Here is a 134,118-nt window from a genome sequence, read left to right as displayed (position 1 = left end):
CGACGACGTATTTCATATTCACGCTTTCTCGTGTGACCGCGACACGGACGTGATTGTTCTCACACGATTATGAGTGGGCTAACTCCTGATCAGGATAAAGATCAGAAGATGACAAAACTAGCTTTTTTTATCTCCCTGTTCTCGTTGATAATACCCGGAAACCTATTGCAGGCGATTCACTTATGACGAAATTCTATCGCTTACTATACTCTGCAGCTTTGTTCGATACCAACTCTTTAATTCATCAATTATTGAAATCCTTTTTCGTGTTGTCGCGTAGCAGACGTGCACGCGAGTAGGTATTCAACTCACGTTTTTCCGTATCTACGGAGGCAGCAGAGGCGTCCTATTAAAACCTTCTAATCCACTGACTACGGCTACGGGAAAATATGCAAAGAAGATTGCGGTTATCCGCTTCGATAATACTTCCGCATTAGGTATAGTTGGAGAAATGATTGAGGTAAGCAGATGAGCTGGATTAAAATGAAATAAAGGTCTGGATCTCGTTTTACCCCTTTTCTTGATCATCGCAAACTTCCAGCTTGCAGAACCTACTCATTCATCTGTCACAAGCGTAGTGGTCCAGGAGAGATACGTTGGATCGTTCGACCATGAGATTAGTCCTGCGGCATCAGTTTCAAAGCTCGGTCGCTGTGAACCAAAGTTACTTGGCTACCATCCTGGCGCGATGCATAGTGTCCATGCATACCTATAGTATAACTACTAAAAATGAATATCCACCTATGTGGTTAGAAATTCATGCAATGTGTGCAAGGTGTACATTGACCTGCGGGTTCAGTCGTTGACGTAGAGTGTGCACTTCGTGTACAGCGGGGGTAGTGAGTGGGTGCCATGGGTGCGACATTTTGTTATAATTGTTTTTGGTCCTCCGCAGAAAACCTTTAATTTTCAGAGAAACGCCTCGAGCCTCCCATCAGCTTGTGAACAGTGATCTCCAGATATTATGAGATGTTTACCGTAATCTTGGAAAGCATATTGTTATGCTTGTCCTACGTAAGCAAACAATTTCCTTATACTTTACAACCAATTTGATAGCGGACGTGAAATGTCAGTGAGAAAAATTGTAATAATACTTCCGTCATTTTTTTCTTGAAAATGCCGCAGTATCGACTTTTATTCACAATCAGTCTCGAACATATCAATTTACCAAATCACAATTTTTCAAAGATTAGATATATATTATGCCAATGAATTTGTCAAAACGATACCCGCCATAGAGCACAGCGAACCTGTTCCACAAAAATATCTGCCATACATTTTTTTATTTTTATTCCCCTTTATGATACTTTTTTCTCTGTTTCTCTTCGCTCTCTTTCATAATTGATGAAACATTTATGGTGAAACAAAAGATACAAAACGACACGTGGCACGATCGAGCGGGACCGCAGTGTTTCCCCCGTCCATCGAGGAGGATTCTTCCGAAGACGCGGGTTGGTCAATCTATCTGGACGTGTCGGCGTTTTATCTCTGGTACTTTATGTGGAATTGCCATAGGACTTGGGCTTGGCGAGTATCTTCGTGCGAGCTGAACACTTGGCCTTGAGTGCCCTTGGAACAACGCTGAAAGCGTCTTCCTTGAGGTCAGTCTCACGCCCCGGTGGTCTGTTGGCCGGTTTAGCCAGGATTAAAGTTCTCGCGGTCGCTGAAAAATGTAAAGTTTTATAGAAGAGAGAGAGAAAACTTGATTGGATTTTATTCACAAGTCCATAGCGGAGTTCAACTAGTGTTCGTGAGGCGAAATTTATTTCCGGAATAACGTTGTATCGTGAAGCGAAAACGTTTTCGATGTGCAGACGTACGGACTGCCTTGATAGCAGCTGGAGAAACTGCTGTCGGATCTCTGGGAGGATACGCCTCTTCGGTTATCTTTCGAACCGCTATTACTTTGATGCGCTCGCTGGCCTGGTACTTCAGTGCACTGGGTTTAACCGCAAACGGATCTTGCTTTTCGCCCGATTCCTTCGGTACCGGAAGCGCCAAGACATCCAACCTCTCCTTCATCTCTTCAATGCTTTTCTTCTCCCCTCGATCCTTGATACGCCACCGATCGGTTTAGAAACAACACCAAAACCTTCATCAATGTCGCAAAGTCTAGACTATGTTTCACGCGTCGATGTGCCCAGATGGTCTAATGGATGAAGCGCGATCGCCATATTCATCTTACTTACACGAGTTGATGATAATATACCGGAGCCGAGCTATACCTCGTCACTCAAAACTTACAAGGGAAAATGCACGATGCGTGATCGAAAGAAATAAGAATTGGATCAAATTGGATGTTATTGAGAAACAAGACAATGTTCCCTTGACAGGATGGGAATAGATCAGGAGGTATATCGAGGCGTCGCATGTTCGATCGATGTGAATATAACGTACAACAGACGGTTGGGTCAGAGTTTATACCGGTGAATCGGAGTGAATCGATTAATGGCCAATCAACCATTGCAGTGAGAGAAAAAAGAAAACTGCAAATAAGACCGTATTCCGATATGTGCTGGAGGCGCTGCGAGTAATATTGTGCCTCTGTCGCGCTACTGGAATTTTTGGAAGCTCCCTCCTTTCACCTCTAGATTTTCAGCGCTTGCAGCTAATATCGGAATACGGCCTTAAAATAGAGAGGAGCTTGAAAGGGTGAGAAAAAACGTAACCTTCAATAGAACTTACGGGACGCCAGGGTTCCGGAAACACTTTTGGTACTGCGATTCTCTCCAATGTCTGCCTGTGCTTCGCCCAATCCTCAGGTTTCGAAAGAGCCTTGTGGAGCTTCTTATTGAGCTTGGCCCTTAAAGAAAATTTTAACAATTTCATCACTCTCCCGCATACTTGAGATTCCATTCTTACATCCTGGCAAGAGTTCGTTGTTCCTGCGTGATACAAAGAAGTCGATACTTGTGATATCGTGTTTTTTTAATTGCTTGTAATGCGGAGTCAATATTCCGTAGAACTCTCTTGTTCGTGAAGAATTGTTTCCTCGTTATCAGCAAAATTCTGTACGATGAAAAATGATCGAAATTTACTCTCGAATTCACGATTATTTTCAGATACATAGCCGCCTTGGAGTTCAACGATACCTCCTCTTCGGCAGAGATAACTCGACGATTCGTTTACTCGATTTCGCATTCAGAGTCTTCGGATGAATTCGTGGGTATCCGGAAGCTTGTTTTCTGAAATAATATCACTAGCGTATAATCTAATATAACAGTTCAATTCATAGTTCAGCGTTGCTAAAATTTTACGTGGCGTCGTATTTCTTATTCACAACCCGTGGCTGGGCCATAATTTTCAGACGCTTCGAGGGGTGGCATCTCAGAGCTGCCCGATGCACGGCGAAAGGATCTGCCTGATACAAGATCGTAAACAAAGCAGATGATTTGACGCGGTTATTTCACGACGATCGATCTCATATGATTACCGATACTTCAAAGTTGAGAACATTACGAAAATAAGAACTTGAATCGACTCACTGTACAGTGAATATTAGTTTTATCGATACGTCTCCAATTCGGTCTTGCTAGGAGAGCGATGTGTTTTCTTCTAGAAAGGTGAGCCAATGCATATTTCACTCTTTTAGATACCATCCTGACGTTCGAATAAAAAATTTTAAATCCGCCACTGATAATTTAACGCTACCGATGCCCTCCCAAATTCACTTATTCAACATCGCACGAAGTGCTTCGGAGTTAACGTTCGACCACGGTAATTAATTTGACGAAACCAACATAATTTTACATGACAAGATCGACCTGTCACAATTCGGCAACTTTTCCATGTCACGTCAGACTGCGGTATAGAAACTCGAAAAATGTGTCATCTTTTGTTTTGATACTCACTCATAAACTCGGCAAACGGTCCTTGATGACATACTTACACACGAGAGTATTTTTGAGAGTATTCTCGTTCAAGATTCGATTTTATCCAATCGAATTTTACCAATAAGGAATATGCAGGTTGCACAAAGTAACTGATTACAGTGCAGGATCCAAGATGAATTTTGAAGAGAAATAACCAGAAGCGTTAATTAAGAGCAAAGTATTTGGAGAGTAGATTGAAACCTCTCGGTATAATAATGACAATAATAACGATGATAATGAAAGGCAAGAACTGGGACAAAAGAGACAAGAGAAAAAAAAAAAGGAAAAAATGTCGGTGGCCACATTTGTATCGAAATGACAACCCTGTAGCGTCTGTAACGGTTCTCGTTACATGTGTAGAAGGGAACCTTTGAAACATTACTCGTTTCTTGCCAGAAGTAATTTAGCCCCGTAATACGAGTGTCTATTGCGGCGAGGTCGTCAGTGGTTTGTCGACGGATGGTTCATCAAGGGATACTTACACTTTTATGTTCTGCCTTTCCCACTTTTGGGTTAGCTGTGAGCTCCATTCCGTTGCGTAGTGAAACCCATTTTTGGGGATCACCGACGAAACGATTCGCCTTCCCTTTCGATCCCCATTCGCTGCTAATCTAGCTACTCGCAATCGAGGCGGTAGGGTTTTATAGCTTCCGAATAAAGAACCATCGAACTCGACGGATGTCAACATTACATACAAAGTGTGGGCAGTCGTATTGTCAACTGTGCCGAAAGTGGACCCTCGCTTTGACGCGATAAATCTCCGTTTTATACACTACAAACGGATATTATTGTAAATTTAGCGATTATGCAATAAAGTCGGATAACGTTCGGAAGGTTTTAATGAATAAGAATAACTTTCGTCCACCTTGTTAAATGGACCACCGTATATAAAACCACCTGGCTATATACACACCGAGTAGAAGAAGGTCGTGAAACAATTTAAGGTAGAGAGAGAGAAACGGGATGCGGAAAGTGGCCAGTGGGAAGTGGAAACGCGCCAATAACAGTTAAGGCTCTACGTGAATCCTTGGCGCAAAACCCCGTCCACTGGACTGGAATTATGGCACCCAGAAGCACCTATCCACCTGCGGGAATCTCTGTAGTTTTCCATATGTGAGAGCCAGCAGGGCAAGTATAGTTCGAGGTAAAAATGGGGTTGCTGAATTTTTGCACGATATTTGTTTTCAGGCCATCATTACATCCGAAGGGATACGATGAAAACTCTGTCGTCTAACCAATGCTGATCAATATCATTTAAATAGACAATTACGGCGAATGCCGTGACAGGTGGAGGACAATATTTTCTCATAACGTGATCAACGTTTTATCTACGTATATACTGTAGCAATATAGTATCACAATATCGTTTTTCATTTTCGCCTCGCAGGTTCTGATGAAATAGAAACCTCTGTGTACCGAAAGTACGTGACCGTTGAAAATACGCTACCAGGTAGCTGCAGGTAAAAAAGAAAAAAAAAATATAATCCAAACAATAAAAAAAAATACATTTATACAGTTCAGGGGGTTCGTAAGTCATTTATTTGCTTACCCTTGATTGTAGAAATTATTTTTTTTCGTATGCAGTACCGAAAATACACGTGAAATTTACTCGTTGCGGGAATAGTACTTTCAAATGATTGGATAGCCGACTATCGATCAATGGGGATCAAATAGCGCGAGAGAATCTGTACTTATTGTTAGTGAGTTTTCATCGATTGTGTTGGTGAAAAGAGTTCGCCGAGATACAATATGTTTTCTACAGGCATCCAGTGCTGATAATTTTAAATTATACCGGTATGTAGCAGCTAACTACTCTCAGGAGAGAGAAAAAAAAGCTACACGCATTAGTACGTTACGTTATTATGGAAGTTTCGTTACTCGTAATGGTACGGCAATTTGCATTCTTTTCTATACACCCAAGCGAACGTTTGGGAATTAAAAGTTTTCGTGTATGGAGGGCTGAAAACTTGACGCTCGCCATAATCGATGCTAATACCATTCGAACGATGGGCGAATTATTTCTCCACTCGACACTCCGTCGTTCGCGAGGAAAAATAAAAAACGGAAAACGAAAAATATCGTTCCGATCCCGAAAATTTTCCGCTCAAAGATAGGACAGAGTAGATAGCCGCGTCGTTCGATCATTGTTCCAAGTGAGACGACTCGTTTCAGTTAGCCGATTCAAGCTGGTTCCCTATCCCGGAGACAAGGACATCACCTAATGGCCGGCTTAAAGTGACCATGCACACCACAGCCTTTCCGAAGATTCATTTTAATTCTCATCCGGCCAACCACAGCCGAGTAGTATTCCAGGTCCGTCCATTGGTCCCGTGTCTCTCTTTTCCGGACTCTCGGTATACGCTCGCGTTACACTTTCACAATGGTGGAAAATCGTGCATTAACTCTATTTGCCGGTGGACCTACGGGGCGAACAGTCGGTGAATCCCTGGTCTAGATCCTCGGGCAAATCTATGACCAGGATTACACGCTCGGACCCGGTGATTCCGGAACCGGGACTGGGTCGCGGTTTTGCAAACACCCTCGACTAGACTTCTGTGCAAAAATATCCCGCCGTCGAAGGGGAATCAACCCTACGGAACCCAAGGAATTTCCACGCTGAAGTTAGCTCTGAACGACACGGCTCGGTCTACTTTTCCATATAGGTAGTTGATGGCGTTGCGCGATGCAAACGCCGCAGCTGAAAAATGACCGTTCGCTTTTTGAGAAAAATAAGAGAAGCTGAGAAGAGAAACGAGAAGAGAGAGGAAAAAAAAAAAAGAATACTTGTGAAAAACTGGGGCGTACAAGCGTAAAATATTAGACAAAATATGCGGAAGCCCGCGGTTGTCGAAAGTCTGCGGGTCCCATGAGCTGTAATAAATTTGCAGCCACTTCACGAATCACGGTGAAAATTTAGGTATACTAAACCATACCTCGGGGGTTGGAGGTGGCGAAGAGGCGAGTAAGATAAATAAAAATGAGGAAAATGGAAAAATAAAAGAATAAAGAATAAAACAAGTCGAAGAGAATAAGAGACCGCATCTGACAAAGAAAAAGAAAGTAACCGACGGTAAAGTGGCACGACGATTGTCTAGGAACCCGTCATCATTTATCAAACGCGATTCCACCACGAAGAAGCACGTGTCAAGGTAACATTTGAGAACGCCGGTGCTGGTGCTGGCGCTGGTGCTGGTGCTACCGGTGCCACTGGTGCTCCGGAAACGACTACGTGCGTCGAACAACTGACGCGCAGGGGTGGTTTTGGTATAAGGGGGGTAGTAAGTCAAGGGGTTTGGAGCGCGGTGAAAAATGAAGAAACAAGCACGCGGGAAAGAAGAACGACGCGGTACGGTCTGCGGTGGGTGGGGAATGAAGAATGCCTATAGAGGATACGAAATTGAATGCGGAATTTAATGGAATTACGCGAGACGCTGGGCGAAAGAACGTTGGAAATTAGCTTTGCTCTCGGATTTCTTTCTTTCTTCGTCATTTCGCTTTGTCTTTACTTTTTTTTCCCCTCGGAATCTGGCATGTAGATGATTGGAGTGAATTCGCACAAAGAAAAAAAAAAAAAAAAAAAACGGACGAATAATATCCGAAAAAATAATTATCCCATTCAAGCCCAGCGAAATTCTATATACGCGTGAGGATAAGTTTTAGCGAAAAGTAGCTGAATTCTCACAACACCTGTACGACACTTACAATTAGTTGGATATTGTGAGCGTACGTCGGAAAATGAACAGTCGAAGCCAAACTCATTCGGTACTCACCGCTCGCGGGCCTTTTGCAAAATTATGACGAGTCCAGAGTTACGTGTGTGCGTATAATACCTATATTTTAAATACTTCTACATACATATATGCAAACGTAGATGGGGCTTCTTCAAACAGCTCACCTTTACACCACGGTTGACTTTGGTTCAACTTTCAACCGGGGTGAAAACAAACCCTGGGTTGGAAATAATGCCGTCTGGGTATTACTCGAGGGTTTTACGGGTATTTCTGGTTCGCGTCTTGCGACTGCAAGAAAATCCTGACGTTTTTGACGACGTATGTCGTGAATAGAGTATAAGTTACAAATAGCGCGATATAAAGTAGCTTGTGCGCAATAGTAGCTCTCCCAGTCAAAGGGGAAAAAAAAAAGAAAAAAAAAAAAATTTCCACGGGCCCCTTATCTTTCAAAATCTCTCGAGTGCTGTGAAAATCACATCGTTCGAAAATTTCCAACAAAAAATCTCGATAACTCCGATTCGTCCGGTTTCAATCATATTGAAATAAGAATCGTGTCGGCAGATTATTTTTCTCTCAAATATCGTGTGCTTCGAGTGCTTGTGCGATCGCACCACCATTCTTTTACCTATCAACGGAATTATAAGGAAATCGAGTAACACGGGGGTGGGTAGATTCTTGTTGGATTGACCTGACGGAAGGCGAACACAATGCTCGAGATATAATCTGAAATTTGAGAAATCACAATTATCGCTCATGTTCCCGATACGCGGCAGAACATAGCCGGGAGAAACGTGTCCGATCGTATGTATCCCTATGAAATCCGGCGGTCCGGATTAATGGTAAGTTTCATCAATCGAGGATTAATTGACCATATCACGAAGCTCGCGTGCGTATGTAGTGATAAATTCATGTTTATACCTATATTGCTGTACACGTATAGAGTTGTGTTCGATGCATACACACGCGAATAATGATATCGGTGGGAAGGGAGGTCGTACCCGAATTGACGTACATTCCAGACTAATTGCAGGGTCGAATCTGAATATCCTGCGTACGGTACTAATCTGCACTAATAGATACCAGTATCCTATAGAATAGCGAAATGTGTACGGGTGTGTACACGTAGGTAAGTCGGTGGGTGTACGAAAATGTATTTCCACGCTTCGCACAATAGAACAACCTTGAGCTACTCGAATGTTCTAATTTAATCGTGATTCGAATCAGAGTTTCGATCGCGCACCCGATATCTTTCGTGAGGTATCGATAGGTACGTACATGTGTGCGTACGTATCATGGCCAAGCGTGATTCCGGTTATGATCTTGGCACGGGAGATAAGCGAGGAAACCGATTGCGTACACAGAAACTAGATTTATGTACGAGGGGGACAGCCGGTGGAGGTATAAAAGCATCGTAGAAATAATGGGAATATAAAAGTAAAATGACCAGTTTTGTAGCAGAAGCTTACATCGGTGAGGTTGTATTCTAATGTCGCATGTCGCCTCCGCGCTAGAGGATATAAAATCCTCGTTATTCAATTTCATCGCGTAATCTTCTTCCCGGTGTCCCGATCAATCCCTTTCTCATATCATATTTAGTTGTCCCTTAATATTGTACGTGCGGACCATACCACGCCGTACGGGCTATTGTACCGGTGTATTACTAATAAATAAATCAAAAAAAATACATTAAGTGATATGGATTGTTATATTAACTATGAGAACATATGTCGCGGCGAATCATTCGGTCGTGAAATATTGTACTCGGAAATTTTCAAGCCACGACGGATTGTTTCACTTGGAAATTTTTCCGCAGTAGTCAGGCGTCGTGCGATACAAATTTTCAAGGATCCCCGGAGATGTCGCAACAGCGATAATGATAAAGCGAAAAATAACTTAACAGCGTGATAAAAATGTAAAGTGCAAGTGTGAATACGTACGAAATTACGTAGGCATACGTACGTACCTACCGCACTTATACATATGTGTTTGCTTGAGGCGGGTAAAGAGGAAGAGGAGAAAAAGGGTGGCGACTGAAATCAATAGTAACTTAGCCTCCGTTCGATTACGAATGCAGTCGCAGTAGCACCCCCAGAAGACGTTAAGATAATGCCTTTATATCTCCTGTTCGCCGGTCGTCCACGAGAAATACGATAATGTCCTCCCTTACGAGGCGCTTCACGTAGAACTCTCCGAATCTATGTGTTCCACTCGTACTATATAAGAGGTTCCAGTGTTTCTTTTTTTTTTTTTTCCTTCCACTCGTTCCCTTTGTTTTTTCTCTCTTTTTTTTCCTCCATCATTCCCGTTTCATTATCGGGGCTAGTCTTCCCAAATGAGTTTATTACCCGATCGTTTTCCTTTTTTCTTTCTCATTCATTTCTCACTTCGATTTCTTCCGCTCGATGGGTATAAGCCGTACGTACCTGCTACGGCGTACGTGTTCGATGTATTCGCCCACGCAGGGCGGTTATTGAGAGAGCTTGCGTATTATATATATATATATATAAAGGATAAAGGAGGACAAAAGTTTTCGCCATAATGTGACTCGATACAAGCTCCCCCGCAGAATAGTATGATCGTGTTAACCGGGTAAAATTTAAAGTGGCTGGATCAAAGATACTTATGATATTACGCCGGGTGAATTTTCGCGGAACTTTATAATAATACATATATACCTTAGTCAGCATAGGGAATCGGCGTTCGCGCTTCTTTGTCGTAACGTTCGCTCGCCCGCACCTCTTTCAACGAAAGCGTTATACCTGTCGACTTGCCGCGCCGCGAGCCGGGACTGACTGCGCGGTTGAGAGCTTCCGTACGCGTCGCATTACACATACAATGAGAGAATCAAGGGAACTGTGTACCTACCTGCCGATGCAGATTTCGTAGAATAAGCAGGATTCGCAGAACTCGATTGAAATTGATATTTGTTCCGTGAGACAATTGGCGAAATCCTATACGGAAACGGGGAGATCGACATTGTCCGGGGATGAAACGATGCACAGGGGATAAATGAAGAGATAAAAATTTCGAGGACGTTCGAAATACTTCGAACCGCCACAGGGTCCGGAAATTCTTTCGAGCGACAAACGGTTGACGGCTGCAGGTGTCACCGTGCTTCACAGGACAAGAAATCCCGTGGAGAGCGGCGGCCTTAACCGTGTTAGCATATCTTCGGTTCGCTCTTGTGTACTTGAACGTTCCTCTATTTATGAGGCTTGCACCTGACGTTTACCGACGTAGAGACAGCGAAGACGTTGCGACGTAAGTCAAGACCAAACGGTACCACGGCACCTATAACAGCTCTACTTCTGTGCACGGCACCGATTTGCTTCGTAGTTGTCGAGCCATATTTTAACGATAAAATGTCAACTGGCCCACGACTTTCATTCTCACTTATATACGTCGTGTATAACGCGTGTATCGAATTGTTCACTATTATCTTCACGTAACGGTCGAAAACGATCGCTTCCCTGTTCTCTCTGTAAATTTTCCGTCGATCGAATCGAATCGAAACGACGCACGGGAGGATACCGCGAACTTAGCCGACTAATCCTAGCCGATTGCCTCGTATTCGAATCTCCTTGGAATTTGATTTTCGCCATTGAATTTTGGCGAGTAGACCGAAACGCGAGATAGGGAGGAATGAAGCCCTGTTATTATTTTATAGCACCGAGCGAGGCGTATCTGGTGAGGAAACAGTTACCGGTGGATATAAATCGTTCGATGGGAACTCGCTCGTACCCCCCACGCTTGCGAAGCTACTTCTGCTGCCTGCAGGAAGGAAAGGATCAACCTATACCTGGACCAACCTCCCGAGTATCGTAGAGAGGAAATCAAGAATCGAGGGGGTTTATTGGGAGAGAAAGGTAGGAGAATAGCAACTAAATCCAGATGGAAGAAAAATATTATTCGTTCGAATCCTCTCGTCAGAGGATCTATTTTTCAGTGATAATATCCGGCAGTGGCTCCGGACCGGCCGTTGAATCTTTGAAAAATTGCGCGATTGGTGTACTTATGGATATACGGTTATTGTATATTGTATGGACGCGGATTACCGGAGTTAAAAATGAGGCGCTTTTCACGAAACGAACCAGCCACAGGGTGAAAGACGTGCGAAGCTATCCGCGGCGCGAGAATATAATATGTGCGGGTAATTACGGAGTAAAACGAATCGGGGCATAAAAGGATCAACCGCCATTATTAGTACAGTGGCCGCTCGTTATCCTGTTCCAAGAACCACCTTAAACCCCGATTCGAATAAGCGCGAGCGATTAACTTGTCATCAAAAAATACTTGACTCCGCCTGGAGTAAAAGAGATAAAATTGAATCAAGTGTATCTTCACATTGCGGATGTCGAAATCAACGTATTTTTTTTCGCCACCTCGATTCGCAGCAGTTTGAAACTACTTTGCCGCCGCCGAATAATAGTGGTTGTTTCAAACGCTGTCATGTCCACGGTATCCTAGTCCATCCGTTCCGATCTCTTCATTGACGAGAGGGCGACCTTGAACGAACGATCCCAATCGCGTTTGAAGTCTTTCAACGAAATGTGGGGCGTAACTCAATTTCTAACGATATAACGCAGTTTGGCATGGTTTGTAGCGTATAATACGAGACGCTTTACACGTTATACCTTTGTACGCGTATACCTATGTGAGCCGAACTTTTGTTCATAGGGCACCCGGAGATACCTATATTTTCGCCGATTAAATACCACCGCTATTAATCGAAGGCAATATTCCAACGACAAGAACACAGGCGCGAGGTAGACAGAGGGGATGACGCGGGAGTGGCATAGTTCATCCGCGCTTAACCCCAATTCAAAACTTTCCCTATATCACCGCGAACGAAATTGTACACTATATATAATACGCTGCGGCGTCGAAATTTCAATGGAAGATTAGCGACTTAACCGAGGTTCGGGGGTAAAAAGCTCAACAATAATCAAATTACGGAAAATTGATCGGAGCCTAACGTCTTCGCGGATAATTGTCTCACGAAATATAACATCCCCACCTTGAAAAGGGCGAGTTTCACGAAGCGCGGGAAAACTCGTACAACTTGTTCATTGCCGTGTAATCCCGCGTGCGCGAACCACGTCCGCGTAAACTTGGTGATCCGGTTAAGACTCGCGATTACGATTTAGAATTCGCAGTACTCGTAATTCCTTCCGCACACAGTCCGCACGTCTCTCGAACTTAATTCGAACTCATTCAAATTTCCGTTATTCGCAACATGAACATGACCCATTTCAGCCCTTCCACCGTCTTCGTACGCGTTGATAATTCCCTTAACTAAAATGCGCGAGCGATCGATTGTTCAAACTTTACGATCGTGAAGTAACACTTGCCCTTCTGAATATGTTGAAGAGAGTGAATGAATGATCTTTCGTAAAATGGTTCGATGTACGCAGGGTGTCCTGGGTTAATTACACCGGAATAATCCTCACAACGACAATTATTCAAAGACATCTTCTCGGTCGTTTCGAAACTAGTTTCTTCGCTTTTCGCATTTGCTCAGCTCGTCTGTTTTTATACATCCGTACGGTGCGCGTATCAGCGGTAATGTGTTTTGCCTTTGAAAACATACGTGCGTACACACGTACGTGAAAAGTCGGTAAAAAGCAACTCCGACGTTCGTCTGTTGCTGCCACTGCAGGCTCGAGTTCAGGAATGTAAACCAACGCCTCGCATCAAAGAGGAAATATGGAGGGAAAAAAAAATTATATTTTCCGTCTAAAAATTAAATTAACTGCTACAAAAGGCTCCCTTTATACCGAAAGGAGAACTTTCTGAAATATCAAATTCGCCAGAGTGATATTCAAATTACGTGTTTTTGCTCGGGGCTCAACCATGATGGTTTCGCCTGGAGTGCGTCAAGAAGACGCGTGGTCGTGGGTTACGCTCCGCTAAGTTGAGGTTCTGGGATATAAGTCTGGTTGGTTGGGTTCAGCCAATATCACTATATCAAGTGGAAATCCAAGAGTTGCCAGCTCGAACCGCTTAAATCACTTTGTAGGCTGCGTGTTTTTATTTTATTTTCATTTTCATTTTTCCTTCCATTTTTTTTTCTTCCGAACCCCCATCGTTCCACAAGCGTATACATGTTGTATACCCGCTACATCGGTGTATATTAATCCTGGGGTAAGGCAAACACAGACCGTACCCCAAACCACCCATATGCCTGCATAGCTGCGGGGCATGAAATGTTGAACCGGTATGAATGCCGACACAGGTAGGTTGACCTTTTTCGCATCCTCTTCCATTTTTTGCACTATTTTCTTCTTCTCTATTTGACCTGGCCTGGTACGCGAGCCGCGAGCTTCTGTCGATACCAATATAGTTGAAACGCTCGAGTTTTTCAGGATTTAAATAAATTGGCCCCGTAATGCAATTGGTACGGAATTTAATCTGGACAACGACGTGCTGTTTCTAGTCAAGCTGCAATTTGGCAGGCATTTTCGTTAGGATTTTTAGTCACCATCAGGGGCACACGCGAAGGCCGGTGTATGCGTTATATCGCGTATACCGACCGGTACACGTGCGACATCGTTCGAATATTATTGATTGCTAATCGCCAAACGAAACGTTGTTGTCGAACACATACCAGTTAAATTTGAAGAAGTCATCGAGTCACCGTGCTGGATGTGCGGGTACTATTTTGATGCAGTATCCGGATCACTTCGACTTTTATTGCTCGCGTCGTAAGGTAGATTCGAATCGACTATTTTCCATCGACGTTGCGTCACTCGTAGAACAGAGCCTCTCGGCTGCCGTTCGATCATATTCTATTGACGATATAAATTTAACGACGAACCCTGCCTGAGAATTGTATTTTTTTTTTTTTCGTTGGTGTCTTTGATTCGTTTCGTTTTGTTTTTTTTTTGGTTTTTTTCCTCCGCCTACCATCTTGGCTTGTAAAACTTATTGCCAACGACTGCATCCAGATACGTAAGATAAGAGTATAAATATTTGATACCTTCGAACATTATTCGGAGCGAGTGTTTTTTTCATTGTCTTGACCGAACAATCTCTGGACGTTGTGGCTACACGTATCAATAAATTTTCACGAGGAAGAAATTTTCTTTGACGCAATAGCTTTTTATTCTATAAGGTTCTCTTAATTTCTTCCGGCTGTCAGGAGCCTTTCGTTAAGAGGTACGGAAAATAACCTCATCCAAAGATAAAGTGGAATTTGGCGATCGTCTCCCTACAAAATGTAAGCGACTACCCTGTGCTGAAATCTTGTCACCGTGCCAATTCTCGACCGACTCCATTCTCCGTTCGAGCGTTAACTCTTCAGCCTCTTTTGCTCGCACACCAACGTCCGAAAATGTCCAGGGTATAGCGACACTCTTGATTCTATGGAACGTCGCGAAACCCTCCGATTCCCACTACCTAAATCTGAAGCTCCGAGGGAAGATTTTATCAGTTCGGATAAACTTGATTCGCGAAATTCCGCGCTTCCTCTATCGTTTCCGGTCGCCCTCATCTTCGCTTATGTCTTTCGATAATTACGCGATTCGCGAATACCTCGGATAAAAATGTCACGATAACACAACCGGAGAGAATTTCAGTTCCCACCCTACGAAGCGTCGGTATCGGTCGGTCGCGTTTTGCGAAAAGTATTTCTCCAAATCTCGTACAGGTATGTTCGTAGCGAACGGTATATGGCAAATGTTTCATTTTAGAGACACACTGCAGGCAGGTAGAACGAGGGGGAACGACCAACCCATTAACGAATAAAGACATCCCCTAGGGGTAAACACCGGCTAGGTGTCAGGGGGGACGCTATGGCCGATTGCGTGTTGTCGCTCAAACATTCGGTGGGAAGCACTCGGGCATACATTTGTTTGACAGGGGATTGATTTCGTTGATTAAAAAGGATCGCAGAGACACACACGTCTCGGTTATGGATAAAACGACCGCTTCGCGCGCGGTAGCGTGCCGATCGAGTGAACATTGTCGATAGAAACGCATTTTCTTGCGGGCTAACAACGAAAAATACGAAGGAACTTTTTTCGCGTGCAAACGGAATTTTACGCGCGAGGGTCGAGCCTTTTTTTCACAATTGAACAAAAAATTTATTCAACGGAAATCGTACGCGCGTGAACGATGTGATCTCTGTAAAGATTCGTCAATTATTGATTTCCGCAAAACGGAATGTTGATCACAAGCAAATACCGAAATTTTTGCGGGACTCGATGAACAAAGAGAATTTATTCAACACACCCAGTTTTCGGTTCATCTAAAAATGAAATTTTCTTATCAGCCGTACCTATGGAATTTTACCTTCGTAATTTTCGAACGTACCGCTGCATCGGAAGGCCGTGTGCGCGGCGTCTGTATCGCGTATTACCGAGGTTGCTACTGGCATCCAACGGGTAACTTGTTGAAAAATCAAACATACCCACTCGGTGCGAGTAATTTGCATCGCCCGCCGTCAGTCGGGGAACAAGTTGGAGTAGAGAATTTTACTGGGAACAACGTCGCATTGTTTTACGTTCACCCCACGTCGCAGATGAAAGTGGCCTCGCACACGCACGCCCACACGCTCGTTCGGGTCGCGATGATTGTTATGCTAATCTTCGTATGCAATATTTCCATGCCCTCATCCTCCCGAGCGCACCAACCCTGCTGCACTGTGTTGGGTTTGTTCGCTAGTTCGTTCGGTTTAGTAGCCATGCAACAATGGCGATGTAGCGGGTGGGCTACCCATAGAATATACCATCCTTTCCTACATGGCATATTTCCCTCGGGTAGTGGAAAACAATCGGCTAATCAGGGTAATCGAATTAGGGGCGGCCGTTTGATAGCACGCGATATCATAACCTGTGATATTGCACGCGTCGAATTTATCGTTTCCTTGTTGCACGAGGTGGCCGCGCACCACCGCTGCACGGAATTCAAAAGAGAGAGAAAAGTTTCCAACGTTTTTGGCTCATCGAGAATCACCGCAATAACTCTCAAAAGCTGTAAAAACAATCGCGGTGATAAATATCTTTCAGCCTACCGTAAACCAAAATGAAAGCAACAAAAAAAGAAAAAAAGAAAAAAAAAAAAAAACATTAAAAAAGATGTTTCGTTTTTCTTCTTTTCCGTTTCACCCCCATTTATTTCGCCCGAACGTACGATTTTTATTATTCGCCAATTTTTTGTATTGTGAGATGTGAAGAGGAAAAAAAATTTGTGCTTCTTTTGAATTATTTTTACCACAGCGCGACCTTATACGCTGTAATCTACCCCTTGTACGGGCGAATGATGGCCGTGCGACAATGCGAGGGTGTTCAATGCTTTCAAATGAAACAATTTTTCACGCGAGATACATATTTTAAGCCAGAAATTAACACCGGAGTTCGGCGAGAGGCGAGCGTACGTCGAATAACGGATTCGCGAAGAAAATTGTCAAATAAACGAAATAATTTTTACACCGCAACTTACAGACCGAATACAGGTGCGGGCAGATAGCTAGGTATACGGCGAACACGTTTGTTGGCGTATAATTCAACGATCTGTAAATCAATGTCGTACGCCGCTCGCGTGCTGCCGGTGATGTTGATTTATACCGGCCACCCCGTACAAATTACTTCGATTGTTGTTTGTTCCGCGGTGAGTAAATAGGTATCGGTATCGACGGAACCAACTGTATCGAAACCGAGTTGCTTGCAGCGTTTCGGCGTACCCGTTCGACTCTCCTGGATGATCGGTAATTCGAGAGAAACCGGTTGGTAGAGTAGCTACGAACATCCCAAAACATCCTCGAGACAAGGGTATAATAATAACAATAACAATGAAGGATTTCGAAAACGATACAAACGGTTATAGCCGATCAACGCGAGGCGCCTCGCCCCGTAGATTTGATCGCGAAAAAATTCTGATCCCGCATCGGAATCCCGTTCATATTTTTGGCTCGTCCGTTGGCCCATAGAAGTTACTTTTAGCGACTTTAGACGTCCGAAATTTTGATGACTTCCCGTCCGTAAACGAAGCTTGCACGCTTCTCGACTGAAAACAACACGATCGGTCGTCATTCTCATGAGAATAACCACCGCCTCGGTCATTTCTATCTCTCACGTAAGGCGATTCGGAGTCCCTAGGGAACGTCGTCACTTCGGTACGTCGATTTCTCGGGAGTTTCCATTCGTGTAGAAAAATTTCATCCTCGATTTTGTTTGTAGGTAATACACCGAAACTGCGACAATTTGCGATTCCGTCTCAGATATTGTTTATCGAAGATTCGTTAGTGCATATAATATATCCATGTCCCTTCACAACGCGTGCATAGACTTTGCGTAATTATTATAAGGGTACACGATTTCAGCCTAGGTAGAAATATTTGGAGATACTCTCTCAATTAGAGCGTTTTGACTGAGAATTTCATCGAGTCAAGGAGTGCCGACTCTGCAGTATAATTGCAAGTGCAGTTCAAATGTCTTTGATTCTGAGGGAATGTTGATCTGAGGTAATTGCGAGTCTCGCCGATCAGAAACGTAAGATACGTTCGCGGGGTGAGGTACATATGATATACGTGAAAGGTTACGTCAAGTTAGCAACATTTGCTAACCTCATACGAGCTCGAAACCATACAGTTGAGAATATAGGTACCGAGGAATGAACGAACTGCGAGGAGTTCGCTCGGAGTCCCGAGGGAAAAACTACGGTCAAAGAAAAAAAGAGAGGGACTCAAGAGCAGAAAACGACTCGAAGCTAGAGCTCTTAAGATAGGGAAGGTCAACAGACGGGGGAAAAAGTCGAGAAGAAAAAGAAACGAATAAAAAGAAAACAAAGCAACGAAATCCGGAAACTAGAATCTCTGGCCCCTTTAACAGGGCTTCTCGCCAATTCGAATTTTCCTTTGCATAAAATTGGCATCCTCGAACTTTCGGCGACTCGAAACCGTTACATCTTTCTACATATAGGTATACGTATACACGGTAGACGGCAGGGCAAGGAATGGCCAGAGATTCTCAAATTACGCTCTTTTTCCCGAAGGCCTATTAGGACTCTCTTCCGGATCCACTTTTGCCTCAGGTCTCTCTTGCCCATTCTCGATCCCTCTGATTGTAAGTACAATCGGACACCACAATGCCTAACCACTTCTCCCCCCGATTCGCCTCCAATTCCGTTTCGGCGATCGGCGAGCTCCTTTCATCGGAGCATAAAGTAACTGCCGATACGGAGTTTTGGAAAATCCCTTTGCCCCCGCTGATATCATGCGAATAGTTACTCTCAAAATGTTCGTTCACCTCACACGGATGAAATATTTATAAATAATTGGCTCGAATTCAGCTCACCCGTTATCGGAGCAACGCGTAGACAACGCTCCAAACCATCGTCATACCGACGAGCACACCTGCAGAACAAGCGAATCAATCATCGCGACTTCGCGGGTCGTGTTGATAAAATTTTCGCTAACAAACTTCTACCCACGTCTGACTGTGCCCGCCACGTAATCCGAGGGGGTGTAAGTATTTCGCGTTTTTCTTTCGCAGCGGAGGCGTTATTTATACCGCGTTGATTTTTAGGCTGTTAGAAGTAGAAAGCCAGAATTGATAGCTCCATCGTGAGACATTCACAGTTCCGAGTTGAAGGGAAGTTTTTGCGTCGTTACGCGTGCCTCGATCGATCACCACTTTTATCTCGTTACGACACAATGAGACCGAGAAAACGGTAATAACTATAATAGCATCGATGGCGCTAATGCTGGAAATAATAACAATGACCATCGTTGTATGATAATCACAATAATAATCGGAGCGATAATTCTTCTGGGCCATTCGTCGGTACGTCGCTACGGGTTGATCACCACCGAGATCTCGCTCACTAATTGCACAATTATATCGTTACATTCTGCGAATTGAAAATTGTGTTCCTCCGAAAAATGATTTCAATTTTTATCTACGTTCACTCAGAGCTTTGATAAAAATGTAATTTTTCGCGCCAAAAGAACCGAAGAGTATTCATAATACATCCTTTTCAAACAGCGTTTCAGCGAGCTACTTGACTCGTAATCGTGGCGCAATTAGAGTAGGTATACAATTTATTATTCAGGATCTTACACGGTAAATATCTCAAGTGACTGGTAATTAGCGTTCCACGGCTCTTTAGCTCCGAGAAATTTATCAGGTGGCTTCAGAAAGACAAGCGAACAGTAATTTCCCATAGCTCGGTATATGAAAACTTTCATCATTACGTGTGCATTACGGTTCCCTGGCCATCTTTCTTTGAAGAGTATCGCGGTACCGACGTTGTTACGGTGTGTGTCGAAATTTTTTTTTTCATCACGCACATCTCGTCTTATTAGTCGAAGTCTCACTCTGTGGCAGCTTATGCCGCGTCAGCGAAATCCGTTCCAAGAACAGCGAACGTTTTCTTGTTCAGACGCTCGCTATTTGAGCTAATAAAATCGTTTGGGAGATAATTTCAAACCGCGCGTAATTGGTGATTCCGAAAATCAAAGACGAAAGACACGTGCGTGTATCCCTTCGTTCGATTTTCGCCACTTTCGTTATTGAGTTTGATTCCGATTTCGAGACTCACGTCGATTGCCCGTTAGCGGGCGAAACGTTGTCGTTCCACGTTTCATATCACCCGTGAAGGAGCTTCATTCTAACGCTCGGTTCGATGATCGAATTACATTAATCGAGCCGCGTACCGAATGAAAAGCGATCGCCATACGTAACTCTGGAAAGACTAGTCAGTCGTGTGCGTAGCTATAATATACCATCCGTAGGTGTATTATACGGCTAATATAATATGAACTACTAGAGTGAATATATTCATTGGTATGAAATGATAACCAAACATATGACCGCGACCGCCGGATGTTCAAAGCTGTGCGCTCAGCAGTCAGCTTACGTTACAAGCGTACGACTACAACGTACGTACGTACGTACATAATTCTGTTTATCTGCCGTTGTGCGATTTTACCGTATCCCCGTAGCCACCACCATAGAGACACAACGTATACATATGTGTGTATGCGATATAACGGCGACGTGTGGGTTTAGATGTAACGAAGGGACGCGACGTTACAACTGCGGGCAGAAGTCTAGAGGTTCTGCTCGTCAACCACCTCACATGGGAAATCTGTTGAGATCCGAGTGTATTTGCAGCTGCGAGTTCGAATCTTCCGAGTCTCTCGCGTTAAGATTTCTCCAGCGATTTATGACACGCGTCGCGGTGCGTTGACAGAAAAGAGGTAAAACAAAATGTAATACGATAATATGAAATGAAATAAGGTGAAAAGAAGGATAATGCCGCTAAGAAAAATGTGAAGGATATATGATGGAAAAATAAAGTTCACTCTATCGGACTTGCCAATCGTTTATATTGCACCGTAGATTCTTTCGACCCCGGTCCCCATAACGTCCGACTTGGATCGTTGAGTGGTAATATTCTCATGTAGAATATGATACCGGTGAGGAAGAAATTTTTCAGTAAAAGAGAGCGTGACTGCGAAATCGTTCAAACGGAATACAGATATAGAGCGGGCAGGGCTTCGGGATCGAATACTTTATAAATGCCGTTTTATCATCGGGAGGAGATGAAATAAACCAGAGAATGCTGAAAGGATCTCGGAACATATCCGATTCCTTTCGTAGACTTTACGGTATTTTTATATAAATATGCGATCCGAATTTGAACGTGTACGCGAACACAATAGAGAGGACAGATTCGACGAAAATTTTCAGTCCAACTATACCGTTCATTTTTCCGGTGATACTAATTGTAAAACAGGTTTCCAATAATTTCGAAATTCCATGCCGATTAACCCGTTTATCTTTGATTATTTACCTACAACATTCGTATCACGTTTTTATTTTTTGAAACTCCATTTCCGCGATTGGCTGATGTATTTTGGAATGCTGATGAAACTGCGTACGTATACTACGTACATGTATAGCACAACGGTTATTAACTTCGTCTGTTTCTTTTCACGTATGAACAGACTAGAAACTTGGTACAGGTCTTTTCGCACTTATTTATTCACGTGGCGGTCTCAAAAAATTATATAAACGTCACTTTCCTCCTTCCACGTCACGCTATGCGAGATACGCTTCAGAGATTTTTTATTTTTCACAGCCCTAGCCAGCCAAAGCGGCCGCAGCAGCAACGAGAAGCACTTCAACGGTGAACTACAATTTCACCTAATTCCTGACGCTCGTTAGCTTGCGTAATTCAGATAAAATTTTTCACCCGGACTTGAATTAGTATTTAACGTGCCATTAGCAAAGTTAGCACTTGAAAATTGCACGGAAAGTAGTAGCGTATCAACGTCTATTCGAAGTCGTGGTAGATGAATGAAGGCAGAAAAAGTGAACGAATAAATAGCCGTGCAATGTATGAAAACACAGGAAATACGAAGGATCTGTACAGGTGTGCAAAGCGTAGGAGAAATTTTGTAAAATAAAATAAGAACTTGGGGATTTGATGAGCGACGCAAACGGCGTTTACCAAACGCGACAGAAAGTCGCCCCGACCCGTTGACCCCATAATCGTGCTCGACTCCTTTCTCGTGCGTTAACTCGGATGAAATGAAACCAAACGACAGAAGAACGTCCATAAACCTCGTATATAAAGGCTGAAGCAAAGATAAAAGTCACATACGCCGTAGTCGATGAGGCGAAGAAGGGAGAAGAGAAAAGGAAAGAGGAAAGGCAACCAGAAGGTCGTCGAAAGCGGATGGAGGTGGTTCTTTCCGTATGCGCGTGTACGAGTCTACCTCTCCTGGGTAACCTGAACGCAGAGAAGTAGGCAAATAGCCGAAGAAGAAAGTAAAGTAGGCAAGAGTAAGGGAAGAGAAGAAAGGAAGGAAGGAAGGAAGGAAGGAAGGAAAAGAGAACATTTTATTGGTGCCCCAGAGTCGGGCTGTTAGCAACACGTGTGCCGGGTGCTACCGGGTGAAACCGGGTGAAACCTACGTGGTGTGGCATAAAGCAAATGATACGTGTTCCCGAATATTTCGAAAAGGTGGTAAACTTCGATGCAGTTGAAATATAAGTTCACAAATACAAGAAGGGGGTTGTCAGCCGTGTGGATAAAGTAACATCTGGTTTACCATAAAATATTTACTTTCGCAGTGATTTTCTTCGGTCAAAATCGAACTTGCACATGTTAAACGAATGCCGCGCATGATTAGTACGCCAGTTTTATTGAGATTAAATACTCACCCGTGCAGTTTGTATGCGTTGGAACCAGGGTACGATTGGACTTCGTTGGTTATTTACCCGCGTGGCTCTTAGCAACTTTGCATCCAGCCATTAGAGGGGATTTAGAGTTGCCTGGCGTACCAGAGGCCGTAGCTACTGTCCCGCCTCGCGGGGTTTAACAATTTACCGGTCAGATTACGGCTTATTGGACGGCGCGAGAGTTCCATGGCAACAGCAGTGGTGTTCTTAGCTTTGAATTTTTTTTCTTATTTTCACCAATTAGACGGAAAAACGTACAGTGGAAATCTGAGGCACCGCCGTCGTTTCCGTTACTCCGTACATGTACGTACGTACGTACGTACGTATACAACCGTACTCCCGAAAGGCCATCGGGGTAAAATAAAAGTACGAAAGCCACGATCGCGGGGGATGTGTGGGGCGTCGGCTGCCGTGCGCCAACTCTTCGCTCGCAATATCAGCGGAGGGAAAAAACACCATCAGCGGCAAAGCATAGGACTTTCAGCGGAGAAATATTGAGGGATTCTCCCTCTCTCTCTCTCTCTGATAACAAACAATTCCGGAGACATTGGAAAGTATTCGTAGCGCATCAAATTGACTGTCGCAGCTATACACACCGTACTCGGTATAGGTATACATCATACGCATATACTCTGTACGTAGGAAGGGTTCCGAAGCGAGCTGTCACTTTACCCAGTCAAGAAACAAACGTCAATATCAATGCCCCAGGGCGTCAAGCGTTGTCACACGGGGCTGGAAGAATCTCGCACGCGTAATGAGATCGGCTTTGTTGTGCCTGCGTCAGTCACATTCTACCTTGTCGGACAGCCTGTGTATGTACGTACGTAGTCGCATACGTACTGCTACGTGGACTACGTTCCGCAACGTACTCCAGACTCCAGTCTTTACAGCAAGATTTGTTGCCTTGCGGCTGAATGATACAGATGAACGAAGCTTAATTGCATTTCTGGCGCAGCTGTACGATATACCGATTTCAACTTGGAACTTAGTTTTTGTTCCGTATTCATTTCTTTTCAAATTCAATTCGTATCTCAAAGTTCCAAGACGGACCAACCCCCCCCCCCCCCCCCCCCCCCTCCCCTTAGTTTCCCTTCAGTTTTACGTACAAAAATTTCGCACCAAGAATAGCGAGCACAAGTTATTTGACAAAATTGTAGGATATCGTAACCTCGGCGGGGTTTTCCCCGCAGCACTGCGCCCGCAACGACTTTTGAATCAACTATGAATTATTGGGCCACGGCGAGAACCTCCCACGATTCTCATTACTTGGAATACCAAATTTATGTATGAATTTTTTTTTCTTCGCCCCAATGAAAATACACCGTCCCGCTGTAATTACTTTTATTTTTTTCCCCGACTTCGTCGAGCTTTGTATTATTTTTCAACCCGTATGCGGAATAATTCGGAACATTGCCGCGACACGAAGGCGAAGCGAAAAATTGGAAGACTTCCTTCGACCTGAACCAAATAAAAATTACGATCGCTTACCGCGGCGCAGCGGTAAGAGGCCTCGGCGTCCGACCGAACTGTGTCCGTACTACTGCAGGCAATATGCACATATTTACTCGGTGTTATGCAGCGGAGTCAAATTAAATGCTTCGGGTCCGTTTGCGTATCCTCGTGCACTCGAGTACGCCCACGTAAGTAACAAGCGAACGGGAAGGACTTCCGACGTGTTTCCGTACACATCTGAATTCACAAACATTATAGTTACAGTAGTGCAAACGGAGTTTAGTCAGCCGGACGCGTTGATCAAACGATGGGCGAGGAAAGGACGTTACGATATTGCATCGAGCCATCGAAAACACTTTGCTGTAGTGCGAAATTTTAGTGATAAAATAGTAAGCCTCAGGTGTTTTGATATGAATGAGGATGTGTGGTACAAAAATTGTACGTGAAGTTGAAACACAGAGACCAGCGTTACCTGCAAATCACCTGACCATTTAGTTTCCTATTTTTGAATTTCCTTTTTTCTCTAACTTTAATTTCTTCAAACCGAATTCCGTCCTTCCTGCAACAGCTATGTTCAAGGGTAATCGAGAAAGTGTATTAGAATTTTCAATTTTTCCCAGTAAGTCAGCCGTACGAGTGAGCCGAATAACGAATGATCGCAACGTGGTTGTATTTGTGTGAATAAATTTGTCGCTTATGGGATTGCGGTTCGCTCGACGGGGTGAAGAATTTTCCGTAGTGAAGGGAAATGAAAACTCTATGGGAGTAGAACAATTAATATAACTCTCTTAAATTAGGCGTAGGGTTATCATCTGGCCACGTGCAGCAACTACAGGTCGGTTTAATTGCCTTCGGGAACAAACAATAAACCGGACCCCCTGGTGCCGAATTGAAATTGATTGATATATATCGAGAGCACTTCAATCACAGTCGTGCGTTGGCGGTAATCGATATACGTCGTCCGAAAAAAACTTCAGGGTACGCAGCTCGATCGTACGAGCATTCCGCATAGGTATACGGCTGACGATGAGTTTCCAGAGTGAGAATTTTTTTCTTCGCGATTGAGATTCATCGAAGATAAAGAAAACTCGCGAATTACCCGGCATCATCTCCGGCTCAAGTGTAAGAGTGGGAGATGGTGATAGAGGTCGTAATTAAAATTTAATCGCCTGGTTCAAACTCGCTCCACTAACTGCGCCCCACGGGAGGTTCCTGCACCGTTCCACTCGACTGTTGACGTAAACCTGGCCAACGGAATTTCCGCGCGGGTTCCCGAATCGTTTGTACACCTTCTATTTACGTATACATATGCGGGTTCAATTTTTTCCGGGCATTCGTTTGTTACGCATACGTCTCCGTTTGCATTTATTATATGTACGTATACGTCACGTCACGTCGCTGGGCATATCCGATACGCGCGGGGGTAAATTTAGCTCAATCCTTTCGAGGGTTGATATCGATGCGTGGGATACTACCGGCTATTTGTTCGCCCATCCCTCAACGGTGGACGAAACGAAGCCCGTCATTCTCAAAAATCGTTAAAACTAACGAGCTGTTCGGCGCGAACCTTGAACTTCAACTCGAGATCGGCACAATACGTATCCGCGAACATTGATACGACCCACCGAAATTTTCCACCGAATGATATTTTCCAACTGTCGAAGTTCATTACCCATTAGTAACGACAATTTTCAATGGGAATTTTGTACCACAGGTGCGGTCGCTGGTGGTTCGCTGTAAAAAACGTATTGGAACCGGACGGAAAACGAAATCCCGAAACTTACCGTTCGCTCTGGACCTCGGTGACGAGGGTCACAACGGATACGCTCTTCGGAAAGTGTCGAAACCAATCGAATCAACAAAGACCACCCCACGTGGCGTAACGTTGGCATACCGAACACCCTCCGCAACAAATGAGTCTTGTTTGATTCTTGGTATTTCGTGTGACGTCGGGCAGCGACCGTCTGACAAAATCATCGCCAAGAGGTCACGCGTAATCGTAACGTGAAATCGTAGAAGAGCGATTCGGCTACCGTGCGATCGTAGATGTTCTTCCGAAGTAAAAAAATGTTAACGTAGTTTTCAGCTAAGGACGACCTCTCGCACTCTTATGAATGCGTTGAAATTTTCATCTATGTGTCACCGAAAAACACATGGTGCACGGGTGGTGAAGCAGGTATGCGTGCTCGGATTGGCGAGGAAGGTGTTGTAATGCTGCTTGCTTGTATAACCGCACAGCTGTGGCCTTAACGATGTATCTGATAAACTTGGAAATTGTTTCGCTAGTGACTGGGGGGGGGGGGGGGGGTTTCCCCGTATTCGTGTAAGTAGGGATTACGGGTTGGCGAGGCGACTTAGGTACAGGGTTGCTAACTATACATACGCGGATACGCTATAGCGGAGCAGAAAGCAAGCACGGTTCGCATATTTTCTGATTGTCATAACGACCGCAAGTTTGCCGCAGCCGGAGGCTAAGATTTTCTCACCTCCATCCCGTGAGGTAGTAGCGTGAGAATTCGCGCCGCTCGCCAAGGTAATTGGAATGTATACGGAATTCCGAAATAATAAAGCTGGGACCTTGAGAGCGCACGGGGGTGAGGAGTTACTTTATCCGTATTAGGTTCTCCCGATTTTGCGAGGCGTGAGAAATAATCTAGAATTGTACAAACCACCTGCACGACCGGACGGCGGGACTATTATCATCGTTAATATCCGGAGTATTTAGCTCTCTCATATAGTTTCCACGAGTTTTCGATAATAATCATCACGAAAATTATGTGGAGCGAGTGTGTATTTGCACTCGTATGAGTATAACCGGCAGCTACAATAGCTGTACGGATGTGTATATACGTTTGCAGTTCCGATGCAACGGCGGACGAGTCGACAAATCGAATCAAGCTTTAATATTTGTACCAACAGTGTGCTCACCGTAGAAACTATCGGACCGAGCCGGAAGGTGCAATTTCGCCGAACAGGATTTTCTACGTGCGGAATTTTGGTTCCAACTGCTTCTTCCTATAATTAGGAAACCCGCCCGTAAAAGGTCGCTGCGAATTACTACTCGGTTAGAACGTCGAAATGAAAAGCCTCCCCGCTGCCTCAGGAAGCTTCAATTTCGAACTGAAATTTTTTAACGATACATAAGTCCACTGCAGGGATGAGAGAAAAAAAGAATCCTTCGAATGATCATCCGAAAGTTTCAACCTGATCCCCAAATATATACGACATGAATTGCCGTAATCCTTTGGATTTTGAAACCCAGATCGAGGGGTGCAATATAATTTATTTTAACGGCAAATATATACGATATCGCCAAACAAACCCGACCCAACCAAATCCAAGTTGCCTGTAACGCTGCGTTGCACTCGAATCGGCGTAATTATTTTGGCATTCGAAACACGTGCGGACTCATGAAAATTCGGAAGTTTTCCCCTGTACGCCGTGTAGGCGTACGTAAAAACGTAGTAAAAGTCGTCGTCGTGGTCATCCGTTTGTCCGTAAGATCGAGCTTCGCCGTTCCGGTACAGTGAGAACCTCCATGAAAGTCAATCGCTTAACGGCCGAGGAATCGAAGAAGGCTACCCTCGGTTACGGTCACCTATGGCAAGCTGTACGGTCAGTCGTTCTTGGAAACTAGATGCGAGTTAATGTGGAATACAGGTAGGACACCTTCCGTCCCTTTCGTACGTGTTATACGGAACAACTTCTTGGAATTCTCGGAATTCGGCGACGCCTGCAAATAATATACTTTGCTTGGGAATGGTCCGATCCGTTGTAACCAGGTCGCTGGACCCTAAGTCCCGGTAGACGATACTGACAACGGGATGACCTTGACGGACCTTCGAAACGTGCGCTACCCGATCCAAGTGCCACGGCTGTCGAACGCTCGATCAATCGATACCGTGACCCGCGATTCCCCCCCCCGGGTTATGATGGATATAATTTATGGTCCATCGCCGACGAAATATTTTCTATGAACTCTGCGCGTACTCTCCCTTTGACATACGCCACGTCTGCGGGCAGCCCTATCGAGTCTTCCGCGAATTTTCGCGCGTACAGTACGTTACGTACGTGCAGACGTACGAAACAAGATTCTCGTCTGACCGGCGACCAAAGAATAAAACCGAGGGAGAGCGGAAGAAAAAAGGGTCGGGAGACGTCCTCTAGAAATGAAGGCGTCCAAAGTTATTTGCCGGCTTAATTACAACGTCACCGAGGCAAAGGACATTAAAGCCAAACACGTAGACCCACTATTTTTGACCCGAACGATCTCTCGTCAGGAGTGACTCTGTGATTAAAGTCCTCCACGTGACGAGGCGTACCCACTATAAAAAGAGATGACATTCGCATTCTGATGCCGCCTCAAAACTCGGCTGGTCGAGTACGCCATCACTTATAAGGGGTAATGGCATCGCGGAAAATCTGCACTCGATCTATACTCGATTTTTCACAATATTACCACCCAGGCCTGGTGCACTGTTCGGGATACTCGCAATTCCGACTCTAAAAAATAAAGATGGTTCGTCTGTTATTGTTACGAGCCATCTCTAGTCATATCATATATCGATCGGAGGCGTGAACATAAATCTATTATCTACCGAAGAGCTTTCGAGTTTTGAGCAGAGCTTACTATCCACCGGTCCTTTCAGACATTTTCTTAACGTGATAAAATCTGCCCTGCATTACCAACGGAGACTCCTTATCGAGGGGTTGAAAAGCTCACCCCTAGGGCTTGCCTTCATCCGATGATGTTAGTTTCGTCACGTCATTTACCATCGCATGACATAGTTTGGTAATTAATGGTAAGGTACGAACAGGTGATATGGTTACTACCCTTTATGCCTGTTGTCACTACGTTTGTGGATCATTCGACGGGGCATCTCGCGGTCTTCGCGAGTTACCGTTCGTAGAAATTTTGTGGAAATGGGGAGATATGTACGCGTACCGTGAAACGGGGTTATCGTTAAAAACGGTTTTTTCTCATTTTCAGGGAGTGGAAGTACGTAACTATGGTCTTTTTTCATGGTTCCATAATAAATCGATCACGATTACCCTCACTGCAACTCCGGACCCTTTGAATTGACGCGTAATTGCAACTCGCGTTGATTAGTGTCATTATTCACGGTGGGTAAAATATGATGATAACTAGACAGGGGTGTAAGACATTAATTAATAATTGGTACTGTTAAATTTCAGATAATTACTGTTGAGAATACGGCCACGTAGCGCGATAGTAGCCAACCGATCTAATCTTCTATGACCTATTTTATTTACAGCGGGAATCGGTCAAATTTGAGGGCTGGAGAATGCGATACTGCTAATCACACTGTATGTACGTTTCTGAAACTACCAATTTACCACACAGAGAAGGACCTTGAGACAACCTTGAGTACTGTGAATAGGGTTACTCGTGTTTATAGAACCCGTGCGGTCGAATCATCGTCCGTCCTCACATCCGTTGAAACCTGTAAAGCGTTAATACCGGTATTACGCAAATGACATCGGTTCTTTATGGCTGGTATCAATGATTTACCCTATTCACCGGTACAGATCGCGAGAATTAATCGTGAATCGTCCAATCCTTATCTTCGATAGGACATGTCGCGTCATAATAATATGTATCTGATTTAGATCGCGAGATAGGACGTGCGCCGCTCTTGGACTTGGAAAAGTAGTCGAGAGCGCTGATTTCCCAATTTATAAAGAAAGTCAGAATATCGTTATACGAGGGAAGAGCTAAAGATAAGAATTTGAGCTCTGGTTTTTTTTATTATTATTATTTCTTTTTTTTCCAATGGAATTGGAGATTACGTACCCCGCAGCGGTTGAGTTCTTGGCGTATACCGCTAGATAGGGAAAAAATTCACCTGAAAAGAGATGTGATCACCTGCCTAGCTGTAGAAGATCCGAGCAGCGCTGTGGCAATGCCGCAGCTTTACCAAATTGCGGTAACGACTTCTACACACATGTACAGACCTACATATATACATGTATACGTGTATACATACGTATATATATACAAGTACGCCAATGTGGAGGAATTTTACTGTAATATTGTCGCATTTTCGTGCCACCGTGTTATCGTTGCCAGAAACTCCTTACCAGACATCTGGGTCCCGGCAACAGCTGTACCAGGTTAACGGAGACACAACGGTTTTCCCCTATTTTGAAACAATTCACGACGAACGTAAATCCGTGCGATTATCACCGTAAACCGTTAACGACGTTACGTTCCATTTGTTAAAAACTACTTACGGTTTGTTATGCCGTGATTACGCGGTGGCCCGCGCCACACGTGTCAGCGTGAACGCGTTCGCACGAGGTCGGGGATCCGGAGGGACGATGACCGGGCGTCATTATCTGAAATTCTCATACAACCGCGATACTTGCAAAGGTTTTCTTCCGAGGTAAATCCAGCTCACGGTTCTTTGGCTTTGCCATGTAACGTAGGAGCGTGATACAGGCGCAAGGACGGGGCCTACCGAGAGAATCCCCGGGGTTTTCTGATCCACGGGAGTTTCAACGATAAGCCGAACATGCATCCTCGCGCCACGAATCTTCCGGGACGTACAGCTGTGTGTATATGTATACGGACAAACGAATGGACACGGAGGATGGGAGGGGAGAAGGGGGGGGGGGGGCATTCTCTCGCCCGGAAAGACGATAAAATATTGCTCGCTTTGCCATTCCTCTTGACTTTTTGCCATACGAAAGGTCTGACGTGATTAGAAACCATTCCTCAAGTGTAACTGTCTCTCGCTGCTGCTGTCGAGCTCTCGCTCCCCGAGTCTGACAAAAATGAATACTAGCGCGGACACGAAAGAGAGGTAAGGGAATAGAATTCAGCGGCGCGTCTGTCAACGAGCAAACGGCATCGCGGATTCCCTCCTCGGTAAATTCAATCTCTCGCGCGTCCCGTTTGCGAGAAAACCGAGTTTCGTCGGGTTCGAAGAAGACGGAGGATGATCCGTTTATTCTTGCCCTGCTTTTGAAACTCGAAGAGAATTTGCTTCCGGCCACTGTATAACTCCCCGCTATATTCGGGAGGTGGACTCGATGATCTTCGTTCGGGTTTCGGTAACTCTGTTCGGTAAGCTTGTTCGACCATACTCCGGTATGGACACCGTATGCATGGCTTCTCAACGGAAAATCGGCGTATCGTTTTAACCGAATTCGGTATAAATCGATTTCACTCGTGACCAGATCCACCCGCCATGATATTCGTGATGAAACCTTTTTTCGCACGGATATTCCGCAGACTTCGTGGTCAACTTAATTTATGCATTACACAAACCGAATGATAAGTAGCCCGATATCTTTGGTTGTCTTTCTCGCTACCCAAGCGGAAAATATTTGCTCGATCAGCTTCCGTGACGGAACTCTTAACGGTCAGTCCCATGTAATCTGAGGGCCTGCTCGAATGCGACAAAATGCCCGTAATTTCAATCTGATTTTTGGCTCTTCGGTAACGTATCCCATGAATCGCCCGAGGATCTGGCCGAATGATGGACGATGTTACTCTTAGAAATATCGAGCGATGTGAACAGCTGCCTTTTATTAGATTTGCTCGAGGAATTCCGGATATTTTGGCAATATCTTGTCCCGGATAGTGCAATTTCAACACCGTGTCGTTCACCTCCGGAAAGTCCGAAGCGACATTTTCTTTTTCCGCAGTTGTTACTACGTTTTCTCCGGTTATCGTCGAGTTACAGCACTCAACGTCCGACATTCAACTGGACCGGTTCAAGTAAAACCCAAAAAGTGTCGGTTCATACGTTTGCACAGCGTTGCGGAATTCGCACAAGATATTTACACGGATTTGAGTGCACCGGAATACGAGGTGCGTGGATGTGATAGGGATACTCATTGTCAGCTATTTATCATTCTCTTTGGAACCAGGTGACTTGGTCAGAAACGAGAGAAGCGCGTTAGCTTGCGGCTTTCTAGGTACGTACATACAAACCGTCGTAACATACGTCTGGTAACAAACGTGTCAAGAGCACATACCGATAGAGTAGAGTCAATTACGTTAAGATCGGAAATTTTCCCCCAGGTTAGTACAACAAAGAAGTTGGATCGACGTAGGAGAGTTACTCGGAGCGAAGGTGAGCCTGTGATCGATTGCTCGGAGCATAAGTACTACTCCTGAAATGAGGAAAACTTTCGTCGTTTATGCTTCGATCGACGTCCCGGTGACACGTCGACTCATCCGAAAATAATCAACGTAATCTTCTCCAATTAACGTTGGTCTCCTACTTACAACCTACACTACATCTAATCGTTCACGTAATAAACTCGACGAAAGATCTGGACTCGCGAATAACTTTCCGCGATGCTATCCGTTCCTTTCGTACAAAAAAGTTTTCTTCACTCGCCTCCAACTTCCGCTTCATTAAACTCTGATTCTTCCCTGATTTCACCGACTCCGTTATACCAGTCGAGGATGCGGGAATCGACCGAAAACCAAACTGGTCGAAAACCTATCGGTATAGCTATAGGTATAGACACGTACCGGTGTACCGACCCTGGATAGAACCTAGAGTGCGGCGAAGCACACGGCAGCCCGTTGCAATTGCTCGTTTGATTCATGGGTGGTCGGGGAAAGCGCACGTTCACGGTTTATTGGATGGTGGGTGGTGTCATGGAGTCGGAGTGTATCAGCGATCTTCCGAAGTAACCGAAGGCTACCTCCACTTCCAATAACAAAACTTCCGGTCCCCGTAGACCCCGGGTGGAGAATCTATGTGCCGCCTTCCGTAATGTATTCGCGACCATTGCATACGACACTCGTTGTATGACGACGCGATGCACACGAGTTCACGTTACTCTTCCCGCCAGCCATTCAACGGCATTCAATTACACGTACACCTTTTTCGCATACATAGCGCTCGATCGAATCGCCGTTGTTTTCCGTTCGCCATACTCTCTGGGTCATTCGTAGCCCTGAGGTGGTCATTAGTAAATTCTCATTACGGTCGAACCGTCGATTCCGACCTTCAAGGGACGCCCATAGGGTTTCTAACGCTAATAGCGGTTGCTCACCGACTGTGCTTAGGCCTAAGATGTTTATCCTCTATAATCGGGTGAGATTTAATATTTATTATACCATATGGTCAGCAATAACGGAGCTCTGCGTGTTCACCGTCGAGGCGTACCGGTAAGCAGTGTAAATACCCGGCAACGGAAGGTGGACGATATCGTATAACGATACCCGTGTAACGAACGATCGAACGTAACGACCTGTAGCACCTTCTTTTTTCGCGCTGAATGAATTTTTGTCTTCCGAACCGACAGTACATTTCCGTTTTAAAAAATCTTCTCCATTCGTACGGATAGCGACGATTCTTGTTAGTTCGAACCAATGACGCTCTCGAGAACGGGAAAATCTCGGAACTGTATTACGGAATACCGTTCCTTCTAGCTGCGAGGGAATTAGTTTTCAGTTCAACTAGTACTCTATTTAAAAGCCCTATGCACCACTCTATTAAAGCCCAAACACAGATTGCTGAGAAGCGTCGGATGTGGCGCGCACGTTCATAAGATATACCCTTGCCAGAAGTAGCTTACTCATTATGAATTATTGGTATCATTATAAATATTATTACGATTGTTGAACGAGTAGTTACCTATGCTGAGGTATACTCGTGCCTGATATGTATCTACTGTAGATCTGTTCGACGGTGAAATCCCTCATGTATATCACCGTCAGATTCGTATAATACAATCACTGCGAAGTTTCTTTCGACTGGTGGCACTCGCAAGCACTGACAATCGAGATTTCTCAATTTTTCCCCTCCAAGAAGCGAACGAATGGCGATAACTCGATGAGATGGATCGATTTGATTATCAGATCAGAATAACTGAGCTCAGAATTCAAAAAAATATCCCGAAAAACCTAGCTTCACTTTTCCTACGATCAAAGATCACGGTCCTACCATTCCGACGTTTTTTTAAGACAAAAGTTCGAAGAAATTTTCAATTCGTTTGATAGAATTCTGACCCGAACAGTGCAATGCGAAATGAAATGAAGTCACAATCAACGATACTTGAAGAATACTGACAAAAGTTTACTCGTACACATCCAGATCGTTATTAACATGGAGTGCTTGCGTATATATGTATATATCCGTGTCAGTTGTTGACCTCACACCTACATCGGTTTCCCTTTCAGCGTCCTCCTCGCATCGCTCACTTTTTTCATTCCCTAGACTCGCTTGCGTCCCGGGGCTATATTTGTCTCGCCATAAGGTCGGTGTATATCCTACCTATTTTCTGTCACGTGTGCAGCGGCTCGTTTAGACTCCACTGTATCACCCTCGGGCTTTTACGCGACTTCCCAGCCAACCTTGTTGCATATATTCAAGATAATAAAGGCGTAGGTCGAACCTAGACGCTGCCGCGCTGCCCTGTTCCGGTGGCTGCACCTGTTGGCACTAATTATAACGCATGATTCTCGGCTGAAAGTTGTGATTCTCCAGAATTGATGAAAGGAATACTTTGACAAATTCAGCTGCCAAACAACCGGATTCCGTCAGATTTGAATCTCGACCACAAATTTTAGAATCAAGTAATTCGGTAGTTTGAGGGTGAAAGGAGAAAAAATAATCAGGACGAATCCATATTTTCCTCGACTAGGGAGTTGAAAGAGTTTCGTTGCACAGCCGGTTGCGGGAACGTAGTAACATCGTTTTTATTTATGACTTTCTGAACGGTGAATTTAACTCGGCGATTGAAAACAACCCCATCGTTCAAGAGAGAAATGTTGTCGGTGGACCGGGAGTCCATTAAACAGCGTTACAATTAAAGTACCCGTTTAGGGTTTGCGAACTTGTTCGGCCCGAGTGAGGGTTTATTTTATACATCAAGTGGCTTCTACGAAATATAACTACGGGTATGCGTGGCGTACGTTTCGTTTTGACGACTTATGGGACGAGCGTTGGAAAGGTCCTTGAATATCCCACCGCTACTATTCCTTGCAGTGAATATTCGCGATGATATCCCCGAGGAATTATCAACTCCGTGTAATAACCTACGTAGAGTCTCTGAGCCGCGTAGCTACTGTGAGCCGGAAAGCTTCTTGTTAAGGTTTAACGATGTGACGACCGTTAAACGTACCCTTGGAATCATTTTGGTCGGAAATTTTCAGACGTAAAATAGACTTCGCTGGGTATATCTCCTCGTTCCGCGTCACTCGCGAGGATCGAGAGCGTTATTGTCAATCTGCCGCGAGTTTGAACGCACGCGTATAATCGCCTTCGGGTTATAAATGTCATGTAGAAAAGTAGGAACGATAAATAACGAGGAATGATATTCGCCCCTCGTTCTCCCCTCTTGTCGGTAAATGAAATTGGAATCTCGTTGGAGTATTCGAATTCTAGACGCCGAACGTTTCGAACTAATTACATGACGTGTAAATTATTTGATCGTGACGATTCAATCTCTCGGTGAACTATACACAGTTTCTGCAACTGTGCAGGAATTAACGTTCACTCGGAGATTCATCGACAAAGCATCGGTCGTTTATACCTGTCGTATTGTAATTAGAAGCTCGAACGCCCGACCTACGCGACGAGTGTACGCATGTATCTGAATTTTTCGCGATTATGAACTGGAACTTGTACTTGTTAAATGCACGATGTTTTCAACTTTTTTCGTGCAATATTTCATGCAAAGGGAGAAAAGAAAGAAAAATGTGTACAAATGTAGTCCAATGCAGACTGGGCAGCAGCAAATTGTTCAAACGCTTAATCAATTCACGAAAAATGAGATGAAGAGAAATAAATAAAACGTTCGCTATTCCACCATGCGGATAATATTTGTTGGATAAAAAAGCAATTAAAATCATTTCGAAGAAATTGAATGGATGAACAAATGAATACGGAAATTGGAACGGTGTACGGGGTACTTGAGCATCGATTCTGACGGGTTGATCGACCGATAAACCCGTGCCCACAGAATCGAATGTGAATCGAGAATTCAGTCAGTTGATTTCGTCGGCGCGTCGTACCCGACGTTCGCAGATAATATTCCACTCATTTTCGAAGTACACGCGCGTATCTACGCACGTGTCCGTAGTATATGTATGTATACCGACAACGACGTTGACGACGACGACGATAATAATAAAATGTTATTCGAGGCAGCGATTATCACGGCCCGGTGCCCCGCACACCCTTGAGAAATCAAAAACCCCTCGACTCTTCAAAGAGATTGGGATGAAATAGTCTACCCTTATTATTCATCGGTTATTATCTTCTTATGAATTATTACTCCATAGCTCGGACACGGCGGGAGTTTCCCCGCTCGGAGATATTCGCTACTGAACACAAGCGAGCATACGTACACGTATGTATCACGTGTGTAATATCCACCGCATATGTATTAGTATATAGGTGTGCACATAGCAATGCCTGATATAGGTAGGAGTGTAGAGAACGTGTAGAAGTACGCCGCCGACCTATTTCGACCAGTCGTAACTCATATTTACGAGCCGTGGGAGTTACGCCAACTTTAAGAGGCTGCATAATGAAACGCCGCGCCCTCCACCCTCTCTCCTTTTCACCCCCAAAGCCTATCCTTTTGCGTGCAGGCATTCCGAATCCGGAATCCACCTAACATCGTACTAATATCAACCTTATATGCATTACCTTTAACCAGCTCATATTTATAACAGAGTGGCAATTCGTCGTCGACGACGACGACTATAAGTTTCCGTGGAGTCCCGGAGCGAACATTAAGAGTATCATAATATAATAGTTGTATACTTATATACTTTGCCCACGTACTCGTTTAGCTGACAAAAAAACAGAAGTATAGCGAGTAGAGTTGCTTCTTGAGAATTTCTTCCTTTTTTTCGTTCTTATTTTACAATCAGTCCTTCTTTTCTAGCTCGGGTGGTTTACTTGTCCGGCAAAGGACTTGGATTTGCCGTACCCACTTGCACCTACTCGTATTATAGTGTGAGAAAAGAAATTTGTGTGTACGTGGGTACATATGCATCTACGTGTGGCCGAGGCATGTACTTTTCTCGAGCATTGAATTCCTCCAGTTCTATAGATGGCATATCGAAAATCACTTTACCGTGGAAGAAATATTCCTCTTTTTGTATGTAAGGTACCAATCACTATAGGTCACCGGACGTCAATGGAGCATCGCGTATTGTGCTTCGCATTCACTTGTTAGCGCATAAAAATGGTATATACTGCATGAAAACGGGATAAGAACATGATTTATCGTATATACATGCACCGTATGACTTCATTCGATCCTCGCGAAAATTACGAGTGTAAAATTTTTCAACGATAATTGAGAGGAGCAATCTAATGAGACGCGCGAAAATTCCATCATTTCTTGTGAATCCAGAAGTGATATAACAATCACGTCATCCCAAAGTTTTTCACATTATTTCATTACATCCTCGATGTAAAAAGAAAAATATTTTTTTTTCGAAAACAAAATAGCCGCGTTATATGTACAGTGCGTTTTGATGTACGTTGTTTGGGTGTCATGGAAAACTGCTGCAGTTGTGTCATGTTTCCCGTAGATCTCAATATTAAAAACAACAGCCTCCCTAAATTTCAGCCAATTCGATCATTAACTTTTTGTGTTACAGCTGCAGCAGTTTTTGAAAATAAATTTTCGGGATAATCGCGCTGATATTATTCGGAAAAACGGGATACGATAACTCCGAAAATATTTGATATTTCGATTCGTCCTTTTTGCAGGACACTTTCAAGATATTGTACTTTCAAAATATGTATGTGAAAAAAAAATCGATTCTCTCAAAATTATAAACGAATTGCTTCCTTTAACAAATTTTCGGTACTACAATTTATCCGATAGAATGGAACTAAAAAAATCAAGCCAGGAGGGTGTCTCGAAATGATTCGGAAACATTGAAATTCGGATGAAATTTTCATACTTCCTACTGACTTCGAAGTTTGGACGCATTATAACTGCGGCTGCGTTTCGGCGGGAATAATATCCGCAATATAATACGTAGCCTCCATAAAAATAGTGACCTATATGGTAAAATTGGTTTCGTGGATAACGAGGTGGAATAAATATTCGCGAGAGTTTATACAGATACTGCAGGGATGAAGTGGGTTGAAAAATAATGGAACGAAATAACAAAAAATTATGTTATAAATTCACCATCCATTTCTGGCTGATGGTGTACCTACGAGCAGACCTGCTATTGTACCAGACTTTCATTTGGGGCATGGAATAACATTTTATTTTACCAAACAGATGTGAGTAAGTCTGTGGGTTAGGTTAGTTAGATATGCCGTGCTATATATTATATACCTCTTTCCTAGTTTGAATACGGGCGTGAATTCCGTCGTTCCGAGTAAGCGGTTGTTGGACGACATAAATTTTTCTATTTATTTATTTATTTATTTACTTTTCTATTTAAGTTTCATTATTTCATTTTGCCGTCGGAGAAACTCTCGTTGGTTTCGCACACGTTTTCGAATACTTATTCCTTCGAGATATTTTTATACCGGGAGGGCGTGAAACTTTGCTAAACGTACATACGTCCCCCATGCACGTCTGCGTATCTCCGCACTGATACTTGTCGCACGCGTATTCTCGATCTCTGCACATATACATAATCGCTGCTTTTCTCTCTTCAGTTTCGCTTTTGCCTCACTATACGTTTCGGACCGTTATATTCTCTACATGTGCAGCAGTTGACTGGCCAACGCGCAGATGTTACCCCAGCAGTTGTGCAGGCTATGGAATTCGAAACAATGAACACTTCGTGTGCATGTTCAGTCGATTCCATGAATTTAAATAACGTCTGGGTATAAGTTGAACTTACACGTGTGTATACGTAAGCAGGTGTGTGCGTATGCAGCGGGCTCCGCGAGTTGGATTTTCCGGTGAACGTCGTCGCCGGTAAAACTAGCTGGAAAACTGTCGAGCAAATAGTCGAGAGAACCCTTGACCTTGGAATGCATAAATTTATGCCCGCAAATCTGAATTCCGGATGGAAGCGCACTGCCTTCCACAGCTGCGGTAGTCAGCTCTAATTGTTTTTACTAAAAATGCGGTGTTCGCCGTTAATTAACCCGTTGAAAATATAGTACAAGATATACAAAATGCAGTGGAACCGAGGCGCCGCGTCGGAAAAGCTTTGTTCGGTAAATAAACAATGGCTGCCATTTCGACGATTCTGAATACCTACTTGTGGCCTTAGAAGGGGAGAAAATGAGAGCAACTGTGCACCGTATTCATTGCTTGACCCGTTTGTTCGGCAATGAATATCCACCCTCCTCCTCGCACTGTGGCCGCCGGAGGAGCAGCGTCAAGGAGGAGGAGGAGTGCTCTTTAATATATGATAATGTCGGCTTTTTACATAACGCGACCGTTAATTCTCCCGAATAATATCAGAATTATACCTCCTGCGCTACTTTTCCCTAAATTCTTTGCTCTCCCAGCCGTAGGCGCGTGCAGAACGTCGTTGAAACTGTTCAAGAAGACTCCCTCTGGCTCTCCGACCCTCCGACCCTCCGACCCTCCAACGCCCTGCGACCCGCCGACCCGCCGACCCTCCGGCTTCTCCTCTCGGCTCCGCGATACCGACTTCTATTTGCGCTGCCGTTAGTCGTTAAAGCATGTTTTTATTTGCAAAATAAAAATTGCTCTCATTAAATTTACGACTCGGATATTGTACGAATAATACCCTGACGTTGAAAATTAATGATAAAATCGAATTAGGAGTCATTGTTTTAGTCGCGGGTATGCAGACGAGTTTACCAGCGCTCTTTGCGTCGAAACAGGATACGATCGAATACAGGTATCGAAAGATCTCAAGTTCACGTTTAGCGACGGGCGTATGATACGATATAAATAAACGAAATCTGGATGAAAATCATGTTGAAGATAACGCGATTCACCCGTACGTGAAATCTAAAGGGTTCCCCGTCAGTTACGTGTGGATAAAAATTTATTTCAACTCAAAACAGTCACGAGTGCACGACGCAACACGAAATTTCACTGCACGGTGGAGGACCACTCTGCTTTCTCTGCTTCGTTTAACGGTTTCAAAGTTGTAGTGACATATCCGTCAAGAAAGCTCACTGAATCTTCTTTCCACGTACAGGTCATATAAATATACATATAGTTGCGAGTGAATTGCAAAAATTTTCCTACGCTCCGTTGGGATTTCGCTATTTTATTGTCCAACGTAATAATTTCAAGTGCCGCATGTTTTTCCAAGAATATACGATATCGTGTACCTACAATTTTCACTGTCGCTGCAGCTACTGCTACACGCGCTGAAAAAATAAATAAATAAATAAATACTGAGGTGAAAGTGTACCAGTCTGGAACAAGGTGTGGAGTCCAGTCTAGCATTAGCCATCAAAACATTTGAATCGTGAAAAACCTTGAATTCTTACAATTCCTGCATTCGTTATACTCCCATCGCCCATAGCCATTGTCTGCATGCTTAATTAACCGGGCATGAAACACATGCAATCACTGAGCATTGGTATTCAATCGATCTTCCGAATTGATGACAGAAGTACACTGTGTTCAGGAATTTCACCTGCGAATACTGGGTTCGATCCAAAAAAAAAAAAAAAAAAAAACAAACAAAAAAAAATTGAAAAAACCAGGTAAAAAGAATAAAATACAATCTAATAAAAGCACATAATGATCAAATGGATAGAACAATAATAAAGTAACAACTACCCCGGTCCCGATATCCGTACTCCCACGACTGTGGTATGTGTACCTCACACTAACAATATATAGAAATTAATGCAGTTCACCGTAAAAGCGTATTCACAATTATACGAGTTTTTACAATGTAGTAGGATGGCTCGAAGGGGTGGGCGATATCAGGCTCAGATGGAACAATTAGTGCAAATTAAAGTAGGACTTCTTTCGTTTTTTTTTTTTTTTTATATTCGCCTAAATCGGCGTGATCTCGATACATAATTGTCTCCGGTCAAAAGGTAACTAACTATCGCCGTTCAGGCACTATACGATTCCTCTCAGGCGGTGTCTAATCCTCATTCGCTAATTACATAGGGGAGGCCGGGGCAAGTTGGAGACGTTAAGCTTCAAGTGCGGTTTTTTAATCGATTGTAAGCGAATTTCAAAATCTTTTGGTATTTTTCAAAAGTATGAGATGTTAGCTATTAAAAAAAAAATTGACATTGAATTCGGTCATTCACAAACTACGTAATTTCCATTTTTCCGAAATTCTGCAAATTCGTCAACTTGCCCCGACCACGGGGCAAGATGGCGAACCTATCGGGGCAAGTTGACGAATATTAGATTTTGGTTTAATGGGCCTAAAAAAATACTTTTTTCGTCAAAATATACTTCAGTTTATTCAAATCCATAAAAGATATGAAAATACAAATACGCATAGTTTATGTAGTTTAGCTTAGATATACATATACTGTAACGTGGCGTACAATAGTCCCTACCTAGCTCATAAGAAATAGAATTAATTAATATAAAATTAATAAAATTAACTTTATAAAGTAGTAAGGGTGATCATCCGTGAGGGAACATTCACTTGTTTTGCGAAAAGGATGCCCCGAATAAACCATGATGGCTATGGAAAATCAGATATTAAATACATCGGTTCGATTCACAACCGATAGAGGGCCAAAACAAAGTAGGTCGCTCGTTAGGGAAGACCTCCCAAGATAAATTAATAACCTGCCCAAATTCTCCATGTCAATTGTGCTCTACCCCACCAAGAGTGGTCAGTCTCTGACTTTCCACTCGATAGTTTTTGATCTACAAGTTGGTTGACCAGCATCGCGGATCGTACCTCGGTCTTTCTGCCTGTCTCGGCTTCCTAACTTGTCTGTAGGGTCGGGTTGACCAGCATCGCGGATTGTACCTCGGTCCTTCTGCCTGTCTCGGCTTCCCATTTGCTTGCTTACATTTTCTGGATTTTGTCTGTTCCGGCATCGCGGATCGTACCTCGGTCTTTCTGCCTGTCCGGCTTACAACATCCATATTCTTGAATAGAGTCACATAAATAGAGTCTTTAACTTCCAGTTTACAATCGCGATTAAGAGGTTTGATATAAATCCCTCAATTTTATAAAGAGGTATAGTCACAAGCCAGGGTGATTAACAGCATCGCGGACCGAGCTTCGGCCTCTCTGCCTGTCTAGTTTTTCCCCCGCACCTAGATTATTAAATCCTAGGAAATTAATCTAAATATTGTTCAAAGTATTCCCATTCCTGTAAAGAATATTCCTGTTATACTGTTCAAGTTAAATATCGTTCCTTGATAAAATAAATATCCTTGTTCAATCCTTTCTTCCTACGTGTCCTTGGTTCATAATTTATTCGGTCCACCCGGGAAGTATTTCCAAACGCCCTGAGATACAGAGTGTCCATTTCTATAAATTTTATTAATCGTTGAAAACGATTTGGCGCCCAACAAATATAAGGTAGAAAAGTCAGTGCTCTAAACGGCGGAGCGTAGCAATACTGATGATTAACACTGGTCGCAAACGAACTGAGCTGCTCCTTCGACATTAGAACATGCCAACATTGAATCGTGAATAAATTTATTCATTTATTCATTTATCGAATTATTCAATGAGCTGCACAATCGTATGTAGCCTAAATATCAATTAACTAAACAACATGCAAAGATCTCGATAAGGACGATCCGTCAACTTGCCCCCACCATCTTGCCCCATTTGCTACTATTTGCAAAAAAAGAACCCCACAAAAAGTACATTGGTGAAAATTCGGAGGTTCTATGATCTCTAGGATCTATATGCGTATAGAAATAAAGTATTAATTCACAAGTCCGATCTTGCTTATCTGTAGTTGTATACAACTATTTTCTTGAGCTCCAAATGTTACTTCGCACACGTCTGAAACCACAATGCCTCCGTAAAAAAGCCGGATGACCTTGCCACGCTAGCTACATCGCAAATATTATTGCGTAGAAGAGTGTTTAACACTTTTTGATAACTTACCCGGCGCTATCTGTCAAAATATTCTAAAAACAATCAATTCGTCATCTTGCCCCAGCCTCCAACTTGCCCCGGTCTCCCCTATGTATATGACTGGAATGAGTTGGCGAATACACGCCGCCTACAACAAATAATATACGGCAATTATCTTCAGAAGTAAAACGCCCCGCTGTCGCTGAAATTTCAACAGGGTTGGTATCCATTGCACATCCCGTAAAAAAAATTGTTTCAACGTGAACACAATAGAATATTTCAAAACCTATTCCGTTCACGATTTTGATTGAGCAAATAGTCGCAACGATATTCTCTTTCAGAGAGATTTGCGGCAAAAATTTAGTTCGAGGGTATGAGAGATGATCCGCGTTGGATTTTTCGGTAGCCAGTGGTTTATATCGACTATTTGAAGCCGGTCCAATTCTAGCTTGAATTGAGTAGAAAGAGGTCGAAAGGCATCATATCCAGCGGGGGGCATTAAGGCAATTCCCTTAAAAGTGGTCCCGGTACAACGACTCAGAATTTTAAGCGATGGAAATCCGGTTCGAAATATGAGACGCGACGGTGTTGACGTAGGATAAAAAAAAAAAAAAAAACGAAAAAAAATACTAAAACAAAATGAAAATATGTATGGATGAAAATTCAGTCGTTCGGCACCAGGATGAAAATTGGTCGAAAAAATATATACATGTATACATATTGATATTTAAGGATCCACCGCGACGAAGGAACGTTGAAGTAGGAGGTATTTTCTCTTTTTGTTCGCTCCATCCGAATAAGAACCAAATCGACCGAGTTTCCACGGACCGATGCTTTTTGCGAAGCAGACGTCTATTATCGTCATTTTATTCACAGTTCTCCGTATACATTCATTCCGTATAAATTTATACGGACAACACACGGATCAAACTGGTGAAGACGCGCGCGTTTCGATTCACTTGAGAAGATATAAATCAAATCGATTCGCGTCTGAATCAGGATGTTTATGGCGTATGGTACAGGTATAACGGGAGGATCAATGCTCACAAGTGATGCGATGGTACCGAGCACCGAGCAAATTTGAATACCGCGCTGATAATTCGAAGGTGAATTTCAAACAACTATTACATCACGCTTTGTCGGTATCCACTGATCCGCACTTGTTTGCAGGACGACAATGTGTACCATAATACAATCGTACCGTTGATGTGAACTCATATTAGGGGCGCCTAATCAAACCAATAAGTACAAAACCCTTTGAAGCTGATTGTGAGACTACAACGTCGGTTATTCATCGAGGAAGGCAAGGAGAGTGTAGCGTAACCCCCATTGACATCTTTGACGCGCCAGTTTTGATTGAATTTTCTGTTTGTGTCTCCATTTCATGGAATTCAATAGAATCGAATTCGTGAAAACGCTGTCGAATGATATTTCAAAAGAGTGAATCGAAAGTCCGTGATTCGAAATATTTTTGAATGACAGACTAGAAATTTATAAAGCAACTGAAAACTCGGACACTGTAAACAAAATAACTGTATGCAAAAAAATGACTATAACAATTCTAATATCGGGATGTTTTCAACCGTTTCCTGTTTCACTGAAACAAATATAAAATCTGTCCTCGTTGAAGGCAGAATAAAACCTGGGATGCAATTCGTTGAACAAAGGTTATATTTCGATTCGAGCTGTACGCGGTTGGATCCGCACTTTTCGCTTTTAAGAGAACAAAACAACTCGTCTTGCCAAACCCGATAGATTTTACACCGCGATTGATCGAAAGTTGTACGGTCTGTTTCTGCCGGTGCTGCATTCGTCGGGTTAGCAAGAATTGGTTCGGTATGTCCTCCAGGTTCGCAGGGCAACACGATGAGGTTTAGCCGAATCCGAAACTATTTTGACACCGGAAGTTAGAGGACCAAAACCTCCGGGGATGCGCGAGCCTTAATTAATAACTGGGTAATAGAGTTGGCGCCGTTAATCTCATTTTCGCTAGCTGCAGTGACACACTTAAGGGAAAACGCATCGAGCCGAATGTGCATCTGCGGTTGGGTAGCCGCACTGTTGCGGTACATCACGCGAAGCTTATGCATACATATATGTGAATCGAGTACGGAATCACTCCATCTGGATAATCACCGGCGTATACATTATTCCTCAAGAAAGCTTTAGATATCGCTCCGGCCGCTACTCAGTGGTCGGTAGATTCGATAGATGCGTCGAATGTCCCTTCGACCGGACACGCGGTTTGAAAAAACAAAATTCTGAGGAAGTGAGATACCGGTAAATAAAAATGAGAACACTCGTTTTCCTGATTATTATTGCGTAGCTACAATGTAGGTATAGGTACGACGATATATCTTACGTGTATACAGGTGTCACGTTCAAACCGATTGTAATTGATCGTCCCGACGACCTGGCGATGTCCATTATCCGCTTGCGTTATCCTGGAAACAATCTAACCAACCAGAAATCTGTTAATTGACGTTCAGTGATATATGATTCAGATACCGCAGCTTAAGTTTTCTGCTTATATGGTACGAAACGAACACCGGATTCAATACCAACTCAATCCCAATCCATAGTATACAGGCAATCACTGGTCCATTATTTTATCCAACCCCTTCGTCTCACCATTATATATATATAATATATATATATATATATATATGTATATCTAACGGGTGACCGATCCGACAGAGACACGACCCTCAAATAATAATTATCATTTGCGGTTCGCTGTTATTATGCCGAGCTTGCAAAAGCTTTTACATTTCGTTGCAGACGTCTCCGCGGCACATTATAATAGAATTCTAATTACGAGAATTAAGTTCTGGCACGACTACAAATTGCAAGCAAGAATTATTGGTTATTATTCTTGCGAAGATACCTACATGAACTTCATTATATGCCATCTGAGTAACGCAATCCAAACTTTCATACAATTAAATTAGCATCTCGCGCAAAATAAAAACGGAATTTTCCCGTGCACATACCTGCCCAATTTGAACTTACTGCCAATTAACTTACCTGCATATCCGGTTAGATGTTTCGAAACAGAAACATTAAATTCTATTCGTAACTATGGCGACGGTTACGGCTGACGTTGAAAAACTTCCTGACGTTGGTGTTGCTGACCAAATGAGAGGAAAGGCGCCAGCAGGTCAACGGGTAGTGGGAATATAATGGTCGAATTCTTCTCCGCCGAGATGTTGTTCAGGGTTTGCAGGTAGCGAAGCTAAATCCGAACAGAATAACAGAATATGTTTATTCGCCGATGAACGCGAACGGCACATTAACCGCGATATATTGGGCGATACAGAACAACCAGGTTCTTCTCGTAACGCTTGTAATAGGATATTAAATGTGAGTAACGTTAGAAATACCGGGGATAACCTGCAACAATGGGGTCGGCGATGCATCAAAGCTTGTACGTTGTAGATTGTTTTATCCGGACAGAGGTTGTAGAATTATTACCGGTTCTATCCCCTAGCACACATTGCGTAACCCTGGGTACCTGTACTAGTTGAAAATCCATGCGCGGTTACCTCGTAGCGCGGGGTATAATGAGGGTGAATGCGAAGGTGTAAGATGTAATAGTTCCGAGGGTGACGATACTGCGAGGCAAAGTGGTGCTCGGTATCTTCGCGAGCGTGCCTCAATTCGCAAAATGCTTGAGGGATTAATAGTTGAAGCGGGAGCGGCGGCGTTTTAACATTTCATCGCGATAATTACACGGATCGCATTAGAGCACCCCGAGATCGCTAGCTGTTGCCGTAAGTTGAACACGGAAGCTTATACGTGGTCCACTTGAATTGAAATTAATATTCCGCTATTTAACGAAGCCCGCAATAGTAAAATCTACACCCCTGACGGTGCATTACTCTTATACTCGTACTTTCCGAACCCGCGCGTCCATCCCCATTGAGTCAGCCTTTATTCACGTAAGGAGTTCTAGCAGCTGCTGCGTGATAAGTTGTTCTCCAGAGGGCAATAAACCGACTTTACCGAGGCAGTTATTAAATGCAAGTCGCTGACACTTGAGCGGTGCTGTGCAACGTTGGAACATCGCGGCGCACTTTATACCCGGAGATGTTTCAACGAAGAGTTGACTTGTTGTACCAAGCCCAGAGAGCGTGATCGAACTACATCGTTACAAAGTGCGCCAGTCACACGGCGAACAAAAATACTCGCATTATCGATCGACGGCCGTATTACGAACGCGTCATTCTCTCGCATCCCGTAGAAAGACAATTTCCTATTTCCAATATCACATATACTTATACATAGCGTAACCGAATGGTACCAAGAAGTGTCAAGGGACGAATGGTTTAATATTCCATTCTTCGCTGCTACCGTGAGATCATCAAAGAGAGGCAGCAGATGCCATTCGTTTCAGTGTGTAAATGTCGCGTCATTCATTCGTCCTTTCATTCGAAGTGAGATGATATTTTTGACAAGGAGAGTTTTAGCGTTAATAATTATTTATACTCCTTGTATACCACGTCGTGAAAATAATCCATGGATCGTTCCATGAATCTTGGGGATTCTCATGTCACCGGTTGTCATCGACATGCTTGGATACGCGAGACTCGAAGTAAAATGTAGGGGTACAAAGTGATGTAAGTGATGCGGGTGTGAGTAACAGTACACCGTTAGGACCGACCGACAGTTTACCACAGTAAAGTTGCGAGCAAAATAGCCCATCGATAAGCGTAACTGGAAGTAGGAACTTTGATTCTGCTGGAAGATCGCAAGACTCGAGGGAGTACTGGAATTGTGAAAGGATAACTCATGCCTGATTACGTATGTCTACGTAGGAGAAACGGCACGGCACGGCATTCGCGGGCGAACCTCGAGTGAACTCGAATTGTAGCTAATGAATCTTAACTGACCTGAAGAGCTGCTGGGCTTTCGGATATGACGTCACTGGCTTCTTTGAGAGCACGAGACGCGCGCATCTCACCCTCTGCCGCGATTACTTTGGCCCGGGCTTCTCTCGCTGCTTCGGCTTCGGCTGCCATCGCCCGTTGGAGCTGGACGGGTAAGCGAACGTCCTTTCTGGAGCATGACGGATATCGTGGGATTTGAAAAAACACGTGCGTTTAGGAGCGACCGAATTCAGGGTAAGGGGAGAAAATGAAAAAGCAAAAGGGACGTTGGGGCGGCGGGGGGAAAGAGCGGGGATAGTTGGTCGTTTCGCGGGTTCGGTTAATTGATAAATATTACAGAGAAGCCGTGAAAGATTAAACAAGCGCGATTCGGATGTCTGACGTACGGTGTAATTAAAAGTAAGGGGGTTTTTGTACGTATTCGTAGTTGCAGTACGCGGGAAACTGTGTGAGGAGGTGTGTATAATATAATCACATCTCGACGCGTTCCACCTTGACGCCCCAGGGGTCGGTTGCTTCGTCGAGCGAGCTCTGCATCGTGTGCGATATGGTTTCCCGCTCGGCTAGTATTTCAGCGAGACTTCGTGTGCCGAGAACCGTGCGCAGGGTGCTGGAGGCTAAAAGGCGCGTTGAATGGCTATAAGAGAACCGTAATTAGTGTGAACTCTACTGCGATGAAATTAGTAAAACCTCCAGATTTAATTCAGGGTTTATATTCGTGCAATGAAAATCCTCTTTGATCTCGTCTACCTGTAGTTGGCTATTTTGACGACGGCGTTCAGAGGTTCCTTTATCCGGTAATAAACAACCGCGTCAACGCTCACAGTCACGGAATCCTTGGTCAGAATTTCCTGAGGAGGTACGTCGAAGGACACCGTCCTCATATCGACCAGCACGCAGTTGTCCACGCAAGGCATCAGGAAAAAAGTTCCTGCAGTAGAACCAATAAAGTAGATGTTTACCGAACTTTGGCGTGCAGATATTCACTCGAGTTTACTATCTGCTTTGAGGTGCAGATCCGTCGCATATTTATAGGAAGACCCAGCCGAGCTATCGGCAATAGAAGCAACGTCTATCCATCTACTCCGTCAGAAGTTATCCTGCGGGAGTCTCTTCGTTTACTCCAAGTGTTCTACGTCGCTTTGCACCAAAGCCAGAGCTCCGACAACTCTCAAGTTTACGTTACCCCCGACGAACCTACGGGTCTTCCCAAAGTGTTAGTTACCGCGACTGTATAGATATATCTCCCATTCTCCAAATTCCGAATCCGCAATGGCTGCTAGCAATATTACGCGACCACTGGTACCCACCGCAACGCTACACCACATGGTCTGACCACTGACCGAACCAGAAACCGTTGCTACTGATCGTCGCCAGACCACTAAAGTCCCATGCCATGCTAGCAGAATCTCGCGGAACATGACCATCGGCACTGCAAATATCTACGATATGCTTCGCATTTATATTGACTTTGGCAAAATGGCGAGTTATCCCGTCCGAGCTCTCTCTTTCGACCCGCCCGAAACGAAAAAATCAAATGACCACCCGAGAAAATAGTAGTTCCGGAGTTGGCGAAATGCGGGTCGTAGATACATACCTGGCCCGTAAGCTCCACCCTTGAGGCGACCCATTCTGAAGACTACCGCTCGCTCGTACTCCTGAACAACTTTGAACGTGAAGCAAAGAGAAAAGGGAAGGGTGACGAGCATGAGAACGAATGATCCGATAGTTGCCAGCACTTCTATGAACCTGGCCATAGCGCTGATTTTATATCCGTTAGCCGACAGACGTGAGTTCGTTGACTCCTCTCGAGGTATAACATGAAACAAAGACGATATTGCAGTCAAAATTTTCCACGCTTATAATTCGTAATCGAAAGATACCAACGTATCCTTTGTAATGTTCAACTTTTCTTTCCTAAATAAACCGAGTAAAAGAGCGCCGACGAGTTCCGCGCGAAGAGTGAAAGATTATTTATTGAATACATTCTCCTTCTCGTTCAACGCCACTTCTTCACTCTATCTATACATTTATCTACACATACATCAAACTGAGCTACATGTACAGTTCTTACGATTACGTTTGCAGCGTTTGCTCAGAAGTTGAAAATTTTTCTGTTCCGCGATTAACTTTCTGTTTTCCCCGGAGGCTAACGATACTCTGCCGGGTATTAATGTAACCCAAAGTTGAACTTTAAACAAAGTAAACACGCGATGTTTCGGTACGCGATCCTTCTGAAGGTGTATCATCCATCAATAAATTTTGGGACTAGGTGTTTGCCATCTCGAAGATTCAAGGTCTCCTTCATTTCCGAAAGATAAGCTTCCGAAATTCAAAGACTCGCGGGTATCCCGTCGGCGTGTATACTGCGATCTTCCGCAGTACCCACCGAAGCCAACGCCAAGGAAATCTCTTCGCGCTTTCCAATTTATCGTTATCTAATGGTCCCGCACCGCCGACTATACATGTACAAAGCCGAGCTGCCGGGGCGACTCGAACCCTCGTTCGGTTCACACGTAAGATCCGAATCCTGATTTCTATTTCGGTAATTTATTCGTTCGTTAGGGTCACTCTTGTAATTACTTTATATTATCAAAGTGCCGCACAGCGTTTAATTACGTACACGCGGTATTTCTTGACAATCCGAATTTTCCTCCGCACGACGTTACGTACAAGATCTCTTTTCTCACGCGACTGGCGTTCCAAAATGAACCAACCATCCCCGCGAAAGAGGAAATATCGTAAAATTGCGATCCGCGGCGGTCCGTTGTCTAATTAACGTGAAACACCGTCGCGCGAGCAACCCCTTCGGATGACGTGATTCGTTCATTTGTGTAGCCTACTTTGGCGTGTCGATGACGGAAAATTATTTTACATTTCATTTGGTATATGACATCATCGGAAAAATTCCACGATCTACGTTGAATTATTCAAACTCACTGAACTCAACGAAACATTCTACTCCGCCGCTGTCAGTTTTGGTGCACCCAAAGTTTACCATAACCCGAGTTGTTCGATTGATTGGGCCTTTCGAGTTTTCGGCAAGTTAAATGGGATTCCATCAAATCAGTGAAAGGGCATCGAAACGTTGTAACCGAGTAAGCAGGCCTTAACGTAACACCGAACGGAAATACCCGAGATAACTGGGGCTACAGTCGATTTCCGTCTATAAGTCGGCCCCGCCGACGCCGATGGTTCGACCGTTCTGTTCCGACGCGTTGCCTTGGTCGGGCTCGCCTTCCACCGTTAACTGGTAGCAAAACACTGTGCGCCAAAGTTAACCGTGGGTCATCTCGGCGGTTGGACTTCTCCGGTTGATCCACATCCCCCTCACATCTCGTCCGATAGCCGTGGAGCGAGCGTCTTTCGGTGGTTTACTTACAAAGTGAATAATTGCCGTGCCAACCCACGAGAAACAGACGCGTCGATCGGAATGTCCGGTATACATTTCTACGGATTGTGTAAGCGCGGTGTTACGCGCCAGATGGACGGTTATGAAATACATCTACGTATAGGTGATACGATAAACGGTTCGTGATTCACCCGTGTACACATGGTTGATATATTATAAATGGATTATCACCTATCGTCGGACGGCGAGGATAGGAGAGAGGGTGGTTACGTGTCCACCGGCAAACGAGCCGTGATCGGATTGCGGGAATTATACAAAACTGAAGGATCAAAGGTTAACGACTCTTCGCCGCTGAGAAGAAATAAAATGGGGAAAAGCGGCGGTGCCGATAATTCAATTCGGAGGGAAAATGGAACCTGGGGATCGTGGAGAGGTTCAGGGTCGCGGTTCTATATTTTAAAGAGAAATCTTTGGTCGGACGCTAAATACCTTGGAGATGAGGGTAGATGAAGGACGGATTAACCTTCACGATCGAGGAAAGGAGGGATGGGGCAGACGTGTGCGCGTGACACACGCGTATATCCGTGAAGCGAGGAAGAATCGCGACGCGAAGACGTGGGTGGTGCGCGGAGGTTGAGATATAGAGAAACATACACCTTTAAAACTAAACCCTTGCCGGTATCCGGCGTTGAGATGAAGGCGGGGAAAGGGTAGCTGCCGTTGGTGATCCTCAGGGAGTGCTTGAACCGCGATCACGTTGTTAGCTCTATCCCACTTCTCCCCTCACCTCTATTTCCCCTCCCTTTCTCTTTCTCCTTCTCTTTCTCCTACACCTTCACTCTCCGCAGTCCGCACCCCGACTTCTATTCCTCTCCCCGTACCGCTCTATAATTCTATCATGGCTTGGATACGTGTCCCGCGGCGCCAAGCGAGGGATGTTATCCGATCGAAATATAGTAGACGTGTAGGCCCTCCGTCTCTCTCTACCTTCCGTGGCCGTCATCCACCTTCAGCTTCAACGCAACGATATATAATGTACCCGCAATATCATTATCTGGTATATGTATACAGGGTGCCCCGGTGTACCGACGAAAAAAGCTCGAACCCCGTAATTTTTTGTTCGATTCTTCGACTGAAATAGCTCTTAACGAAATTGCGAGGGTCGGACCGTTTTCAAATCGCAGCTGTTTTCAGTTTCGATTCGGAAACCGACGATCACCCTCGACAGAACCACTCTGTCGATTCGGTAACGCTCGGAATACGAGATAATAGTATCAATTTTTGGTGGACTTTTTTTTTTTTTCATTTTCAGAATTGTCAAAAGTGCCGATAACGACACCGTGCATAAGACCGTTTGCCACCGAATCCAAATCCCTTTACACGTTTCTCTATGCCTTTGGAAAATAAAACTCACGTATATAAGTACGTACTTCTCATGTGTTTAAGAACCGTAAAATATTTAGAAATATTTTTCCTTCAATTATGATGCGGTGAAAAAAAAACCAAAAATCCAAACAAAAGTGGAAAAATTCAACGTTGTGCAGATGGAAATGATCACAATAAAATAACACTCGTGCGCTCGATCGTACCTCGGCAATTATTACCCAGATCGTACCATGCTTATGAACTACTCGAATCGGTGCTCCGACAGGCGCTTTTCTGCCGTGGTGCATTTTCCTCAGTGGTATATTAATCCCTCGTGCTACAGAATACGACCCCGACTAACGATGAATCAGCTGCATCCCATATAGTCAATGAGTGAAAATTATCCCTAGGGTCGAAGGAACTTTCTAGGTCTCTCGACTGACTGCACCCTGCGATCGGCTTTCTCGATTACAATCAGCCCGATTCATTTTCTACGTACACACGAAGATCATTGCTCGACGGCGCGTAACGCCGCCCATCATGCATGAACCATACATTGTACATCGATAATAAGGAGTATCAATACTTTCGAATAGGAATTTTCAAAAAACTTATTACACCCGTTTACGAAGAATGTGTCTCTCGGAAGAATTCTCTCGGAACGATGGATCGCCGTGGAATTCTAAGTTCCTGTTAAACTTACCCGCAACGTCTACGGTATATCCTGAGGGTAGCTGCTGCCGGGAAAATATAGGTACAACAAAAGTGTTATTCACGTATAACGAGTATTATGTTCACGGTCTGAAGAAATGTGCGAGTTTCCAAATTACATCTTGAGAACAGGGTGACCTAACGGTAATAACGTGTGCGGAGTGTCCCGTAATGACGGACCATCTGACCACCTACTCGACATACTCGACGGATCTCTGGTGCGTATCGAGTATCGTTGGTTGGTGGTGGTACGAAGCATATCGAGGAAGTGTAAAGTTTTACAATCAGTTTGAAATATACATTGATTCCTGTTGCGTATGTATACTCGTGAAAGCCAAGCGCTATCTATTTGTAGTAGCAAGATTAAAAAATTTAGTGAATGCGTTATTATATGAGATTACACTTTATAAGTGGAATCCACAGGGGGGGCACTCGACGTGCAGAGCAATCTTTTTTCAATCATTCGCAGCGGTGTCACCGCTCGAAATGCTCCGGTGTTCCACCAACGGCCGCTCGATTTTCTCGAGATATCCTACGATATTCGTGGCTCTTGAAAATTCTGGACTGATTGCTCGGTCGTGTTGTTTCTCACTCGCGTAGCGAAGACGTCGTTCATTTTTTTACCCGGGTCGATGACCCCGCAGCCGAATGGATTACGAAAGTATAAAACGGAAGAGGATCGATCTGGCAGACGCTGCTGAGCGGATCAGCCGATTCGTCGTTAGGATTACGGATTGAAAACTCGCTTGTAGCGGTCCAAAAATCGAGAAAAAACAAAAAAAAAAAAAAGAGTGTAAGAAAAACGAATCAACCGAAAGAGCGCCGGAACAATAGTTAAAACAGATGTCAACGAAAAGTGCGATATCGCGGCTATTGCACGGTATCGTTCATCCCATGAACTCTTTCACGAATCTAAATCGATTTTAGCCAACACAGTTTCGCCCTAGTGCATGTATTCATCGAGAATGAACCTGGAGAACAGTGGCTAGCAATCCTGATAAGTGTTATGTCGATCGTTCGAGCGAGGAAGCCTCTGTAATAGGTTGTACGTGCTGCAATATCTATTGACGAAGGTCGACGGTGACCGAATATCTAATAAAGAAACAAGAAAGATGAGAAAGAAAAAGGAAAAGTGGTAACTCGAAGACAGTGGAAAAGTGTGGTTCACTGGAGTGCCCTGCGTTTCCGAAAATGAAGTTCCGGAACGATTTCTGTCGCCCGGTAGCATCGTATGTAATTCTTCCGCGAATTGGATGTGCCGATTGAGAATCGAGAAAGAAAATGGCCGACCTGCTTCCTGAGACGATAAAAGTATCCGAGCTTTGCAGCGATGCTTCGACAAATTGAAACTACCTTCAAATTTATCGCTACTATAGGTAAAAATTAATAACCCCGAAGAACGATATTGGGATATAATTTATATAGATATACACATGATCTATCGAAAGTAAACCATCGTTATTATTATTATTCCAGCTATTTTCCCAACCGCGATAGTATATAGCTATTGCGGATTGAGAAATCTTCGACTCCATTATAGCTTCCCATTCGGATGAACAAGTAAGGGGAAACCTAGATTGTGAAGAAAAAGTCGAATTTGATCACTCTGAGGAGTAGACTGAACGAGAGAGGAACCGAGAGCGAATAAAGTACGTCATCGGCTCTCACTCGATACCCGATGTTGGCTCGCCCTGGAGGAAAGCTTCTTCGACTGGTCGGGGAAAAGCGGAAGTGGAGGAAAGGAGAGAGGCGAGAGGCGAGAGGCGAGAGGCGAAGAGACGAAGAGGACAAAGGGGATGAGAGGAACGACGGTAGCGGTGGTGGCGATGGTTGTGCTCTACCGCTTTACCGTTTGCAAAGAGCTGGGGCAGGCCAAGTTTAGTCCGGTTTTCGCATCCTCCTCCTCCTCTTTCTTCTCCGGCTCCTCTTTCCGGTCTTTTCCCTGGTTGTTCGAGGCATTCAGCGTCGGCGTGGGCGGGTGTAAGTACACACTGTTTCTACTTAGAGATGACTTGCCGCCGCGACGGTATATCAAAGTTAAGTCGACGCGCTCCAGCGACGAGTGACAATGACGCCGAGGGTCACCTCACCAATTTCGGCCCCTGGGACTTTGCGATCTCGGCATATCCCCTTCCCGATGGTAGGACTGCTCCGCAGCTCGATCATGATAATCGAACAGGGCTTATTCTCTCCCCAACCCCAACCCCAACCAAAACCGTAACCCTCCCTCTCCTCTTTGGCTCTTGTCGTATCACCGGTGAAACTGAACAGCATTTGAGAGGCTCTTTCGTTTTGTTGGAGGGAGACGGCCGAAGAGAGGCGGACTGCCAGGGGCGAAATAGGGCATGGGAAGGGAAAGGGAAAGGGGAAGGGGAAGGAAAAGGAAGAGGTAGCTTAGAGACCGTCAGCGTTGAATTCAGGAGAAAAGTCTCGGTAATGCACGCAGAATCTTGGCAGCTCTACTTTAACTCTTTCGTTCCACCCCCAACCCGGACTATATCCTGATACGCTGGTCGCTTTTTTCCCGCCCTTCGCTCGGGTTCCTCTATTAAGCCCAGGAATTAAATTACTGAAATTACACCCCAGGGCTGCGAGTGCCAGGTGGAAAATCTGCGAGGCGGCCGCTGCCGCTCCAACGAGATTAAGATTCCCTTACCTTACATTACCCTACCTAACCTACCCTCACTCGACTCGGAACCTCCCAACCCAGTCTTGGTTTGCCCCACCGTAGCGCCGAAATATTAGCCAACGAAATTCATACTTCGAAATTATGATTAAATTCCACACTCCATATATATAGTAGTTTGTATCTATGTACAACTGAATATCCACCAACACAGCATTAACGATGAAACCGAGAGTAAAACCGTTCTCTTGGCCAACTATCTTTCGCAGTCTATTTGCCGCTTCACGATCGATCGAGTGGCCAACGATGGAGTTGCGAGAGAATGGAGCTCAAAACATACGAAGGGACCTGTTCGCACGTTCTTGGCGAGTGTCGTCAAACATCGAGTGTTGTTCTACGTGCTTCTTATAACGATCTGTCACGTTAAGGAGCAATCGTTCGAAACTACAAGACAGCTGCGTATGCGTCTATGTTCGATGCACCCGACACGAGATGATTTGTCTCGAGAATAGCGCAGATACGAAACTAGTCCCGCAACACGAAAAAGGAATAACGAGATCGACCCGAACTCGCTGTGGATTTCAACGATAGTTTAAGTCGCCGAAAAATCGTTTAACATTGTGTAACGCAACGGCGGTTGTCGCGCGCAGTCGAATTCCCGACGACTCAACTCCTTGAATTCAACTTTGTTTCAACTGACTCAGTTTCGCGATTCCATACCCAAAACTCATTGCTGGAATGTCATGATAATCGTTAGCATATGGCGATGAGGAAAGCCCGAAGCCGTCTCGTATATTCGATGCCTGCGGATGATTTAATAATTGGAGCCCCCGAGCACCCTTGAACACGAGGTGAAGGCACGGCAGTTAACCTGCAGTAATTACACCTAAAATCAGAGATCCGAGTTGGCGGTTAATCGCGCCACGGGCGCTCCGAATACCATCGTTCATTTGCAAGAGACACGCGTTTGTCAACGGGACCGACTATCTCGTTCTTCGTCAACGTCAGCAGCTGTTCCCCTCTACGCGTAAAAGCTGTATACATTTATAGGAGGACTTGTCCCCGATGGGGATTCCCGCAACTGTAGGGAAAATCAAAACCAATGGCAGGGAGTTTAGTGCCTCCCATAAATAAAGTTAAAGAAGCCAAGAAGCGAGCGGTGAAACGAGCGAAAACCCTAAGAATCGGTGTGTAATGATAAGGAGAAAGATAAAGTGGGATAAAAAGAGTAACAAAGTGCGAGTGCGAGACAGAGAGAGAGAGAAGTGCAGCGGAGAGACGACGGGTAGCGAACCAAACTAATAGCAGTCAAACGATTAAGACTAACGACCACGTCGTGTCCAAAGGTTGGATGTACTTGCAGCCCTCAACCAGGATTAACTGCAAGATATAACGACTGATCTCGCGAAAATGAAAATATACCGATGAAAACTTTTCATCGTTCGTGAATCCGTATAGTATAGTACACGTATACCGTGTTTGTTAAGCGAGACTATGGGTAGAATAATTTTTTGATGTAAAGGCAACGTACACCGGTTAGCACGAGTTGAGCCCTCCCTTTCCGTTCTCCCCCACCCGTCGCATCGTTCCGGACATGAAAATCAATTATTCCCGACGTTATTCACCGCTGAATTTCCAAACCGTCGGGCGTGCAATCAACGGTACAGGGACTTATGGTTTACAATTTTTATCCCTTAACCCCTTTAATCGAAATATTTCATCAAGATCCTGGAACTGCAGAGCGCTTGAATCGAGAATCAACCGATGAAAAAACAGAGAAGAAAAAAGACAAACAAATGTGGCACAACGTACAGGATTAACTCAGCTATTCTGTACCCCATTAGTTCGTTGTCTTCGCATTTTTTATTCAATTTTTCCAAGATGTGCGCGGCCGTCCGGTGGCTCGTTAAGAGACCTTTCGACTGGACACGGAGCGACCGGATTATTTAACGGGGAAAAGTAATCGACTCGAGTCCTCGGTGGAGCTACTTCCTGCTTTCCAACCCCGCTAAACGCGACCTTACCCAACACCGTTTGTTCTGTACCATGGTTGACTTCGTAGGCTGGAATAACGCTTCTGTCTTTCAGCCCTCTACATACGACGCCGTCATCCGCCTTAATCTTCTGCAATACCCATTTCCTAATTTCTCTTTAATACGGCGTTAGGGAGTTGAAAGTATCGACGTAGTCTGAGCCCGCCCTGTTGTTGGATGATTTTCAAAGGGAATAAGCTCTCTCGGTGTTAACTCCAAGTTTGTCTGATGCCACCTGCACGCTCCTGCCTCTGATCTTTTGATCACAGCTACATCGGACGGTCGATTGTCGACATTGTGTCCCAAAGCTCGTCAACTTTCAAGTGGGTGTAGTTCGCTGATTTCCCGAGTCCTTTGCGATGTGTTGTGATCCAAATTATGAAATTCGTTATTATGATTGGTTGTGAAATTTTGAACAGATAGTTGTTTTTCACATGTTTCAATAACCAATTGCGTGATGTATACGATCGATTCCTGCGAATAAATTTATTTGAAGCGTTGTTATTTTTTGGAAACAACACTTTTTTTTCCTAGCTGAATAATAATCCGTATACCGATAATAAAAAAGTTCCGAATAATTGATAATTCGCTTCGAAACAGTCGAACGCCATCGGCCGATTGTCAGAAAGTTCAAGCAATCACACTTTTCACTTAATCCGAACGGACAATAGTAGATCGAGTCGGAGGCTTGTATTATGCAGTACATCCGGAGCAATATCGCCAAGACGTACGATACATAATACAGGCTTCTCCGGGGAGATTAACGGGACTTGGTAGAATCGTCGTACGTTTCTGAAGGAAACTTTCTACGAGGAACTCGCCACTCTTGGGGGTGATAAAAATAGGAAGACTACCGAAAACTCTTGGCATATGTACGGCACCCAGGTGTATAAGTATAGGAGTACGTAGTTCGGTTCCGGGGAGTACGACACCGAGGGTACCCGGTGCGGAGGAACGTAGTAAGAAATCGGCTCGGACGTCGAGAAATTGCGAGATCTCGTCGTGATTCAAGGCCCAGGTCATGGCGGACGCCCTCCAGGCCTTCTCGGCATCGCGGACGCCCTCGAGGGCGAAAGAGTAAGCGCGGCCATCTATCAAGCGGAGACACCGTAATACCTCGTCCCTCAGCTACAAATCATAAGCTCTCGTTCGCTCTTCGCGTTGGCCGCTGCCCCCGGCCCTAGAACGACCCTCCGCAACGCGCTGAAAGGCAAAGAGCCTTCAGCCGGGGGATGCGACAGGACAATACCTCCGAGCTCCCGTCGTGACCAGCATTTTAGATTTTGCGTATAATTCATTTTTTGTCCCATTTTTATTTTTATTCTCATTTGTTTTTTCCTCTACCATCGTTTCGTCGCTATTTTGCCGAAACAAAGTGTGCTCGGTCATGATAATCGGAACAGCCTGCTGCCGAAAGGGTGTACTCCTTAAAATTTCATCGATCGAAAAATTCAATCATCGAGGCGTGTTCTATTCGAATCTCCCGTCTTTTCATTTTAGTTAGTTCGTTAACTTCGTACGTCACACTTATGATGCGAGTTATCGTCAGAATGAAGGAGAAAACCAACTGATATAGTTCGAAGTTCAGTTTGTTGTAATCGTCGCGACGTGTCTACAGCATTCCTGAACGCGAATGAGCGTGGATTATTTTTCTCAAATCTTGGAGTTGCGTGGCTTCTGTAATTACATTTTTTCGCTTTAAAATTGCTTCTTTTTTTTTCTTTTTTTTCTTTTATAATCCTTTTACTCGACGAATTCTTCGTTCCATTTCCAAAGGGTAAAGCAAGACGTGAAAGATTTGTGGTATTCGATCATGCGGTTAGCGAGTAAAAACTTCTTTTGGCTTTCTGGAGCGTGATCATTTCGGGCGCCCGGATTCCATGGGTCGCGCATCGCGTTCCTACTACGGGGTATACGTCTGCGTATACGAGCGAAAGATTTGTAAGATATTTTTTTCTCCAACTCTCTACTACTACCCTCTTTCTCGCTCTCTCCCTCTTTGAACTTTTTCATACTTTGTTACGCTGATACAAAGCAAAAAGAACAAAAGAACGCATACCTATCGGGCGCAAGAATTTCTTTCGCGGAATAATCGTAGTGCTCGGTTCTCCTGAGTTATAATGCATATTCGTTTTTTTACCTACTCGAGAATAACCAACGACCGGTTATTCCTCGAATCGAAAGTTCTACAAGATAAGTTTGCAAAGAGATAAGATGAGATACTCCGATAATTTGAGGTATCCGTGTAAGATCTACGGTGTAACGAAGAAAAATCCGGCTGCCTTTTTTTTTTTCTTCTTCTTTACTTTTACACTAAATTGTTACGATCGATTATCCCACGGTCCCACGGTCGTCGCAGCTTGAGTTTTTCTCTCGAAATGCCGTCATAAAAAATAAGTGGGGTACGGCGACGGTCAGAGCTGAATTTAAAGTTCATAGGGGTACCCCGAAAATCTGAAATGACAAGTACAAAGTCTCATTGAGATTCTATGGGGTCACAGGGGTGTGTATAGTGGGTCACGAACACCCCGATTCTCGGCGGCGAGAGAACGAGAGGGTGGACCGAAGATTGCAGAGCTAAGAGTGCCGTTGTGTATGCGACCGCACGCCACCCAAAGGATTTTTGTGATTTTACCGGGAAAATAAGCCACGGCTCGAGAGGCGTGCTCGGAATCTCATCCGCGCAGACAGTTATCCACCGGTGTCGCGTATAAGCCCGAGTTCTAAGCGTACGTGTGTAAATAATATTCATATTATACATGCATAGATTATATCGTATATGTACCTATACGTACGTACGTGAAACACCCATGTACCACACCTCAGCCGATACGAGTACGTGAAGTATATGATACGCGTATTTATCCATATCGTGTCCGTTGGCGGTGTAATGCAAGCTCAAAACGCTCGCGTGATCGACGTGTAGACATATCGCGTAATCATATCACGGAGACTTATCGATGCGCGAGAGTGATAATTCTCTGCCGAGATACCGAGTTTTAAGCGTCGTCGTTGAAGCGGTTATGCGACGGGCAAAGGCATACCTGACTCCGGTCGTTCGGTTTATTGTGACGGGTACGGTTAAACGAAGGGTGAGAACGTCGCACGTCGCGCGTCGGACCAACGAACGACGCGCAAAATATTACTATGTATATATACTGATGTATGTAGATACTCGAGGTATACCTATACGATATACGTACACAGTAAGGAGTATGGAGGCGCAATGTCGAGATGTAATTGCAAATTGGAATTCCTCGGAGTGGCGCATCACGTCTCCGCATACCCGCGTACCTTTATATATCGGTAGTTTATAGACTGAAAAAGAATGCGCCCTGCTTTCGGTAGTAAAACGAATATGAGGCTACGACTAGTTTGGCGAACAAGAAGAGTACCAACCAACCAACCAACCGAACAACCAACCGACCAACCATTCAAGAGAGCAACGTTTTCCCGTGAACTTTCGTTCAAGCTTTAATTCAGCGGGTATCGAATTCGTTGAGGGGGATGAGACGATGCGAAATCCAAGATGGACGGGGTTAATGTCTCGGAAAGAGCGGTTCGTCCGACAAATAGGATTATAAAAAGAGGCTTAAAAAATTTAACAATTTTTTCGACGCGCAAAAACGCTCTTCCTGCGAAAGACTGACGCTCGCGCACGGTACACGAACGAGCGGGTAGGCAAATTTTTAGAGGTTTTTTTGACCCATCCGCGCGGATGCCTCCGGGCATACTTTATATACACCCATCCACCATGTTTTGACCCTCGGATAAAAGCCAAACCATTACCGTAGAAAAAAATCTACCCTTATTTGCTTATGCGACATATAATCGTAAATCTATTGACTTTTATATACGGTAAACGAATTTTTTATAAGGAGCTTCCCGCATTGATCCCATAGAAATGCTTTCAGTGTCAAATCAAAGCTTCGCTCGGTTATTTCGGTCGTGAAAAGTGTTTACACTCGGAGTATCGGCACGATTTTACAAACCCAATAATCATATTTTTCTAGGGGAATAAATCGAACCGCAAACGCTCATATTTGTTCGAGAAATTCCACCCGACACTAAAAATAACGTTATGCAGCGAGCCGCCATGTTTGAACTAACGTTAACTATCTTTCCTAGAGAAGATAAGGACGACACTCACATCGGCCATAAGTCTCACACTTCAAACTCGACGACGCGAGTTCTTCTCCCTCAACAGCTACCGTATAGGTATACCTATGTCTACGACCTACCGCGGGATGAAACTCGGAGGAATTGTTCTTAAATGGCGAAAGCAGAAACTCAGGGTCCGCCTCACTCGTGTTTTATATGCGGCTGCATTCAAGGCGGCGTAATTAGTTGAGGAGTAGGTAAATGGGCGAGGTAAGGTAAACGGAGTATGTCAACGTACTGCAGCTGGGGCAAGAGATAGGGGGTAGGAGTATACCGAACCGGGTTCATTTCCGCTTAAAGTAACGGGCTCTATTTTTATTTCCGTCCTTTTTTTTTTTCCTCTGGTTTTTTTTTTCCCCCTCTATGCGCCGATGTGTAGATAGGCGAATGGAGGTGGTGGGCGGTGGAATGGGGGGGTTTGGGGGGGGGGGGGGAGGGGGATGATTAACTCTAGGACAGCTGGGAATTTGGAAGAAATTGAATCCTGGAATCGTCTTTTTTTCCATCTACATCCATTTTCAATTACTTCAGCAGTTTTCATTAAAGCACACATTCATACGAACTGCGTGCAGACGTGAACGAAATGCTAACGAACTCAGTCCCTGCTGGAGCAATACGGTAAATGAAAAATCTAAACCAATCATATATACGTATCCGTCGAGAATATATATTTCACGTTCGGCGAAAAGAAAATGTCTGTCAATAAAGCTGCGTACGGAATCGTTATTCCGGAAAACTGGTCTGATAAAAAGTTTGACATTCTTTACATGAGTCCGTCGCGCTCGATTTCCGTTAGCTTTCAATCTCCCAGAAGGAGAGCAAAAGTATAATTTCCGAGTATAATTGTCACCGGGTGTTGATACTGTTGCACCAAGTACAGAAATTCTACTACCAGAAGTGAATGATGAATTTCATTATCCATAAGAATTAATTACAGACAATAACATACGTGGTTTGAATCTATAACCAAAGTGCGAGAATCGAGATACATTGAATGAACACGAATTAAGATATGCATGAGTGAGCTTTCAGCTTGGAATACGTTCCGAGCTTGTGAAAACATATGGAGGTGGTAAATTTGCAATCGAATATAAATATGTACCAAGCTGGAGCTGCGAACGGATGGGTCCCTCATGGTTGAAACGAGAACATTAATGAAGCTTCTAGACCCCCCCCCCCCCCCCCCGCCCCGCTCCCTCTCTTACTCACCGGCCTTACACTACAATCGTTGGGCTCACCACGATCCGTTTGCCGAGGATATCAACGGTGTATTTGCAACACCATCAGCGGCTACCAGGTTTGAGGCAAGGAAAAATAAGGGAATTACTATTGTTTTTGGAACTCATCGCACAGAATTGCGAATCAATGACGGCTCGAAGCTGCATATTTTCCATCCACCCGCAGTGCGTTGGATCAGACAACTATATTCTGGTTTTTTTTTTTTTTTTTTCTTCACCGAAGAAGAGAAAATTTCAATTTATAAGATCATCAACGAGCGGCACAGCTCTGATCACCGACGCTAATCGATGTCCAGCTCGGACGTGACGAGGAGAGAAGCTTGAGTGTCAATGATTCGATTCAGCGGATAATGACGTTGTGATAATTCGACATGGGAATATGGTATTGTGTTATACTTCGGTATCGATCTATGAAAGAAAAGGTGGTTCTTCAGGAAAGACTTGAATCAACTTCCACGAGACGGTGTTACCGGGGCTGTAACCTTATACAGGCCATCAAAACATCGCGAGTATCAAAAAATAATATCCGGAGATGGATCAGACCGGATTACGTGGATACGCGGTGTGGTAATTGAGCGCGTATGGGAACGTAACTGATACACCGTATAAATTTCAATGTACGTGCACACGTGTGCCAATAAATGTGGTTGAATGCGATTACGTCATTACGGATACATTTCGAGTGAGCGATCGTACCGAAATCTTCGCAAGCTGATACACCGTGTGGTATGTGTTACGTACACATTTTCGCGTACCTACCTTGTGTACGACCATTTAAAGCAAATTACGTACATAAGCGCGGCCTGCTGGCCACAGCGTGGGCGGGTTCGGCGGTTCTTTCAAGAATTTTTACTTCCAAGAAACAAGGCGAAGACTTTATCCAGCTCGAACCGGCTCCGGCTTTTTTTCTAATTTGCTGAATTTAAAGACGAAGTCAATGTGCAGAATAACAGTGTACAACAGATTTAACGGGGAGCGGTACACACATACCTAGGGGTTGAGGGTATAGGTGGGTAGATATAATGTACAAGTGTAGCGATATGCCGCCATGGCAACGAAGTTGAGCGCGTGACTTGATTCAATCTCCTTATTGTTCTCAATTTCCTCGCGGCGGCGGCGGCGGCGGCGGCGGCGGTGAGATGAATTCGGTAATGAAACAACGAGAGGTCTAACCCTCGTTGGCGAATAAGCGGTGCTTTGCGCCGGCCAGTTGTATATCTTCGTTATGCGGGGTAATGCGGGGTAGAATCGGGTACCCCGAAAAATTTATTTATAGTGATCGAGAAGGACCTCGAACATAATTTTGAATCGAGAATTTTTCTTATTTTCCTTCACATAGATTCCTTGAGTACCCCGTATTGCCCTGCGTTCTCCTGCAGTCCAGTCGAATTAGGAATTAGGATGAAATTACGGAATACTTCAAAGTTACCGCTCATACCATAGATATAGCTCATACGAAACTGAAGACCTGATGAAGCTCAAACTGTGCCGAGTTACACTCTTTTCCGTTTGTTTTCGTAACGGACGCAGTTTTGCTTGTAATATACCTTGTTTTTTTTTTTTTTCTTTCCACTTCTTTTACCGTACGACAAAGGTATACTTGCAGCAAAATAAAGAAAAAAAAAAAAAAAAGAAATATAAAAAATTACTTCGAGCAGGAATAGTGTAGTTATTACAGAGCCGTGCAGTATTTCAGTTGGCTCGGGTTTTTTTCACCACCCTAGCGCAGGGTGGATAAAAATCATAAAGATATTGTTTACGACAGAATGAAATCTAGGCTTTCATGTAATAAAGTAAAAAGGATTCAGCTCTCCTGTCTGTACAGTTCGCGCAGGTAACAGAAAAGCAGAAACGTACGAGTCTCCATGGACGTTGATTCGTTGCGTACTCACCTGGGCGAGTAGCGAGTTCGTGGGAATCTCGTGCAAGTGACATTCCGCAGATGACAATATTTTGCGGTGGGATGAAATGAAACTGCGTACAGAAAGATGATGGTGAAAAACTCGAATTCGACCCGCCCACCGGTACCTGCAGTATACCGATATAAATCTGAAAAATTTCCACAAATATTCAATGAAATCCCATTTCACTTCGGTTACCAACTATTTTCCAAATGCTCCGTAGTCATTTGCTCTCCGCCTTCAGCACTCGCTCCGGAGTCACTGACTTATTCCTCGCAAGTTAATCTTTTTTCCCTCATTCTATATCTCGCTACTTTTAATTTGGGTACACAAGTTAATCTCGCGCAAACCTACAAACTTGGTTGCAGGTAGCTAAGACGACTCTTTGCACAGTTACCGTACGTGCATCGTAACGCGGCTGTACACGAAGCGGTGAGAATTGTTTCCGTAACTGCGGATTAACATCCGAACCTCCGTCTGTCCTTTTGGCCATCTCAGCGTGTAATTACTGCGGCTTTCGAATCTCCGTATGTATCACGGTCGTGTTGGGTCTTCCGTTGATCCGAGATGGGTGCAGGCGATGTTCAACGATTGAGTTTGTCGTTCGCCATCCGACGTATGCGTCGTTGTGCGTCGTCAAATCTCGTAGTGATTCAATAAACCAACGAGCGCTATTGCCGCATCTCATCGTGTACGAGCAGCCGGAAATTCCAACTTGGAAAATCGTCAAACGTTATACAAAAATTTCTCTCTCCACAAAACAATCTCCGACGTAACATCGAAAAAATTCCGTTGATCCGTACTACATGATTCCCGATAAAACAGTGTTGTCGGATAATCGTCGAACATCGAGTGACGGAAATTCGTCTGGAGTGGAAAAACCAGAAATCAGTGAAACCTGTCGAGTACGTTGCAACAAAATATTGAAATGTTGTCACGTGTGTTACGATATTTACGAGCGATAATTGCCAGGGGGACGATTTTCTCGGTGATTTTAACAGGAAAATATCGGTGCGTGGGGCGGCAGGGTAGATGTGCAGTAGAAGCGTTGCATGTAGGTACGTACGTATTCGTCGATTGTGGCCAGCGACGATAATGCTGCGGGCTGTTGGCCACGATAATACAGAATTTGGTGGCTTCAATTGATCGGCAAGTTCGAAGACATTAGGACTGGATGGAAGGCGGTTTGCGGGAATACCTACCGAACATGTTCATTGCTGATGCAAGTTTTGCCACAAGCGTCCGTAGCTATATGTACGTAGCTACAGTACGTATACACGTAACCGCAGGCGCACCGAACGTGTTCTTGAACGATTAGAGAACGTTGCCGCGAGATGAGAGAATCGTGATGTGCCCTATATACAAATAGAGTTGGAAATTTTTCTCGTCGATCGTATACGGGATACTGTGGTATAAACCGATCTTGTACGCTGCAGGGGACAACAGAGTCTCGTTTCATTTCAAATTCCGTAAAATTTGTATCGCTGAAAATACCGAACCCTCGTTTGGCTTGAGCATACCTTTTATGCCACAACGAGAGTCGGAATAGATGTCTTCGTACGTCGTGTACGGAACCCCGAGCAGTTGCGTTTCTCCGACCCATAATCGCATGATGTACACTTACGTATAGATCTGCATGTACGGAAATACCGGCGCAGTCGATTTCAATTCTTACAATAATAACAATAACAGTGATAATAATAATCGGCATCCAGGCTCTTCCATAATCGTAAAACTGATCTAACCGACCCCTCCGTCGGCCGTACCCCTCCTTCGGCGGCCCTTTTTGTTGCTACTGTCGCTGCTGCCGCCGCAACCCTAAATCGATTACGTACTCGATTTATTTTTATGGTGTCGGGTCTTTGGCGTAAAACGGGAGACTAGAGACGCGATGCAGACGACGCGTGATAAATATGTAGGCGGAATTTTCCCTCGGTCATTTTGAAATTTCCAGTCACGGTTCGACGCCGGATATAGAGCTGTATGAGCTGGGGCGCCGGTTACACGGTGAGTGCCAAGTAAAGAGAGCCGTCGTCCACCACGGCCGAAACTCTGCCCAAGGATTCGCGGACTTTCCGCAATTTATACGACGTATATAATACGACGACGTATATACGATTGCGTTTCAACGGAGGGGTGACGACGCGACGGTCAACTAATCGATTCCGATATAGACCGTGTACACACATAGACGGTCGGTTTTCGTGAATTGTAGCAAGGAACGGTTTGACCGTTTCACCAGATTCATTTCGCCGTCGCCGCGTCGCTCGGTCCCTCGGAGAAGGACACAGAGTCCCGTAAACGACAAAAGGGGTGGGGGCGGGGGGGGGGGGGGAAAATACAGGGCGAAGAGAAAGGAAGGAAAATGAGAAGAGAAATGAAAATGAGAATGAGGAGAAAAGTGGAAGGGGGAGAAGAAAACGGGGATGCGGGGACGGTGAATCGGTGAAGCGAGGATAAGTGAAATTGAACAGAAAACCCGGCAATTTTTATCGCCACCCGGCAAAGTTGCGAGGCGTGTTCAGTTACGGTTCGAACTTCGGTTTATCAGGGTGGCACGATATAAGTGCGTACTGCTGCTTGAAAATTCAGCCGGGACACAAGAATCCTTGAGCGGTTCAAAGCTCCTGGCGTACAAAAGCGGAAGTAGAGGCGTAAATAAGGGTTGAAACTTCTGAAAGCAGAAACCCCCAACGTGCATAGGTAGTGCCGAAGGCACATAGTTTTTTGCGTGAGGTTTCGCCATCCTTCATGGAAGATCGGCGTTAAATAATCCCTGAATACCTCCCAATAGTTTGGAATTTTTCGGGCTTGGTTTGAAGTTTAACTTCAAACTTGTGACTTTTTTTTTTTCGAAAAGCCGTAAAAACATACAGTTACACACGCGGGTGTATTGAATATCCGTAGAAATTATGCTGTTTCGCGTGATGTAATTAAATATAAAAGCACTTTTAGAATTACCATTCTCATCGACAGCGACTTGTCGTCGAGAGGCATTTGTCTTCCATTTGGAAGTGTCCCCGGGGAAGCCCCCTCGCCGCATTTCCCAGCTCGCCGGAAGGTCTAATTTGCAATTTCTTATGCCGGATAGGATCAGCGAGTTCTCTTTTTTTCCTTTTTTTCTTTTTTTTTTTTTTAGAATTTCATCAAAACCTGATTTCGCTCTGTATGTATTATGCGAATGTTGAATAACCCGTTTATCGGATTTTCGAATCCCTCCCACAACCGGTATTTAATTTTTAGCGACAAATTTTACCGCCCGTATATTTTATCACTCTTGGGAAAACGAATGAAAGCTGTGAATACAGACTCCTCTGTATGCGTACGTTCTCTCGCTACAGCGTGTTACACGCGGAGGGTAGGTAACGCGGTGGTGGAATTTGAAAAAAAAAAATTGATCACACAAAAGGTATGACACCAATTCGTTGAAACAACGCGCATGAACGAGAAACACAATTCAAGCTAACAAAACAAACCGGATCGTAAACGCATATAAATGTAATAATTTCACACGATAATGTACAAATTTTATAACGCTTTTTCCCATCGCGGGAGTGTTATGTACAACTTATTCAATGCGGATATCGTTGATCGAATGATTCACCGTTATGACTTTGGAATTTGTCTTCTGACTTTCCCGTTCGTTGCTTTTACCCCCACTTTCTCTAATCTTCCATGATCAGCATCGCGCGATAAAAAAAAAAACCCCCGTATCAAGTACACACCTCAGGCAAACTCATCCGGCAAAACGCATCGCGCACTCCTTGACGCCTTTTAGACGCACGTGCCGGAGGGAGGGTTGCTATTTCGCGAGACGCCACTCATCATCCCTTCCTCTCGTCACATTCATCAAAAAAAAATAAATAAATAAATCAATTCAAGTAACAAATGATAGAACTGGGATGTGAAGGAGGAGGCTGTTACGCCCACTGAAGAGTTTAAAAGCGATATCTTGGACAGTCGTTAGGAGGGTGAAAAGCGAAGGAAGTATACGTATATTTTATATACATATACACGGACTTACATATCGCAAAAAAGAGTGCGCAAGATTAACCGGAAAGCGATGAGACGATATCACATAAGTAGAAAGAACGCTTCCCACCGTTTCGTCAGATAGAACGTGGGCCGAATTCTGAAGAGATCATTGCAGAACATAGAATTCTGCCGTAAGCTCGCTCTGATCAACTTGCTACCGATGTGGATACCATACTACCGTCGATTTAATCAAAGACTAACGACCAATTACAGTTGAACCTATTTACTGCGAGTGCAGCCATCGTAATCATCGGTGTCTGTGACCGTTTGTTACAAATATGTGCGTCGTCACTACCTAGGTATTTGCCACAATCGACCGTCCACTATCTATCATCCTGTGTCCATGCTTGCGTACACTACCGTGATTCCCAATCGATCGCACGGACTTATCGATCATGCTAATTAGAGCAGCCTGCGGATCCGAGCGATTGGTACGTGAAGTGCGGAGTGAAAAATTCAACCAATGAAAACAGATCAATTAGAGTTTCCAATTTGGAGATGTTACCCGTGACGCAGCACGGTAACGGTGAGATCAACTGTACGTGTGCATTTTTAAAACCGTCGAATAGTTTGAAACCCCGACTTTGAGCCGGACACCGATCGGGTGTTTTCAAAAAGTTCGCAAATATTTTTGCGATTTCAACTATAAATTTTTGAAACTCGATCGTTGCCGGTGTTCGGGAGAATAAAGTTTTTTGGAAAACTGTACAATTTTTCCCCGGCGGCGGACCGATCGAAACGCCCATGATTTCGATATTTTCACCATCACATAACGGCGATCGCGTACGCTGCAGAGACGTGGCGAAGTGATGTTATCACTTTCAATAACCCGATGAAACTTTTCCATCGTATATTGTTTGCGCAAAGATAAGACTCCCATTTCTCGCAAGAACTTGGCGGCGCAATGAATATTATGTTCGAGCCAAGGTGGGGAATCGTACGTACGATATATCTTACACCGTTGCGAGAATTGACGTGGGTCACGACAGGGATGACTCTCTCCAGTTTTACGCCCCGCGAACGCCGAACGCTTCTTGACGTGGCAACCTTTTCCCCGTGAAAATTCCGAACCTCTCAGGCGAATCCGATCCGAGGATGTCGGAGGAAATTCCGATTGATCCTTCCCCGAAATCGGCGAGTACCGCATAACTTTCACCTATACATATTCGCCTGATCTCGGTGACGCTCGTGGTATGAAACAGGGCGGAATCAAAACCTGTCCTCGGCTGGATCGGCGGGTGTCGAAACCCGAACCATATTCTTTTTCGAAAACGTGTTCCGATCTATCGGACAACCCACTGCGCTGGACTACCCACGGTGACACTTGAGGCCGAGGGGGTTCGCACCTCCTTCCAAGATAAAAAAAAAAAAAAAAACAAAAAAAAAAATAAAATAAAATAAAAGACAGCAAACGCGAGGCCATCCGCGTCAAGAGTTCCAAGGACGCCGCCTTGCGTGGGGTAGGTCACACGCGGCGCCGACCGGATCTCCAGCATGGCGATAGGCAGGGAGACTGCAAGTAAGCCGGCAGGCAGGCAGGCAGGCAGGGGGTTAAAACGACGGCGCAAGCCCCGCGATCACACCCGGTATAGATATATCAATGTACATATATACGTATGTTTGCCAGATGGGTCGTCGGGTGGGATGCTGCGAGCCGAACAGAATCAGTCAGTGGAGTTTGGTCGCCGCTTCGGGCGCCGCGACGCTCCTTCCAGGCGGGAGTCTAAATTTACCGTCGTCAGTCCGTAGCCTGTGCCCTCGTTGTCGTTCTCGTTTGTTAGTCGATGAGTTCTAACGTACACGAAAATTGTTGATCCGCAACAGCAGCAGCAGCAGCAGCAGCCCGGTTTATCGTCGACGGTGGTGAACGAAGCGGTTTCGACGTCCCGGAACCACAGAGCGTCAGTGATACGGGAAACTTTTCAAAGTTTCATAAATATTATTAACGTTGTATCAACACGCGATATACGTACCAATTCGTACGAAAGTGGAAGACCCGCCAACGATTGACGTTGACGTCTACGTTTTATTTAACTTGGCGGTACCCGCCGAGCGGATGAAACTCTGCGGATAAATATAGACTTGAGAAAAAGACATAGGAATACCGATGTACCGAATCGGCGCCTGTGACGTCGAAGATTGTCTGGAAGAAAACCTCGGCGATTCAGGAAGTTTACGTTCCCAGAACACCAGACAAATCCAAGATCTCACGGTTTACAACTACTGCGGTCATACCGGGAAAAAGCATTATCGCCGAAGAATGTTACGAGCAAGCGCGAGGGTTGTTTGTATTTTTTGAATACGTGTCTCTACGTATAGTTGTGGACGTTTAATCCGTAGAGTGACGGCCGGGGGTGGAAAGCTGCAGGATAGATAGAAAGCGGCGTAGCGAGAGAGATTACGTGAGACGACAGACGATCGTGTTAACCACTTCGTAAAGTGTAGTTTTATCGTAAAAGTTGACGGTAATTAACGCCAAGGGAATATATCTAGATCTGTTAATCGTCTAACCATCGTAAGACCTGTACTTGGGCGTTAGTTCGCAACCCTAATTAGTAACAGCTGCTCGGTCTTTGTTTTGTATAATTGTACTGCCCAATTATAATTTATCGGGGCAAAGTTTACCGCGGTTATTACCTCAATTTGTGCTTCTGGTTTTATCACTCACAATCAGCAAAATACAAGAGCTACCTCAGGTAACGCGACACTCCGCATAGAAAAGAAGTTGAGTGTTGGCCACCCGATACACCGGTGATTCAACGGCGAATGAGAAGAATCCAGTGTTTCTTCGTAAAAATAAAAACACAAAAATCGAGAATAGCGACCATGTCCTCGCGGTGTTTTTAGTTCGAGGGTGCTGCTGATTCCAGGTGTGGATCTCGCGAATGAGATGTCAGTGTTGTGCGTGCTTTGGGCAACGCTGTCCATCATCGCTTCGGTACTCGCCTGCTCAGGATTTTATCTTCCATATTGGATTCAGGTAAGGGAAATATAAGTCGAACGAACGTACGCTATATATATATACATGCGAAATCCGAACAGAGAACAGCATCATTTTCGGGGGACGTATGTTCGCGAACGTTTAATTGCCGTTGTAATATCCGTGCATGTATGCTTCGGCAAATCAAATCATCCGGTGCAACGAGTTCAAAGTATTTGTATTAAGCCGCTTGTTGAACTTCCGCGGTTAAAATAACAGCTGCTAATCAACGCTAGATGGTTCGGGGAAGCTGATTAGCGGAAGAAGGGTTCGCATCACGTAGATGTCCACCAAAGCTCGCACGCGTTTCAACAACGGTTCACCCCGCAGCGTGACCTAACGCGTCGATGGCGCAGATATATTGTTAACACTATGACGTCCGGTGGCTCCACGTTGGTGCCATGCAAAAACTATCGGGTAAGTGTCGGTGGTGCCACGTTGGTGCCAACGCCGGCGATAAGCGAAATGATGTAAGTCAGTTCCACCGGCACGACACGAAAAAATCTAGATTAGACGTGCGGACGTCATAGTGTTAACAGAGTTACGCTCGCGGTGGATCGTCGTGATTCCGAAATTGTTCTAATTGTGGAAAAAATTGTGAAAACCATAGAGATCGCTGTTCCGGTAGTACTCATTGAAAGCTCTCAATAATTGGCATGTCGGTAACTCCATATGCGGCAGAAACAAAATTTTTCACGACAAATTTTTTTCGATTTTATTGTTAGTGGTTTTTTTTTTTTTTTTTTACCCGGAAGAACGCCAGACATTCAACTAGTCTAGTTATTGGTACACGAAACAATAAATTCCAATATCGCTAAAGTCCTACGTGACAAAAGTCGGGAGAATACGCGAGCGTAACTTTGAATTGGTGAGACATTTTTGATAACGTTGTAGGATATTGGATTACAACTACGTTCGAATTGAAAAAGGGCTTTTTTCAACACGGTGAATACCAAAATATCCGAACAGACAAATTTTTAACCACCAACCCGTGTGTAGCCCGCACGACCGCACCCCCATATTTTTTCTATCGGGTTTTTACGCATTTTCAATAACTTTTGAAGTACCCACTGAGGGTTTTCATGAGCGACAGCGGTGCGGCATACACACCCGGCCGACAAATCAATTTCGATCCTGCAGGTATTTATCTGGCGTTGAATATCTCTCCCGTTATATCGGATGACATGTAATTATTTCTTGCTACTAATTAGGGATCGATACAATCCGATGCTAAAACATTACAGAGGCGGATACGCTGCAGCCAGGGCGTAGCGTTAATTGATATTGGGTCGGGAATTAGCATTCAGATTCAAGAGATCGAGCGTACGCACGAGGTTTTAAAGTACGAAACCGTACCGGGTAGTAACGTGGAGTACTCATGGGGGATATCGATGATATTTCATTTAGAGCCTGCGAACAATAGAGCGCGCACGTACACCATCGTTGTTACTACCGTTACATCGCTCGTCGGTTATCAATTCGACCCTAATACAGCCATCAATGTCTGAAGTTTTGAATCGTTGACGCGCGAGCGCGATACACGTGTACCGTAGGTAGCGTTAAAAGACACGGAGTGAAATATTTATCGTCGAATTAACAATTCCATTTGCCAGAGCAATCATAGTTGAGACCGTACATAACTCGTGCGATTGCATCCGTGAATGTGACACAGGGATACGTGTGTTTAACTCGTCTCGTGTATTATAGCGATGATTTTATGGAGATGTATCCGCTGTACCGCGGGTTATTGTCAAGTAATTGTCACTGTGCGCAATGTGCAGTTTATTCATAAATTTATACAGTATTGTTGGTGCAATTACCCCGCTTGTTGTACAACGGTCGACTACATTCACCCGACGCGTGTCTGACGTCAAAGTCCACTTTTACCCATTCTCGTTGTGGTTCAACGGAATAGCCATTACCCGCTACTCGAATACGCGGAGTGTTTTTCACATCAACCGTAATCGGAATACAGATGGATAATCACGTGTGTTCACGGTGTATACGATCTATGTTCTCACAGCGTTCACAGTGTTGATATATTGGAGGAGAAATTCCGTCCCCCGTCCTTCAGTTTTCGAATTTAGTCACCCTTAAAATTCTCGGCTTTTCGAATTAGTCGCCATTGGCCCGACACGTCGAGAGTATTATTGGCTACCGGCGGTACCGGGTCGGTACAGTTTTTCTCAGATGTGATATACGTAAATTGCATTGGACCGAAACGGGTATCTCGAGTCTGAGAGGAAAAAAAAATAACGTAACGCCATACAACCTGACGTGAACAAGATCTGTCGCATCGAATCAGCATTGCTTGCCTCACCCTACGCGTATCCTTCGTCGAATCCCCGAGGGAGAAAATGTTTTGCTTCCATCCACCGGAAAAGGAGGTGGCAGTACGACAGCGGTAGTGCTTGACTGACTAAATTTAGTTTCCTCGCGCCGCCTTTCTGCCGGGCGCGGGGCGCGGGGCGCGGGGCGTACAAGGGATGGGGGCTGCTGGAACAAGGTAATTATTTTTCGACCTCGTCGTGTGTTTCAGGGAAGGCTTTTGGGAAAGGCTGACGCATATTTCAGCTCCTTCCGACGCTGTAATTATCCCCGTCTCCGAGCACCAAACGCCGCACCGGAGATAGTCTACGAGTGTGCACGATACTCCAGGTATTTCCACGCTATGTTCTACAACACGCGCACACATTTGTATGTTGTATGTAACGTTTTCTTCATCACGTCTGAAATCTGTGCTTTATATACGGTATCCTACGTAGGGACAACCAATCCCCCCTCCGTACCGTACGGCACAGGCCGCGGACTCCTCTTATTGTTAGCCGTAAGCCTCTTTCGAGTGTGTGGTTCGGATTCCCGCGTGTTTCGCGATCCAGAACAGTATAATAGATAAAGTATGCAGACGTATACGTATTGCAGGTATACCGTACGTCCGCCGACACCGCGTAGTCATTTTACCCGGCCAACCGAAAACGCGATAAATCGTTGAAGGTGATCTAAGAGATAAATCGCTTCTACTCGGGTCCGCTCGATCATTGTATTTTTTCGACGTCATTTTACGACCTGTTACCCGAACGACGAATAGTTTTCGCATCGGAGAATTTTTCAAAATTTTCCAAAACTAGACGTCAAAGCCGTCAGATGAAAGAAGCTTACCGTGACAGACATCGTATTCGAATTAGTTTCACACGATTCTCGTTTACCCACATACATATGGACTTTGGAGTCTCGTTGCGAAACTCCGCTCACAATGTGGGGATAGCGTAATACGAATGGGTTGAATCGATCGTTTAGCACACCCACTGTGCAGTAAAATCTGGTGAAATATCATTCCAAAGTCGATTAATCCCCCACTCTCGGTCTTCCAATGTATGTACAACAAACCGTTGTTGGCATTACGTGTGTTCTTCCGAATAGCTATTTACCACCCTCGAACGATACGCGTACGTCTTCCACCTACTCGATGGAGTATGAAAAAAAATTGAAAAAAAAAAAAAAAAACATCACCACAAAAATAGAATGAAACAAAGGTAAAGAGAAACATACTCCCATTGTTGTGATAATGTTTTTCATTCGGAACGAAACGATCGTTGATCGTGTGAGATGGTGTTGCCCCGTCGGGTTACCTTCCGTTATCCGAGCAAGTTTTGTTCCCGACAATTTCGAACACCCCCGATTACCGTTAATTACGGCCATTATTCGATTATTATATATATAATGCATGAACATTGACGCACGCTATAACATCCACCTGGCTTGATTGCGATGGTCGTACAGCTTCTGGGACATACCGAGCGCGTGGTGGCAGGCCAGCACAGTTACAATGGGGGTTGGGGTCGCCTTGGCGGTCATCGCGGCGCTCACTCTCCTCGCTGCGGCGTCTTCTTTCCTACCCCACATTCTGAGGATGACGAAGCCAACTCGTGCTTTGGGATCGTTGCAGCTGATCGCCGGTGAGTGAAATATCCGTACGACGTTACTTTTCGGTTGTATGTATACGACGATGCGTTCGAAATCCGCGACGCGGCGTACGCGAATGGAGGGTTGAACAGTTGTTCCTTGTTCTTCGCGTGTTGTAAAGTTAACCAGACGTAGACTTAACCCCGTACTCTGTATTATCTAATTTCCATATAAGCGGATCAGAAAGGTGTCGTCGTATATCGGTGCAAACAAGTCAACTCGGTGGGCGAGAGGTGCGAGTCGACGATAAGCGGTTTCCACATTCAAGTAGTCTTTGGAGTATTAACTCGACGGGGAGTTTCCAAGTGATTTGCATCGCGAAAATATTCCCGAAATACGACCCGTACCACCGAAGCGGTACGGGACGGCCTGCTCCCCGCTACCGTTACGAAAACGAGAACCAGCGTTGCGTAAATGTATACATATAATGATTACCGTGTTACAGCGGTGATGATGTGCGGGGGCATAGTGATGTACCCCGTGGGTTGGGACAACCGGGAGGTCAGGGAATCCTGCGGCAACGGAGCCAACGTCTATAACTTGGGTGAGTACACGCCGGCGTATCGAGTTCACCACGATATTACCCTAAGTAAGATCACATCTGTGCGTAAGGCGAACCGGAGCCAAAATATAGCATCGTCCGATGGGTGCGGTGTACCCTCCGTGCCACACAACCCGAGTGAATTTCTCTCGATCGATCGATTGATATCGAATCTGTTTCAAATTGGGGAATCCCGGGAATCGGGTTTATTAACGGGCTTCCCGAATCCCGATTCTTCGTATTATCGAGTTGATTGAATCGTCAATTTTTCATTCGCTCTATTCGCGAGATACTCGTATCCTCTGCACGTATATCGCGCTATGTCGCATCGATGCGCGTCGCGTCAGACGCGTGTAACAGATCGATTCCACCGTTGAAAGATTTCAATGTATTCTGCGTACACGTTTGTTTCTAATGTGCATTTAATGCAGTAGTGAGAGATTGCTCTCGTCGTCGAGAGAACGAGAACACGGCGACTGTTCGCGTACACGAATAAATGGGTATAAGCTCGATATTATGCCGCTGCCACGGTACCGCACCCGCATATGGTATTTAAATGGAACGAGCTGGCAGAATTCCACCGTGACGGTTCGGCGATTGCCCGGAGGATATAAACCTTTGCTCTCCTTCGTGGATTATCGGAGAGGCGGGAGCCCCACCCTCGTTGTGCACCCCGTCACCCCAGCTTACCGGCGATCCTCTGTTTCAGGAAAATGCTCGGTGTCGTGGTCCGTGCACTTGCTTCTCGGATCAGTGGCTCTGCTACTGCTCTGTTTTGGGCTGAGCTTTTGCGCTGCGAGGCACAAGCCTTCGCAACCTCATCCCCTACGAATTTGACAATCAAGATACTCCCAGTCGATCCAAGCGTACGCCCAACCGGAGACCGAAATCAAGGACACCGATCTCTCGTTCGTTACGATTTGTTGAACGCCACGCGTCACCTCGCGTTCCACGAACTACGTCGGATATTCGCGGAGAGTCGAAAGGAAAAGGAACAGGTATGCCTGATAGCTTGGTTTCGCGTCAGCCGGGGATCACCGGAGGGAGGGTTACAGCGAATCATTGAACCATCCGTCAAACGAAGAAGGACGACGGGCTGTCCGGTTTTAAGCCGAATATCCGATAGCCCTTGTATTTCACGGTACGGCGGCGATACCGTAGATACTAGAACTGCGATCGGTGAAAATCTGCTCACTTTTCATAGTTCGTAGATCTTTTTTTTGGCTCGGTGTATTCTCGAAGGGTTCAACGAGCGTTACATACGTGAACACTCTTTAGCATGGACGTTAAGGTACGATCATAACTCACCGATTCCCCAGGAGTTTGCAACTCTGCATGCCCATAATACGTGCGCTGTTTACATTACGCGTTACGAGGTCACGTACATATATCGCAGCCTCGCAAACTATCGGTGCAGCGGACCGCCCGAGCAGCCCTTCGGCGAGGTACGGGGGATCAGTTTTATCGTCTAACTTATGGTAAGATTAGCGTTCCTTAGCGCGATACCGCACACGGCGTTTACCGAAAAATATGGCCATACCTTTGATAAGGATCGGTATAAATCGCGGTGGATAATTAATTGGTCGCACAATGTCATCCCTTATTTTGAAATTCCATCTCACCTCCGGACGACGGTAGTCGTATTATACGATACATATACTTCCAACCCCCGGACCCGCGAATACTCACCGGTCTATTCCTCCCGTAGGATCCGATACGCCCTAATTTGTATATCGAATCGATTTTCGCCGACGGAACTCCCCACCCTCCGCTCGACGCTTCCATTATCCGATAGGCGTACGATTCAACCTATAGAAAGAGAAGACATCTTCGACCCTCAGCGAGCTCGGGGCGGATCATTTACAAATGGAAGGAGTGTCGATGATCAATCCATAACCAAACAATACCAATTACTCCGCCGTGCGTACCCCGTACCCGGGCGTTGAATAAACCCCGTTCCAATAGACGTCCACCCCTACCGGACGTATTGTAAGTACGTAGTGTATAGGTATATTCTATCAGCGATCGGGGCAATCGCTATGCCCACAAGGAACGGAAAACAGCTACGTTTTTAGATCTCCGAATGGAACGTCCATCAATTGCTAATTGGGTAGATGTGATTGGATATCGCAGGCCGTTTCGCCTTGGGATCGAGGTACGGCAGTACCTACGAGTAAATTTCGTGGATAGAGGCAACTCTGAACTAAATATTCACACTCGCACGGATTTACACTACTGTCCGTTGCCTACACGCTTACCTGCGTATCAATCAATCGTTAAGCCGAGCAAAACAAACGAAACCGACCGACCGGGCAAAAGAGAGCTAACCGATATCAATTATTAACGTACCCCGCCTAACTGACCGGCCCACAGCTTCCGGGTGTCAAGTTTCCCGTACAGGATTTACCCCGATTCACAAATTGTACTGATTGAGGATGTATCGGTTATCGATATACCGGATCGGTTATCGAATTATATCGCCGTATACAATACGGCGAGAGAAAGAAAACAAAAATTCAAGATTCAAAAATGAATTATGTCCTCGAGTCCTCGGTCACGAGCAAGACATTGTGACCTTTTCATCGCGGTTCGAGATGAAACAATAATTATGACTGGGTTACAACGATTGATTGAATGATTGTACAATTACTAAAATTCATTAGTTCACCACGTGACAAGACTGTGAAAAGCTGGTGAAGCAACGACTTACGTAGGCGTTAATTGAAGGCTGTCTCCTTCCTCGGAATCTAATAAGAATCTACGTAATTCGGTTCAATCTCAATCAATCGGGATACACGTCTCCTGGAAATTCTTTCATCTCGTTTCTTTTATTAGTTTCTTTGTCCTCCCTTCTCGTCTATAGGTTGTTGTTGTTTTTTTTCTTCTTGTTGTTCTCCAAGAGACCCGAATACGCTCGAGACAGACCGATACAGAGACAGCCTACAAGAATTCGCCAAGGATAATGAAATAATGTTTCGTGTTTAAATTTCAAGAGGTCAAATATCATTCTTCTAATTTCAGGATTCGAAAAATGCAAATTGCTGACAATGAAAGCGTAAATAATTTCAACTTTGTAATGTTTTTTCGCAAGCCATGTACTCGAACATTAATTCGATGAATGTATCGTACACCGTTAAATGTGTCATAAAATTCCCGCAACGACGGAGTTGCACGTAAAATACGTTGATGGTGAACACGCGCGATTATAGGGAGAATAGGTGTAATCTATGTAACGGGAATTTTCGTAAAATCCCCAATAATAAACAGGTTAATAATAAACGAAATATAATCAGAGTGTACATATTATAGCCTTATCACCTTTCGACGTTGTCAGTATCACACTGTTAGCAAAAGACTTTTTCTTATTTTCACGATGTCATTTCACTTGTGAACTAAATACGCCCGACAGTCCTGATCGGATGAACAGTACATGTTCGTAGATGTGCTACAATTAACCGAAAAGGTCTGAACTTGTGGGTAATTTTTCGGAGAAATTTCTCTTAAATCTTTCGTGCAGAATTTCAGCCATTTCAAACGGAATTTGTTCGGCAACTCGCACGCTCGATTCTAGGAAAATTGTTCGATTAACTTGCAAAGCTGCATAAAGTTGAAAATTTCGATTGCATCCAGATCATTCCGAAAGCTCGTTCACAATTTCAAGTCCGAAGAGGATATTACCTCCATACGTAATTATGTATTTTGTACGGTTCTTACCTGTTTTTTTTAATTTATTCACGTAAAAATAATACTAGAAAACGAAACAAATTTAACGCGCAGCTGAAATTTCAACGTTGTAGAAATTAGCGGTTCGTTGTTTCGGATCGGTGTTAAATGGGTTGGTTCAGCTTTTCGTATGGAACCGCAAGCTGGGTGCTGTATGTAAATGTATGGTGAACGGTTTCACCCATCGGCCGTTTTTACCCGTCAGCTGCACCAACGCTACAACTTGTCGCAATGAATGTCGTATGATATTTTCACAATTCGTACACCGCCACTGCAGTCACGCATCACCGCGTAAAAACTATGTATTTGTATTCGTTACGCGAACGCGACCTGTTCCATAAAATTCCTCAACAACAATTGAATTAATATCTTATCAGATTTTTTTGTTTTTTTTTGTTTTTTTTACATCGACGATGTTTTCTCCCCCCTTATTCGTGTCATCCTTGTTTACAACGGTGAACGTTTGATTGACGACAGAATATGAACCCTGCAACTGTTTTGATTAAAAAAAAAAAAACCGATTTCCAACCATATTGAAAAATAATAAACGATAACGCAAACAGAGGTATGTTTGATACGTCGACATTTAATTCGCGGGATATGCACTACGGTATGAATATTTCGCCTTGGCGTCCGCGAATTATTTTTTATTTATTCTTTTGCCCGTTGACGAGTCACGTCGGCGGAACTCGTTAACGACATCCATTCTAAACAGTTGGATGATACTCAGCTTTTCCACCTAAACCGCTCGTCATCGCACTAGTCAACTGAAAATTTCTCACCACGGAGAAGAACTTTAATTTCAACCTTGAAGAGCTGATAATTTATTGAACGTTTACTCGCTTGATATTTCAGACGAAGTTCACCGGTCACGTAATCCAAGCTCCATTTTTCTATTTTTTTTTTTTTCTATGTCGCGCAGTTACCCATTCCGTACACAGAAAATTTCTAGCCTTACGCGGCCGCCGTGCCACCACTCATAGTTGCTTCTCATTTCGATCTTTTTTTTTTCTCGTACTTACGTAAGTATAGGCAGAACCCTCAAAGTTCAGCGAGACACTCGCGTTTTACCATGCGCCAGGGGTTACGGTAACTCGAGTAAAACTATTCGGGCCTCGCGAAAGACGCTCAAGTATTCAAACTTGCGGTGAAACCTGCTTTCAAAGTTCTCGAAAGAATGCACGAAGTCGGTGTACCGCAATAATTTCGCAAAATTGTTTGCTCCATCAAGCTTACACGAGTGAAGCTTTGATCTACTGCAGTTACATGTATCTAGGCGTATAGATTTTCGGTTGTTATACGGTAAACGATATGGTTATATTATACGATCGACTATACACGCTCACCGTCGTTATGAGTCAAGAGACTAGGTTTGAGATTGGAACCAATTGACTGTCAATTTTGAATGAGAGTTGTTTGACATTTCGTTGACGAGTACAGAGTTTAGCGAATTTTTACCCAAAACTCATCTGCGGATTGATAATCGAATGTCAGTCAATCGAACGATTCCAAAATGCAAAGAAATAAAAACAAAAAAATTTGAAACTAATGAGAAATAAAAATGATCAATGGAGGAAAACGAATCGAGGGAAAAAATTTACTCGGAATAAGATAATTGAAAAAATCTACGACCCGTGAGGAAGGAAAACAAATTTCACCCACAAAAATTTACTGAATTATAACGCATGAAAATTCTAAAAACGTACCGTGAGCTTATAACGTAATCAAGAGCACATTATTCTCACAAAACTTTATCCATGGACGAAGATATGCGGAAGTAAATCGCGTCTATCGAATCGCGCGTGTTCCTTATGCAGATTAAAATAATAATAAAATATAGATGAGAGGATAGCAAAGGTTACCGAGTGCGGGATTAATATATAGAACGTGGAATGTGCGATGTAAATGTATTAAAAAGGTGAATAAAAATAATAAAAAAACAAAAAAAAAAAATAATTGAATAAATCCCAACTGGAACACAGACCTCGCGGAACTTTGAAACAGGCGAGGTGAACACCATCCAAACGGCAACGTTTCTAACAAATGTTTTTTCATCAGGCGTAGCGTACAGATATTGTAATGCGAGAAAGCGAGAAATTTATAGTACCTACCCTCGACCCTAACTACCCACCTACCCTGTATCTATATATCTATACGTACATATTCCGATAAATATATGTATCTAGCGACTGCAGCTATGTAACGATATAATGGTTATCCGTAAGAAAAAAAAAAAATGAAATTCATAATTCACAAAAAAAAAAGAAGATCGAAAAGATTAAAATTAAACGAATTGTATATACTTATATATATATCATAAATGTTATGTATTATTATTATATTTTATAATAAAAAAAAGAAGAGAAAGAATTTATACATACATTGCATCCCTTGTCGGATATCAGACTTTTATTTAATATCCCTGTTGGATTACTTATATATTCATATGCGATATCCCACCTCTTGTAGTCCCGTGTACCGACTACGGCATTCAAAGGAATTGATCCAACTAATCGAATGATAAAGTAACGAAAGGAATAAAAATTTGTAGAAATTTATGATGGTACAAGATCGCGTGTTCGTCCGTTGTTCGAGTTAACAAAGTCATTCACTCTAGTACCAAGTGCAGACTGATTTATCCGACTGAACTAAATTATTCGTTTCCAATGTCTGCAGGTAAATATAGGTATATGTTGAGCCGCAACGCTACGCGCCACAGTGCTGCTAAATCCGACCGTATAGAACTCGTAGTGGGTATTTTCATGTGAATTTTGGGGCACTCCGTTGTTCCTATCGTGCGTATCGAAATTTCTGTATTGTCGAATGATTTGATGTAATCGACAATCACCTATGAAACTTCATTACGCATCGATGGAGTTCCTGCTGTGCTATAACATGATACGTATCGATACTTGTTGTACGGTACTAGCGGATCCAAGGGATAGAAAATTGTCTGATTATGAATTCGGCTTATTGAGTCGTCGCTTGCAAGTGTTGGTCGAGCGATGATTCCGACGAGATAATTTTGCCTCCTCTTACAATTGAGAGAATCGAAATGAAACTTGAACCGATTAACCGATCATTGTCAGAAGGTATATTTGAAATGACAGAGTTCTGCACGACGCCAGAGATCGGTCAAGAATTATAAACGTGAAAGGGTTTTTCTCTTTTTTGGTTTGATTCGTTTCGTTTTTTTCTAAGTCCACCAAATATCGAAATCTGACATGAAGAGTATCGAACGATGAGACGAGAAATTGAGAAATAAATATACGTATGTATGTATGTATTTTGTGCACAAAAAATTTACCCGAAAATGTTTATTCATCTCTCTTTGTTCGACAAACGGTTACGTAAAACAATATGAAAACTCGACGTTCGGATTTAGGGCACTTCACATGGGTAGGTACCTGTATACATTATTTGTTTGAGGATAAAAGAATAAATTCCACGCTTTTTAGATGTATTCATGAAACATACTCGTGTAGAAAATTACGTACACACAGGGTGGCCAATAATTGTCTGGGACGAACAGGTGAACGGTTGCGGGGTGCCAAAGTTGCGCGAATCGGTGTGACGTGTGCTTTTCGTATGCGTCACTCGCACACGACAAGGTCTGCCGTTACGAGTAGCATTCCTCGTCCTATAAAAAATGATTCGGTTCGAGTTCTTAATCAGATTTGTAACAACTTCAGTAACGATTGATAAAAGTTATCTTTGTGTTTTCAGAAAATTTATTCAATTTCATCAATTCTTTTCTTCATTGACCAGATCAGAGCGATTGACGCTTAACGAGAAGTCATTTCTTCCTAATTAATTGATTTCGTTATAAACGAGTAACTACCAACAAAAAGGCGCAGGGTCTGAACTCGGAGATTCTCTGTCAAAAGTTGTATCAAAATTTACAATACATTTTACCGTGAGATGTCTTACGAAATGTACAAAGCAGATGTACGCAACGCATCTTCATTTCCTTTCGTACTTAATTGAATTCATTTGACAATATGGATGTGAATATCTGAAAAAATGTGAGCTTTGTCATTGTTCCATGAAAGTAATGCACGAAAAAATGTAAAACAGCATCAGTAATTTCGTACAGCGTGTGTGAAAAAATCTCCCAACATTTTCGCATCGAATTCAATACGGGTTCCTTGGAGTGTGTAGTTTTGTGTGTTTGAACAAAGGATGTCAAATGAATGTGGCTAATAACTAAAATTTCTAACGAAACGCCCAACTTTGTTGCTCGCAGAGTTTGTTTCACAGTCCATTATTATATTATTGTGAACTCGATTCAAACAAGTGCTGACATATTATATGAATGCCTGATACACTCGTATACAAATTGTTGTTCGATGCTCCGAAACTTTACGAATCATGGTACAATAGATTCCAAAGGGAAGTTCCGAGTGGATTCGGTGGCGAGTTAATTCCCTTTGGTTACGAAAACGAAATTCTATATCGAAAAAGGGGGGCTCGTTGGAAAGATGCTTCGCATTTCTCGTTGGGCAGAGGGCATAATATGTTTTAATGAGAAGCGCAAAGGAATGTGTTATGTTCATCACTGGATGTTGATTACAGACGTGATCTAATTTTTTTATCGAAGTGAACCGAGCAACGAATTGATCGAAATCAGTCGATGTGCGTATTTCCTTTATCGGAAAGTCCCGAATAAAATACAGCGTGATACGCTCGAGAAATGAAAACGAGAAATTTACACATGACAAGTGGACGATTATCGGGTGTTTTCTGAAGAAAAATAATCGAAACGAATCAACGTAGAAATGTATTTTTTATTCGGAAAGTGAGAAAACCAGCGAAGCGTGCCTTTTCCGAAAAACGCCGGTTCCGATGAACCTCATTATTTGAAACAGGTAAGTCCCGGTAATATCGTCGGATCAGCGCGGAGCTTTTGTAAATGGAGCTGTAATAAATATGAAGAGAATCCGATACTAATAACACAATTAAACGTTAACGACCCCCCTCAGTTAACTCGCGTCGATAAACAGCGCGCTGAGATTATTAGCGATGACACGTTGTCGATTTTCTTGTTTTAACTCTCTTTCTTTCTTTTTCTTTTTCCTTTTTTTTTTTTTTTTTTTTTTTTTTTTGTGTGTTTGATTCTTTTTTCCGAGTTATTATTAATCCGTTTGATTATGAATTTTGTTATTCACACAGCGTGATCATTAATTCGTATTTTTCATTCCGTTCTCTTATCGTCGAAATTAATCACCGATACTTGAGCAGAATACGTGATATAAAAAAAAGTCGGATTTTCTCTCAAGTTACAACACGCTTCTCGATGTCCTTAGGTTAAAAAATATAAACCTTATCAAATCGAGTGAAAATCAAATTTGCACGTAACGCCTTTGTAAGATTGCAATGCGTTTCACTTCAAATTGATATGCACCGCGCTTTTGTCAGTGTGATTTTGGGGTGTCTCATCTAATTTCCGATAATAGAACTACCATCGCGACAATATTCGTACATCTATCAGGTATATTAACGAAGTGTAGAGATTTCGACGCCCAACGTCCCGCAGGTTCTTTGCAAAGTCAGCGAGAGGGGTGGAGCGTATTTTTATGGCCAGTCTAACAAGCGCTGCAATTGTCTCAACTACATCGTTTCTATGTGCGCCAGCCTACTAATAGGGCTATTAACAATTACAGCCAGGTATTTGCACGCCGCTATCCGTTCTACCTCTGTACAGAATGTGTTGAAATAAAAATATGTATTTCATTAAATATAAGACCATAGAATTCGTTTTTCGAATTGTTTTTTGTTCGTCTCGGTTTTAAGTAAGTGCAGAACACATTCGAGCTCGTTACGATTCTCACAATGGATTCAGCCGTTCCTGCGCCAAGTTACAACGGTAGAGCTGAAATTCTGTGCTATACTGATCCCTCGTTGTTCGAACAATTCGCCATTTTACCTGCTTTGAGAACATGCAAATACCGAAACAAGGTTCCGAGGGAAGATACATTTGCCACATTGGCATACAATCCGCTTAGTGTGGGGTGAGTATAAGTGAATCCGATGTACACCCTATGCTTGAGTTCCGAATAATACATGTAATTAGATGTCTGCCAGACCGACGACGACTCGGTAGGTTTACAGACGGCTGCAAAATCGAAAGATCGGCCCATGCAAGAATTACGATTACGATCTTCGTTTTATTACACTCTCAGATGGCCCTTGACTAGAATCAGCTGATTGTGAGTTCCGTTGACGTCGATACGTCATTTAGTTGTTTGACACGTTCACGGTTCGGATTACCGTATGCTTAGTCAGATACCATTGATTCTCATATTTGTGCAACTGACAGTCCCTGCGATCCGACAGCTGTAATGGATTCCGCTCTTCACATCGGGTTATATATATATACCTACGATTCGTTCGACAGATTCGATTTCAGACTCTGTCGGATCCATACCGGATCATCCATTTTTCTCTCTTACTCTCTCTCTCTCTCCTTCTTATTTTTAGCCTTTTTTTGCCTCCGGATGATAGCGGCGAAAATTGTCATGACTTCGTGACCGCAACGCAAAAATGCTACTCGTGACGTCAAATTATGTGTCCAACTGTTCCAATGTGTGAAAAAAATAAAAAAGGGAACATTGGAGAGCAATACATGAGTTCTCACATTACAATTAAACTGATCCCAATAATGACGAAGTAAATGATCATCAATTATATTACGGAGGCTCTGGCAACGGTATTGTCGTTAACGGTGTAATATTTCGCCATTGTTAGGTGGTGCCGCGCCAAGGGATGAGCCGTTCATCGTTCGCATAACTTTGTTGCATTGCAATGGGGGGAACGGGACGGGGTGTGTTCCGCGCGTGGTATCAGCTGTATGGTTTTCACGTTGATGTTCAACACAGAGGACCAACATAGTTCACCGGGCCTACTGAGATTTGAAATTTCCCAAAGGAACATCTCCCACCTCCAAATGTTGATAAACACAGGTGGAGCTGTAACGTGTTACACATATAGAGATAACTGCGCGTTGCACAAGCCTCACGAGCTCCGACTCGCACATCGCTAAACCCGGACCACTACGCTGGGTTATTTGCTCCTAATTTATTTCCGTTCAGCCACCTCATTTATCTCGAGCTAGGCACCTTGAAAATTACGTGAAACCCAGCGAATCCAGGAAACGGAGTAGAAATTGAGGGCCGAGGCCAGAAATCAGCCGAATCCGGGATCCGAGACCTCGACTTGCCCTAATGATTTTTTCTCGCCAACGATCGGTAAAAATGAACCGTCGTGCAACAATACCCGCTTCCATCTGGTAACTTCCTCGTCAATTTTTCGTAACGCACTTTTCGACGTATCTCTGACGCACTCCGCGTATCAATCCAGAGAGTTTCCGTCTCCGTATAATCCTTGCGGGATCTGATCTGCATGGAAATAAAAGTTGAGGGTATATCGGGACGACGCCACGTTTGCAGCACCACTCCTCCAACTTCAATTCGGTCTAGTCTGCATTGCTTACGGGGTGTATAGAGCCAACCGGTCTTTCCGTATTGGCCTTTAAGGGAAATTTATCGTTGCCCGGTCGCGAGAGCGTCTGGTCTGGTACGCCATAAAATCTAGTTGGAGGACTCGCGGGATCCACCCGCGCAGGGTGGTTCATTCAGAGGGATGAAGGGGGGGAGACCAAAGGCGGAGGAAAGGAGTAGTACAGAGGCACTCTGAATTCGCAGCATTTGGAAGTGGTCCGATTACTTACTCCCTGAATTTCTCCCTCTGGTCTACACGAGTATAGGATCTGGCGGCGGCTGCTTCACATGTATGTTAATCACTGCTTACATTCTCTAATTCTCGAACCAGTCATAGTGCATAGTGCTCTTAATAGTTGAATATGAACCCCAGTTCGCACAGCAAATTCGCAACACGGTTAGAACGTCTCACAATGGAAAAACGAAAGTATCTGATTAGAGGAAAAAAAGATGGATAAAATTAAATTTTTCATCCTAGACGCGAGAGAGAGAGAGCGGTATAATCTGTTTCGACCCAGCGGACCGTGTAAGCTAAATGAAAATGAAAAAATAAATAGGCAAGACTGCGATCGAATAATTTGAATCCAAATATTCCGTAATGAAATTGAGGGTACCATGAAAATAGATGAAAAAAATTAATGAATAATTGCATCGAAAAAAAAAGAACGAACGAACGCAAGCATAAATAAAACAAGAAGATTCGACGAAATTTTGATTAGTCGAAAAAATCTCGGTTCGTTATGCAACCTTCAATGAATAATAATACATCGCACGTGTCGCGTGATTCGGTGAATCCAAATATTTGTTGTAGGAAAAACAACTAATTGCTAGAAAGTGAATTCGGGATTTTCCACGCCCGATGAACATCACTTGGCTTCACTGGCATTAACATTTCGGTCGGCATGATCTCTCGTGTGCGTATACGTGTACATGTATGTATGTATGTATGTACGTACGACACGTTTGCTGATATTGTGCACCGTTGATGACATGCAACGGTGGTAAACAGTGATATCAATCACACGTATATATATACGACCTTTGCAAACAATACAACATCATGAATTTTGCGTATCGACATCAGAGGGATAACAGATATAGACAGATAAATATACACGCGTATACTGTGACAATATTCGTTAACAACAAGAGATTTCAAAAACAATTCCATATGCGTTGCGAAACCCCTGTGCAGTTCATATTTGCCTTTCAGTTGAGTTAGCTGTTTTCTACCGATCGACGAGCCACTGCAAAACTACGGGCGAGGTAATACCCGTACGGTACCACTTTTTTATCAACACTAAGTTCCCTTTTTTTCCCCGGTATAATTGGACTGTGCCATACTTACGCGGGATGATCGTCGGATGTCGTATCACCACGCATAGCGCCGCGTCGCGTCGTGGGTCGAGCGATTGAAATTTTCGTCGCCTATTCCAACGATCCAAAACTTTCGAACGACTCGAAAGCTCTAGAGAAACATTAGACACGTGTCCCATGAGATTAATTACCGAAGCTTTGGAAACTAAAGCGAATCAGGATGAAACTCATCGTGTAGCTGCGTTAAGGGAGCGAGATTCGCGTGAAATGAAATTCGGGAAAGTCCAATAAGCATCTCGACTCGGGACTGATACGAATCTGTATTTTCCAAGGAATTTGAATCCGAGGGTAACTTTTGTCAAATTGATTATTCGCCGAGGCATTCGGAGAGATCCTCCTTCGCTCTTGGAATCGCTTCGCTTGATATTCAGGCGTCATGTTACATCTGTCCTTTGCTAAAGAAAATAAAGAAAACCGACGAAAAAAAAACAACTAAAAATAAACTGCTAAATCGACTGCCAACGAGTATTTTTACCAAAAACTACAAACGTCGAACATACAATATATTAACCCAATCTCCACACACAAGGGATGCCAGAACGAATAGTTTGCAGATCCGCTTGATCTGTTCACGAAGAATACGGGGAGAACTTCAATTCTTTTTCTATTGCTGTCTCACTTGAGTATTGTAACTACTTTTCGTCGTTCATGTTGTAATAACATGCATGCAGGAATACTAAGCTCACCGTAATTCAAAAATTGAATTAGAAAATAGTATATTGTGCAATGATTGGGCAAAAAATTACGATTCTGAGTGGGTGTGAAGTTAACCGCACGATCTGAAGGCGAATTCAAAATAGGCCTCGTGCTCAGAATCGTCACTGCTTACGAGTTTCACGTGCTATGTTTCCCTAGTCATATCAATAAATCTGCCGCATTCGCGAGATGGATGCAGTTCATGGCGCGCCACTGTACGGAATTAGTTATCTGCTCTACGAGTGGACAAAAACAATTTTTGTTCACTAGTGGAAAAATGGTTCGCCATTTCCTAACGCGCTTTTCATTCATTGAGAAATAGCGTATTCCGTTCATTTTCAGCAGGCCGCCAAATTCAACTATTTTCACGTATGAGTAGGGAAAAAAATCTTGCCGTGTTTTCGGCAGCGTGCACGGTAGCGATTCTATTTATTCTCTCCGATCGTGAGGCCTACATAACTTTCGCACATTACATAAATTGTATGCGTACGCACACATACATATATATTTACTGTATACCCACTAATACGTGTGGGAACATATACACCGCCGTACATCCGATAAATTCGCTGTAGAAGCTTTCAATGATTTCCCGAAATAAGCCGCGCCCGCGCAAGCTTCCGGGATCCCATTTTATCCTGGCCTGTTTTATAACTATTTCGTGGTATATAAAAGAGGCCTCATGCGAATCGGATTCGTGGCAATCCGCGAGACACGCGCACAATGTACTCGAATGGCGCGATGTTGCGATGAATTTTTTTTTTTTTTTTCTCTTTCAAATTTCACTCTATTAAACGGTGGAGCGAGGATTCGTTAGCAGCTCGAACGATTACAAAAATCACGGACAACAAAAATCATACACACGCGATGAAAAATTCACGTAAATCACACTCCTAACAATCCCCCCTCTATACACGTACGAACATGTAACACATAGATGTGTGGCGCCGCGTATTCCCTGGGAAGAAATTACGCTAAGCTGAGTAAATCACACGTTGTGTATAGAGCTGTGTATGTCTTTCACCCCATGCATACCTACCTACTCAACGAGGAAACATGCAATTAATCACCCCTCGTTTGGTCAACGCACGATGATCGTTGGAGGCATGTGTGTCGCAATATACCGTGAAATAACAAAAGCTCAGCGCATATAATGTAGTTGAAGTTGGAAAAGAAATGAGAGAAAAAAGGAGAAATCATTCTCCGGTAAGCGTCGGGCGCGGAGTCTTTTCCGATTGTATTTTGAATTCATTTGTCGCCGAATTAATACGGCGTAAAATAAACCCGTGCGATGAAGTTTTTTAGCAGTAAAATTTTCTTTCATCTCGTAAATTCTTTTTTTTCTCTTGTGTGTTTTTTTTTTCAACGTGTAGCCGTCATCGCTACACCGCACAAACGAAAAGATACGTGTGTTATTCTGTTTGTTTTCAGTAGCGCAACGTTCGAACGCTATCGTCTATCGCATACGTAGAGCTGACGGGAAATGAAATCCTTGAAATACGAGTAGAACAGCGGTAGATACTTTTGGCGCACGTTGGAAAGTGACCCGAAAAAGGCTGTACGCCCCTATTCCCCCTGTAGGCTGCGAATACCATCGAGGGATCCTCCGTTCTACCCTCCCCGGGCATTTAGCAAAGTTACCTTAACCGGTGAGGCGAGAGAATGGAGAACCAAAGCCCAGAGGGAAATTGCGGAGAAGTCTCCCTGTATTTTGAACCCGTGAACAATTAACCAACTTCCCACCACCCGGGCATTTGTTTCCGGGTTCGAGGGATGTCGAGCTTTTCTCGACGCGGAAATCGAGCGACAATCTTTGTACCTTTGCACGATTCACTCGGCTAGACCCCGCGATCAGCCAGCTAAAATTGTGTATTTCGTCAGTGGCCACCCTGTACCACCATAAGTATAAGTAACTCTGACGGAGTTACGATCACGTGTAAAACTGCCAATGCGGAAGGTATGGCAAATGTGAAATACCTGAAGTGTCAATTTTAACTCGGTACAATCGTCTAGTGAACATCCCTTCGGAAGAATAACAATCTCTCAGAGTCTAACAGGTTGTTAGAGTTAATGGGGATGGTAGGAATCCTTTTTGAATCTCGGAGCTGGAAGATAAATTTTCCTTTCTGTCTTACGGATGTTATACATGCTTCGGGTTCCCGGTTACATCTCAAATACGTTGGAAAGTTCACGCTATTATGCGGGTGAGACGAAATCCTGTAGAATTATATTCCTGGAAAGCGGAAAACAATCGAGTATCTCGAATTCATTTTTCTCTCTTCTTCATCTCGCGATGAAACGCTCGCGGGTATGAATAACATTGACTTGACAATGGCGAGGAAATTTTCAGTCTTATAAAATCACCGAAATGTAGGCACCCTCTCACAGACAGACGTATAGTCCTGCGTTACCGTCTAACCAAAGCAGCACTCTCGAATAAAAATAACCGAAGAATCGGCGAATGGGTGTGAAAAAGGTCACGGCATATATATACATATATCCGTGAACCATTCAAAATTTAAATTTCCTCGAAACGTATTCCGCAGTAAAATCCGTGGAGGACTTTATCGTCCCGGGTCATGAGTATCGTAAATCGGTTATCGGCGAGAAGATTTCGTAAAAATTTGTTCTCGGCAATTCTCAGCGTCGGGAACCTCCGGCCAGATGAATTTCCTCGCGTTAAAACTTTGTTTTGAAAAACAACAAAGTTTGTCGATCGGTCGATCGTTCGATCGGTCTTAATAAATATACGTAGTCTTGGAATTATCCAGCTTACTTATAGATAGCTTAAGGGGTCGCGCGTCACCGTACACTCTTTGATGATAAATACTGCTTTATATGCAAGGTAACTGAACGGTTGAACCCCCGCGTGCACGGATAATGGGAAGGAAACTCCGTTGAAGGCACTTTGTCTAGTCCGCTTTCAACTCCTGCAGGAATAATTACCGACCACGAGAAAATAGGAAACTCACCGTGGACAAAACCGAGACGTAGGATTCACTAAGAGACTCGTAGATCCGCCTCCACGTATACTTCGGACGAGTATATATCTCGGACAAGTCACCGTGTGACGTACGGAAACGACGTACTGTATCGTCCGCGAGCTTTAACAGAATTTCAAGAGCGACCCGAGTTGAAGTTTACTCCCGAAATGCTCTGTCTCTATAATCCTCTATACCGTGTATGTACAGGGAATAGTACGTTTCGTCGACCCGGGGGGCGGGCGTCCCTTGGGTGTAGCCTCGTTTCATTCGTAATAGCCGGGAATCCACACTCTGCATTTCGAGCTTTCCTTTTATACGATTATTTATAGGCACTTTTACCGAGCCACTCAGCATTTACGATTACGATCGGCAATTTTTTGTTCAACTCTCATTACCTGACGGGAATCTCAGACCTTAAAAAAAAAATTCCGCACCTTGTTACTGAAGTCGAAGTTCGATCGTTGGAAACTGTTTCGCGCGATCTTTGAAAATCGGGATTTAGGATTTGGTCGAACATTCGAAGACTGCAGTATGAAAAATTTTGTCATCGGAACCTCCGTTCACGTGAGCGAACCTCGAAGCGATTCCGTTAGTCTAGAATCCGTATGTTTCATGAAGTCTAACTATCCCTGCAGGCCCGATTGTTCCCTTTAATTTTGCACAAGCTAGTAAATTGCGGAAATGTTTGTTTGTTTTTTTTCTTTTTTTTTCGGCACAGGTGAGCAGGGTGCCACGAAGCCCGATTCACGTACGTAGTACCCATAGATGAATTTTTGGTCACCTCTCGTGTTATCCGAGTACGGTATTGGTGATACAATTTCAATGGGAACATGTGAGTAGGTATCCTGAAAATGTTTCTTTCACGTTTCATGATATCGTGTTATTCTCTAGTTTGCGTTCGATATCGTCGGCAGCTATACCTCAAGGTATGGCAGAATTTTTGTCGATTCCAACAAACAATTTCACACACAAAGCCATATTATTCACAAAGTATCGAAATACATAGGGAACCCAATACCGACTTATGGCGTACTCCAAAAAAGGTTTCATATTCCTGCGGTAAAAGGGTTGTCCCTGATCCTAGACCCGAACCCTCGCGTTACTCGAGGCGCCTTCCGTGTAAAGGTCGTAAAAATATTATTACCCCCACCATACTTACGGTAAATAATTTGTACAATGAAAATTTCGCGTGTACTATTGTAAGACGAAACTAGATGTTGTCTGTACAACAGATCCTAGAAATCATTGCCATTCTTCGATTTTACGTATTTGGATGGACATTAATCTGGTGATATTCGGAGAGATTCGGAGGTGAAATATCATCGGAAAATTCTTCGGACTATTTGCGCAACTACAATAGTTGACTCAGATCCCCAAACGACCTTAATATCCTCGCGGAGAAGCGATAGGTCAAATATAATTCACCCCGAAGCGAAGGAAGGTGTTACCGGGAGACGAAGGTTTGATATATGGACGGATGTTTCGGGTGGCTTTATGACCCAATCAATCATCGCCGATTCGTTGATCAAGAAAAATCTAACTGTAGAATGTAATTGAATTATCCACGCGGTACCGCTTTTCACATCACGTTTGATCCCCCAGAACTTGGACGTTCGCATAATGTACATTGATATTGGAAGAGCTTATCGAAGAGCCAAGAGAAAATCAACGCGTACATCGAGCGTATTAGTATCGGATGTAATCGGAACGAAGGTTCACAAGGTAGTGGGGACATACGTACGCGTGTACGTACCAGCTACGGCGCATATATTCAGATGAGGTAGTGTTACGGGTCCTTTAATCATCACCTAATCCTTCGTAACGTAGTCCCACGCTCGCTTGCATCGGCAGGAAGTTGTTGGAGAATTAGTTTACAAACAAGTTTGGCTTGGTACCAGTTGAACCGACTCTGCCCCAACTCCTGTATCTCCAGGTTCCTCCAGGAGGTTCGGATTTTATCCTATACATATATATATTCTCCGCAATACAGTTGGCCGTCTGCAGTCCCTCTATCGGGATACCTATAGCAGAAGCAACGCGATTCAACGTTAGGACATCGAGAAACTGAAATTGCTTTTTGAATAGGATGCAAATTCAGCCGGGGGTGGGTTGGGCTCCGTTCAGCGCGCTTCAAAAGTGGTAAGACAATTATTGTCGATGGTTTTAATCTGCACCTTCCGCGGAGGAATAACGAATGAACGAAGCGGGGGCTCATAAGACGAGATATTCGCATCGGGACGCGGTGAAAGCGAATATTTTCAGCCAAAAATAACCTTCGTTATTTCTTTCGTAAAAATATTTCCTCAACCCGAAGCGAAGAAGACCCTTTGATAACTTTCTCAAGTTATTCTTGTTATTTCCGTAGAAGCTTAAAGAAGTATTCCACCTACAGTGGTATCTCGGGCAACCCCGATTTCAATTTCTCAATCCTTACGAACTCTCGTTACAGCAGCCTATATCTCTTCAAATTTTTTTACACACGTGAAAACGCTATGAAATGAACGAATGAAACAGTTGTTTAATTTTTCTCATTCATTACATCGATTCACGAAAGCGTCACCTGCAGAATTCCAGACTCTAAGGAAGGTAATCTTCTTAACAGATTGAACAACCTTCCGAGAAAACTCGAGCCCGCCTCCCAGCGCGCGGCTAACAATAGGATCCCTGTCGAAATTGTCGGTATCAATCAACGTTGCGATAAACAATACGAGAATACAAGCAGAAGTCTGTCGTACTTCGTTTCTATTATAATTGTTATATCGCATTAACTTGAAGATAATTGTTTTTGGGGCACTCGAATTCTCCGTTATTAAAACGGATTGGCTCGCGCATCTTCCCGTCGGAATCGATCTACGTTACCGTAGCCATGTGTCGATGCGATACACACGGAGTTACGATTTCACGATCTCATAACGTCGCCTGTGTATTACGCTTATTTGATGTAACGGTCTTGCCTCATTATGGTTATCGATCACTTTCGGAGAGTGCGAAGAAAAGTGAAAAGGTCGAGGGAAAGGTCATAGGGCCCGCGTCAGATTCATTCAGACCTCGACGGCTCACAATCAGCTAAAGAAAATCACCTCAATATCGCTTGAGACGAGGAAAAGGATCTTAAGAAAAAGCAAGGAATAATAACCGGAAGAAACCAAGATAAAGTTGTAATTCTTCCAATGCGGTTTCAACAGCGAATACGTACTCTGGTACCAATAAAACGAAGGGGGGGAAAAAAAATAAATAAAAATTTCCCTCGAACCGTTGACGGGGCAATGAGCGTCTCGAATTAGCCGAAGTCTGTACGAGAACCGAATGAATATCGTTGATTAAAATCTAATCGTCCGCATAGTGTTCGCGTTGAGTACTCTCGCACCTTTGCACCGCAACGATGTGACAATTAATGGTGATATTTTTTCATTCGTCAAGGCCAATAAATGTAATTACAGGGCGTGGAAGCGGCGTAGAACACCTCGGAATGCCAAGTAGGCAAATCCTTGGTAAGAGAAGAGTAGATTTATTTTCAATTATGATCAATACCTGTCGCTGGCTTCCCTTGACAGTCACTGTGTTATTGAAATTCCGTGGCTTTCCAGCAATTTCACGGAGCTTTATCGTGCTCCCGTGGGACAAGCCTTCCCTCTACCAGCCCCACGGTTTCTCCACCTCCCTACCGTCCGCCATACTCCGTGGCAATCGCGCTTCATCAACATTATAATCACACCGGGAATTAAGCTACTTGTAAATGAGAACCAGACTTTGGAGTGAAAAAGGACGTGGAAGAAATTGTTACTTGAAAAAAAAAAAAGGGAGAGAAGAACGAACGAATGTTAAAATTTAAGGAAAACGCGTCGCGCTTTAAAGGAGCTGGAATATATTTTCACCAGCCTAAGGGTGCCTTATCTCTTACCCCTCTAGTTCCGGTACAATGACTTTTCTCCTTACGGAAAGAGTTATTTCCCGGAGCGTTTCGTGTTTGTCATTTTTCCCTTCGTTTTTTTTATCTCTTCCTTGTCATTATCATGATTATTTTTTCCCGTTATTTCCAGATTATTCGCTCTCCCTTCCTTCGCCGATACACTTTTCATTATTTCATTGCGTTACTAAACCTATACGTAAAGTGAATATATTTACAAAATGGACGATGAGCGAGCATCGACCACAAAATCGAGGTCATCATATCTGCTTCGGATTATACACTCGGAATCAGATATGAGAGAGAAAATAGATTGACTATTGGTTTTGCCCCATCCCGGATCCGAGCTAAGCGACCCTACCAGCGGGACTGTAACTCCACTTTTTACCTCACAGGCGACGGCTTGTATTTTTTTTCTTTTTTTTTTTTGTAAGGATTCTTTTTTTCTCTTTTCGTCGTGTCCTTTATATGAAAAACTTGCCAACCCCTATATAGGTATGTCCGTTCGCAAAAACGTTTACCTCCTAAAGCTCTCTACCCACCCTCGTACTGTATATTTATATATATATACGACAAGAAATTACGACCTAATTTTAATTCGTAGGATCTCAACCCCCGAGTAATCTACTCTTTCATGGTCATTATAGCTAAGGCAAATGTACGAAAACAGATTAGGATGGGAAGAGCAGGGGAGGGGGGGGGGGGAGAGGGGGAAACAAAGTAATTACCTCGATGTTTAAGAGGATATAAATTTGCCACCCTTTAAAGATCAAATGGAAATTATCAGAATTCACTAGAAGGAAGTATTGTTGAACGTGAAGAGAAAAAATAATTAACGAGGAAAATAAATAAGTTTCATGTGGCCATTGTTTTAATAATTCCAAATAATTGTCCAAATTTGACTTTTCTACACTGTAATCCCGAACAAACACATAATTGTTAATCAATTGCTCAACCCTCTGGAAGTGGACGAGCCGATGCAATTATAGCCGACGAATAAACTTCCGCTAGTATTCCGGATATTCACTACGATCACGTGAATATAATATCAATTCATTACAATTGATAATCACAAACCGACTGACCATTGTTTGTTCACATCATGTTATCTGTTGTACTTAGCCGTTCCTGTATGTTGATCAATAATCAATCGTTGGTTCTCGATGAAGGATGTATACTGTTGGCGCGTAGAGTTTAGAGCCCTCAGTTTAGACGTTCATAACTACCAAAAACAAATTAACGGAAGAGAAATTGAAGAAAGGTTTGAACGCTTGTAGTATTCTGCGTCTGATGATTCGCTTTTCGATACCGAGAGAAAAACGCGACGACAATTGCGATCACCGAAAAGTTGAAAAACGTTGTATTTCGGAGTTGACCGATGTTGGTTTTAACTTTGGAATGTCGCGAATCGTTGAAAAAACATTGAAAAAAATTCAAGAAGGTTCCCAAAGAAATTTTCAGAAGAATCCCGTTGAAAATTTTTTTCAAATATTAGAAAATGTGTCACCCAGATGTAGCTAGTTACGCAAAAGTGATCTGAGGAACGGTTTATGTTAGACGGACCTACGAGAACTGAAAATTTGCCGAAGTATGTAAACTTTCTAACGTAGTAAACAGTGAATTGCTCGTATTGCTGAATTTTCGGCAATCGTAAATCGCCTTTTCGGATATTATGGACGCTAAACAGGTAACTCATTGTCAGCCGCCGTACCGTCGCTCCATTCTCACATCTCCCCGCACCGCGCGTTATTACGATGCGGTAATTTTCTTTTATAAAAACATAGATGGGTACATCAAAATTATCAGCGATACTGTAGCGGCTGGGTTTCCCGCTTAGCGCCTGGTAGTCACATTTTTCTGATAATACGCTCGGTCCGACGAGTATACGGAAGTAAAAATCGTCGGGTCGCATGTGGCCGTAATTCAAAGTTTGAATCGAACCACAGTTCGATATACGCGCGGTTCATAAACCGTCGAAAAGATCGTGAAACTGACCGAGCGTGAAATTACAAATGGCCGTATAGAAACGAGCGTTAGAAAACGAGCGAGCGGCGTGGAACAAAGTTAAATAAAATAAATAAACGAACTCTGCTGTGAAATGGGGGGATAATAAATAATGAGATATGCACGTTCTGTGACCCGGTGATCGTTTGCTCTTTCCGAGATCCTACGTTCTGGCGTTATGTATAACGGTGTACATAGATGTATATAGGTATATGATATTTATGTATGTATGTATTCAGTTCCGCGGGTTTGTATGCGTTAAAAGAAGGGTTGCCGCGGGTGTATCGCCGATTTACAGTACATTACGTATGCTGGCTCAACTCGACTACCGTCGCTGCAGAACGCGAAATACCAAATCAAAATGGGAAAATGCAAGGCAAACGATCTACCATTTAATGGCTGCAGAAATCGTATAAGTATAATATATACCTATAATATATTGTATTATATATATATATATATATAGCTACACCGTTCGTTCGGTACTCGTCGTAGACTCGGGGGAGGGTTGGTTTTCTATAGCGTAATTTAGTATGAAACAAGAACGCTGCAGCTGCAACTGTATAACAGCAACTGCAGCAGCATAGCTTAATTCTTTGACTATAGAGAGAGCACTTCTTTGTAAAAACAAGCTTTACGAGAGGATGCAATAAAATTCTGTCGTCTCTGCAGGATCTAAATTATGAATTATACCAGAAACTTAATGGCCCTTTCAAACATCGCGAAGCGTCCTACCGTTTTTATCACATGCATAATCCAAACGCATCCTGTACGTGTACGGATGCTCACAATCGGTAAATACGCAGGGAGACATTCCTTCGCAGAACTGGATAACGAATGGAACGCGCGTCACTTGTTGCTCCCCGAAGCCTTTGTGGTGCGTAGGTAATCTATTCGATCCAGCAATAGCGATCGTGGTCGGTTTAATGAGGCGTCGAGCACCTATATTGTTCGTACAAGTTAGAATTGAAAATGTACAAACAGTTCGAGACTGGCCACTGTGTGCTCATGTGTCTCAGCTCCGTCCACGTCGGTTCAAAAGCTTCCGCGTCGAACAAAGAACAACGTTTCCGAATGTGACTATAGATACATTGGTGTGACTATCTTTTTTTCTCCGTGTTCCCACATTTTTTGTCCACACTAATATGCTTTCAATTGATTTCATGGAAGTACGAGGAATTGAAATAAAATGAAATTTATTGCAGCGATTGTGGGATATCGATCCTGCTTTTCTTCCGATAAGAATAATTCAGCTGTTTCGCAAAACGTAACGCACTTCAGGGGGATTTTGAACTTCAAATTCGGAAATAATCAAGGGCTATAGCCATCGCTGAAAATGAATGATAATCAAAGAAACTCTACGACGCGTGTACGTTCGCTGATCGTTGTCCATAAAAATGAGAAGACGAATAAATGATAGATGGTGTATACCCATATTGTATACCATAAAGTTTACAAACGGCGATGTTAACAACTAACCCACCTAATAAAGATTAGATCATCGAGAAGACCATTCCGCGAGTTTCTTGGGAAATATCACGCGGAAAGTAGGTATTTTTCTTTTATTTATTTTTCCCCATCTCCGAAGTCAGGCGAGTCTTTCTCTCCATTTCGCACTTCTTATCTTTCTTTTTATTTTCACCGGTGCATATCGATCGCAATTCGTAATCCCGTGAGAGTGTATTTCTTCCGGATTACAAGTAGAGCTTTTTGCACAGCCGTACCACTTGGTACGGAGACGGTGTCCGATTGAACATGTTGCATAGGCATTTGTTGAAGTAATATTGACACATCAGACATTGAGAGCATTCTTTCCTATATTGAACAACACAACCATATCTTAGATGGGCATCGCACACACGCACACACACACACACATCCATAGCCGTGATACAGACATCTCTATATAGACATCTCAAGTATCTCTAGCTGCTGCCTGCAACAGAACACTCGGCAGAAGGCCGGCGAACTCGTCGTCTACATCTCGAGAATTTCTCTACTTCGCATATCCAGGTGTGAGTAGCGTATACTCATAAGTGGTAGGTATGTATTAGCAATACTCCTGATACCGATGTCTCTTCTCTACAACGTACTCATGTACGCGTCGTTTGCATTATCCGACCGTACAGGCTGCAAGGTAAGGCAAGAACATATTTGACAAACAATAACGACGTTGCATATCTGCAGGAGGCAGTTGTAATATCGTCGCCTGTGATGAGTTTGAGTAAAAATCTATTCGAATCTCACAGGGTCGCCCGTTGATTTCTCGTTAGACGATACGTATGTACATGTATCCGCCACCTGAAATTTCGGATGAAACGGTGCGTTTCGCAGTAATTTCCGACACCACTCGACGATACACGACACCTGCTAAATCTACAAATTTTTGGTAACGTCTGCGGTTCGTGAGAACAATTATCCACCCAATTATTGAAACGAGTTTCATCTCGGTGTTTTGGTTGACTTGAAAGAGGATCAGATCTAAATAAAGGAGTAGAAAATGCGACGTCCATTTTCCTTTAATTCGGGTCGGTGAATCCGGCAACGAGGTGACAGATTTTCTGTCAATGATAATATATTCAGACGCGTTCCACTTCGAGCTGGTGATCTTCGACCGCTTCGCCCGAGAATGTCGGCCAAAGGAGAAAAGTTTCATTATTTACGCCTCGATGTATGTGGAGCTTCTCGTGTTCAGAGGTATTCGCGATTCGCTGGTCACGAAACGTTTCACGAAAACGTATATTTACAGTTCAATCTGACGCACGGTGTGCAAAGCTGAAATGAGACGTAACACCGATTGCGAAATGACTTTCGAAGTCATCACTTGTATTATCTGAGGAAAAACAGTAGGCGGTCACAGCCAAACACGAGGGTAAGTTTTCGATTGAAGAGTGAATACTTTGTTCGAACTTCGAGACACTCGGTAATTGAGATGTACATTCGATGCAAATACCTGAGACGCTTTGCGGAATAATAATTTGGACGAAGTAACCGTCTGGTTTTTGATTCCTGAGACAACCGCAAAGTGGAATATGAATATTCCACATCACGATTATTACTTGTACATATATATGTATACATTAATATTGGCATCCACGAACCACGTTATCGTCAAGAGAAAAATGGCATTCGCCCAGATTCGTTTAACTCGACGATCAATTTTTCCCAGGGTATTAAATATACAAAATTTTTTCTTCCATCGAAAATGATACAACCGTAAGTACAAGGGATAATGATATTTTTGTGACCCCAGTCGATTCGCTGCTTGGAAAAGAAAGAACTTCGACACAATATCTGTTATTTTGGGGCATGTAAAAAAGTAACTAAAAAGGGAGAAGTCAACTTATTTCATTTTAGTTTTATTTCAGACTTTTTGTACTCGGTAAATCGTCCCGCCGCTCGTAAGGCAACTGTGAACTCAGCGAGACCCGGGAATCGCGTCGCTTCAAGGATCAACGGGGAAACTCAACGGTTACCGCGCGTATACGCGTCTCATTTACAATTCGAAAACTTTCCGTCACTTATCTTGCGCAAAATACAATTTTAAGTTCACGTCGCGTCGCGTCGCGTCGCACAATCGCGCTCACCTTTAACCCCTGAAACGGTAGGAACGGTAGAAACGATGCCACGGGTATCACCGTGTTCAGCTTAATTTTGCGAAGTCAAAGAATACTGCGAAGAGTTAGGTAGACGTACCGAGGGAGAGTTCAGAGGGGCGAAGAAGAAGAAGAGGAAAAAGGAAGAACGAGGAGAGAAGAGGAGGTGGAGAACTGTTCGAAGTTTTAATGACACCGCGGAAGCGAGTATTCTGCTGAGGTACCGCAGCTTGTTATGAGGTAGGTAGATAGGTAGGGATGGCAGATAGATAGGTAAAGGTGGAAAAGGTAGAAAGGTAGAGGAAGAGTGGTAAAGGGGAAGCGAGGAGGAGGGTGAGCGGTTTGGGAGGAACGTGGGTATCTCCGCTCATCTTTCCTCCTTCGTCTTTCGAGCCAGCCACTCCTCAGAATCTTTATAAAACCACGAGATTGCCAATCAAATATTCAAGCTTGCTTGTTTAAGTGCCGCAATAAAGCAGGCCCGGCACAAGGCCGACACGGCCCACCCCGCATCAGCTGTTCAAAGCTCCTCGTCCAGTGAATGAAGAAATCAAAAAGAGAGATGAGCCGTCGAACAAAGGGTGTCCAAGTGGAATGAAAAGGGAGGTTTACCGGAGACTCTTTATCGTCTAGACTCTAGACATAACCCTCCCTTTCATCCCCCTTGGTGCGGCCGGTGCGGTCCGCATCATGCACTCCGTACAGACTGATATTCCGGCAGATATACACGTCGCCGAAGCATTTTTGCAAACGTTCGCAAATGTTGAATAATGGAAAGAAAGAAAAAAGTAGTCCGCACCCCCCGCCGCCGGACCTAGTATCGGAAGGGATCGTACGATCACGTGGTAATGAAGTAGGGACGGTAGCGCTAAAGGATGAGGATCGATCGGAAGCTCCAAATACCAAATTAATGACCGCGGCCCTCTCAAATGTAGCGGGACAAAAGTCCTCGGTTGGTTAAAAAAAAAACAAAAAAAAAAAACGAAAAAAAAAAAACACGAGCCATTCTAAAAGTAGGTACTTTGAAATTACGACAAGAGCTGTAGCCTGGTACGAGTTGCCTGACTCGCGGAGATAAAAATTCCGACATGATTAGCTTTTTCTTCTTCTTCTTCTTCTTCTTCTTTTTCGATTTATTATTTTTCTAATATTTTTCATTCTCTCTTCTCTCATACACTTTTTCACTACTCTTGGTTAACCGAAACTAAAACTCCTTGTATAAATCACATGTAGCTAATTGTAAGTCTTTCAAAATTGTCCTACGGGAGAATTGGGCGACGTTAATTGTAAAACCATATTGTTTGGAACACAATAATTATCCCAATAAATTTTTGAAAAATCCTTTGAAAGTAGGGGCCACTTTGTGAATGTGTAAAATATTTGAAGATCACAGCTTTGTTAGGTGTTCGGAAGCTACCGGGGTTGATACTAAATTCAAATCTCTGACGGATCGCTCACTCACAGCTCAATAGGAAAAATAAAGGTGGATAAATGAATTCGGATACGCCTGTTCAAGGCTGATAAAATGAGACAGCTTTCCCCGAGCAAACAGGCGGATAATATGAATCGCGGTAACCGAACATGTAGTGGGGAGCGTGAAAATATCACGGTACCCATCGTATAATGCGGTGGGAAATTAATAAGAAAAAATCCTGCGTTTTATTTCATGCTTACATTTCATTCTCACTCTCTCTCTCTCTCCCGACGCGGCGTTAACGCACAACGTTTCAAAGTTGACGCGTTGTTTGCCCGAGAAGTAAAGAAACTCTCAAGTGGTGATAAAACAATGCTACATACACGTCCTCCGCATACCCACGGCGTTTATAAGGGGAGCTTTTACGTTTGTCAACGGTTCCTGCATTCGTCACCGTCACATCTCGGCGTCGTGGCTATTCGTTCCGACATCTCGTTCTCGGAGATGAGAGGGCGTATTAAAAGACTTCTAATTTCCTACCTCCGGGGAAAATTTCGTTATGTTAATTCTTTCGCGGGTTAATTTAAAAAGCAATTATCTCTTCTGAATGTCAACAATACGCATGGTAGGGACTGGGATGGAAAGAGGGGGTTCCATTATCCGTTTCCAAGTGCTTCAGCGGGACTAATCAAAATTTTTTTTCCCATCCCGTCTGCATTATATTCATAATAATTCTTATCACTCGTTTTTTTTGTTTTTTTTTCTTTCAAATCATCGGATTAGATAGTGCGTCATTATTTTTCTACTTTGCGAAGCTAGTGCGGTTGATATCCGGTTAAATGACCGGCGTTAAAAGGACCACGTGCTTAGTTAATCGATGTGGTAATTGAGTCAGATTCTCTTTGGCTCCGCGTAGTGTCGAATCTCGAAGCGTATTTTTCTTTCGGGGTAAAAGATGTTCCTCTCGGTTGTATTGTAATTATAAGATCCTTCATACACGCCAAGTCAAAGTAGCGTATGTGATGTGTGTACGTGTACTCGCATGCACGTGAAGAAATAGTTAACTTTGGTAACGTGGAGTTGAATCAATGACGAGAGCTACGCCAGACGCACATCGCTATCCGAGTTTCCTCGGCATTCACGGAACTGCATCTCTAAGCAGCTATACGTGAATTCCCGGAGGGAATTTGATCCGTTCGAAGGCGAAGAGCGGCTGCCGTAATAAGATTAATATAGAGGAATAGATATAACGATAGGTTCTATTGTGCCACGCACTCCGGGAGTTATATCATGTGTCCTTCATTCACGGACTTTAGTTTGACTCACCGACATGGCGTGAGCCTGGCGCCCGATGGTAGACAATCCGACACACTATGGCGTAATACACGCTGGAACACACGGTATGTGTATAGCTATGGGTATTATTCATGTATATTGTGTATTATACGAATATCTACAAAAGGTGCATTTCCAAAGGATTTCAAGATATCACATTACCGGCTGCAAACTTCGAACCTCATATCCGCGTGCAGCTGTACGTATATCGGACTGATGGATATAACGACATGTATGCAAAATCGACCGCGAGTATTGATCATTAAAAATCAACATACCCTGGCCGCCGAAACCGTGGGCAGCACCACCTGTCGAATTTCAACTTTTTCCTCCAACCATAAAATTCAGAATTCAATTTTTATGAAATAACATAAAAGTTTACGAGTTTCTTCCACTGAAAACAGAGAGGCAAATCGACACAACATGTACCGCGTGTCTCGCAAAAAGCTCCGTACAAATTTATAGTATTTTTCTCAACCTCCCCAGGGAGGTAATATTACCGTGCGCTGGAGAGGTAATAGACTCTCTTTCAAAATTACCAAAATTTTTTGATTTTCCAGACACGTTCGACAAATTCCCAGAATATTAGAAAATTAACGCACTGTGTACTATTCGCTTTTGTCCGTGCCACCCGAAGATCGCATAGTTAGAAAATAATTAATATTCGAATATTCCGAAAAATTTTCATTCTCAAAACACGTCCCACCTGAACGATTGTAATTTTTTCTCTCTTGCGAGGGTTATAGACGCCCTGACTTTTAGCACCTACATTTGACGCTCTCCGGTTTGTTGAGGTCCTCCGTACCCGCTCTATGCGGAACATCAGACTCCGACTCGTCTTTACTTTCGATCGTAATTAATGCTCGGACTAAAGCCCACTCGACACTTTTTGTTCATAATGTCAAATGACTTGGAACGAGCTGATCGCGATTTCTGCAGACTTGGGGATGGGGATGCGAGCACATTGCAGTCTAAAGTGAATCAGACTAATAACGAAACGAAAAACTGGAAACTCCATTGCCGCAGGTTTGACCGGCGAGCGGTGGATGCGGCCAACCAATTCCATCTTTCATTCCAACATTTTGCCGTTCCAGGTTCGGTATACGTACATACGTGAAGTACGGGACTGCAGAACTGCTACCCCGATGTAAATTACATCCGTCAGATAAACACGCGACGGCAACTTTACTCCGCGCTACGTTTCTGCAACAATTGTACGATGCGCGATGAACATTATTTCACGTGCATTTGTTCGGCTGCAGAAGAAAAAAATAGAGTTTCTACGAATGCGTCAACCGAATTTTTTCCATATTTATTTCCTCTCCGTTTTGAAACGAAGTCGTGAGATAAAAGGGCTACACCACAGCATGCGAGTGACGAGCCGCCGAAAAAAAGAAACGGAATTCCGAAGGTCGTAAGAATTCAGTCAGAATTTCAAATGACCGGTAGAACGAACGACGTCGTAAATGTAAGTTGACGAAATTACAGTACGCGAGTCGTCCTTTCGTCAAAACCAAGGTATGCAAATGACGAGATCGGGCGGCCGGCTCGCGCACCCTTTTCTCTGCAATTTCCGTCACTCTTGAATCGTTGCTTCGCACATATGCAATTTCATCTCGTCGATATCGCCGATCGCAATTTCCACCAAGTTATACGATATACGTACCCAGGTATACCGACGCCTGTACCCGCTCGATCCGCAACCGAGTGAGCCCGTTCGATCCCCTCACGATATCATTCGCAAAATAATCCCTCTCTGTATAGTTGTCAGTAGGGTCATCGTTCCCGCGATTTTATTAGCGATGAAAGAACGCGAAGGAGCCACACTGCTCGATGACACTACCAGATACGATGAATACTCCCGCTTCATAACGGAGAGTGCTGCACAAATCTGCATACGAGGTCAAATAAAATACATACATATATATATATATATATACATACATGTGTAGATACGTCATCCAGACGTCGGGAATTGCCAGAGAGACGGTGAACGCGCCGACGTCGGTCGCTCCCGCTCACAATCAGCTGAAAGAACAAGGGCGTGTAAGAACCGTCGTCCACATTCACTGTGAATCTATCCTTGTCGCTCCGCGTTTTCTCTTTGTCAATTCCGTTTGACCTCAACCCCATCCGCAAGCCTCAGTTATACCGGCTTTGCTTCGGTCATTCTCGCTACGTCTACGCGTGAGCTTACTCATTCGTAAAAACAACACAAACAGAAGCCCTGCCTCGTTTCCGCAAAGCTACCTCACGTGACTTCCGGATTAAATTAGAAGCGGTCAAGGGTGAGATACCAGCTGCATGAACTACCTATCCCTTGGCCCTGGTATTTCCATTATTTATATATGTATACATATATGTTGATATATCACAGTTCGCCGCTCTTTGAGCTGGTTAGACGTCGACGAAAACTACTTCACATACACCTACCCATATTTGTCTAGGTATATCAGTCGTTGGATCTTGAAAGCGCAGTTTGCAACACTGCCTTTTTACTTTGGTAAAAAAAATGGCAGGAAAATTTTTTTGTTTTTTTTTTTCTTTTAATCATGAAACATAAATGATACATAGCATTGCGGGGAATAACGTTCAACGAGAAACACGGGTGTATCAACCTACGCATTTCAGAGAATACGAAGGACACGTGTTTCGATGCAAAGATGGTCCTAGTTTCGAAGTCATATACGCGTGGTCGGTGGGATGTGGGATGTGGGAAGGTTTTTTTTGCATTCGCTCCTTCGCGTGCCACTTTTTATGTTTATTTTTTTATTCCCGATGCTTTTCTTTCTTCACCGAAGACATGTGTATCGCTATGGGTTTGGGAAATAGTTGGGGTCAGACCCATTCGCTGGAAAAGCGGCGTTTGTTTGCCGGGTGTGGAGGGAGGAATAAATTTTCTACGAAAAAGGTTACGTTCGAGTAAAAAGACGTTTTTTCATTTCGTTTTTATTTTTATTTTTCGGATTCTCCCCCTTTCCGTTCAGCTACCTCAGCTCTCTTTTTCTTACGCTACTCGTGGGTAGAAAAAAGTCTGAACTTGTGTTTCGGTCCCCCATATCGAAAATCGCACGCGTGCCCGCCGACAAAACCTCATGAATTGAGAGTAAAAGTTACCCCCCATATCGTCGTTAAAAATTAACCACATCACCCGCGGCGAAATATTTCGGGTTTCGCGGTCGTCGTTTTTTATGCGGCATGAATCGAATGAAAAAGTCTGCACCGAGGTTTCTTCGGAACTTCTATCGACCGGAATCGACGACGCGTGTCCGCGATACCAGCAATAAATAGAAATTTTCCAGTACGTACGATATAGCATTGGTATACATGTAGGGGGAAATAGAAAACTGTCGGACCACGAGTAAGGACAACAGCACGGACGACTGTCTGGAACACTAGAGACGACCTGTCGCGAAAACTCGCTCTTCCGTGAAACTACATAAACCCTATTCCGGTCGGGGCCCCTTTCCCTCCTCCTATTTCTCCATCCATCGAGACCGACCCTCTTCCTTCCTCCAGGCGGCAGTGCCTCAGCCACCGGAAACTGGATCTTTGTCTCAGCGTGGTGACACGTACCTTCCGGATAATATATTGAAATCCTTACGTTCCACAAACGGATGAGGAAAGCGATGGGGAATTTTCGTATACTTTCGGCGAGAGATTTTGAACCGAGCAAAACCGATTCCTGTAGCGACAAAATTTTTCTTACACACGTACACACCGTGTACGGTGATGTGCGTCTTCAATTTCCTTTTCGAATATATTAATACTGATATATGAACGTATTGATATTTATTGAACCAATTTCTGTCACCGAGTATTCGCATGTGGTTTAGCGTTTTTGTATACAGGGTTGCGTTTTCTCAGATTACTTGATATCCCTGAGAGTACAACTCCGCAACACGAGTCCGTAACATGAGAATGAAACAAATTTTTCGGTTGTAATGAAATGAACCGAATATTAAGCGCCGAGGCTAAAGTGGTTCGCGTTCCATCGCACTCGGACGGTCTTGCGTTTTGTACCGTTCGCTGAAGTTGGATTTGACTCAACATTTTTCATTATGTTTGTCGGAAAAGCGTAGGCAAATACATGAGCACCATACTTCGTGTAGGAACCCATCTGTATAGCGCGGTAGACTTTTGGAAAACAAATAGTACATTGTGCAACAACAGGGGGGAGGGGGGGGGGGGGGGGGGGGGGGGGGGGGGAACGGGCCATTTCTAGCGAGTGTTAGATGATGGTGCACAAGTCCCGGTCGAGAGCGCCGAAGCCTCCCGAGACTCGCCGGATTGCACCATCATCTCATCCGAGTTAGAAATTGCCCTCCCCCCCCCCCCCCCCCCCCCCCCCCTGTTGTTGCACAATGTACTATTTTCAAAAAGTGCAGGTCTAGGCCCTTTTTCGTCCATGCGAGGCTGACGAGAGGCGACGCATTTTTACATAATTTTCAAAATCTCGAACATTTCCAAAGTTTTGAAACTAAAATTTCGAAGAATTTTTTTGAAAATGTTGAAAAATAATTCATTACCTACCTAGGGAGTTAGTATCCATTCTTGCCCGGGGTGAAGTCCACGCTAGAGATGAACAATTTCCCATGAAAAAAAGAGCTGATTTCATCCACGGGTTGAAAAAACAATAAATTACACGCAGCGAAGAACTAGAAGGTTTTGCGTCGGTGGCAAAGCTGATTGTTTTTAGAATTCGGAGTGAATGGGTACTTGCAGGCAGTTGGAATATACTCCGCACTGTACCATTAGCTGTTCATACCTTTTATATAGTGATGAGAATACCACATTTTTTTAAATTGACATTTTTTTCCTCGGAGTATTTCTTATTTTTCCTAAAAAACGAGTCAGTTTGTTTTAATTCATTCTTGTGTTATTTGTCTTATGAATTTTTTAGGAATCACCTAATTTTATTCAACGTCACGTACCGGCAGCTTCTCGGTTCTCGTGGATCGTGCCATGCTGAATCTTCTCATTGAATTAATTAGACAACAGGCGGCGCTCGGTTACTCGGTGATAAGAAAAAAAAAAAAAAGAAGCAATTCCGAATTCATTCGAGAAAATTACAAGACGTTGAATTTTTGAGTCCGAAAAATCAAGAGTTGCAACACGACCGATGGATTATTCCGCATTCGATCCATCGAAGTACACGCTCCGAATCAAAATTCACCAGTGCGCGGTCGTTCGAAATGCTGGGCCCGATTTTTCATTGCGCTGAATTTGTACTTTTATTAAACTGGATCCGTATAACGTAGGTTGAACGAACGAACAATCGATCGTATAAATTGACGAAGGTGTTTAAAATTTAGCTTTTATAAAATTCGACTGATATGCGTTAGAACCAAGAGCCAGAAGATGACTCCTCTGATATTGAAGATTCGCATTCTACGAGTCGTTTGTTTCAGAGCGGATGTCCCATAGGAGTATCCCGTTTCTGTAACTTCGCATCCGCCATTACGTTGTGTTTTATTATTTGCTCCCCCGCCGGTTGCCTGCCAACGTCGCGTCAGTTTTTCGCTTCAAACCTTTTCCCGGACACTTGTATCTTTAGGCGTATCTTTTTAGTACCTTTTTCATTTGTGTGCACTTATATACAATCACACTCGCCTTACGGCGGCAGCCGTTGGAAAATACACGCGTAGCGTTTATTCGTAGAAAATTAAAAAAATGCTCAGGTCGCGCTGAGCGTTCCCGAAGGAGTTTGAAAAAACCGGAGTGTTCGTGTACTTTTCAAAGTATTTCGTTATCGTTACTATGTCCTACGTGAACAATCCACAGACAAGACCGGAAATTGTCTCATTGTCAAGTCAAGCAGCCCTGAAGATTATTCGGTGGGTGTTCTGGTCTTCTTCGAGGGATTAAGAAAAAATAATCGAAAAATAGAAAAAGAAGATGATTAATCTAAAAGGAACAATAAATAATCTTTCTCCGTTCAAAACTTCTCTCGCCTCATTTCTACAGCTTTGGATAATCCACGTTCATCCATTTTTTCGATCAGCGGAAAACTCTGAGGCGAGTTGAAGATTATAAAAACTAGAGAGCTTTTTGCTATTAGTCACGTGTACACGCGAACAACTTGAGAAAGCCAATTACGCGGTAAATTAAGTTAGTATCGCACAGGGTACACTTGGGAGTTAAAATCAACGATACAGTTATTTTCCCGTGAAACGTCGTATCGGCGAGCCCCTTTCTCGTCCCTTCCCACGATCAACAACGAGGTCATAGACACTTTTACGGCCTGGCGTAAAACCCGTTATCGATAACTCGTCCCTGTTCGCAATAATGACCATCGAAATATAACCATAATATACGTATGGACTAGAATTACGCAATCTGTAAACGGTAAACCATTCGATACATAAAATGAAAACATGACGATTGATAATTCCGAACGGATCATGCTATTCCGAATATATCGAATTCCGTATAGATTTGAAGGAGATTACGAAAATAATGAGACGAAAAAACAACTAGAAATTGAAAATAAATCGATACAGAGGTTTGTTAGCGCTACGGTAGAACGCAATTCTAATGAGTCGCAGGTACGAAGGGTTGTAGTGTAAAAATGATAATAACGAAGATAATAACAAAACAGCCAAAAAAGTCGTTCCTATAAGTCTCGGAAAAATAAGAGAGACGAAGAGAGAGAGAAAAAGGGGACAGGCGATGATCAGCTTACCAACAGATGGGGTGGAAAGAAATGTAATTACATTTACACTTCCACCTATAGCCCGTGTTTCCGGGAGCCTCTTCATCATCTTTCAACGCACGCGTTATACACAAACGAGGGTATGAGGCTAGGCGTTATACTACTTGCTTGCCTCGCTTTTCATCGTTCTCGTCCTTTTCTCATTTGCTCCGTTTCACTCTCTCGTCCTACCGGACACTCTATGACCATCATCTTGATCCTGGGACCGCAACAAAGCTTTGTCCAATTTGACAAATCACGTCGGTGCGATTCTCATTAACTAATACTATCGAGTTTCTCATCGGCATTGAGATGAGATCGGTTCGGTTGTACCGAGGGTAGAAACAAACGGAATAAAACGGAATAATTTACCAACGATTCGAAATTCGTGAAATTTTCGAGGGTTCGAGTTTAGAGAATAACGTAACGGCATCGGCACAGCAACAGCGGGCCTTAAACTTCGCGGAAGGGTCGTCACGTTTCGACACCTTAATAAAAATTTCGCTTTCTTCCGAGCGAGCCAAGGCTCAAAATTTATATCGTCCTGGCTGCTGTTGGATCGGCAAATCTCTGGTAAGAGTCCGTAAAGTTGTTTCTACTCGTGAAAGAAAAGTTTGGTTACACGATAAATCTCTAGAATAAACACGTAGCCCCGATATCAAACGGCCGACTGCTCGTAACGAACGTGCCGTCAAAATAAATTACCCTTCTTTAGAATCCTACGTCAGACAATTTTTACTTTGGATTCGAATCACCCCCCCCCTCCCCGGTAAACACCGCGGTAGAGCTTAACCCTGCGAACGATAAAATTTTCGCGCTTGTATAGATTATTTTATACTCGCGAAAAACTGAATTCCACCCCTCGTAATATTCTCACGATATTCCGTTGCAATACGAATACAACGGAATCTTGTACTTGTGAAGTAATTATTTTCCGTCCGTTACAATACGCGTGTTGGGATTGAGAAGAGAAAATATTGTTTTACAGTGGAATTCGTGCACCTCATTTCACCAGTTTCTATTGTACGATTTCTAGTTATTTTTGTCGAGTGAGTATGGAGGCCGTTTGGAAAGACCACAAGTTTCAAGATCCCTGAAGTGTCATCGATGCGTTGCACGGGTCTAAGTCCTTGATCGTACAATTCGGATCGCGAAGCGAAAACGTGCGTGTTGGTAAGGTTGTTCAGGGGTATGTATAGGATGTGGTAAGTTACCGCAACCTGACCTCTTCAGCGTTTCAACATTACCTAGCTACCCGCGGGATATTTCTGGAGGATCTCGACGATCGCGCGTGCCTAAGTTCATAACGTATATATACACATATATACGTATACATTTTTTTTTTTTTCCATCGTATTACTCTCGACGCGGTACGTCGATCGTTCCCTATTGTCCTATGAATTGGCGGATGATTATTCGACCTCGATCGGACCCTAGCCGTGCGGGGTGTAATCGAGTATTGTGGTATACATAAGATATGTAATCGGTCCAATACGAAACGTGAGGCAATATCGCGATATCACGCCACACGACGTGCCCGCGACGACGACGACGACGACGACGACGACGACGACGACGGTCGCGTGTCACGTAGAATTTGTTATACGGCATCGCATAATATCGACGCCGCGATGTTACCCCCTACAACGAGACCTCCTACGACGGGTTTTGCCGCCCAACTTTGATTGGGCGTTTTCGAGCTAAGGGGCCGCTACGGAAATCCACCCTCCGCGTAATCCGAGACCAGATGGCTAGTTCGTACATGGAATTAGCTTTGGTTGCAGTCGGCCTGAATTAACGGAGCTTCCGGAGTGCGGCGCAGGAAGAGTTGTAGGACCTTTGTTTGAGCAAGGTCTCCGAGGTTCCCTCGAGCCGCTGTTGGTGCAACGGGAGAAGATTTACGTGCGGCGAGTGCCAACTTGCCAATTCACCGAGAAGTCGATGCTCCGGCGTCACACCCGTCCACGGCTTTCCATCCAAGTTAGCATAGCGAATCACTAGGGGTAACGGAGAACGGGCGTTCGATCTCCGATTATACAGAGAAAATTGTTGGAAACGGTTGAGATACAACGCCAGGATTGTGTGCATGAATATGTAAAATTAAACATTGGATATACTTTTCATCGAGCGAAATATCACGTTGCATCTTCGTCGGTGATTAATTCCGGTAATTAGTTTCGCATATTAAAAGGCAAGATATTCATTTCACTCGTTCTCGGGATCTGCTTTATTTTCACAGCGTAATAAAGAGCAAGTAGTAATTTACAGGTGAAGAACAAAGTGTATTATATATCGTACCTTTGATCCTCGGCAAAAAGTGATGCGTGGTAAATTACGAAAGGGAGAAAAAAAAGAGAAGAAAAAATACCAAAGCTGTTAACGAGACCCGCGACCAGCGCGTGAGAGAAAAAAAAAAAGTAACCGGATAAGCTCGAAGATCAGAGAACCGAGTCAACGTAAACTCTCGGTATACAATAAGGCAAATAATGAAGGCTTCACATCAGCTCTTATGCTGACAGCATACACGTATATAACCGATCGTACGCGGGGTGTCGGCACGTGGCGATTCAACACAATTGATAGGTTCTCGCTAATTGGGAAATTGCGCAAAGCGACGGGAAATTTTACCGCGAATCGCTCGGATTTATCTTTACTTCCAGATCCCGAATCTGGGCCCTTCTTACCCAGAAGCGTGAGGGGAGATATAACGGGAATATAAGCCACGGAGGTTAAGAGGCGTCGGAAGTAAATCTAATAAAAAGTTGAGAGCACGCCACTGAAAAGTATTCAAGTCTCGCTGCTCCTTCGCCTCCGGGAGATATCACAGTTGAAATCGGGAAAGAATCAAAAGAGAATCAGGATAGCCCACTGGCGGATAAAACTTCAGAACTCAATCTCACGGGGTATAGGACTACTTCGGCCGCTCAGGGGTAGCTGGGGTAGTTAGAAGCGGTGGGTCAGAGGATCACAAGAACAGCTTATAGAGATGAAGAAAATAAGAGGGTGTCGAGGGCTTTTGCTGTTATTGCTTGTAATCTGCTTTTTTTCTGTTCAGAAAGATCCTGAAAAAGAATTTGGCAGACCTCGACGAATATTTGTGCGATACGTTGCGAGTTCGATGCTTACAATAAAGTTGACATTTTCATTTTATCGACTCTGTTGTAAGGTATGTTTGAAGCTACCACCCGCGGAGTGAGACATCTCTGACAATAAGTCGAAATATATAGGTACCTAATAAACGCATTGAGATAAGTCTCCATTGATATTTTGATGACGTATGCGTGAGAATCTGGGAGAAGTAGCGATTATTGATCTGAATCGCCGATGTATGGCAATAACCGTTTCTCTGTATGTCGCTGTCATTATGCCAGTTTATGCATCTAACAGTTCATTTATATCTGCGTGTATTTATATTGTTGAATTATTTGGGAAACGTGTCAATTTTAGACGTATTACTTCTTCAGTTTTTTGTAAGTCAAGGGGACCCGGGGAATCGATAATTATTGCGATGAGAACGTCGTACCCCATTTTTATTAAAATTATATGACAATGCATGTACGCTGCAACTATTTATTCATTACGTCTATTTCATTTAATCATTCGTATCTGTTCCGTTCTCTCTGTGACCCGTCCACACATATTTATACATGTAATTACATAGCGTCTCTTTCATATATTCATTAATTTTTCAATTTCTGTTATTTCCTTCGTTTCAGCAATAAATTGGAAACATTCTTTCGTTTGCTCAACGCCGTTTGTGCCTGTTTGGTCGATCAACCAAATTCAGCGGTGCCAGTTAGCGCGATGAAATCAATGATATTAATTATTATTTGGTTACCGGCTGATGAATCATTTTTGCCGTTGACTTTGCTGTAGATCGATCACAGTTCCGAGTGATTATTTGCTCTGGATGTGTGCTCTTCCTTTTCACCTCCAGCACCGGAACGTTCTGTACTCCGAAAATTCAATACAGGACCATCGGCCATTTCATTACCACTTTGCTGCAGCTGTTTACGAATCACTCTACTATTTGCTTTTGATGTATTTTTTTCAATGCGAGTGATGCGTTACTCGAAATACTTCTGGGTATGAAGTGAAATGAGAACGCACGGTCGACATTCGTCGGTTAAAGTCAGAGTTCCGTTTAACTCGGATAAAAAAAAAAAGTTAGGCTGCTCTACATACGGTAAAAACATCCCCTGGTTGCTCTCCTTTCAATCCACCGGGCAGCTTTGATACAATATAAACTCCGAGCGGACGTGGTTTAATTCGATTTATAACTGCGAACGTTTTTACGGTACCTTTTACGGGAGGAACGGAACATCATTACCGGGAGGTCGAATAGCCTGGCGGGCAGGTGCGTGGTTCGGGGGTAGTTTGTTGTTGAGCTGCATCGAACAAAACGATGCACTTGACCATAAAATCTTGAATGCCAGTTCGCCAACTTTTGACGACGTAATTTCGAACACCCTCGTCGTGATTACCCCCTTAGCAATCTGACGTTTCGGACGGGCAATCGGGAACATGAGTTTGATCTGATCCTTTCGCATAATCTGTTATTTATTTTTAATTCCTCCATTCGTTTTATTACTCAGGAAACAATTCAACGGACCGGTTTTGTACGGCAGTCAAGTTACCAAAGAAACGAGCCGAACCGACGATGAGCAAAACAATCAGCAAATCGATCCGCTTGACCCACAAAGTTGAGTCAAGTGCATTCGACAGTCAAACACTCCAAGTCTCTTCGGGAGAACTTCCAGTCGATCATTTGTAAACAGACCGGGCTATGTATGGATGCAGTTTGTGTGTACGCGAGTTATACGACAATGATGGTCTGCTATTGCAGCTACTTCTCACGGGGCTGTTGATTCTACTACCATTACGAAATTCTAATGCACACATTTCCTTACTTTGTTTCGTTCCGCTCACGACCTACTCCATGGTTGATGACTCTTGGGTCAAACGAATGAGCTGAAAACGGACTATTATATTTCACTAAATTATAGCGATGTTGGAACTGGGGATCATCTGCAAGCTTTTGTTTAATGGTGCGAAAATTATTGGATCGGAATCCGATCCTGGACCACGTTCATAAATATTTACTAAACTATTGTTATTGTTTTCACCGATCGTCATAGATTATGCTATGATATACATTCCTCATTACCTAAGTCAGAAACTATTTAAAGTCCTATCAAGGCACCGTTGCGGAATGCCGCCGTATTCAATTTTTTTTTTTTTTTTTTTTTTAACGCGCTACAAATACCTGCGGATGGCATCCGCTTTTTTGACGGGGAAAACAATAAAATTACGTCGGGGAATACTGAGTGGAAAAAAATTAAAAAAGCAATATGAGAGCAGAAGGAGAAACCGTAACGTTTGCGAAAAGCTGCACTGCGAATGTCTTGCCTTTTCTGATTCGATTTTTGCAACTTATACACGTATAACGCACGGGTAAAACTCCCGGAATTTACATATTGCAACATTCTCGTGATTTTCATGCAGAGTTAGCCGTACGTACATATAACCATAGATATAACAACTTATAAAACGACAAGGCGAACCTCGGAACGGATTCAATTTTTGATCAGCTTCACGGTGCAAAGCTTCAAGTCCTTTACCTCTTAAATTTCACCGCGCCACCATTAAAAGGATATGTTAAACACGGGGGCTGTTGCAGTGGTTGCAGAGGCTTTTGCAGTTGGTGGATACGTGAACGAAGAGATTTTTCCCACCCAACTAGGGGATGAGAGTGCCTGGGTGGTAACGGGTAGTGGCAGGTAGGTTGAGGGCGCGGGTGGTCCATCGATCTCGTTAAAGCTGGAAAGCCTCCCTTTGGTTAGCTCGTTTTCTTTGCTTTTCCTAGATACGGAGGCGAAAGTAGGCGCTGCTACAGCTCCACTTCGCTACGCCCGCGCCCCAAAGTATTTGCAGTCAGATTACAAGCCGCTGCTGGAATAATTTCGATTCTCCATCGGCTATACGTTTGCGCGGGTGTTTCCAGTTTCCACCTAGTTAACGGCTGTCAGGATGCAGCAAACAAATCATAAACTTTTATTCTCATGAAATATCGTTTACTCACTTTCCTTACGAAATTATTATATCCGTACACACCTGCCGCCAGTGCTGCACAGCAAGACCCCGCTGAATAAGCGAAAATATATTCATTCTTATGAATTGGAAATTGAATAATTTCACCGATGTCGACGGATTACAGGCACCGCGTTAAATACGTACGCGAACTGGATTTGTGGCCGCTAAACGATTATAGAGAGAAGTAAAAGAACGGGCGAAAAATTGCAAAAAAAAAAAAAAAGAAAAAAAAAGAAAAAAAAAACGGAGAGGAATATGTACTATATGTACGGATGAGAATAAAAATGAGAAAACGAGAATGGGGGAGGGAAAGTAATGCGGCAGGGGAATATTGCCGCGAAACCTAACGCCGAGCGAGTCGGAGGGGTTTTTTCGTTGTTCAACTGTTTCCCCGACGTCGCCATATTTTCCATGGAACGAAACGACCCCGTTATACCCGGTGTATAGCGGCCGCGCCCTGTAGAAGAATTTCATACGACGCGTCGCGAAATTTCCCTTACCCCGTAAATCAGGACCGCGTGTATGAGAGGGAGGGAAAAGAGAAAACGAGGCACACAGAGTGCTAGGCAAATTGAGGCACTCGCTCGCCGTTTCGAAGTAGCTGCGTACGAAATTACAATTTATGTAGAAAACGCCTGCGGGATCTATACGCAGCGAGAATGCGAGCATTTTCGCGAAAGGCAAACTCTTTTTAAATCACATAAACGACTATATACTTTGTATCTCACTGAACATGTCACACATGCATACTGCATCGCAAACACCCCTCGCGACTATTTGGCTCGAGTATCTCTGCACTTCATTCTACCGTTTTTCTTCCGACGTATTCAAATACCATTTATGCCGCTCAAACGGGCTATAGCTACTTTAAAACTGCTACATAAATGAGGTGAAGTTTTAAACGTCCATTGCACCAGAAAGTATGGTACGCAATGATGAAAAGAAATTTGTACGCCTGATTTTTAATTTTAACCGTTGATGAAAATTTCTCTACATTTCACCATTCGCGTTTGACAGCCGAAAATGTAAAACCTAACTGTTTTGACGATAATAATTTTTTCGTCAAAATCTCACGTATCGTACCAGAGTCATCGATTCAGGTACGATACGCGTGAGGTATTCATTTCTGTTTATTCATTCATTCATTCGTTCATTTTTTTGTTTTCATCGGGCGATAAATATACAAAACTGATAGAATTCAATTCAACGTAGCTTCTGTTTATCGCGATACACAGCAGGAGATACGCGTTTTGAATTTTATTTGCATATGCGATGGGAGCAACGATTTTTCAAATAAAATCAGTGCCATGGTACGGGGAAAAGTCTGACAGCCGGTGATAGGTGGAGTTGGGTGATATTTCAAATCCGCGGACTCGAAGGTAACTCCATCTTCATAAAGTTTAATTTGTGGCATCAAATATCTCCGGAAAAACCAGCAGACATCTATCCCGATAAATAGAGCTTCGAATCGGAGATGGTTCTCTACTTTTATTCGCACGATTATATTCTCTCGAAATTAGAATTTTTCCCAAGAGATTCTTCCAAACGGTTTTCAACGACGTGGCCCTGCCGCACCACCGCCGCCGCCGCCGCTACCGAGGGCGTCTCTTCGGGAATCTCTTCGACGAAAAAGCGCAATAACTCACCCGGTTCTATCCACTTATAAGCGCGCTTCTTCTAATAATATATATATTTGGAACAGTCAGCGAGGAAATTCGCACCTCGCTCTGAAGGGAATAAGTTTTATCCGCTCGTTATCCACGCTTCGTCGAAAGTAGCCGAAAGTAACCGAATCCAGCCAGGGCGAAGATCTTATTTATAGGCACCGAGCGTCCCAAACTTCGGAAACGCCGCTTTCTTGCCTCAAAGCCCCCGAAAACTTTTGTTTGCTCGTTGCCGAGGAACGGCCGAGCGTTTCCAGAATTAACTTTTATCCAAACTTTTCTTCGCGTAGGTATAGCTGCCGCCGCTTATCCGACGCTTTCGAGTCACCTCCGACGACTGGAAAATTTTTCGATTTACTCCTCTCCATGCCTACCATCTGTCTTCTCTCAAGCAATCATGATTAACCCTTACACCTTCTGCACGTCAGCCGAAACGCTTTATTAAAATATTTTCAATGCCAGTCAATTCTCATTCGACACTCTTCGAACGGGGGACGGCCAATTTTTACTCATCGGCCGAACGAACAGGTTTCCCGAAAATAATTCCGTCGATAATTTTCATTTCTTGACAACCCGATCCGTTCAAATACTTATTTCTTTCGAATCGTTTATTTCCACCGTAATCAATAATCGATCTCTCCACGCGACGGAAAATTCTCCTATGATTTATGTTTGCGGAAAAGTAGAGTAATAATCGTCTAGGAAGGAAAACTTACGATATTCTAACGTGACGCGTCAATTCGCAAATGCCTAAGGTACGCTAACAAACAACTACGCAGCGCGGGCTTGGTTATACAATTCGCTGTCGCGGCGGGGAGCTCTTTGTATATTTCAGAACCTCGGAATAAAGGCGTTGTTGAGAACGTTCAACCTACGAGTACTCAACAGCTGCGCTGGAAGTTAATAACGAACCAGTACTTCGCAAAAAATGCAATGAACAAGGAGAAAAAAATGAATGAAAGAAGCCAAGTATGTACGACCATACGTAACCGAGAGAAAGAAATTACGAAAGCGAGAAATTGCACCTAAACAATCCCCGAGCGTCACGTTTCGGAGTGATGCTGGTTTTCAATTTTGCATGATTTCCCTCGTCTCTGTGGAGCTATGCAACATGCAGCGCAACCGTATCCAAATCCGCTGGGTAACTCGAATCAAAGAAAATGATTATGGTTGAAAGTGAAATTCGTAACTCCCATGCCGCGTCACATTTCTTCTTCCGAATGCACCGGCCCGCGAAATTGCTCCAGTTCCATGGAAAAAGGAAAAGAAGGTCAGCGAACGAGAAACGCAGTTGCGGTTAAGCTACGGAAATGCGAGGCGAGCCGGAAGAACCATTCGTCTATTTTAGGTTCGAAGTCACAATACAGAAAAGACCTGTAATCGTCGCGGCAATGTGTCCGAGGACGGTAACCGAGAAAGTCCGTTTAGAACGGTAAGTTGAACCCTTTCAGGTCGATGGACTTTACCCCAAAACCGTGATAATCGTTGGGTTCGAAAAATGCGTATAATGTCGATGGATAATTGACGCGAGCGGCATCTGGCAATTCTCTGGGACGGAATAATTCAAATTCTGGATATATTCTAGAATCTAGTCTCACCCAGCCAGCGATCACGTTTCCCTCAGATTACGAATGTAGCCTCATTTCTTTGTCATCGATTCCTCGTTTGGGAGATATTGTCGATTGGCTGCAGTGAGGCTTAAGTTAAGAGCTGCAATGTAATAGCGGCGTGTCTCGAGGTTCCGGTTACAGGTCGTAAGTTCGCGAAATATCAACCAGCCCTGGCAAAGGTATATGTAAATGGTACGTCAGCTTCCATGGTGACGATTCCCTGGGGCAAGGATTCAATTCTACCAGCTAAACTCGGTCACCGTAATTTTCCAGTCGCTTTCTATAAGATGTCCGTAAATTTCACGTCTACGGAACTCGTGCAATAACTCGCTTTTTGTTTGGTTTTTTTTTTTGCCTGTAGACACGACGTACCTATATTCCGGGGGCCGTCTCCCGACCCCTGTCGTAATCATCCCTTTTTATATCCCGATCGCCTATCTCGATTGAAAAACTAAAACTCCCCTCTCGAATCGCTGAAAAAATTTATGACGATAATTGTACGTTCCACTAGGTATTCATCGCGGGTGGTCAACGACCCTCAAATTTCCACATCCCTTCATAACCCGGACAAATCGGATCGCGAGCGTCCCGCTCTTCCGCAGGGAAACCCTTCGCGTTTGTCCTCTGCACGTTGCACGTTCACGTCGGAGGCTTATCAGAGGCGGGGATGTGCCAGGGGGTACTTTTCCGATGAATCTGAAAAAAAAATCCAATCAAGTGTACCCGCCCGCTCGTCCTCGTGTACCTATGGTACTACCCTGCCTTTTGTTTTCATCAATTACGTATGAAATTTGAGCCGCTCGCATCGTGAAGTTATAATACATGCCGGAGGATCGGAGAAGAAATTTCACAGGGGAAAAATGAGAGCTGAGGTTGAAGACACTATATATTTCCAGGTGTAACTAGGATAACCTACGTCTACACAGGCATCGCTATGATTATCTCTGGATGGGAAAATCGAGTCTTCCGTTGATCTTCTGGAATATATAATGGGCACCGGTGACAAGTATGATAATGGGTCGCCGCAGACTTTGCTTCAACAAGAAAGAAATAAACAACGGAAGTATGGATAACGATCAGAGTAGCCCGGTTTATGTGGTAATATGGGTAAGAGATAATCCATTAATATTCGCAGTGTACGTATACGGATGTGAAGTATACATCGACAGAGCGTAGTACGAATATATCGCCGGTACGAGCCATCGCTCGACCCCGGCGCAAACTTTTCGCCGTAAGATAATCTAAGTTCAAAAGTTCGCCCATATCGAGCGCATGGACTCTATTGGATTAGTATCAGAACTGCTGAGAAAATTATTAGACCGACTATAACATCGTGCACGCCTATACGCGCGCAAGCCCGAAGCTCACTTGTCGTCATTAAAGTTCATGCAAATTACAAAACCGCAGGCCTAACCACCGCTGGGGCGTTTTATCAGTTATGAGCGTAGCTAAAAGTGTGTAGGCATGAGCATAGTCCTGTACATATCATGTACAAAATAATGTACATACATAGGTATACACATACTCTGAATCCGCACGTTGCACACTTTGAAGAGAAACTTTTCCGCGGGTTTCGACGCGGTATTTCTTGGTAACGTTCATCCGGGCTTTACATTTCCGTGAAACGATATACCATGAAAAAAGAATAAAAAAAAAATCAAAAATAAAATAAAAATGGTGGAAAGAAGTGAATTTACGATTGCCAAAAGCGATACCCAAACGTAGTAGCGCGAGATGCATAATATGAACATAATTTTTCAACAAATACCATATACTTAGGTATTTGCATAATACGATGCATCGAGATTTTTCACATACCTCGAGGCGATCCACTCGACGGTACTGCAACAAATTCAGATACGTCTTCGCAAAATTCAGTTTCAATTCAATTCACCGGCTATCCGCAACAATCTGTAGCGGACACATACATATATGCGATTGTTTTCCTTTATTTTTACTTTTTCTGCAGTTTATTTATTTCCCTCGAGTTGTTGTTGTTTTTTTTTTTTTTTTCCCCCACTCACGTCTCTCGTAACCTAATTTTGGATGATCTTCCCAAATGCATTTTCCTACACACGCCATTGTCAATTTTTTTCCTTTTTCAGATCTATCTATTTATCTCCCCCGCGGGTTTTCCGACAACCAATAGGGATACGATCACTAGGACATATCCCGGTAGGACTTGCGGAGTGATGTTTTCTAGAAAAGGTCCGAATAAAAGACGCCCCACGAGACATCATCTTGATGGATGGACTGCGTTATTAAGGTCACGACCCGTGGTGCACCGCTACGGCATGTATACCCTTGGTATATTGAAAACGGGCGCGGTATTTTCTTTAAGAATCGTAACATTTGGATCGAAGAAAAATAAACTACAAATATTATAGGGAATCATACCTCTTCCGAACAAAACGAATAAGTAGGTTGTTCGGCTCGAATCGATAACTCTGTTACGAGGTAACTACTTCGGTAACATATAAACCATACATACACATATATATATGTATAAATCGCAACGGGAAAACACAAGATGAAAGAACTGTTCGTCTCTGCTGGAAATGTCCGTGTGGCCAAGAGTTGGCCCTTGTACTGCCTAAAGTCGGTAATAATAAACACTGCGCCAGCTCCGCAAACTTTCTATACACGTGTATTTTTACGTACCTATACGTATCCGTGAAAAATATCGAATGTTTTTCCGAAAAGGAATAAAATTTTATTTATGCGCCAACCTGATGAATGATTTATATCTCATGAATTTTAGTTCTCCTGTACCTCGCCGCGTTTGAAATAAAATGTAGAAATTTATATTTTCGACTTTCAAACGAACAATTTATACAGCCTCCAGCGTTGAGATTTAATGATGATTGTTTTATTTTATTGATTCGTTATTTTCTGATCCCGTTTTTCATCGATCGTAACGGTATAGGAAGTTTTTCTCAGGATCACGGTACCTCCATAGATATGTACGTACATACGTATAGGGAAAAATAATTGAACAACTTCGTCGTTTTTGTTTAGCAATCGGCCGAGATCGATTACCCGGAGTTTTTTGGTCCTCGTGTATCAGATCCTCGAGGGAGTCTACCCGGGGGATATAACAATAAATATGAAAAGTGTGGCAATCAGTTGGCTCGTTGCGAACAACGGGTACAAATCAAAATTGCGCTGCAGCTGTACCACCGAACAACGACCAAACGACAATAATTCAGTTCATATAGAATATGCCCGTAGGTATGTGTGAAGAACCGTGGCCTTTGCCTAGTAAAATATCCGGTCAACCGTTGTAATAAACATTGGACATGTACAATGGATGATTTTACTTGGTTTCATTTTTCTAGTTGTTTTGCAACAGAAACTGAGCACGATGATTAATTGTGAACGCAGAATATTTTTTTTTTTTTTTTTTTTCTCTTTCTCTTGCCAATCGTCTTTTTTCAGCGTTCGTCGATTGATAACGGACAAAACATACCCACGAGCTTCATACCCGCGTCACTTACGTCAATCATCCAAAATTCGAACTCTACCGTAAATATCATCGGAATACCGAATGCGCAAAGTTAACAGATGACGGCAGCTGATAAAAGGCAATGAATTAACGCCCGAGGGAAGCAATATGCGTGAATCGGTGGATCGGGGGTTCGGCTGAAAGAGATGAAAAGAAAAACATACACACATGCGAGCCGGAGTAGGTGGTGGAGGGAAAGTAGCAGCAGCGCTCGTACGGGACATCCCGCGGGAGCCGTGGGAGTATCGACATTTGTATATTATTTCATACTTTGACCGTATTCATGTACAGAATATGCGGAACACGATTACGTATCTCTGCTGAGTTAAGTATGTGTGTGTAACGTCGTAGGCACACAAGCCCCATGAAGGCGAATTGAAAGTAAACGATAAATCTGAGACCGGACGAAGAGAGTGGGATGAAAAAAAAATAATAACGATGATAATTCTAATTGAATGTTACTGCTTCACTCGACGAACTGCGAATTCTGCAGAGAGAACTGGAGAGGAAAAAACAGAAATAGGGATAAGGAGAAGTGCGAATAGCGCGCAGATAGCCGAGTCTGTCGGTCCGTCTGGAAAGGGGTGAGAATGACAAATTGGCACATTTGTCCTGCAGATACCTCGCGCGCACTTCGCGGGTTTCGCCGCCCCCTTCGCCCCCGCCGCGCACACGTTCCCGGCAACCCCATCTCGCAACACCCTCGCGACACGGGACCACGCTACGTCACACGTTGCACTACTTTCCCCGGCTTCCCGCAGGATGGTTTCCCTTATCCAGCCCCGGAACACCTCCAACCCTCTTTCCAGTCGGAGCTCACCGCCCAATCGGACGTATAGGTAACGAAGCGGATCGGCGAGGGTCGGTTGGGTTAGGAGGCTGATTCCCAGCTTTGGCAATAATACACGATATAAATCGCCTCGCGTTCCGGGCACCGGAATTAAAAAGTGTTTGTCGTTGGTGTTCTACCCTTTCAGCTCCTGCCCTTCCGGGAAATACGGAACGCCGTGATGCGATAAAGCATCGTTTCCCGAGGGGTACTCCTGTATCGCTTTTCCAAACGCCTGGCAATTTTACATGATTTTCAAGGGCGTTTCAAAATCGGATTATCGTTTTACGCGTTTCAGGAAATCTTGGCGATAGGATGGCTTGTGGGTTAATAATTTTCAGAAATAATCTACCTCCGAACTTAACAATGAACTTTTTATTCGAAAGTTTTCCAAGAACCTCGTCTTCCAACTCAATTCATTGGGGGGGTTGAAGGATCCTCTGACTCGGACGACAATCGAGGCGACCGTCGAACAAATCTTTCAAATTTCAAATCATACGCATTTCTGTAGATCGTGAACTTTGCAGGTTTCAATCTATAACAATCGTATGAATATGTTTCGTTTTGAAGCTGTTGAAAAATTACGTATCAAAAAGTACATCATCATCATGTATGACCAAGCTCGTGAAACGAGTACTTTGAAACTGAGAAAAGTTAGAAAATGATAACCAGAAAAGATGAGACTGACAAATTTTGCACCGGCTCAAATAGAACGTCAAGGATGCAGTAAGACGCTCCGTTCTGAATTAATCGCAACGCTCGACCGTAATTAGTATTGAATACATATCCTGATTTCCATCTCTCAAAAACTCACTTCTTGCTGATTTTTAATCGCATCAGTTTCTTCTTTTTTTCTCAAGTCTACAACAAAGCTAGCGCACCTACGTACTCACGTACACAGACCGAGATTCTGGAGATTTGTTGTCTATTATTTCCAGTATATGAGACATACCTCCGCCGTTAAATGTAATTGGAATACATAAAACTCGATCTGGCGTTAAACTCGGTTCGTTGGCAGGGTTTGAACGGTGCACCGTGCAGCCACCTGCGACGACTAAACAACGACTCGACGCTACGATCTGCGCTGTATCCTCAGCTTTGCCTCACCCCTGAACGTACGCGGGGAGTTAATGATCGTGCGATTCTGATTCGTTATCGGTGATATCGGGCTCTGATGGTGGGCTACTTCACTTTCCCAAAGATTAACCCGATTAAGGAAACCGAATCCAAACTTTTAACTAGATATGTTTGCTGGACATAAATCTATTCGAGAATAGTTGAATTGTTCGCGAAAACTTCAACTTCCCGTTATACTTATACTTGAGTGATTTCCTGTCGTCGATCAATTTCTTGTACAAAGTAGTAAGACCAATCGATGTAAGATATCTGGAAGCAAAATTTTGCGAAGAATCGAGAATCTCTTTCACGTTATTATAATGTGCTGTGGAGTGACACGTCGTCACTACGTCAATTAGGGCGGAAGCTGCGAGCCAACTTTTCAACCGGTCAGAGTTCCGCATTCATACCTATCGTATTTCCTATCCACAGCTTCTTGGGGATAGAATTTTAGAGACACCCCATTTGCCGTATCACTTTCATTCATTTTTCTCCTCCGTTTTCGGTTTCCTTTCCCGTAGTTGTAGTTGTAAAGGATAGCTCCAGTAGTTGGTAGAGAATTTTATTGACAGTTTGGGAACGGGTGCGTCTTGAGACGTGGTTATCGGTGGTGATCTGGAATAATATCAATAACTCACGGACGTTGGTTACTGGATATACATTTCGTTGTGACGCTGCATTGTTCGAAATGCCGCATAAAACTGGTAGAACTGCTACTACTGCGACGCCGATAAAAGTCCGAATACCATTACCACAGCCGCTGCCGCCTACCCTGCCACCGTGCGACGTCGCTTCCGACATTCCTCTTTCATTCCTCGCTTCCCTGTTCTCCACCCCATCCACACGGCTCAAAGGGAGTTTGCGCTTCGCTGCGGTAAAGATAGATAAACGTCCGAGATCCGACCGGTCGTTGGTTCCTTCCTTCGTTCGTTCTTTTCGAAAGAACCGTTTCGTTCGTTCTTTTCGCCAAACTCTTTTAGCACGAACGTGAACTTCCACTTCTGCTTTTCTACTCCAAATCCTTGCATAAGTAGATTGCTATGATTTTGTATGCACGTGGTGAAATGCACTAGAGTAGTTCCCTAGTCTCGACCTTACTCGGTGCAGGTCTGTTAATTATTCGTTTTTGTAAAACCGAGTTAAGTAAGTTTTCTCTCGAAAGGACTTAAATGTAAGCACTTTTTAATTCGTATCAACCGCGAAAACTTCTCTTCAATCTTCACGACCGACAAACTTTCGATGAATCGTTCATTTCACTAAACGATTCGTAGAAAACGTGTATTCTTTTTGTCCCGCATCTAGAATCGACGCGGATCGACCTCATCGACATAGTCAGTTCCAGCGGTTATACCTCAAACTTTTCATTAGCCATGGTTATAAAATAAGGTGTACCAAGTTATAAAATTTCCTGTCCCCTTGTTCCGCCACTTTTCCTCGTTTAGAATCCACCTCGACGAAAGAGGAGGAAAAGGAAATGCTGGAGGAGGCGTGAATTCCATTTACCATCATTGTTGTCTCTCTATGTCTCTCAGAAGTCTACCCTTTTTATATTTACCAAATCCGGAATGCCTCAATCCCTTCGACCGGTTAGCAGTTTACAGTTTCATTACGAGTTTGCACTCGATTCGTCAATGTATACCTATAAATCGGCTGTAAATACTTGGCAGGTCGCTTCATCTCTCGTGCCACATCGACTTCGAAACTTCACTTTGAAACTAATACCTTCGCTATTCCGCTAAAAGGTCAAATTGGCTGCCCACGATCACATGTAATCGACAAGGTCCTCGGTCGACGATCACGATTAACATGGCCCAACTTAGGAGAGGTACTCACGAAAATGTCTTCAGAAGGTTCGATTTTGTTTCACTTCAACCATATTGCTTACGTTGCCAGCGATGCGTGTGACTAACATTTAACGTATGCGAGGAATCCTCGTGGGGTCTAAAGAAAGCGTAAGTAAAGATGTTGCGTGAACGAAAAGAAAAGATGTGCACTTGCGGGGGACAAGAGTTACGGATATTAGCCGACATGCCGTGGGCACAATGCCGAGACCGACGTCTTGAATAGTACTATTGTGATAGCGTGGCATTGTAGCACATCTTCAGTATTATACGTAACAACGAAAAGTCATTGTATCCAAACCCTCAGGCCGACCGAACGATTCGCTACCGATTCCGAAGCTGGTATCAAGAGTATCTTTTTTTTTTTTCTTAATATCATTATTTTGTTCGCTTTAGTCCAAGCGCTCCATTCTATTGCTTCGACTCCGGTTCTTTCCTTCAAAGTTCAGCAAACCCTACCGTACTGGCAATTAGATAAGACCCTGCAGCTTGTGATTAGAAAGGTTTTCGCCGCAGCTGGTTGTGGAAAGTCTACGCTAATTAACGCTCGGCGCTGATCGCCGTTCAACCACCGCCGACCCGGTACGCCGTTCCCAGGAACGAAAATAAAGAAGGATTAGGAAGAAAAATTTCTTCAACAGACCTGCACTGGGCGAGGTGAGAAAACTTTTCTACTCGAGATAAGTAGGTGGCCAATGTCGATCGATCCGGAAACGGAACACCGGACCGTAGCGACTCTTTCATCTCTTTAAAGGTGTAACTGAGCTATCGCGCAACCCTTGCAGAGATCCAACGCAACCGAATCCCGAGGGATTCATCTCCGGTGTAGCTGTCATAGTTTGAGTTATACACATAAGTCTCTACATATATATGTATATTCGTGTACCTACTCAAAGTTTGACAGCAGATCGAAAAACTTTGCATTTGTCAAGCAACCTGATCTCAGAATACAACACCATCGCAGTTTGAATGTGAATTCCCATAGCTTGCGGAGACCAAACTGAAAGCAAGAATTACGTCTATATTCGTCCAAAGGTCGGAAAACACGGATGTAATACGTGACAGTGACAGCTGAGAGTTAAAGTATTTTCCCCAATTAAACTGTCGCCAGTCAAGCGAATCCTTTTATTTCTGTAGATGTTCTCGTGGTCCGTCAATCCACGATTGGGACATGGGTATATTTCTTGCGTAATTGGATTGAAACTAAACGGACCCTGTCGACACCTCGTCCGTTGGTCACCACTTTGAAAAAGAAAATCGTCGGTATTTAGGAAGATTCAATTAGCAACTGGACACATGCAGGAGACAGATGAAACGGGAAGGAGACATGGGAGACGGTAACGGTTAGGATACCTTCAGGATTCCAGACGTAGGTACGTTGTGCGCACCGCAGGTACTCGGAAGTTACATCATGCTGGTGCTCTCCAAATTGTCCCCTCTGTCACTCCTGCTGCAACCCAAGAGTAAGTTATATCCGTTGACATCTCTTGGTTAACCGCAGTCACACAGATACACTGACAATGAGTAAGAACGATCTCGAGGATTGCGAATTAGCCTGGACGACTGTTCAAGATTCTCTACGTGCATTAGGGAAAATCCCCGGCCATCAACGTGCTGCGGATATACCGGAAGTGATACCCAAAGGAAAGAAAAAGGAATGTGGCAATAAAGACTAAAGAGACTGTATCTTCTCTTGTGAAATATGAAAAAAAAAAGTACCTAATTAAAAATCTACTGAAAATACCCTATTAACATTTACTTCCTTTTTTCTCGAAGCAGAGGCGATAACATTTTCAAGTGCAAAGATAGTAACAAGGTACTCCGAGTATAGTTTAGTTTGTAGCAACAGCGGTAGTGATAATGATTATTATTGTGTAGGAATTATCTGTTCACAGATCAATGACCAATAACATTCGGGGAACCGTAATGGCTGGATAACGGTCGAGTCATTCGAATCAATCGACAACGAGGAAGCATTATCCGTCATCAAAACTTGCCATTCGACCGGCGAAAACTGATATCGATATTATTACAACGACAACTCTACGAAAGCGTGGGTATAGTTTTCGTACATTTGGTTCGATTGAACGAAACTGGGTCCATTACACCGAGGATTCGTACGAAGGGAGGTTCCGGAAGAGCATCGACATCGATTCACTCGCTTACGTTCCATCGCGAACAATAAAATCGAGACGTGTGTTCAACCGTCACAATTATTAAACTTAAACTTAAACTCGAGAAACGAAGGAGGGAAAAGAAGTCACGGACTTGAACGTAGTTGACTTGACTTTTAATTTTATCGCTTCTCCGTATTGAAAATTATTATTTTTGTTTTTTCTTGAATCTCTTTCATTTTACCGTGCAAAGAGGGATGAGTTGGCAAGCCCTACCATATTGAGGGCTGTACTTATTTCAGACAGTTTTAACGTTGGCACAGAAGAGGAGCGTGAACAGGGTGAACGATAAAATGAAAGAAAGGTCGGAAAACACGGATGTAATACGTGACAGTGACAGCTGAGAGTTAAAGTATTTTGCCCAATTAAACTGTCGCCAGTCAAGCGAATCCTTTTATTTCTGTAGATGTTCTCGTGGTCGTCAAAATAGAGATGATGTACATCGAAAAACATAGGAAAAAAAATTTACAATTGCAAAAAAATAAATATGAAAAATCAAAAAAAATGTAGATGAATAGATGAAATATATGGGAAAGTGGAGAAAACGAGAAAAAAATTATAATGGTCCGTAGAACCGCGCGCGTGCTGTGGATGTAATATATATTAATAATAAGAAGTATAGCTGCAACGCGAGGGATGTAGATGCATTTTCCGGTTATACAGAAACAAGACGACGGGTAAGTGGCGGTGCAGGGAAGAAGCAAACGCTACGTTTATATTCTCAGGCGAGACGATGGCTAGAGCAAGCGATTATGTAAATTTTAATGTAATGTTCCGGCCTCGGGACCGCCTTATAGCTACGCAGTTTATACCCATAACCCACCCGCCGTGAACACTCATAAAATTACGCCGGGTTTTTCCGCAATTAGACTCGAAAATTCCGCCACAATCCGACGCCGCGAAAAACGAAAGAGAAGGTACCGCTCCGCAATTTATTTTACTCATTACCAGGCATTAAGAGAAATTCCTGCTGGGGCATTCTTGAACATTCATATTTCTAGAATTTTTTCAGAATTTATGTTACACGGAGACGAAAAGTAATCGTACCGCGACTCTTGCCTTTCCTAGTTCGCGGATGGAAGCCCACGACAAACGCTGTAACACACCATTTTTCAGAGTTCTTCCCACAATGAATATATTCGGATTTTTGGATCCTCCCTCCACGTGACGCGATAACGCCGAACGGAAATCATCCCGCAAAGCAGTACCCGAACCCACCCTGTATCGGTACAACCGATAATTTCTGCTGTAACCCGTATGACGCACGGGCAAAGCGTCATGCCGTTGACAAAGCTGCCATCACGCCGTAAGCATCATATTTTGGTAGAGAGAATACCTTCGCATGAAGCTACCCGATATGTCTATTATATTCGAGAGTAACTATATCTGTCCATCGGAGTGAAGAGTCGGCCCGCCGCGCGTACGCTCGGTGAGCTGAACTCGTGGTTAGCCCGCGGGTACCTTGCTTATGGCACACATATTTACCAATTTGCAACAAATTAGATTTGACACGGGACGGATGTATTTTACAGGCATTGATAGAACACGCGGTCGACAAGCGTTACCAAAGGCCTTGTAGCCGAGCCCCGATGACGTCCACGCGAAAGCACGAGGTAACGACCAACGTCGCCTCCCGCACGCCGGGTCGATTTTACCTCTCCCTCTTCCCATACCCATTTTCTACTCACCACCGGCTCGGCGGCACATACCTACCTACCTTCGTGAAATTTACATCCACATTCCACGTGTGTACGGACGTACGTACCTGTGGAGAACTTGCCAGAGAAACGGAACACGGAGGTCATACCTAAAGCGCGCAACGGTTATACTTGACCCGCAAAAGGCGTTGTAACATTTTTACTCCGGTATTTGTTTATACGTGTCCCATAAATTCGTAATGTTCGTATCTACGGTACACAATTTTCAATTCCTCACCTAGTGAATTGTAAAATTGAGCGGGAGGAAGGGACGCAGAGAGGGTAATTGTACAGAGAATGAAATATAACTGTAACTTACGTGAAAATTTTCCTTCCCGATAGGTTGGAGACTATGATTCTAAATCGTATGATTGCAGGGGAGCGACGAGCGAATCGGAAACTGGAGCGACGATTGAATCATATCGGATCTGCGATTGTACTCGTCCGTATCATTCGAATCGACGTTCATTCCGCGTCCGTTCAACGAACAGAATTTCCAGATAATTTTTGCGGAGACATCGAGGTGTTTCCTTGTTTCAAGGGATTTTCGTTGTTTGAGCTCGCGAGGTACATTAATTAGCCGCTAGAACGTTTCTAGCCAGCTCCCTCCTTCTCCGGATCATTCGAAAAACTTGAATTTGTTCACAAACCCGTGTACCAGAACTTGCTTTGAACGTGACCAGGTATAATAATCCGATAACATCGCAATCACCCCGGCGCGCGGTATCTAATTCATTGAAGAAAATGAATGAACGTCAAAGCTCTCCTGCAACAATGATTATACATCTAATATCGCGAAAGTCTTACTACAAATCAACGTACATCAACCGCTGTGATTTATACGGTGTAAGACCGTTTCGGAGGACCATTTTCTTTACAGAAATAACGAACCATAAAATGTAATGCAACGCAAGATATGGAGAGAAAAAAAAAAAAAGGAAAATAAAAAAGTTCTCCAACCACTCCGAGGTAATAATTTTTATTCCCCTCAAACTCATCCGAAATATTTACGACCGAAATTATACTTCGCGAAACTTAAACCACACTCGAACAATGAAATAACTCGTAGGTACAACGCGCCAAACTTTGTTCAGAAACGTATTCAACAATTCTTAAGATTTGTTTGATAGAAGAAAAATATCGCACAGCAAAAAGTATGGAAAAACGGAGAGAAGGGGAAGATATAAATAAACAAAATAAAAATAACCAAAAATTTTACCAACCTGCAGCAGTTCAACCGGTTCTGTTAACCAAAGATAAAAGATGTGCCCCGCCTGAACGAATATCAAAGTGAAGCAATAAAGTATGAAGATGAAACTAACAGTCTCGAGCGAGTTCGCTCCTCGTAGAAACTGTATATGTTGTAAATTCAAATT

The 134,118-nt window shown here is 43.7% G+C and overlaps 3 protein-coding genes across 7 annotated transcripts; 1 reads left to right on the top strand and 2 right to left on the bottom strand.

Moving 5' to 3' along the window:
- Positions 1-1,155: 1,155 nt before the first annotated feature.
- On the bottom strand, positions 1,156-3,956 carry LOC105687023. Its single transcript, XM_012402332.3, has 7 exons — positions 3,486-3,956; positions 3,258-3,361; positions 3,093-3,185; positions 2,863-3,009; positions 2,686-2,803; positions 1,821-2,052; positions 1,156-1,663 (listed from the first exon to the last, which is right to left on the bottom strand). The coding sequence occupies exons 1-7, from the start codon at positions 3,597-3,599 to the stop codon at positions 1,497-1,499; spliced, it is 975 nt and encodes a 324-aa protein (XP_012257755.2). The 5' UTR covers positions 3,600-3,956; the 3' UTR covers positions 1,156-1,496.
- A 41,532-nt stretch (positions 3,957-45,488) lies between these two features.
- Positions 45,489-51,367, bottom strand: LOC105687020 (band 7 protein AGAP004871-like). 2 transcript variants are annotated; one of them, XM_020852936.2, is made up of 7 exons: positions 51,019-51,362; positions 49,676-49,885; positions 48,829-49,009; positions 48,554-48,715; positions 48,082-48,247; positions 46,217-46,424; positions 45,489-45,644 (listed from the first exon to the last, which is right to left on the bottom strand). In XM_020852936.2, exons 1-6 carry the CDS (start codon positions 51,077-51,079, stop codon positions 46,281-46,283), a joined length of 924 nt encoding a protein of 307 aa, XP_020708595.2. In that variant the 5' UTR covers positions 51,080-51,362; the 3' UTR covers positions 45,489-45,644; positions 46,217-46,280. The 2 variants fall into 2 exon arrangements, with proteins under 2 accessions (XP_020708595.2, XP_048504853.1); XM_048648896.1 differs by lacking the exon at positions 48,554-48,715 and having other exon boundaries at positions 51,019-51,367.
- A 19,787-nt stretch (positions 51,368-71,154) lies between these two features.
- Positions 71,155-133,702, top strand: LOC105687225 (LHFPL tetraspan subfamily member 6 protein-like). Of its 4 annotated transcripts, XR_007276701.1 has the most exons (7): positions 71,155-72,480; positions 75,020-75,138; positions 76,261-76,436; positions 76,889-76,987; positions 77,694-77,982; positions 130,767-133,052; positions 133,120-133,684. XR_007276701.1 is itself a non-coding variant. In XM_048648897.1 (5 exons), exons 1-5 carry the CDS (start codon positions 72,391-72,393, stop codon positions 130,772-130,774), a joined length of 492 nt encoding a protein of 163 aa, XP_048504854.1. In that variant the 5' UTR covers positions 71,155-72,390; the 3' UTR covers positions 130,775-133,702. The 4 variants fall into 4 exon arrangements, 2 of the variants coding, with proteins under 2 accessions (XP_048504854.1, XP_012258111.1); XR_007276700.1 differs by having other exon boundaries at positions 130,767-133,684; XM_048648897.1 differs by lacking the exon at positions 77,694-77,982 and having other exon boundaries at positions 130,767-133,702.
- Positions 133,703-134,118: the final 416 nt, after the last annotated feature.

Source organism: Athalia rosae, chromosome 1 (assembly GCF_917208135.1).
Source record: "Athalia rosae chromosome 1, iyAthRosa1.1, whole genome shotgun sequence".
NCBI classification, from domain to species: domain Eukaryota; kingdom Metazoa; phylum Arthropoda; class Insecta; order Hymenoptera; family Athaliidae; genus Athalia; species Athalia rosae.
The sequence above is the reverse complement of the archived record's forward strand: the minus strand, read 5'-3'. Positions and strand labels throughout refer to the sequence as shown.

What these genes read in the sequence shown, in the direction of transcription:
- LOC105687023 (XM_012402332.3), bottom strand. Translation starts at nt 3,599, where the DNA reads ATGGTATCTAAAAGAGTGAAATATGCATTGGCTCACCTTTCTAGAAGA. An exon ending in TTCCGGAACCCTGGCGTCCC is followed by an intron (nt 2,053 to 2,685) that starts GTAAGTTCTATT and finishes TGGCGTATCAAG; the next exon opens with GATCGAGGGGAGAAGAAAAG. An exon ending in AGCTGCTATCAAGGCAGTCC is followed by an intron (nt 1,664 to 1,820) that starts GTACGTCTGCAC and finishes TACATTTTTCAG; the next exon opens with CGACCGCGAGAACTTTAATC.
- LOC105687020 (XM_020852936.2), bottom strand. Translation starts at nt 51,079, where the DNA reads ATGGTAAACTTTGGGTGCACCAAAACTGACAGCGGCGGAGTAGAATGT. An exon ending in AAGGTGGAACGCGTCGAGAT is followed by an intron (nt 48,248 to 48,553) that starts GTGATTATATTA and finishes GTCATGCTCCAG; the next exon opens with AAAGGACGTTCGCTTACCCG. An exon ending in AAAGCCCAGCAGCTCTTCAG is followed by an intron (nt 46,425 to 48,081) that starts GTCAGTTAAGAT and finishes GTTCGGATTTAG; the next exon opens with CTTCGCTACCTGCAAACCCT.
- LOC105687225 (XM_012402688.3), top strand. Translation starts at nt 72,391, where the DNA reads ATGTCAGTGTTGTGCGTGCTTTGGGCAACGCTGTCCATCATCGCTTCG. An exon ending in ATCTTCCATATTGGATTCAG is followed by an intron (nt 72,481 to 75,019) that starts GTAAGGGAAATA and finishes CGTGTGTTTCAG; the next exon opens with GGAAGGCTTTTGGGAAAGGC. An exon ending in ATCGTTGCAGCTGATCGCCG is followed by an intron (nt 76,437 to 76,888) that starts GTGAGTGAAATA and finishes ACCGTGTTACAG; the next exon opens with CGGTGATGATGTGCGGGGGC.